Genomic DNA, 144,179 nt, shown 5'->3' with positions numbered 1-144,179 from the left:
GGGAACTGCATTGCAGGATGCGGGCTTTGGCTGTGTCCAGACACAATACAGAACTCCTTTCCCTTTGGTTTTAAAAAACATTGTTCAAACAATTCTCACACCAAACCACCACATGAAGTGTCCTTTTAAATCTCTACTGCAAAACATTTCCACTTGCCCCCTGCTATTATAAGGCATGTGTTTTGGTAACTCTTGACAACCGGGCCATGAATTTCCAAATGGAACTATTGGCTTCTGAAGAAAAACAAAAATCTATTTTTTTGTCCATGTTGAGCGTCCAGGAACAGATTGTATTGCTGCTTCACAAGTGCCACGCAGCACAGACTGGGTTTTGGCAGCCTTGACCTGTCTCCCACTGTTTACTGTGAGTCTCAGACACTCTCTTTGCCTGAAGCCAGCTAATTATTAACTGCTGGGGCAGAGGAGGCAAAGCTTAAAGCCACACACTTCCCTGCTGTACAGCGCTGCAAGTTCACCAAGGAGACAGTTTGCGTAATGCGGTATAGCGGAACTTACATGCTGTAAGAGAAGCACCATACACCCAAAACCTTCTTTTATAAGAAAAATTATACCGGATTTAAAAGCAAAAGCCCAAGCACTAGAGCACCATTAAGGAAAGGCCTGATTCACCTCACACACATCCCCAATGTAAAATCAGCATAACTTCACTGAAGTTGATCCAGATGTACAATGGTGTAAGTGAGAGTATAATAAAACCCCATTTCTTAATTTAATGGTGTCACCATGTTTGGGGCTTGTCACCACGGAGGAGCTTATTCAGGGCAAACTGCAAGGAATAGAACAGACAATCCTCAAAACTAGTGGTTTATTCTATAATTAGATTTCACCAAGCCAGTAACCAAACAGCTTCTGTAATATCTTACTGGTGACCAAGAAGCCAAAATATAGTCCCCTTTAAGCAATCCAGCCTTTGGCTCCCACCCAGACAGCCAAGTCTAATATAGTGAGGGTTACTAAAAAACCTTCTTCAGGAAATATAAAGTTCTACCAATCCCAGGAGACTGGACACATTACCCACCAGGTCAATGAATATTTCAGATCTCTCTGAAATACATGCTTAGAGACAATTCTTATTAACTAAATCTAGGATTTATTAATAAAAAGAGAGAGAGATGCTATGGTTTAAAGGTCAATATACATACAGATATGAATACAGTTCTTAGGTCAGTTTCATAACAGAGATGGTGAGGCTGCTGATCTGCAAAAGTCCTTCTAGAATCAGTTCAATATGTTATAGTCCAATAGACAGTCCATCTGCAGAGCTTGTTCAAATTCTTCCATGAGAATCCCAGGACTAATCCAGAGTAGACCTGGAGACCTCAGTCTTGTGGGCTTAGACTTTCCTGGTCAAATTTTAAGCAGCTCCGAGACAAAAAAGGATCAGGCCCAAATCTTTCTTTATAGCGGAAGCAAGTCATGGTCACAGCAGGGCCTTTCTTGGATGAAGAATAGGTAATGTATATTGTTGCTTTGAAGCTAATCTCTGTTTCCTAGGCATAGACCAGTAACTAGTTGTATTCATTAGCATAAGCCAATTAATCATCAAAAGTTCACAGGTAGTTCACTACCTACGGTTGCAAATTTCAAAGAGAAATGAGGCCAATAACTTTATTATACCACAAGTCCCATCTAAATGAGAATATCCCCTTTTGATCTCTGAATCAATAGAATACAGTAATGAATCATAGACAGGAACAGAAGTTTAGCATCTACAAGGTAATTAGATCACATTGTTAAACTTCTAAACAAGATACAGGTAAACACAGACAAATGCAATTAGTATCTACTTGTGATTCTCTAACAATACAGGCCTACATATCAAGGATTCTAGTCTACTTAACATGGGTTTGCTCACTATCTACAAGTAATGGACCTATTTACCATTTCAATACTCTTCTAATATGTCTGTAAGGGTTCCTTCCAGGTCACGCAGCCTGCTGGCTGCTTAACCCTCGCTGGCTCTGTGTCATGGGGCTATTGATGTTGAAAATGGTGGTATTTTATTTATTGTTTTTTAAAAATTGACCACAGGCTGTATCTTCACTAGGACACGAGGTGTGTTCTTAACTCAAGTTAGCTAACGTGGTAACTAACATGAGGTAAAATGCTACTGAAGACAAGGCAGTTTGTAGCTTTCACAGGAGTTAGCAAATTGAGATAAAGACTATGGGAGAGCCTAGGATTTATCTTCAATGCTAATTTACATGGCCAAAGAATCTGACCTCAAGGCCTCTGTTAATTGTGGTATATAGCATTCACTCTGCCTAATGTGGACTTTACCTGGAATGAATATTGGTGATTTTAATAATTAGTGTTCTGTTTCTAGGATTCCTAAAGATGTAATGGGCCTGATTCTCCTCTCACCCTACTTTTACACCAAGCTAACCCTCATTTATTTCAATGGAATTACTCTTGCCTTTGCCCATATTTTCTGTTTAAAGCTATGCTGTATGTGGAAGGCCTATTAGGTTTTTATCCTCAGTGCCTTCCTCACTGAGATCTTCCTTGCAGAACAGCTCTGCTTCTCCTTCCTGATAAAGTCCTTCTCCTACAACCTTTGCTGTCTCTTCTTCACCGTTATCTTTCTCCTTAATCCTCTCCTCAGCCTCTACCTTCCTCCCTCGCTGCTGAGAAGCTTCTTCAAAGAGAAGACTGAAATAATTTAGCATGAGCTTCCAATCCACCACCACGCATACTTACACACAGCCTGGATTTTCTCCTCCTTCACTCTGGACTACAATTCAGACATGTCTCTCCCACTTCAACCACTGACCTTCAGACCAATTTCTTTAGCCAACCCTCTTCCAGTTTGGGACCTCTCTTCCTCCCCTCATTCCTTTCCCTCCCCTTCAACATCTCTCTCTCTCTCTCTCTGTCACTTGGCTTATTTTCCTCAGCTTTCAAATATGCTATTGTCTCCCCAGTCCCCCAGATCCTTGCTTAATAGTAGCTGCCTCTCTATCTACAAGGGTCACTGAGAAAGTGTCTAGCCTGACCTATTTAATGATATTCTAGAGCCCAACAGATTTTACAGATCAAAGTACTGGTATTTTGATGTATTTCTTTGTTAGTAGCCATTTTTTCCATCTGTGCAGAACTTGTGCAAGGACCTTTTGAAGTGAGTCAGTCACCAAAGATTGGAAAAATAGAGAAGAATGAAATCAGAGCGGTGTTCAAGTACCTCCATAAAAAGGCTTGACATCAAAAGAAATCCATGAGGACATGGGAGCAACCTTTGGGGATGATGCCTCTTCATATGCACAGTAAAGAAAAACCTGGGCTACTGAATTCAAGCAAAGGAGAATCAGCATGGAAAATGAGCCAAGAGCAGGACACCCCAGAGAGTCCACTGCAAGATGGTGATGAATGAAGAAGAGCTCTGTGTGGCTCAAAGGCTTAACTCTCTCACTGAAAGAAGGTCCAATAAAAAAAAATCACCTCACCTAGAAGATCAACAGTCAGACACATAGCTGAGACAGTGGGCATCAGCACTGGGTCAGTGCAAGCCATCCTCAATAAAGACCTGGGCATAAGAAAGGTGTCAGCAAGATGGGTGCCCAGAATGATGAGAGCTGACCAGAAGAGAGTGCAACTTGACATTTTCAATGTACTTTTTGCTTTCTCCATGGCCAGGGCCATCCTTACCCATACACAAAGTACTCAGCTGCATAGGGCACCGGGAAATTTGAGGCACCACATTTCCTGGTGCCCTGCGCAACTGCATGCTGCTCCAGCCCCTGCCCCACCTCTTTCCCCCCCACTCCACCTCTTCCCCAAAGGCCCCACCCTGCTCCGCCCCTGCCCCACCTTTTCCCACCCCTGAGGACTGTAGCAAGGCCAGGCCTGCACTCACCTGTGGTGGGAAGTGCAGCAACCTGGTCCCAGCCGTGCTGCCAGTGAGTGCTGGGGGGCAGTTTCCCCCTTGCCCCCCAAGCCAGCCCCACTCCACCACAGAGGCCTGGGGCCCCCCATATCCTCCCTCCCATGGGGGGGGGCGGCTGTGTAGGGCCCCAGAATAGGTAGGGATGGCCCTGTCCATGGCAACGCATCACCCCACACATCCCAGGTTGCAATGACCACAGCGACCAAATGTGGCTTTTGGTTGCTTTCCCAGACAGCCTACAAACCAGATTTGGGTCCCTCAGACTTCTACCTGTTCCCCAAATTGAAGGAAGACTTTTGTGGAAAGAGCTTCAATGAGGTGATCATAGCACTCAAGTTGTTTCTGGACATTCAGGACAAGGACTTCTACAAGAGGGGCACAGCCAAACTGCGGCTGCACTGGATGAAGTGCATTAATGTCAAGGGGGATTATACTGATAATAAACAAACAGATGAACACAAATTATGTTTTTTTCTTTATCAGGCTAGAAATTTTCTAAACTTCCCTTGTACCTGCCCAGTCTCACTCCTTTCCCTGCCTCTATATTTCTTGAACATGCTGTCTATTCCCATTTCATCAATTCCTTCTCCACTAACTCTCCCCTTAGGGTATGTCTACGCTACGAAATTAGGTCGAATTTATAGAAGTCGATTTTTTAGAAAGCGATTCTATACAGTTGATTGTGTGCGTCCCCACACTAATGCACTAAGTGCATTAAGTCGGCGGAGTGCGTCCACAGTACCGAGACTAGCATCAACTTTTGGAGCGTTGCACTGTGGGTAGCTATCCCACAGTTCCTGCCGTCTCCGCCACCCATTGAAATTCTGAGTTAAGCTCCCAATGCCTGATGGGGCAAAAAACACTGCCGTGGGTGGTTTTGGGTACATGTTGTCAGTCGCCTCTCCCTCCGTGAAAGCAAAGGCAGACAATCATTTCACGCCTTTTTTCCGTGTGGGCGCCATACTGCTTTCAGCACATGGTGCAGTAGGACTGCTAACCGTTGTCGTCATCCACCGCTTCCGCTGCCACTCTGCGATCCTGCTCTCCTGATGCTATGAATCCACCTTGCAGGTCCTCTACATGACCTTTGTCATCCACTGCTTCCGCTGGCACTCTGCTCTCCCGGTGGTCTCGCAGGGCCACTTCCGCTGCAATTCTGCTCGGCTGCTCTTGTCTCGCCATACCACGGCAAGTGTGCAGCCTGCTCAGCTGTTGTGTCCTGGCAGCAGACAGTGCAGTAGGTCTGCAAAACTGGTCATCCAACCATCGCTTCCCCTGCAACTCTGCAGACGTCATACCACGGCAAGCATGGAGCCCACTCAGATCACCGCAGCAGTTATGAGCATTGTAAACACCTCACGTATTATCATGCAGTACAGGTGAGTCTTATCTTACACGCATTTAACATGCGTGAATTCAGCTTTGCGCGGTCGGCAAAAACAACAACAAAAAAAAAGAGAAAAACAATTATTTAAATACTGTACCTGTAGTGCGGGCAATTCCGCCCACCATTATACTCAATGTAATTTTGACTATACGCGATTTTTGCTTTATGCGTTGACTGCGGAACGTAACCCCAGCATAAGAGGAGACTCTCTTGTATATGCAGAACCTTGTAAACTGGAGTAATAGTAATAGGATGAAATTTAATGGTGAGAAGTGTAAGGTCACTAGGGATTAATAACAAGAATTTTAGTTATAAGCTGGGGACGCATCAATTAGAAGTAATGGAGGAGGAGAAGGACCTTGGAGTATTGGTTGATCATAGGATGACTATGAGCCGCCAATGTGATATGGCCGTGAAAAAAAGCTAATGCGGTCTTGGGATGCATCAGGAGAGGTATTTCCAGTAGGGATAAGGAGGTTTTAGTACTGTTATACAAGGCACTGGTGAGACCTCACCTGGAATACTGTGTGCAGTTCTGGTCTCCCGTGTTTAAGAAGGATGAATTCAAACTGGAACAGGTACAGAGAAGGGCTACTAGGATGATCCGAGGAATGGAAAACTTGTCTTATGAAAGGAGACTCAAGGAGCTTGGCTTGTTTAGCCTAACTAAAAGAAGGTTGAGGGGAGATATGATTGCTCTCTATAAATATATCAGAGGGATAAATACCGGAGAGGGAGAGGAATTAATTAAGCTCAGTACCAATGTGGACACAAGAACAAATGGTTATAAACTGGCCACCAGGAAATTTAGACTGGAAATTAGACGAAAGTTTCTAACCATCAGAGGAGTGAAGTTTTGGAACAGCCTTCCAAGGGAAGCAGTGGGGGCAAAAGATCTATCTGGCTTTAAGATTAAACTTGATAAGTTTATGGAGGAGATGGTATGATGGGATAACATGGTTTTGGTAATTAAAAATTCATGGTAAATAGGCCCAATGGCCTGTGATGGGATATTAGATGGGGTGGGATCTGAGTTACCCAGGAAAGAATTTTCTGTAGTATCTGGCTGATGAATCTTGCCCATATGCTCAGGGTTTAGCTGATCGCCATATTTGGGGTTGGGAAGGAATTTTTCTCCAGGGCAGATTGGAAGAGGTCCTGGAGGTTTTTTGCCTTCCTCTGTAGCATGGGGCACAGGTCACTTGCTGGAGGATTCTCTGCTCCTTGAAGTCTTTAAACCACGATTTGAGGACTTCAATAGCACAGATATAGGTGAGAGGTTTTTCGCAGGAGTGGGTGGGTGAAATTCTGTGGCCTGTGTTGTGCAGGAGGTCAGACTAGATGATCATAATGGTCCCTTCTGACCTAAATGTCTATGAATCTATGAAACCAGAACCTGCAAAAGCAGGCGAGGAGGCGATGGCAGCATGGTGACAAGTGATGAGGACATGGACACAGACTTCTCTCAAAACACAGCAAATTCCCCGGCAATTTGGCCATCCTGGTGGTAATGGGGCAGGCTCATGGCGTGGAACGCCGATTCTGGGCCCGTGAAACAAGCACAGACTGGTGGGACTGCATAGTGTTGCGGGTCTGGGATGATTCCCAGTGGCGGCGAAACTTTTGCATGTGTAACTGCACTTTTATAGAACTTTGTGACTTGCTTTCCCCTGCCCTAAAGGGCAAGAATACCAAGATGAGAACAGCCCTCATAGTTCACAAGTGAGTGCCGATAGCCCTCTGGAAACTTGCAATGCCAGACAGCTACCGGTCAGTCGGGCTTCAATTTGGAGTGGGCAAATCTACTGTGGGGGCTGCTGTGATCCAAGTAGCCAACGTAATCACTGAGCTGCTGCTACCAAGGGTAGTGACTCTGGGAAATGTGCAGGTCATACTGGATGGTTTTGCTGCAATGGGAGTCCCTAACTGTGGTGGGGAGATAGATGGAACGCATATCCCTATATTGGGACTGGACCACCAAGGCAGCCAGTACATAAACCGCAAGGGGTACTTTTCAATAGCGCTGCAAGCACTGGTGGATCACAAGGGACGTTTCATCAACATCAGCGTAGGATGGCCAGAAAAGGTACATGACGCTTGCATCTTCAGGAACTCTGGTCTGTATGAACAGCTGCAGGAAGGGACTTTATTCCCAGACCAGAAAATAACCGTTGGGGCTGTTGAAATGCCTATAGTTATCCTTGGGGACCCAGCCTACTCCTTAATGCCATGGCTCTTGAAGCCGTACACAGGCAGCCTGGACAGTAGCCAGGAGCTGTTCAACTATAGGCTGAGCAAGTGCAGAATGTGCACTTAGACGTTTAAAAGCGTGCTGGCGCAGTTTACCAACTTGGTTAGACCTCAGCTAAACCAATATTCCTACTGTTATTACTGCTTGCTGTATACGCCACAATATCTGTCAGAGTTAGGGGGAAGATATTTATGGCGGGGTGGGAAGTTGAGGCAAATCCCCTGGCCACTGTTTATGTGCAGCCAGACACCAGGGTGGTTAGAAGAGCACAGGAGGGCACGGTGCACATCTGAGAAGCTTTGAAAACCAGTTTCATGGCTGACCAGGCTACAGTGTGACAGTTCTGTTTGTTTCTCCTTGATGAAAACCCGCCCCCTTGGTTCACTCTACCTCCCTGTAAGCCCTCCCCTGTCCCCTTTGATCACTGCTTGCAGAGGCAATAAAGTCATTATTGTTTCAAATTCATGCATTCTTTAATTCGTCACACAAATAGGGGCATAACTGCCAAGGTAGCCTGGGAGGGGCGGGGGTGGAGGGAAGGACAAGGCCACACTGCACTTCAAAACTTATTGAATGCCAGCCTTCTGTTGCTTGGGCAGTCCTCTGGGGTGGAGTGTTTGGGTGCCCGGAGGGCCCCCTCCCCATGTTCTTGGGCATCTGGGTGAGGAGGGCAGTTGGTTACACAGGGGTTGCAGTGGCGGTCCTCTTGATCCCGTCACCTCTCCTGTTGCTCCTGCCACCTGTCCTCACGTTCATTTTGTGCTTTCCTGGACTCTGACATTGTCTGCCTCCACGCATTCTGCTGGGCTCTTTCAGTGCGGGAGGACTGCATGAGCTCAGAGAACATTTCATCGTGAGTGCATTTTTTCGCCTTCTTATCTGTGCTAGCCTCTGGGACGGAGATGCTAGTGGCAGCATTGAAACATTTGCAGCTGTGGGAGGAAAAAAAAAAAGAAATTAAAACTGAAAGAGACACATTGGCCATTTAAAAGGAGGGGCTGATGTTTTCGGGTTAACGTGCAGCACAAACCTAACTAAACCCCCTCACACACCCAATTCTCTGGGATGATCGCTTCACCCCTCCCCGCACCACATGGCTAACAGTGGGGATGATTTATTTTCAGCCGCAGGCAAACAACCCAGCAGGAATGGCCACCTCTGAATGTCCCCTTGATAAAATTCCCCTATTTCAACCAGGTGACCATGAATGATATCACTCTCCTGAGGATAACACAGAACGGATGTTGCTTGAATGCCAGCAAACACCAGGACCACACGCTGCCATGCTTTCTTATGCAATGATTCCAGACTACGTGCTACTGGCCTGCCATGGTAAAGTGTCCTACCATGGAGGACGCAATAAGGCTGCCCTCCCCAGAAACCTTTTGCAAGGGCTTTGAGAGTACCTCCAGGACAGCTTCATCGAGATGTCCTTGGAGGATTTCTGCTCCATCCCCAGACACGTTAACAGACTTTTCCAGTAGCTGTACTGGCCACGAATGCATCCCAAGTCTTCAGGGCAAATCATTAAACACGCTTGCTTTTAAACCATGTATTTTATTTACAAAGGTTCACTCACCAGTGGTCCCTTCTCCCCTTCAAGGTCCGGGAGCACGGGTTGGGAGGGTACTGTCTCCAGGGTGATAAACAGTTCTTGGCTGTCGGGGAGAACAGTTTCTCCACTTGCCTGGTGTGTGCTATCATCTTCCTTGTCCCCAAAATCCTCATCCCTGTTGCGTGAGACTTCCTTGCAGGAGTCCACGTACAGGTGTGGGGTAGTTGTAGGGGCACCCCCTAGAATTGCATGCAGCTCATCATAGAAGCGGCATGTCTGGGGCTCTCACCCAGAGTGGGCGTTCGCCTCTTGGGTTTTTTGGTAGGATTGCCTGAGCTCCTTAAGTTTCACATGGTACTGCTGCGGGTCCTTGTGATAGCCTCTGTCCTTCATGCTCTTGGAGATTTTTTCAAATAATTTTGGCATTTCGTCTTTTGGAACTGAGTTCTGATAGCACGGATTCATCTCCCCAAACAGCAATCAGATCCAGTATCTCCTGTTCAGTCCATGCTGGAGCTCTTGTGCTATTCTGGGACTCCATGGTCACCTCTGATGATGAGGTCTGCACGGTCACCAGTGCTGAATCAGCTTGCCACGCTGGCCAAACAGGAAATGAAATTCAAAAGTTCGTGGGGCTTTTCCTGTCTACCTGGCCAGTGCATCCAAGTTGAGAGTGCTGACCAGAGCGGTCACAATTGAGCACCGTGGGATAGATCCCGGAGGCCAATACCGTCAAATTACATCCACACTAACCCAAATTCGACCCGGCGATGTCGATTTCAGCACTAATCCCCTCATCGGGAAGGAGTAGAGAAATCAATTTTAAGAGCCCATTAAGTCGACAAAAATGGCTTCGTTGTGTGGACGGGTGCAGGGTAAAATCGATCAAATGCTGCTAAATTCAACCTAAACTCGTAGTGTAGACCAGGGCTTAGTCTCTTATAATCTGGTGCCTGCCAGCTCCACTCTGTTGAAATGCTCCTTATGAAGGTCAAAGACCTCTTCCTGTTTAAATTGCTACTCCTCTTTTCCAGTCTACTTAGCCATCACTTTCTGTACAGTTAATGATTCTTTCTTTCTGGATTTTCTCCTCCCTAGAACTCTGTGACCCTGTGCTTTCCTGGTTCTCACAAAAGCACTCTCATTGTTCCTTCAGTGTCTTCTTAGTGACTGACTCCTTCGCTCTCCCACTCTGCTTCGAAAAGGTAAAGTACAGTATATAGAATCTGGGGCCTTCATCAAAGGACATTAATATCTGAGCTAAGGAAGTTTCTTGATTAATGGTAGCAGCAGTAGATCTTATCTTTTCTGCAGACCTGCCACTGACTAGGGGTCCTGAATAAATATGCTGGAGATTTTTGTATGAAGATTTGGGGGGAAATTATGAAAAACAAAATTTGTAAATATCATTGCCCTTTTTTATTTAAGTGGTTGGCCAGTATCTGGGGTCTTGGGGGTTGTTTCTGTCACGAGGGGATATTGATGATAGAGTCAAGTATTTCTTTAATGCATTACTGTTTATTTACACAGAATGTACACAAAATCCTATTTCCCTGAACACAGTATGACTCAAACAGGAGTTTCTTTGCTCGCAGTCCCAACTTCTTTCCAGTCAGCACCCAAAAGCTGTCTCGATCATCTTTTCTTGGGGTTATGCTACAAATACATCTCTAGCTGTGCCTTCTCTCTCTGCTTCTGTCATTGTCTCTGCTGCTTCTCCTCCACACACAGACACATAGCTGCAATCAAACCAATCTTCACCCCTGCATTTGTTAGCAGATCCTGCCACAGATGTCCTATGTGACCTTGGCCAAGTTACTAAGAACCTAGTTTTCAAAAAGGAAGGTGCCAAGGGCCAGGATCAGTTGCAAGCTAAGTTCCCTGTAAGCCGCATATCCTTCTGCATGGCCGTGTGGCTATCAAGGGCCATGCAGGTGGGGAGAGGAGCCCCTCCCCGCCCCGGCCCAGCCCAGCCGGAGCTGCTGCGGCTGGGGAGAGGCACCTCTCACCCAGCCCTGAGCTGCTAAGCGAGAGAGGAATGGGGGGAGTCCTCTCTCCCCACCTCAGCCTGCACCCAAACTCCTCATCCCCAGCTCCACCCCAACCCTCTGCTCCAGCCCTGAGCCCCCGCCCGCACCCCTCATCCCAAAGCCTTCACTCCTAGCTGGAGCCCTCACCCCCCTGCACTGTACCCCTCTGCCCAAGCCCTGAGCCCCTTTCCACACTCCAAACCCATCGGCCCCACCCCCACCACACATTACCTCCAAATTGGTGCACATAACAAAATTCATTCTGCACATGAACGTAAAAAATTAGAGGGAACACTGGTTGCAAGCCTAATTTTTTTTTTTTTTTCACATGACCAAGAATGACACAGAGGTATTTTGCATACACAAATAGCCAGCAAGATGGTGTACTGGCCATTTGCAAACCTCTAATTTTTGTGTGTAATTGCACACACAGTTTTCACACATGGCCATAGACACCTAGCCTTTTATTTTCTAGTTAAATATTTCTAGAACCCAGAGGCCCTGATCAAGATTCAGGGATCCATTGTGCTAAAAGCAGGCATAGTCCCTGCCCCAAGGAATTTGCAGACCCATAACATCTCTGTAGAAGTTTTCCTATCAGTAAAATGGGGCTTAAAATACTTATACATATATACACACACACACGGTAAGTACTGGCTATTTATTTTTTATAAAGTGCTTTGAGAATCCCACATAGAAGTCACAGCATGGTCCCAATCCAGCAAATCACTTTAACCATGTGACTAAACTACTCATGTGACAGGTTCCCCCCCGGGGTGCCACCTGGAAATGGGGTTCCACTGAGCCCTCTGAAACACTACCCTGGGCTCCCTCTCAGCACTGTAATGCTGTGACAAGCTGCAGACTGCTCCCAGTCCTACACTTTCACCAGCCTTTGCATTGGCAGGGACACACCCAGCTGCAGCCGCATGCAGGCTGCAGCCAGCCATTGCATGAACCAACAATAGAGAGGCTACAGTCAAAATAATCCCCAACTCCCCAGCCTAAGACCCCAGTGCTGTACCGTCCTGCCCTGATCAAAACCCCAACCTGTATGAATATATTACCCAGTTCACCTTTCCCTCAATGTGGAGAGGAATATGCAACAAACTTGTGTTAACCAAGCTGAGATTTTTCCCAGACATTTCATTAAGAGGCACACTGGTTTAGATAAAGCAAAAATCAAGTTTATTAACTACAAAGGATACATTTTTAGTGATTATAAGTAATAGCAAACAGATCAAAGCAGATTTCCCAGTAAATAAACATAACCACAAACTAAGCCTAAAATACTACATAAATTGGATATGAATTAGCAATTTCTCACCCTGGCTGATGATACAAACAGTCCACCAGGTTTCCATAGCCTAGAAATCCCTTTAGCCTGGGACCAGCACTTCCTCCAGTTCAGTCTTTGTTTCCTCAGGAGTGTCCTTGTGTGAGGAGTAAGGCCCCTAGATGATATCACACCCCACCTTATATAGCTTTACTTTATGGCAGGAATCCTTTATTCCAAAAACAGTTCCTAGCTCAGTTTATGGAAAAATGCAGGTACCTAAAATGGAGATCAGCATCATGTGGCCTGGTCACATGCCCTGCTGAGGCATAGCAGCCTTTATTCATAGGCTCTCTGGAACATTCTCAGGAAGGCTCACCAGGTGGGGGATAAGTTTCTCCAAAAGCCTATTGTTTCTCCTTATGCCCATTACCTTGAATAGGTCCTTCACAACCAGCTGTCTAGACTGGAAACATTTTGCCTAGTGGGTGCCACCCAGGTGTAACCACATTTGAAATACAGATACATAGTTAATATTCATAACTACAGATCCAAATAGGATACATGCACAGAAATAGGATAATCAGCAAATCATAACTTTTCCCGTGTCACCTTACATGACCCATCTTGTACAAAAAGCAACATAATTATGCCATAATCATATCATAATAATATCACTATGATGAATATGTGGTGCAGTGTCACAATTTACATGCTTAAAGTTAATCTGGGACTAATCATGTGCTTAAAATTAAGCACACACTTAAGTGATTTGCTGGGTTAGTGCCTCCTATATGTGAAGTATTGTTCATAAGGGAAAGTCTGGGATGATGCATAAAATGCTGCTTCCTTGGGCATACAATGGGGTTCTTATTACTTGCTGTTTGTTACAAGTTCTGCAGGAAATGTGCTCTCATTGAAGCACAAGTCAGTTCCTTTGTTTTCTGTGGTTTTAAATGAGACTGAGTAGTTGGAGCACTTCAAGTTTAGATAGAGCACTTCAAGTTTAGCTGCACATACTTTTTAAATTTATTAGTGATGTGTACTCCTTTATATTGGAAGTATTTTCCTAGCTTATGATGCCATCTTGGGGGACATCAGCTTCTCTCCTAAGTGGTTAAAAAAAAAAAAAAAGACAGAGAGAAAAAGCATACATCTGCTATGAAGCTCTCCTGCCAGGAGTGCTGGAAACCTGAACTGTAGTAATTCCACTTAGTGAGACAGATGTGCAGTACTCCATTGTTTCATTGTAAGGAGCATATGGTTCTTTCAGGCTTGCTGTTTTGTAAGCCACAACAGAATCTGATTTTTCCACCCATGCATTTTGCCAGGGGTGTGTTTTGTTTTGTTTTTTAAACCCACACAACTTGTCATCCAGCTACAGAACAGCTGCAGCTGTTTTAAGAAGGTACTTATAAGCCTTCTCTTCTTTGGCTGGATGACAGTTTAATTCTTCTCTTTAGCAAACTATCAAATGTAGTAAAAGATTAATGCAACCTGCTGGCATTTAAATCACCTCAAGCATAAGGTTAAAGTGTTTCTACAAAGGGAAAAGAGCATTAGTACTCCTTGCATAATTAATGATTAGACATAAAAATAAATGGTTAACTTCAATCTATCGATCATCTTCACAGAGACAGGGATAAGCAGACTTTTGTACTTCTTCTGAAGAGCCAGTGGTGAATGTGCACATGGGTTCAAAAGTGAACAGTAAGATGCTTTCACAAACCAGACAGGAACATGTAAACAAAACAGCAGTGCAATTATTTACCCAACAAAATAGAACAGGATGTGTCATCTGGATAACATAGGCACGATCTGTAACGGGTACCAGATTTGTCATTGTTGCAGACAAAATCCTCACCACTTTCCAGGGCATTGTTTAAAGGGGAAAACTGGTCAGAGATATGCGAGGCTCATGTGTGTTAATCCCTTGAGACCCAGTGAGCCAGGGTAATTAACATAAATGAGCTCTCCTTTGCTTTCACTGTGCAGGACAATGAGTCAAATCAATCAGTACCGTCAAGAATATGAGAAGTTACGCTGCATAAAGAAGCAGCTGACGGCAACAAATTTCAATGGATTTTTATAAAGATAGAAATAAAAATGTGTTGTGATAGGCTGTCATCCTAATGAATGCATAGTTCACTTGGATAAAGGTTGAGTATTTGAAGATCTCTGAATGAAATGATACGATTTGACAAATGCTGGCTAATGAATGTAAGAGCTGTAAAAGAAGCAGTAGAGAAAACCATAAAAGCGCAACCTTAGAAATCATCCCTTGTTCAGCTGGAACTGTGCTAGCATTTCAATTGTGTTCAAAACCAGTTAATGCTGCCACTATTGTACCACAGTCCATTTTCATCGGGCAAATAATAATAATACAGGGGTAACACTTACATGGCACTTTTCATCAGTCGATCTCAAAGTACTTTACCTCATTATCATTAGCCCCATTTTACATAGGAGGAAACTGAGGCACAGAGAGCTGAAGTGACTTGTCAAGGTCACTCAACTGGCCAGTGGCAGAGCCAGGCATAGGACCCAGGTTTCTTGAGTCCCAGTCCAGTGCTATTAGCACAGGGAGCAGGATTTCTCTCTCTCTCTTTAAATGACAACCATTCAAGCCAAAACTGTGCTCTAGACCAGTAGTTCCCAAACTTTAACCACCTGTGAACCCCTTTCACTAAAATGTCAAGTCTCGCGAACCGCCTCTTAAAAATGAGTATTTCCAAGGATTTTCTCCTTTACCTGAGTATAAATTATAAAAGCAGTGATCTTGGATATATGGTTTTTCAGGCATCCTTGTTACACACTATTTATTATTAATTATTTGTAATTACAGTATTTTTATTATGAAAATGGCAACACTCTTCCAAGATCTCACTTTCGAAGCTTGTATCACTTTGAATAAGCCTGTTATAAGACAAGGCTCCTATGTTTCATCAAGGAGTATCAAATGGGAAACAGCATGAAGGTATTTAAGCAGCCAGCTCAAAGAGTTCTTCCTACACAGGCATTCAGGTCTTGAGCAGTCCAGGCAAACAATGCATGTTACAACAAACCTTAAACTTGTTCTTCATCATAATTTTAAAAACAATACTAGCTGCCTATTTAATTTTAAACACAACAAAAAATATCCACCTCCCTTTCCATTTCTTATAAGGAGTTTTGAAGTTTAAATCTCCTCAGTGGGATAGCTACGCTTGCTTTGATCTGGTTAGCTCTTGGAAGTCCAGGGGCTTCGGGCTGCTGGTCCTGTGCTGCCCGGAATCCCTAGGGACAGCTCTGTCTGCCATTAGGGATTTTTTTTCTGACAACCCCCTGTAACATTTTGCAAACCCTTAGGGGTTCACAAACCCCAGTTTGGGAACCACTGCTCTAGACTGACCCTTAAGGTAATTTATTAATTTGTTTCTGCAGCTGATGAAGTGAGCTGTAGCTCACAAAAGCTTATGCTCAAATAAATTTGTTAGTCTCTAAGGTGCCACAAGTACTCCTTTTCTTTTTATGAATACAGACTAACACGGCTGCTACTCTGAAACCTTTCTGAACACAGTTATTGTACTTCAAGAGAATGCAGAGAAGAGCCATCTGACTGCTGGAGAAGATCCCTTACAATGAAAGGAGACTTAAAAAGATTTATCAAACAAAAAAAAAGTCAAGAGATGACTGAATTATGGTGTATAGGTCCTTTCATGGGGAGAAGATACTAAGTACTAAACGGCTCTCTAAGCTAGGAGAGAAAGGCATAAAAAGAACAAATGTTTGTTTGGAAGTTAGAACTGGACAAATTAGAATTAAAAATACACAAATTGTTAACAGTGAGGTGCTAACCATCAGAACAAGCTACCAAGGGAAGTGCTAGGACTAGTCTACACTGGCAACGCTAAAGTGTTGCCAGGGCAGCACTTTAACGTGGCTTGTGTGGTCGCGGCAGAGTGCTGGGAGAGAGTTCTCCCAGCGCTCTAAAAAACCCACCTCCACAAGGGGTGTGGCTCTCAGAACTGATGCATTGTCTACACTGGCTCTTTACAGTGCTGAAAATTGCTGTACTCAGGGGGGTGTTTTTTCACACCCCTGAGTGAGAAAGTTGCAGCTCTGTAAATTGCCAGTGTAGCCAAGCCCTTAGATCAGGGGTTGGCAACCTGCGGCACACGTGGCTGATTTTTAGTGGCACTCTGCTGCCAGCCAGGGTCCCGGCCGCCGGCCCCGCTCAGCCCGCTGCCGGCCTGGGGTTCTGTCCATCCAGGCTGGCAGCGGGCTGAGCGGGGCTGGCGGCTGGGACCCCAGACCGGCAGCGGGCTGAGTGGCTCAGTGCGCTGCCAGTCTGGGGTTCCATCCGCTGGCCCCTGCCAGCCGGGGTTCCGGCCACCAGCCCCGCTCAGCCCGCTGCCGGTCCGGGGTTCTGTCCATCCAGCCCGGCAGCGGGCTGAGCGGGGCCAGCGGCTGGGACCCCAGACCGGCAGCACGGGCGGCAGATGGAACCAACGGCCCCGCCCAGCCCACTGCCAGTCTGGGGTTCCGTTGGGGCCCCTGTAAATGTAAAATTTATTACTGGCACGCAAAACCTTAAATTAATGAAGACTTGTCACACCACTTCTCAAAGTTTGCCAACCCCTGCCTTATAGACTCCTTTTTTTGATCACTTCAGACCAAGACAAAATACATTTCTGGAAGATACCGTTTACTCAGACACAAGTTATTGGGCTCTATAGAGGGGTAAACTGGTTGAAATACTATGGCTTGCCTTATACAGGAGGTCAGACTAGATGATCTAATGATCCCTTTGGCATTAAAGTCTATGAAAGGATATATTTACTGTTTCTTTAAATCCGTAGCAGGTGGTCAGGCAGCAAGGTTATAGGATAAGGTTGGAAGGTTGTAGGATAAGCTCTACGGTGTCTACGTAAAATGTGGTCAGGAACCGTGTCACTGCAATGTCAGGCTGTAGGCATGTTGAAAAATAGTTTCAATCCTAGTTACAAGCCCTAGTGTAGTCAGGGCTTGGGAAAGAACAAGCGATCATTCTGGTAAGACTCAGCATCAGCCAATTTGTCCCCTTTTAGCATGAATGCAGAGTGGAATCAGTGTCCTAATACAGACCTCGTAGGTGAAATCCTGGCCTCATTGAAGTTAGTGGCAAAATTCCCAGTGACTTCAGTGAGGCCAGGATTTCACTTCACCTATCAACAGAAAGGAAAAAAGCATGATACAGTGAAGGCTTGTACGGAGTCCACGCTTAATAGGCAAATTACTACCTTAAGAGACTGCCCATGTACAATGGGATCCTGGTCCATGAATGGGGCTCCTAAGTGTTACAGTAATACAAATAATAAATATAATAACTATACTGCTCCCCACAACTATACTGCTTCACCTTTATTAGATTAATTAAGCAAGCTATTTTTTCCATCCCTTGAGTGGTGATTAAGAAAGGTTTAATTGTATGTTAAAGGGTGCATTGCACGTCTTGTTTTCAGTTAAGGAAAGCAGAAATTAAACCTGCTATATTACAGCAGAACTACTGCACCTTTACTTAGTGGTTGGCATGTGAAAAAAAGACATTCCAGTCATCCTTTCATCTTCTCCAGAATTCAGACAACAATTAAACCTCATGAAACATTACACCAGTTAGTGCTGAGAAGCGTGTTTTTTCTTTGTATGTAAAAATGCACATATTAGGGTGTAGTTTTCTTTCTGTTCTCTGCTTGTTTATAAAAATAGAGATAATGTAAGTTATTATGCGGAGACCCAAACATTACATAGCATTTTTCTAACCCCAATCCTTTAGTATGCAAAACACTAACAACTAGCATTCCCACTCCTTAAACTAGAAGACAGCAGGAGATGCTACCTCATAGTAGCAAAAGTCTGAGAACAAACCACTGAGCAATTCCACTGAGGGCAACAGTGCCTGGTACATAGAACCATAACAGAGGGTAGGGAGCCTGCGCCAGCAGCCACAGTCTCTTGCCAATCCATACTGGCAAGAAGTAGCAAGATTCTGGTCAAACCCTTCATTACGACAGAGGGAAGCTATGCTGAAGAAGTAATGCAGAGGGCTAGGAATAATTTATAATGAGGGAGACTCATCTGCTATCCACCAGAGCTTAATTCAGCAAGGTGCTGAGCACCGCCTGCGAAGAGCAGAACTCCTTCATCTCACACTGACGTCATTGGAGTGGTACCTGTGTAACTGAGAGCAGAATAAGTTCCAATCTAAAGATTCAGTGCCAGATTGTGTGTCCCCCTTGGGTGTGCATAGCTGGGAAAGTGCATAAAAAGCCTCCTTCTCCCTTTGCTGCAATGGCTTGTCACAGTTGGTGCTCCCTCCACCATTCCCAAAGATGTCTAGAAAGACAAGGCCACAGCCTTGTCCTCCTCCTCCGCTGGCCTGCAGAGCAGGCTGAGCGCACCATAGAGTGCATGCTGCACTATCTCAAAGGGTGGTGACTTTTGCCTGAACTAGGATGTAGGTTCCTCCCCATGTGTAATCTCTCAGCAGCCGCTTTTCTCCACTGGAAAGCTCTGCAGGCATCTAGTTGCTATGAATAAACACAGGGCCGGCTCTAGGCACCAGCAAACCAAGCACATGCTTGGGGCGGCACTTTGCAAGGGGCAGCATTCCACCCCCCCCCTTTTTTTTCTTTTCTTTGGCAGCACTCCACTTGGGGCGGCAAAAAACCTAGAGACGGCCCTGAATGAACAATACATTACGAATGGAGGGGAAAAAAAAAACCATGACTATGTTTTTGATATTTTTTTCTGGGTTTGATTGGTGGATTTGTTGCCAAATTATTTTTGCTGGTGTTTTAAATTTCCTGTTATGTGTACAGAAGGAGTTTCTAAATGAAGGATGACAAGTTAAAAATGTGCAATTTATATTTCAAATAAATTGAGTTTAAAAATTTTTTTTAAAGGGGCAGCAATTTTAAATTGTACTGCACATTTCACAAAAGATTGCCTGGTTACAAACAAGAAAGAAATGCATGCTTAAAAAAAGAAGTGCTCAGCTGCGCTTGCAGAATTCAGAGATTTTATTTTTTAACCCCGGCCCTTTAGGTGAAACTCTGATTTGTGCCATTCCATCAGAGGCAGGTTTCACCTCTCTACCTACCCTTCTGATTGTATTTGTCATCCGGAATTTCAGTGCTTTTATAAAAAGAAAAGGAGTACTTGTGGCACCTCAAATAAATTGGTTAGTCTCTAAGGTGCCACGAGTCCTCCTTTTCTTTTTGCGAATACAGACTAACACGGCTGCTACTCTGAAACCAGTGCTTTTATAAGTGCTGATCCAGATCTTTGGGAGTTTTTGACTCTTTAAAAAACTACTCGCAAGTGCCCAGAGGATGAGTCCTGCATGGAGGCCAAAAGGAAGAGCTGCATAAATGTAAACTCTTTATATGATCTGTTATTTTGTATTGGGAGAAGACAAGGTCTAATTGAAAGGAATGTTGTCAACTTGTTGGAGGATGAGTCTAGGAGCCAGGAGTTTTGGGTTCTACTCCTAGATTCTACCACTATCTCACTTTATAACCTTGAACAAGTCATTTAAGGTAAAAATTTAAAAACTGCCTAAGTCCAAATTTAAGTGACAGGCATTTAGAGGCCTAATTCTTATTGATTTAAATGAACCTTGAATTACTCTTACATGCCTCCTACATTCTCTTTTGAAAATTGAACTTTGGCTCTCAAGTCAGTTAGGAACTTTTAAATATTTTACCGTTAAGTCCAAATTTTCAAACTGTTGTTTGTCTGCATGGAGACATACAAGTCCCCTGCTGTTTGTGTGCAACCCTGACCTATGCATCAAGTATATCAGAAGATTTTGTGCTTGAGTCAGGCAGCAATAAAAGTGCACTGGCATCGGTTTGATAAGGACCATAATCATTTGATTCCCAAATTTTTCCTAGCTACATGTGGAGATAAAGGCTTGTCTACATGTGAAAGTTGCACTAATTTAACTTAAATTGGTTTGAAAACCAATTTAGTTTAACTGATGCAAATTCCTGTGTGGGCACTCTGATAGTAGCTTCAAACTGGTTATTATGTTGATAAACTGGAGAAGGCTCAGAGCAGAGCCACAAAAATGATTAAAGGATTAGAAAATATGACTGATAGTGATGGAGTCAAGGTACTTCATCTCGTTTAACAAAGAAAAGATTAAGGGGTGACTTGATCCCAGCTTGTTGCATTGGCAACAACAAAATTGATAATGGGCCCTTCAGTCTAGCAGACAAAGTTGTAACAAGATCCAGCTGGAAATTGAAGCTAGATAAATTCCAACTGGAAACAAGGTGCAAATGTTTAACAGTGAGGGTAATTAACCATTAAAACAATTTACCAGGGGTTGTGGTGGATCCTCCATCACTGGCAATTTTTAAAATCAAGATGGGATGTTTTTCCCCATCATGCTCTAGTTCAGACAGGGATTAATTCAGAGAAATTCTAAGTCCTGTGTTATACAGGAGATCAGAGTGGATTATCATAATGGTCCCTTCTGGCTTTACAATCTATGTGTCATCAGTTTAGTTTACATCTGTAAATTTATTGACACAAGCTAAAGCAATGTCAACCAGGTTTAAACCAAAATTAGAGTCTTCATGCAGGTGGTAGCACCAGTTTAAAATCAAACTTTGAATTAAACTGGTGCTATTTTGCATGTAGATAAATCGTAAGGGTGGGGTTTAAAACCAATTTACACTGCATTAGATCACAACAGGACCACACAGGGAGGTAAATTAGTGCTTAATCTGGTATTGCAGTACACAGTCCCCATTTAAAAACTTTGTTTTTTATAGCTAAGACCTACACAGAAATGTAGGAAGACAAGGTCCTTACATAGAAGAACTTACAATTCACTCACTGTTACAGCCACTAGCCTCTGCTGAGGTTGTGCTTTGTTGAACTGGTCCTTTATAAATGGTCTTTCCTGACAGTGGAGGGAAGGAGAGGGAATGTGAGTACAAAAGAGGGCTTGTGTGTATAACTTAGTTTTGCTTGCGCTTAAACTGCTTAATGACATTCACACAGTGAAACTATTTTCCCTATTTTTATTGCTGGTAGGTTTAGCTACCTGAATAGTATAAGTTACCCACACAAGAGTTATATATACAACTTGTGCATGTATATATGTCAATTAGATACTACATTCCAGGCATTCTTCCAGATTTCCTAGGAATTTGAGCTTGAAGCAATTGTAGGCGAGTTGAGAAAAAGCTTCTCATTCACCCTAGCTGCTCATTCATCTAATTGTCTTTTTAAATTAGCAAATGGTAGGAGAGCTCTGTGTACCAGAAGTTGGTCCAATAAGGGATATTACCTCACCCACCTTTTCTGTCAAATATCCTAGGATCAACATAGCTACAACAAAACTGCAAAGGCCATTACAGTCAATATCTAGATCTATCCTAATTCCTTTTTGGGACCAGTGAAGTGGAGAAAAACTAGAGGAAGAGAATGAGAAGCAATTTCCATTACATTGTGCCATATTATTATAGACATACCACTTAAAAAGATACAAATAAGCACTCACTTCATTGAACAACATCTGTTCTACCTAAGGCTGGTAAACAGAAGAGATTAGAATCTGGCTTCTTAAAGTACCTTTTATCCTCAAGACAATTCATATACTGGTACTTTGTCCTTTTTAATTAACTAATGATGAATAGTTCTGCCCAGCTATAATCAGAATGAAGATAACAAATCTATGAAAACTTAAAACTTTTTTAAAAAGACTATTTTTCCACTCAGAACCCAATTCCTAAACTTTCATCAAACTTGATAAACAGTCTGTGCGGGCAACAATGAGAAATCAGCGTATTAAAACTGTCTAGCCATGCTTTGCCAGCATCCCTAATGCTTCAGGCTGTTCTCTTGTCTGCTTTCACAAGCTACATGTGGTTGGGCCTAGTTAGTACTTGCACAGGAAATTTCCAAGAGCCAGGATGCTGCAAAAAGTGGTGGCTGGTAACTGAGTCCTAAGGTAGTATGCCTCTCCCTTTGAGTCATTAGTGAATCAATACCACAAGAAGGTGCTAAGGGGCATTAGATAGCTTAAAGGTGAAATCATAAAAGTATCATGCAAAAATAAAATCATGTCCATTTATGGTTATTATAAGTCCCCTTGCACTTTTTGCAAGAATCGGGCTGTTAATCTATGTTCTGACCTAATTCCAATTTGTTTAATTACATCCTGCCTACCTAAACTCCCTCTGAAGTTTCTCTCAGATATGGTACTGTTCTTCAGTTCACATTTTAAACTGTTTAATGTTGCCTAATTCTCTCAAATAGCTACCGTGTCCCACCCCAGAGATGGCTGGCTTAGTGTCAATGATGGGTGAAATGATTCCTATATAAATAACTTGTAAAGTGCTTTTGGAATCCTTTGGGAAGAAAGGCATTATTAAATGTAAGCTACTATTACTGTGACAGCTGGAAATTTACCATTTGGGAAGATTCCAGTATAAAAAGACACCCAAAAGAATACTGTACTAATTATTTAGTAGTTTACTTGCTAGTATTGTAAGGAAATGAAATATTTTTTCCATTAGTAGTTAGTGGTGGGATCCACAAAGGGACTTATGCATTGCAATGCTGAGCATCACAGCTCCTAATTTTTGGATACCTAGGAAATCACATGAACAACACCAATCCACAAAGCCAAGTTAGGCACCAGGCTCCCTATACAATGAATGGGGAGAAATAGGTACCTAAGAATGCAATCCATGAAAGCCAGCATGCTCAGCAGCTTCCTGCTTAAACTAGCCAATGGGAGATGTCAATGCACTGAGCACTGCCCCTTTCTCAGAGATAGGCACCTAGCTCTGCTAGCAATCCATGAAGGAGAACCCCTCTCCTGGCTCAGGTGCCTACATCGTTTTAATGAGTTAAGTGCCTGTTGATAGGGCAGCCACGTAACTTTCAGCTCTGTGGTTAGAACACTCACCTGGGATGTATGAAACCCAAGTTCAATTCCCTCCTCTTGGCAGAGGGGGAGAAAGGATTTGAACAAGGGTCTCCCACCTCTCAGGGGAGTGCTCTAACCAGTGGGTTATGGGATATTCTGAGGTGGGGCACCCTAACCACTGCACTAAAGTTTTAAGATGGGCAGTGGCACCTCCACCTCCAGCAGGCTTCTGAATGGGGCCCAATCCAGTAGGGGTGCTCAGAAGGTGCCTGCCAGAATGGGCCCCTTGGGCAACTGAACACCTATCTTCACCTAATTCATGAATTGCTTTGGGGCCTAGGCAGGAGACAGAGGTCTGAGTGCCTAGAGTGAGGTGGCAGCAGGTCCAGAGGCAGAACTATCAGCACCTAGGGAACTTTTACTTTGAAAAATTGAGGAGTTGAGTGAGTTTAGGCACCTACAGGGGTCAGTGGGAGTTTTGTGGGTCATAGTGGGGATCCCTAAGTCCCCCATGCCATAAAAAAGAGAACTTAGGCACCTAAGTAGCTTTGTGGATACCACCCTAAAATCTCAAGCACAAGTGAAGAACTACTTTGGCTACCCTTTGTATAGAAGTGTATCTTCCCTCAGAAAGGCAGTGCTAGACTCAAAGGATGAACTAGTCAGTGTTTAAGAGTTTCCTTAACCTGTTCACTGTGAGCCACTAACCTTTCTGGAACTGATGAGGCTATTGCTAAATGTATAAATTGCTAGGAGATTAGTACTAAAGTGGACAACCATCTCCTCCTTCTGAACAAAAATATTCAGGAAAATGTCATTACTTCAACTAGAACACCTTACTATATAGATACAAGAGAAACAGAAGGAAAAACAGAGATGGGTATCAGTATGGGAGCAGAGCTAAAGCTGTTTATTATACATAGGTTCTTAGTGTAATAGCCAAGCACCTTCACTAATGCATTAGACAATGTGACTAACATCTGTAGCATATGGTTTGTTCTCTCTCTAACCCTTTTCTCAGAGGAGGAATTGTGCATGTAGGGTAGGTTTTTTGTTTTGTTTTTAAAAAAACACTGCTATATTTGTGTTAGAAAGGGCAAAGTGCACCTTGCATTTGGAAAAGAAGGTGGCAAGGTTTGTTTGAGTGACCTTATCTGTGCATTTCTATATTTTCAAATGGTGCTCTGCTGTGGTTTAACCTTACCTCCCAATTTTCTGGATTGTTTTTCTGATAATCTTAAAGGAAATTTCTAGTTATTTGTCCCATGAATTACCAATATGCTCTCAAAACCTTAAACTTCATTTTACCATTTTTGTCAGAATTTAGATCCTAAACCCTTTCTGCCTGAAAAGGATGGGAGTCTCTACATTGCTCATGTTAGTAGATTTTGAAGAGAATAAAATTCTTCATTCAAGCTGCTATATAAACACTTCACAAATGGAATAGCATTTAACAACTCCTCGCTATTATTTACTATTGTATTTGTTAAGGAGAAAATAATGTGTGCACACTTGTGTTATAATTTACTTGTTGGTCCAATAGAAAGTTATCACATTAAGTGTCTGTATGAATCTTTATGTAGCTGGAGTTATATTTCTGGTGTAACATTTATTACTACTAACAGATGCTACAAAATCATTACTGGCAAAGAAATAGGGAGTAACAGGAGCAAAACAGTTTCTGTTCATGGGCTACTGAAGGTCTGATTTTCATTCTCTCCAGAAAACTTAGTAATTTTTTGTTGCCACTCCAAAGTAAGTACAGACAATATAAAACCACTGAGTTTTTAAAATCAAGTTTATTGGATATGTTGTCTATATTTTTATTTTACCATTGATTAGTTTCTTATGAGACACACTTTTCATATAATAATCTATTATACAGTAGCTAGGTAGCAGTGATATATTTTCTAATATAACTAATTCTGAGAGCCAGTGCGCCAACAGATTTCACTTTCATTTACTTATTTAAAAATATGTACCTATATTTAAAATGAGCAAGATGACATCCAAGAACCGATCTTGCAGAATTCAATGCACCTAAATTGGCATTTCAATAAATTCCCCCTTTAACTGTCAAACTCCCTAACTTCGAATGAAGGACAAGTCAGCATGAGGTAGTCAGAAAACAGGATCAAAATACTCAGTCCTCACGTAAAACAAAACTTTACTCATAGCATGTCATGCTCCTCTCAGGAAAACCAGAGTTATAGCATATACTACAGTGTATATGAAGCCTCCTGCAAGGACCACTCTTTGAGCCTCGGGTTGAGCCACATTTGCCAGTCCTTTTAATGTCCTCACTGGATCAATTTCTCCTTCTCTTCTGGCTGACCTACTGCTTGATTAGCTGCTCTGGTACACATTTAAGCATGAAGAACCTAATGCTCCATTGGAAATGGTTTGAGGCTAGGGATGGGCTGGGTGCTGATTAATGAGATTTCTGAACTGAGATGGTATTTCTTTACATGCTTCCGGAGGAGTTGCTTGTCAGGGGAAGAATAGCAGCTAAAACTACAGCCAAATGCCTCACCAGTGTGATGTTGTCACACATGGAGGTCCAGGCTCTTCTTCTGGATTCTGTAATGTAATGGAAACTTATTAGAGCTTACTAGGAAAAAATTGTAACTACTACTAGTAGAAACAGTATTACAGTAGTGGCTAGAGGTCCCAACTAAGATTAGGGCCCCATCATTTAACAGCCTCATCATTTATGGATTATGACAAAAGAGCAGGCCTCCAAAATAAGAATTTAAGCCATGAGCCAAATACTGTCAGTATTCTACACTAAAACGTGAGCTCTGTTGCATATTTGTGTATACACAAATTCATACAAATTATTAAAAAAAATATTTAAAGAAAATCTTTAATGCTCCAATATGTTTTACTGTAGAATACAACCCCCACTACTTTAACTTATAACATCTTATACTGTCCTGTTAGGTACCTTTTTTTCTGATATATAAATTGCACCAGCATAGAATCCATTAGGCTGTTGATCTGAGTGGGCCATACTCTTCAGATTACATAAAACAGTCCAGTTCAGAAACATTTCAGGTCTTGAATTTCCAAATATAGAAGTTGGAGAAACAAAAATTTGTGATGGTAAAGAAAGAAGTGTGAGACACATTTTAAAATTCACTACTTAGTGGACTCTTCCTATTAGATGGACAGATGTCATTGCAGATTTCATCCCATCATTTCCTATTAACTTGACTAAGGTGATGCTCGGGTCTCTGCTGAATCCAAGGCACATAAACAGTCTTCACATGTGGCAGCTCAAATCATGAAACTTTCTCGTGACTAGCTCCAGGTAATCCAACCCAAAACTTTATTTTAGTCTCAAATTAAAATTAGAGTATTGGGTAGAACTCAGAGGTGTAGCTAAATTGGTATAATTTGCACATTCTTCTCGCTCCTTTGTTATTTCAATTATACCATCTCAGGGTATATGTCTACACTGCAGCTGTGATTTGAAGCTTGTGTAGATGTAATTGCATTAGCTTTAAGTTAGCAACCTCGCAAAAAACTGCAGTGATGGCACAGCAGCACAGGGATCACCGCAGATTGTACAAGCACAGCTGATCCCCTAGGTATGTACTTGCACACGCTGAAGCCTGCACTGCTGTGCCCTCGTTGGTATTTTCAGGGTGCTAGCTCGATTAAAGCTAGCCCGGGCATATTTACACAAACTGTACATTGCATCCCAGTGTCAACATAGCCTTAGACTTGCTTACACATGTTTACTTAGGGGTACCTTACATCACTTTACCCTTCCTCTTTGAATATGGCCCACTGAGATCAACAGCCTAATGAATTCTATACTGAAGCAATTTACACAGCAGGGAAAAAAAAGCAACAGGACACTATAAGATGGTATAAGCTAAAGTAGCGGGGGTTGTAGTCTAAAGTAAAACATAGTGGAGCATTAAAAAAAATATTTAAAGAAATTATTGCAACAGTTTGTATGAATTTGTATATTCACAAATTCATACATGTGGCTATTTGGAATATATATATATATAAACTATATAGAACATTATTCAGCTCTTACGCTGACGATAAGCAAGTAATTGGTATAATGAAGTTCTATAATAAATACACCCGTGAAACGTTCTAAGTAAATAGCACTTTCAGAGCATGATACAGCACACTTGCTGAATTTAGTTACTCATGCATAAGGCCCAACTTAATTCACAATACTGTGGAAATTGTGGATCCTGCAGTATTAGGCTTCCACCACAGTTTTGACAGCAAGATCCCCTGTTCTCAGCCCAGGGCTGCCAACAGCAGAAATCATGGAAAAATAATAAGACCTTATAAGCACAAATAATAAGGTCCACAGTTTCTTTTACGTGATTTTTCCATGGCTTGTGTGCAACTCAGCCACAATTTTGAACTATCATCCTTATTCGTGCATTATATTTAAGCTCTGATCCTGCACACATATACATGCATGCTCAACTTTGAAGATATGACCGTTCCATTGACTTCAATGGAACTACTCCCACGCCTAAAGTTAAGCATGTACGTAAGGCCAGGATTAGGGCCTTATAACAAACCAACCAACTAACCTTGCAATTTGTACTAGTGCAGGGAACTAGTGAATTCTGTAAATTAGTAAATCTGATTAGAATCAAGGCCAACATGGCGCAAAGCTGTACTTATTTTGTCAATGATTTAAAATAAAGCACAATGTACACTAGAAAAATACTGCAGCATGTTTTGTAAAAAGATTTTCATAATATGAGAATTCACTACAGTGCCCTACTGTTAAATCTTACTTGACAGGAGAAGAATCTGACAATTTTTTGTGCAGATTATTGAGTGTGTAGTTTAGTGAACTGCAGATTAGCAGTGTTCTGCTCTGCAGTTCTGTGGTGTCTGTTATGTAACAGGAATATTTATTTGCTGACTCCTTCCTGCTCTCTTCTCTAACTTATACAGTAGAACAAACATCATTCTTATAACTGCCAAGAAGGCAGTCATCTGCTAATGAATGTGTCCTGTTTTTGTCCAAATTTGGTAGTGAATTATCTGCTCCAATTCTTGAATTTAATTCATTTTTTGTCACTGAAGCTGGACAATGTTTAGAGTTCTTAATTTCAGTGTAGCTGTCATCAAGAGTAGGAAGAGACTTTGTTGTTGTTATTCCTGTGTTCAGTTACTGCAAGGTTCATAACGTAGGTCAGGGAGTTGGGAGTTTACTCTAAACTCGGTATTTTTGTTATTTTACCTCTTATTTGATGGATGTGTTTCCATGTTTGAACTTTGACACTGAAGGAAACTTGGAAGTAACACTTCAATTTTGCAAGCATAATCGCATCCAGTGCTATATTTACTATTGACGGTTATATAATAGTCCTTCCAACCAAACCAACCAACAAGTGGGTTCGGCAGACAAAACTTATCTCAGTTTAAACCTTTGCAGTTAAATACCATTCCCCTCTGGATGTTTGCACTTAACATACAGTACAATGTTCAAAGACATAAGAATGTAAAATATTTAAGTTATCCTTTTGCAACCTTACACATTACTAAATGCTCTGCAACATACTTCAAAATATATTTGAGCTTTACCAAAATTACCTATTGCTTCTATTCTTGATACGATGTACAGTACTGTGCCAGCACTGTCAAATGAACAAAAGACAGGTGTATGACCTCACAATGGGAAATGCCTTAAGTAATGTGACAGTTTTCCAAGTTGTGGGGGATGGGCACTACAAGCAAACTGGCAGAAGAAATCAATATGGAGGAAAAGACCTAGTGAAGCTCATGTAACAGTGGGAAGAGACTCCCATTCATTGAATGAATGTATAGAAACATGTTCTTCTGTCATAATCCCAGTGCCCCAGGCACGACACACAGATATCTCAATTTCCCCTCAGATATTTTTAGATTCATCATTTTCCAATTCCATATATCCTCCCTTGTAGCCTGTACAATGTCAACAGAAATTAAGTGGAAGCAGAGATAAAGGGGTTAGAAACATCCACTTAGAAAAACTAAACTATTCATTAGCTCTTTGTATCGAATGACTCTCAATAGGAGTGAATTTAAATATCTGGCTTCTTTTGTTGATGGATGGAAGTATGTAGGAAACAAAAAAAACAAAACAAAACAAAAAACAAAACAAACAATCTCTTATTTAAAAAAAATGCATAGTTATACTGTGAAAAATCTGTCCCAGCAAGGGGGACTATTTACACTTACCAACTGTACGAGAACATTTCGCATTTGTAGGGCCTCTCACTTGTGTGAGTCCTGAAATGTCTGCACAGAGAGCTTGCATCAATTGAGGCATAAGAGCAGATTTCACATTTGAAAGGCTTCTCACCTATCAAAATATGGAAAGCAGCAGACATGTTCACATAAATGAGGAATGGGGGCTGAGGGGAGGGAGAATTCAAAGGAAATCACCAGAACATTAAAAAAAAAAAATATCCTCAGACCCATTGGCTTGTCTTTTACATATTCCCATCTGAAATAAGATCACTTGAGAGTCTATGCTAGCCAGGACGTGGAAGGTTTGGCCTGCTAGTAGCAGCTTATGTTTCCACTGTCGAAGCAGGTTACTTATGGGGTATGTGACGGTAATGTAGCTGCATCAGCAAGAACAAGCTTCAAACATAGCCAGTGCTTATGTTGTGACAAATCTAATAGTTCAGCCCCCTGGTGTAAAACTCAATCGCTTCAGTTGTAGAGTGATGAGATGTACTGCAAAAGACTTAAAGTGGGCCCTTCGTGACTCTCCTCTTTGCCACTGTGGCCAATTACAAAATGGTCATATACTTGCAGGCTGCATCCATGGCGAGAACTGCCTTAGTTCCCACGTGGACTTGCACAATGCCCTTCCTTCAGGTATTGAATGGTTACAACTTTTAATCTAACACACTTGACTTGAACATCTATATGAAAGCTGTTGCACTAAATAAAATCTGAAATAAAAAGTATGTTCTTGCACAAAAGGACAATTCTAGTTCTAGATAGATCACTTATTGGTAAGACACCTTTAACCTTAAATCATCACAGCTGAACGTGGTTTCAGGTAAATTAACTCCATTTCCAAATTGAAGATCAGTTTACTTTTCTGCTAAAAAGACTTATCTTTGCCCCTTTTCCTGCATCAGCCCCATGAATACAGAACACTAACTCTCAGCCTGCTTTAAGTCACTAGGTTAACACTAGTTAAAAACGGTTTCTTGCAAATTGAAGAGGAGGTAGAACGGAAGTTCTCAAAAAGCAACAGGAAACAGTATTAGCAGTGAAGCCAGGGTATTAATTATTTTTTTTGTAAAAGCATGGACACCTTTTAGCAAGAGCACAAAAAAATAATGCTTAAAAAGCAGAGGACATTAAGGGCTTCCGCCTTTTGGTGCGCATGGAAATTGTGCATGCACACCCATCTGCACACATGCTTTGATGTAAACGTTTACCTGCATATTTTACAACATTTATCTAATAGAGGAGAACATGAAAGTGAAATACACGATAAAGAAAAACTAAACTGATAAGTCTATTTTCATGGGTTCAAACCCAAATGCAAAAAAACCCCCAGACAATTCAAGTTAATGGTGAAAACTTTAAAAATCTATTAGCTTGTTAAAAATGAAATAAGTTAACTTATTAACAACATCAACACAGGTAAGGTAGTATTTCCCCTCAAATATATAATTTTTAACCAGTGTCTCTCTAATTCTCTACTGGAACCATTACAAATGCAAACATGCAGGACACTTCCATCTCCAGTGCTTTACATGTACTTTTGGTAATGGTTCATTATAAAGTAGATTTTGTTCTGTATTGTCTTTTAACAATAATTTTAAAAAATGAACATAATTTTGGACTCAGTATATAGAATCTTTAATCCCCAGGGGAAAACTGAATCTCAGAGAGGTTAAGGCCAAAATTTTCAAAATCATACTCAGGCTTCGTCTACACTTGAAATGCTACAGCACTTCAACATAGGCACTACCTATGCTGACGGGAAGGGTTCCCCCATCGGCATAAGTAATCACCTCCACAAGAGGCAGTAACTAAGTTGATGGAAGACTATACCTGTCGACTTACCGCTGTCTACTCAGGGGGTCAGGTCAGTTTAATTGCTGTTGCTTGGGGTGTGGACTTTTCACATCCCTGAGCGACATAGTTAAGCCAACTTAATTTTCTAGTGTAGGCCAGGCCTTACAGTTAGACACCTAATACTCGGAGGGGCGGGGGGAATTCTACACCACTGCACAAGTACAGAATTAATGTCTGCCGCAGATTCCCCCCTCCCCAGAATAATTGATGCTCACGGGGAGGCGAAGAGAACCTGCAAGAGGGATCATGCTGCAATTATACCTTACACCAGAGGTGGGCAAACTACAGCCCGCAAGCCACATCCGGCCCGAAGGACAGTCCTGCCCGGCCCCTCTCCTTGCCCGGGAGGCTAGCACCCAGCCCCTCTCCCGCAGCCTCAGCTCACTGCGCTGCCAGCAAAATGTGCTGGGTGGCGGGGCTGTGAGCTCTAGCCAGGCAGCGTAGCTGCAGAACCCGGCCTGACCCGGTGCTTTGTGCTGCGCGGTGGTGTGGCTGGCTCCAGCCAGGTGGCGCAGCTGCCTCTCCTGGTGCTCTGGGCGGCACAGCTGTAGCGCCGTCAGCCACCGGTGCTCCAGGCAGCGTGGTAAGGGGGATTGGATAGAGGGCAGGGGAGTTCGGGGTAGGGGTGTGGATAGGTTGGGACGGTCAGAGGGTGGGGCAGTCAGGAAGGGGGGGTGGGGGGTTATTTAGAATGTTTTAAAGTGATGTGACTACTTGTGTATCTGGCATATCAGAGATCTATCTACTCCAAGTACCCACATGTATGCCAGGGATCCACCACCATAGAATATGGAGCCCCAAAACTGCATTAAACTCATGTCAGTCAAGTGTCAGAGTGTTGTATTCCTGACAAACCACTGAAAGCACATTTTTGTTTTTAAAAATCTCCTGAAATTTTACTTATTGCACAAGGTGGAGAGAAGTGGATATTACTTCTCCGGCTCATTGCCAGGTCTGACACAAAAATTTTCCATGCACTGACTTCTGTAAATATTGTCACAAGCTGCTAATTAGCTCTCCCACTCTGCCTGCCTGTCACCCACCCACCATACATATAATGTAGCAGACTTAGGAATGCCATTCCTTTAACACAGCACATGTCTTATTCTACTTGTACAATTCAAATCCCTATTTCCTAACCTCTTAACATGCTCAGTTTAAAAAAAAATAATCGCATTCACAGAGTTAAATGCCTGGCATATGGAAAAATATCCAAGAGTCCCAAACTCAGGATTTCTAATACAGTGTCTTTTGTCAAGGTTAGGAACTTAATATAACCATGAGAATGTAAATTCCATGTACATAAATCTCTTAAAACAAAGCAAAAAGAACCCAAGAGTATCTGTGAAAAAGGGATACTGAGCCTTCCAGTGAAGGCATTAACATACCACAAAACTGAAGACAAGAAAGCTTTCCAGAAACTGACTCAAAACATTACTCAGTCAGCATACTCACCAGCAACCACACATCACACAACAAAAACACTAACCCAGGAACCTATCCTTGCAACAAAGCCTGTTGCCAACTCTGTCCACATATCTATTCAAGGGACACCATCATAGGACAGAATCACATCAGCCACACCATCAGAGGCTCATTCACCTGCACATCTATCAATGTGATATATGCCATCATGTGCCAGCAATGCCCCCTCTGCCATGTACATTGGCCAAACTGGACAGTCTCTACGCAAAAGAATAAATGGACACAAATCAGACGTCAAGAATTATAACATTAATAAACCAGTCGGAGAACACTTCAACCTCCCTAGTCATTCAATTACAGACCTAAAAGTCGGTTTCAGAGTAACAGCCGTGTTAGTCTGTATTCGCAAAAAGAAAAGGAGTACTTGTGGCACCTTAGAGACTAACCAATTTATCTGAGCATGAGCTTTCGTGAGCTACAGCTCACTTCATCGGATGCATACTGTGTCTTCTGCAGTTTCCACAGTATGCATCCGATGAAGTGAGCTGTAGCTCACGAAAGCTCATGCTCAAATAAATTGGTTAGTCTCTAAGGTGCCACAAGTAGACCTAAAAGTCGCAATTTTTCAATAAAAAAAAAAAACTTCAAAAACGGACTCCAACGAGAAACTGCAGAACTAGAATTAATTTGCAAACTGGATACCATTAAATTAGGCTTGAATAAAGACTGGGAATGGATGGGTCATTACACAAAGGAAAAACTACTTGCCGGTGCTAATTTTTCCCCTACTGTTACTCACACCTTCTTGTCAACTGTTTGAAATGGGCCATCCTGATTATCACTACAGAAGTTTTTTTTCCCTCCTGCTGATAACAGCCCACCTTAACTGATTAATCTCGTTAGAGTTGCTAAGGCAACACCCATTTTTTCATGTTCTCTGTGTGTATACATCTTCCTACTGTATTTTCCACTGCATCCATCTGATGAAGTGGGCTTTAGCCCACGAAAGCTTATGCCCAAATAAATTTGTTAATCTCTAAGGTGCCACAAGTACTTCTCATTCTTTTAGTCAGAACATCATTACTTTCTGTGTGGTAAAAAACAAACAAACAAACAAACACACACACACACTTTAAAAGTTCCTCTAAGTACACAAGTACAAGTACAAAAATTAATAGAGATATTTCAGTACCTTTTTGGAAATGGCACCTTAGCTGCATCTGCTCTTGGCATAAGGTTGATATAGCTACAGCGCTAGGGAGTGTGAATTTTTCACACCCGAGTGGCATAGCTATGTCAATCTAACGTTTAAGTTTACACCAGGCCTAAGTCTCTAGAGGTGAGGGAAAGGAGCCAAAAGTACCTCCAGGAACTATTAAGTCTAAAACATGGCTGTGAACAGGAATATAGATCTCAAATCAGAAATGCATGCAAGAACATTCATAAGGACATCCCTATGCAGGAAAGCAGTCACCCACATCCAAACTTTAAAGATATGCTTAAGTCCCATAGAAGATAAACATGTGCTTAAAGTCAAAACACTTGGATACTTAGATATTTGGTTACCATTTATTCAGTACTCAGACAAAGTACAGTCACCCACCCACCCCAAAATAATTTAAAAAAACCCTCACCTTGTCCAATTTTTTTGAATATTAACATGTTATAGACATGCCTGGTCTGTTAAATATATGTAATCAGAAATTTCACTCAACAAAAATCACTGAACATGACATGTCATAAGCATAATGATGCACTCTTTGTAATATAGTAACACCCTGTTAAATAGACAGATCTGATAACTATATTTTTGTAGAATGTCTCTAAACAGAACTCACTGTTGTAATGATTATTGTATTGTATTTAATATTTACATGGCAACGATTTGTAAATGTATAATACTTTCTAAATAAATAGATCAAGTCTAAATACTTGAGTAACTGGGATGCTTTCCTGAATCAGGGACATAAACTCACTATCATAGCCAGAGTAACTACTGGGTAAAAACCTTCTTTCATTAGAACCACTGTAAATATTTGCTAAGGAACAAAGAGAGAGATCCAAACTCTCCTACTACAAAGCAATCACCACTTTAAAACAAAAATTACAGTTTATTGAAAGTGAGAACATAATGCACACACAGAGTTTACCAGTATGGATGCGCATATGCTGTGTCAATGAGGCCTTTAGCCTAGTTTTGTACTCACATGTATTCCCATGAGTCTCTGTAGAGCCAGTTTTGAAGAACACTTCCTGCCAGAGAGGAAACAAGCCTTGTCACAGCTGAAAATCATCTTCTCTTTTTCCTGGATAAACGTTCCAGAAGGATGACATTTCTCAGTTATAGCAACCAATTGTGCCATTGTAGCCCTTTAATGACTTTTATGGCTGATATTTATAGCTGTTAGTTTAGTGGGTATAGATTAATATAATCGGGGAGGGAGAATGAAAGAACAGATTTATTTCAGTCCTCACAGTAGTTAAATATATTTAATATTGTATTAACTTTAAAATATTAATGCACAGAATGGACAAAATATGCATAATCTAGGCACAGGTAATTTACTGGCATCAATTGACAGTGTAGGGCAGCAAAGTGTAGAGATCCAATCTGATCTTCTAAAAACCATTGGTGTGAGTATCAATGGTAGATTCTCCCTTCCCAGCTACCTGACCCACTTTTTCACTCTTGTACATTGCAATTATTTACATTGAAAAGTACACCACTGAATGATATATGGGTTTATACCTCTTAAAAAGAAGAAGACAGTTTTTTACTATTAAACATAGATGTAAACGTTTGAACAATAATATAGATCTCATAAGTTCTATTGCTGTTCATGTGAATTCAGGGTCTGGCACTTCTTCTAGAGCCATCTTCGTGCCCACAAACTGCCTAACTCCCCAACTCCCAGCAACATTAGTGAGAACTGTGGGTAAACAAGAAGTGCAGGATCAAGCCTATAATGCAGTCAGCTTATTTTTAATTAGTAATATATATCTCCATTATAGTTGTATTAGAAAAAATATAAGCAAAAAAAGATTTGGGTTATATCCTGCTCCCACAGAAGTCAATGGCAGTCTTCCCAATTGATTTCAGAGAGTTCAAAATTTGGCCCTCCACATTTTCCAGTTTCTTGATCAACACTATTATAGAAAAAAAAAACATTTTCATTCTGATACATTCCTGTACGTTAACTGTTAAGGTAAATGCTAACCCCAGAATATGTGCACTAAAGTCACACATTACTAGTACCCATTGAGTATTTTGCTTACACCCAATATATTGAAAATAAAGCTATAACATACATATTTCCTATTATATTTTAAAAGTCTGATATTGTAGTACTTTCAGTCTTTCACTTATTTCTGAAATTTACTACATACAGCAGCAAAGAGTCCTGTGGCACCTTATAGACTAACAGACATATTGGAGCATAAGCTTCTGTGGGTGAATACCCACTTTGTCGGATGAAGTGGGTATTCACCCACGAAAGCTTAAGCTCCAATATGTCTGTTAGTCTATAAGGTGCCACAGGACTCTTTGACACTTTTACAGATCCAGACTAACACGGCTACCCCTCTGATACATACAGAAGTTTACCTTATCTCCGAGATGCCAACCATGCAAAAAAAAACAAAAAGAAGATTAATAAAAATATTCCAGTTTAGTTAACTCTTAATTTGTAAAAAGAAAAGGAGTACTTGTGGCACCTTAGAGACTAACCAATTTATTTGAGCATAAGCTTTCGTGAGCTACAGCTCACTTCATCAGATGCATTATGCAAGGCACTGCATTTAGCCATATGGAGTGGAAATCCATCAACTGCATAACCTCTTAATTTATAATTAACTTTTCAAAGGATGTTTGGCTGTATCAAAGTTCAAAATAAAAAGATGGAAAAATGGACTGAACTTTCAGACGTGTATAATTTAACACTTCCTTGCACTGAAGAAATAAAGCTTGCATCATTTAGAGGATATAAGCCCATCATTTCCATAAGGGAAGTGAAAGCGGTTAAAAAAGCAAATTGTTAAAAACCTTGCTGTTCACAGAAGATATGCAATCTTGAATAAAAGAATGATTTCAGTAAAATCAAAATCTTGGGAAGAAACAATTGGATTTAAACAGTAGGTTTCAACATGTCAGCCATCTACGAAAGGCAAGCTGTACCATTCTAAATAATATTCGTTACATCAATTTTTTTCCTTCCCCTAAATATTTATAACCTTTCAACTGTAAAGCCTCACTGCAAATAGTAGATTTTCACAGATCTAGAATTCGATTTTTTTTTTTTTTTTTTTAAGAGCTACAAAATAAATACACAGCTCAAAAACACAGATGCTGTCTAATTTCCATAATGTCTTTTGGAATCCAATAGCCATGCACATACGGTAATTCAAAGTTATAAGTACTCTCATTCACTGATTAGGAAAAAATTCTTTGTCATTGCTTCTGCTCACTGCAATCACAATCAAAAAATTATCTTTATGTATTTAAGAGATCCCTATTTCACAATGATTTAGTGGAGCAACCCAGTACCATCACTCAATCGACTTGAAGAGAAGTAAAACTATCAGCCATGCAGATTCTTTTGGTTTGAACTGTAGTTAAAACAAATAGTTTGTATGCATGGTTTTAACAGTTGTAAATGGTTTAAGGGGACACATGAAGACTCCAATAACCTTGTGGTCTCATCTTAGTGTTTGTGGCGTAGAATGACCCAAAGATCCATAGATATTGATCTCTGGATTTTTTTTAAATATAATGCTAGCAGGAAATGATTTATGACTATAAGTATAAGGAGAGAAAAATACTGAGATTACATGTAATTACAGCTGGGACAACTCATTTTCACCCTTAAGAGGAAAATAAACAGTACACCATAGGGATATTTCAGACACCTTTAAAAAAAAAAAAAAAAAAAAAAGTCCTGTGCATTTAATATAAGATTCCCATGTTTCTTTTCATAGCAACATGGGTTGCCTTGCTCAAAAAAAATCTCAGGATCCATAACATTTCCGCATGATCACCGTAAGAGACACGTTTTTAAAGGGGCAGCGTAAGATGAAACATAATACACGTCATACCTAACAAAAGAACATTCCACCCTAGAGAGCTGGTGCTCCCATTCAATACCCTGTTGGCAGGTAACCCTGCCGCCCTCTTCTTTACATAAGAGCTAGCAGCTAAAGCTCAGCATGGGGAATTAAGTTATAGCACCTCTCTCAGCTCTGCAATGGCTACCTGCTAAGTGACCTCAGCTGCAACTTAAAGACTGCCACCTCCCAGCTGATCTCCAACCAACCAGCTCCTGAGGGCTCACTGGGGAGTCTAGGATCACAGAGAAAAATAAGCAGGCAACATGGAGGAAGGGAGATCATACTAGGAAGTAACATTTTTTTTTTTTTAAGACCGCGTTTTCCAAATAAGCAAGCATTGCATTCTAGTGAATTAAGTTATTTTCTTCTGCTTTTTCACTCTTAGCCCTCTAAGCACAAAACAGCTTAAAATTCACCAGAATGTCATGGACTGTGTGTACAATATTTACATAAGTTCACAAGTAGGAAAGGTCCTTATTTATGCTAAAAACAAACATTTGTTCAGTTTTAATAATCAAAGCAATTTAAAGTCTAATTTACTTTTTATTATTTATGATGTTTACTTATTGAATTTCTCTCAGATTGATCAATGGAATGGACTAGACAGATTAATTTGTGTTGCTGGTTAGTTTCTTGTCAGGTTCACTTTTATGAAATATATTTGCATGATACGGCACTAACTGGGTGGCTAACATTATAGGAGAATATTAGTTTAAAAAATGTTTCCACTAGAATTAAAAAAAAAAAAAAGAACCATTTCATTTAATCTTAGGCTTTATGAAGACTTTTTTTGGTGGGAAAAAAAAAAGCTATTATATTTTGGTCAAAGTTGACTTGACATTTGGCCTGATCTTGTTCCCATTAGTTTCAACAAGAGCAGGACTGGTTCCAGGTACCTTTAAATGCAACCCTGTGACTTTAAATCCAGCTTCTCTACCATATGGGTTGCAGAAGTTCCAAGTATGCATATTTCTCCTTTAAAAGAACTTTTTAAAAATAAAAATATAAATGAATATCAAAATCACTGGTTGTGATGTGCTAAAAATTCACAGGCTGTTCTGAAAAAGTAGGTTTCTTGAATGAAATATAAATATGCTCCTTTTAGCAGAATCAGATCACGTCTCTTCTTTTAACATAATCAGGAAAAACCAATTTAAAACAAAACCAATGAAATATTTAAATTCAACTACCATTATTTCAAGTCACAGAAAAAGAAATTATCTGTTAGTACTCAGTTAATGCCAGATGTTTCACTGAAATCTAGCACCTGGCTTTCTTTCAAATTCTACATGACATGCATAGGAAAGTAATCTCTCTAGGGCACTTAAGAAACTTATCATATTAGATATCAATTAGCAACTGCCAATGAGATCACTGAACAATATTTATACTCCAAATTAATGATTTGGTAAATTTCCATAAGCTGTTTAAGGATTTGTCCGCATGGAGACTTACTGCATGGCAAGCCAGGGTTTGAATGAACACCACACTAGCAGATCGCACACTAAGTCGCCCTGGTTTTGTATCAGACATACTGTACTCGGGGAAGGCGGGGGAGAATCACTGTTACGAGCGCACTGAAATACAAAGGCATAAATGAAAAAAACCACAGAGGTACATCCTTAACTCTGAATTTCCATATATGTAAACTGGAGCTTTGTGATTGTTGTGTTTTCTGTATTTAAATTTACATAATGAGTAAAGCATTAAATAAAAACAGTATTTGTAAGGAAGAACAAAACAATACTAGCCCTTTGCTGCCCCCTTCTGGAATATACAAAGGTTCTCACAGAAAACAGTACTCAGGAATTCAGTAACCAAAAAATCGTTTTAGTTTACAGCCCCAAGCCTCTTTAGCCAACACCAGACTGCAAAAACTCTCTCTAGCTTTTTCCAGGGTCATATCTCATACTCGCAGACAGTTGCTTGGCTGGCTTGCCTGCCTTTTGCCTCTCAGTTTCTATTCTCCTTTCTCACTCTCCCCACCCAAAAAAGTAGTCAGCAAAAGCCCCTCTTCCCACCCAGTCTAAAACCCATGGGCAGGTTCACAAAACCCTTTTGTTTTAGGTTTGGGGGGGGGAAGGGTGGGAGTATTTATGTTATGCTAATTGAAGGGTGCGTTCATATTCATTCATCGACCTCATGGAGTTTTTTTTTTTTAAACTCAGTTCTTAACAAGGTTTCACCCAGCATGTAACATTTAATCTAACATTATTAGATTATTATAACACATGTAACCATACATTTTTGCAGACATCAGGTCTCTCTTTCTGAAAATGAGGTCCATAGTGATAGACACACAAACACAGTAAGTCTCACCCACATTCAGTTAATATTTTTAAAAGGTGTCAACTATAAAATCTACAGTATATAACAAAGTATTGATAAAATGTAAAAGAAAAACTCCATAAGAAAAATCACACGTGTGGTAACAGTCCCTGCCAACCCTGCAGCTTGTTCATGTGAGTAGCCCAACTACAGACCTATTTGTATACAAAGCCATGCCAAGAGAGTGCCTATTTTAGATTAACTGTGGGCCCCCTCTCTGAAAATATTGCCCATGTCGAATAACAGTACTTGAATAATAATCCTAAAATGGAAGTCTATAGGACTACTTGCAAGCATAAAACAGAGTTTGAACCTAATCGTAGCATAGGCCTTACCTGTTGCAGATGCTGCACACAAATTCATTTGAGTTTTTTTTTGTTCTAGTTTGTTCTTTTTGTATCTGAGCACACAAGACTATTCTCAGTTCTCTTTCTTTTCTTCATCTCTTTCACTTTCTGTCTTTGATGGACATGTTTCTGATGCCTGCTCATTTGATGTGTATATTTAAATGCTTGGCCACATAATGAACATAGGAAGGGTTTGGGAGTTTTGTGTTTTGCCATATGCTCTTTCAGCTCAGCTCTGGGTGGACAGTAAAGAAATACAAATAAGCAAATTAGCAAACCCAAGCCAGAATTAGACTTAAGAATTCCCTCCACCTACCAAAAAAAGTGCAAGTCAATCAAAATAAACTTTATTATCTTCAGTGGTGGAAAACACCTTATTAGTTTGGGATAAAACATTCTCAAAAAGGTAGGTGAAGATGTAATTGTATTTTAGAAATAGTTAGTTTCATGGGTGAGCAAGTGACTTGTTAACATATCACAATTCCATGCTATATACATGAAATTAAAAAAAAAAATTATATAAACACACACAAAAAGACTTCCACAGACAACTAGATAAGATGTTCAAACATTTAGTACTTAGACACAGGACAAAGTTATATTTAACTTGTTTCCTTGAAATTATATTAATCTAGTAAGTGCTTATGTTTTTTTAAAATATTGCAAAAAATATGGATAAGCAAATGTCTTACAGTACGGTATTTATATATGATTTTTACTCACACTCTACAAGGTGAGGTTAGCATTCTTGTAAGTAGTTGTGACGTTATTGACAATCTGTAACTGTATAGATCACTATTGCGACCACTTTTATATATCTGCAGCAAATATTGTTTAAAGGTTGTCGTGTAAGGGGGAGGGTCTATGGAGAGGTTATGGTTTGCTGGTTATGATTATGCTCTCTATGTGTGTGTATCGTTTTTGTAGTTAAAGCTATGAATACTGATTCTATACTGTCTGTATTTCAAACTTATGCTATGCTTCTGGGCGACACCCCAGACAAGTTGGTGTCAGCTCTGCCTGGCCTGCTTGATGGCCCATTAAGGACCATCAGCTATACAAATGACCCATGGAGAGAAGGCAGATACACCTTGTGACTCAGCAAAGTATGCAGGGACTTGCTCAAGTGACTCCAAACTCCATTATGCTCTAATTTTCCACAGTAAGAACACCTTTGTTCTTATACCTGGAAAAGACTACAAAAGAAGAAAAGGAGAAAAGTACTCCTTTTCTTTTTGCGAATACAGACTAACACGGCTGCTACTCTGAAGCCTATAAAAGGTTGATGCCTCATCTCCATCTTGTCTTCAGTCCTGCTTCATACCTCTGGAGGAACTTGCTACAAACGGAAGCTCTAAACAAAGGACTGATGACCCATCCCAGCTGTGGATGTACTCCAGAGACTTGATTTGAACTTGCAGTTTATTCTATCACTGCTACAAGCCTGAACCAAGAACTTTGCCATTTCTGTATGTAATTGATTCCATGTAACCAATTCTAGCTCTCATCTATATCTTTTTCCTTTTATGAATAAACCTTTACATTTTAGATTCTACAGGACTGGCAACAGCGTGATTTGTGAGTAAGATCTAACTTGTATATTGACCTGGGTCTGGGGCTTGGTCCTTTGGGATCGAGAAAACCTTTTTTCTTTTACTGGAGTATTGGTTTTCATAACCATTTGTCCCCATAACGAGTGGCACTGGTGGTGATACTGGGAAACTGGAGTGTCTAAGGGAATTGCTTGTGTGACTTGTGGTTAGCCAGTGGGGTAAAACCAAAGTCTTCTCTGTTTGGCTGGTTTGGTTTGCCTTGGTGTGCACAGAGACCCCAGCCTTGGGCTGTAACTGCCCTGCTTTAAGCAATTTGTCCTGAATTGGCACTCTCAGTTGGGTCCCACCAGAACCAGCATCGTTACAGTAATACTTTCATAATATACCCGTATAGTACCATTCTTAAGGTGAAGACCGAAGGATAAACCAGGTCCAACAATTGTTACTATCTGGGAACAGTTAGTGCTGCAGAAGACAATTAGGAACCCACAATGAGTACTTGTGGAGTATTAGGGCTAGTCTACACAGGCAACGCTAAAGCACTGCCGCAGCAGCACTTTAACGTGGCTTGTGTGGTTGCGGTGTAGCGCTGGGAGAGAGCTCTCCCAGCGTTCTTAAAAAACCACCTCCAAAAGGAGCGTGGCTCCCAGCGCTGGTGCATGGTCTACACTGGCGCTTTACGACACTGAAACTTAATAACAGCTAATATCTCATTTTCTGTTTTTCTTCACTTCCTACACTTTCAAGATTTTTGTTGTTGCTAAAATAATCAGCTCATTCAAGCGTGATAAACCACAAACTCACTCTCAGTGAATACAAGGTGAACAACGAAAATATGGTTATGATACCAGGTGTCAAATAGAATAGTTCTCTATGAAGTTATACTTTACTTGCCACAAATGAAAGTATTCTTACTCAAATTTATTTGCTTCTGTTTTCACACTGACATGCAAACATCAGCTTCCCCTTCCCTCCCAAAAGGCCCTTGCCAGATCTTTTTAAACATATGATATGACTACACTGCAAACAAAATAAGCTTATCTATGTTGGACCTGGGATGTTAGAGACCAGGTGGGTGAGGTAATATCGTTTATTGGACCAACTTCTGTTGGTGAAAGAGACAAGCTTTTGAGCTTCACAGAACTGCTCTTCAGGACTGGGAAAGATAGTGTCACAGCTAAATACAAGGTGGAACAGATTGTTTAGCATCAGTTGTTAACACACTTTCTGAGGAGCCATTCAAGGTGAAGTGGCCCATTAACACCTCTTCAGTTATAGGACAAAAAACATGCTAAGCAATCTCTTCTGCCTTGTATTTAGCTATGACTATCTGAGGGTATGTCTGCACTGCAACATAAACTCGTGCTTGAGCCTGGGCTCAAGCATAACCCTCTTCCACCTACAGTGAAAGTGTGCTAACCCAGGGCTCAGACCCAGGGTCCCAACCCTGCAGGGCTGGAGGGGCCGAGCTTGAGTCAAGCCAGCACCAAGGGGCCAAACGATTTTGCTTTGCAGTGAATATAACCAACCCCAAGACAAAACAACAGTGTTAGGAGAAAAAAGAAAAAAGAAAAGGAGTACTTGTGGCACCTTAGAGACTAACCAGTTTATTTGAGCATGAGCTTTCGTGAGCTACAGCTCACTTCATCGGATGCATAGCATATCGTGGAAACTGCAGAAGACATTATATACACACAGAGACCATGAAACAAAACTTCCTCCCACCCCACTCTCCTGCTGGTAACAGCTTATCTAAAGTGATCTTCAAGTAGGGCCATTTCCAGCACAAATCCAGGTTTTCTCACCCTTCCCTCCCCCCCCCCCACATACAAACTCACTCTCCTGCTGGTAATAGGCCACCCCTCTTTATAATGCGCATGATAATCAAGGTGGGTCATTTCCAGCACTAATCCAGGTTCTCTCACCCCCCCCCCCACACACCCCCCTCCAAAAACCACACACACAAACTCACTCTCCTGCTGGCAATAGCTCATCTTACAATGTGCACAGCAATAATCCAAGTTTAACCAGAACGTCTTGGGGGGGGGGGGGGTTTGTAGGAAAAAAACAAGGGGAGATAGGCTACCTTGCATAATGACTTAGCCACTCCCAGTCTTAGGAGTGTTAGGAGGTGACCTGTGAAATTCCATCAACTTTAGCAATATGTGCTAAATGCCCTGCAACAGCTTGGTAAAGAAGAGAGGCATTCAGCACATTGTTACCTAGGGGGAAAAAAGTGTGTGTCTTTTTCTCCCCCACTTCAGCCAATGCCATCCAGCCTCACCTGGATTGCCAATTCTCTAGTGTGATGCCCCAGCAAGCATTGTACTGTCAGTATCACAAAGGCTGGATTACTCAGCCAACTACTATAGTAGACGGGGCAGAAAAATGCCCATTTTTAGTTATATTACACAGTTTTGCAAAGATTTTAAAATATTTTATCCCTTTTGGGATAAAGTATTAAAAAATTATTCAAGATAATGTTAAAAATAAAAAAAGGCACTTATACTTGACCCTCCACCCACAATATATGCCAGCTCCATGCTTCAGAGGGGTGTGGTGGTCAATATGACATCACCAACAAGGTGTCATGATGGAGCTGAAGCCGGCGACCCAGGAGGGTCTGAATGTCCCAGGACCTAAGGAGAAATATGTGAGCTTTTAAATTAACAACGTGCCGAATGCCTCTCATAGCTTGGTTGCTAATGGCATTCAGCACATATTGCTAAAGTTGATGGATTTTTGTCAGTTTTCTTTAAAAGTTACTAATCTTGCCATTTCCCCCAAATCTCCTTAATATATCACACGCAAATGTTACATTCAAAGATTATTAAGGTTGCAAAGTTAAGCGCTCAAAAAAGAGAAAGAAGTTAGAAAAATGCCAGAATCCCTGCCAAGCTAGTCTCATCCCTCCAGAATCCCTGTTCCAGTCTCCCTTCACCCAACCCACTCCCACCCTCAGGCACCTTGTCTAGCAAGCCACAGCGTCCCCCACAGCCCATATCTGATCTGTCTCTCCCCTCACCCTGGCCACCAGTTGCCTTCCTCTGCCCATGTGTCCCATCACCACTGGCTCCCAGTTCTTGTCCCCGACCACTTCTTGTCCCAGACTTTCTACTCAGCCAGTCCCAGTTCTCCCCACAAGTTTCCCCTTGTCAGATATGTTCCCCCAGTTCTCTCCCCTCCATCCCCTGGCCCCTCTGGTTCCCAGTGCCAGTCTGTTCACCCACCCAATACCAGTCTTTTTGCCCACCCCAAATCTCAATCCCAGTTTTCACTTCTCTTTCCCATAACAGCATAAGATCCTTTGTATTCAGAACCCAAGTTACCTTTTCCCCACCTCATGTCTCTGTGATAGGGAGCCACTATAGAGCTCTCTATCCCTCGGATAGCAGCAGCAGGATGTGGTGTTTCCCGAACACAGCAAATCCCACCACATTATTTTTAAAAACCTGTTTTTTTTTCTTTTAACACTCCCACTCCCTAACCCTTTTATATTAAATATTCACATGTAGGGCTGTACCATTCCCTGAACATCACTATTTACAGTAATAGGATATAGCATTAAAAACCCAACAAATTATTGATTTTAACAAATATTTATGAAATAGTTTGCTGTATTTTAATAACCAAGAAGCTAGAAAAAGAGACAAACACCTAGTAAAGCATACAAATTAAAGAGCTACCTACATTTGGAAGAACCATCTTTCACATTTGGCGCACGGATGTGGTCTGGAACTGTAGTTGTGGGTGCAGAGATACTTGTAGACCTTGGTCCACTCTCCGTCTGTGTCAAAAAGCCATAGATCATTGACATGTATCAGCGTCAGAGGAAACAGAAATAGAAGTAAATACAGAAAATATCACTAATTCTTCTAAAACTATACATTTAACCATGTTCAACAATCTTCCTTGTTTTCAGCTATACATTTGTTTCCCTATTCATAAAATATAGGTAACAGCTATATCACAGCCAAGTAAGTATTAGTTAACATTTATAGTGGGAATGTAGCGGTTTAAAGATAAAAATAGCAAAGTGTTGTTATTAAACTCGAGACAGAGTAAATCCATGTAAAGTTACTTTTCCCATTACATGTGACATGACTTTCAAGTCCTAATAGTCCAGGAGAAGTTAAAAAGTCCAACTCTTTTTTTTTTTTTTAAAATAAAAACAAATATTTAGAATCCATAGATTATAGTTTAAAATGAGATGTAATTCTGTAGAGCAGAGTAACATTTTCATAAAAAGGTACATTTGCAAAAGCTTATTCAACACACAGATTTGTATTGTTCCTGCCTGTAACAAATTTCCCAGTAACACTAAGATTATTTGTTATAGCTCATCACAAATGGTATCATACTACATCAGTGGTTATCAACTCTGGTGCACCGCTTGTTCAGGGAAAGCCCCGGCGCACCAGGCCAGTTTGTTTACCTGCCGCGTCTGCAAGTTCAGCTGATCGCGGCTCCTACTGGCCACGATTAGCTACTCCAGGCCAACGGGGGCTGCAGGAAGGGCGGCCAGCATATCCCTTGGCCCGCGCCGCTTCCAGCAGCCCCCAGTGGCCTGGAGCAGCAAACCGCAGCCAGTGGGAACTGCGATCAGCCGAACCTGCGGATGCGGCAGGTAAACAAACCGGCTCAGCCCGCCAGGGCCTTTCCCTGAATAAGCGGTGGACCAGAGTTGAGAACCACTGTACTACATGCCGAAACTCTTTAAGTACATCTTTGTAACTCTCAATATATATTATGCTTACAGATGGGTTTACAATGAGGGTGAAAGTATGAGAAAAATAAATGTTTGAGACTTACCAATAAAATCACAGTGCAGACATTTAAACAAGTTACCATAATGGAAAGATATATGCAGATTTCTCACTTGCTCAGTTTCATAAAGAGATGAACACTTTGTGCATAGAAAGAGATTACGTTTTCCATGATGGTTGTTCCTGTGCATTTTCCATGAACTTGGCGACATAAAAACTCTTGCAAATCAGACACTGGTAGCTCTCTTTTACCGGCTTGTGTGTTTTTAAATTATTTTTCATTAAGTTCCATTCAGTCATGCAGCAATTGCAATAAACACATTTGAAGCCCTCATCCCCATCATGACATTTAACATGGATTTTATAAGCACCTTTTGACTTCAGTTCTTGGTCACATATGTTGCAGTGTTGTATTCTTTCAGCACTTGGTTTTAAAGTGCAAATACCTTTCAAAGGCTGAGCTAAGCCACTGTTTTCAGGTCTGACCTTCTTCTGACTTGTACTATTTTCTTGTTTGACTTCAACTTTAGTTGTTTTCACTTCTACCTCTAAGGTCTGAGTTTTAATGCTGGAAATGCGACACAGGCCAAGTCACATGAGATGTTCAAATTGGGCTTCCTCCTCATCTTTGCTTTTTTTAGATTCATTGGGGTCTGTGGAATATGAGAGGTGATTAGGCACCACAAAGCAGGGCTCCTCAAGCTGAAACTGACCTGCTTCTTCTTCAAACAGTGTGTTTACCTTACAAGAATGAGAGCCATTAGGATCATCACGGTAACTCCCCAGGCTTACATCACAGCATTCAGGGCTTATGTTATGAAGCATCTGGTACATGGGCAACAGAAATGACATCTCTGCAAGGTTTTCTTGGCTGATTTCATCCCCTATGCTGTATGAGTCATCTTCATCTGGGCCCATTTCAAGGCACTAAGAAACGTGGCAAATTCTACCCTGTTTGTGAATGTTAGTCATAGGAGTTCTGATTCTATTCTTGATACTGCCTGTGAACTTACAAAGTTTGCACCTGTACATTTCCACCAAAAACATTTCCACCAGGCTGGCAATTTGGGTTTCAAAGCCTTCTGTCCCAGAGGCATAAAATCAGGATGTTGTGCTCTCCTCAGGTAAATGTAGGTTTGTGGAAGGAATGTACTGGAATTTATATTTAAATTCATTCATTTTCAGAAAGTGCAAGTACACAATTCTATAAGAGAAACATAAATAAAGCAGTTAGTAGCTGTTCTATGATCTGCAAAGCTGATATATCAGCACTCTTCTCCAGAGGAAGATAATTTATCCTAAATCTTCAGTAATACTAAGCAAGATATACATAAAGTGCCTATTTACATTTTCCCAACTAGAGATTGATGCATACTATGCTATGGTATATTTATATTTCAATTATTATTGTTGTCTTTTCTCAGAAGTTACAACAAGAGGACCTAGGGTCAGATTATAATCTAAATTGCATTAGGGTATATAAAAATTCAAGGGTGAAATCATAGCCTCTTGGAAGGCAACAGAAGTTTTGAAAGTAAAAAATTTGAACCTAAATGCCTTATACAAAGCAGCTTATTTTTTACTTCAGTAAATTATTAATATTACAGATGAAACATTTATTCTGTAACTTCAAACTTGAGATTTCAGAAAACTATTTATGTTTTAAAAAAACCAATCCCAAATCATTTGCTACTTTCTCCTCTACTGGATTTTTGTTGTGTATTCGTTTTGGGACTTGCATAAAACTTATGAATCCCATGGCAAAGCCTTTTCCATAGAAAAATGCATCATTAAGATACAAACATCTCAGCATACATTACTTCACAAATCTATAGAGTTGACATATACACAGAGCATCCACTACTGACAAGGGGCTGTGCCTTTTTATACAAATCTTTACAGTCTGTTAACCTTCCCGATTCTTTTAAAATAATCAAATAATCCAGAATGCATCACAGCAGCTGGAAGCCCTATACCTGATCATTTGTAGTACATCCCTCTGCACACCTTCCTCTGCTCCCACCAGTGCAGGATCGCTCCTTATATTTAGAGCCTTGCAAATCTGCAGATTTCCACTTTATATCCAGTGACGTTTGCTGATCACGGATCAGATGCAGATACAAATTTTGTATCCACTGCAGGGCTCTACTAATACAGTATTTTGTTCTCTGGTGCTATGAATTCCCCTTACACAGGAAATGGCGAAGAACCAGCTGACCGTACCTGCTATACAGCAAAACCAGGGAGGTAGTAGCAGCAGGGACTAGTGCCAGAAGAAGACAATCAGTGGCACGTCCCCCTTGCGCCTGTTTGGCAGCCAAGGGCACACGGTCACCTCAAAGCACCACTTACAGCTACAACGGCTGCGCATCATCCTCCCGCAGCCACCCCCTTGCAATAGCCGCTGCTGCTTGGACGGACTCTCTACTGAAAGCACGTGCCGCTCCCACACTGCCCGGGTCAGCTGCGCGTGAAGGAAAGGGAAGAAGGTTCTATTCCGCTCGGCAGGGGTCACTGGCTGCGTTGCTGAGTTAGTCTCACCCTGTTTCCGGGCCTGCGCGGCTCAGACACGCCCCTCTCCGCTAGCTTTCCTGCTTCCGGCCCCCAACCCAGGGAGCACTTGTTAGAGCGCGCGCTCAACCCTCCAGCCTCCACCCTCCATAACAGCAGGCGGCCCCACTCTAAGGGACTGTGCGCAAAGTGACGCACACAAGAGCGCCACGAAAGGGCTTGTTCAAAACCCAAATCTCAACGCTTTAAATACCAGCGACCGCTCAAGATCCGCGAGCGCCTCCCTGTTCCCATCGCTGCGTGAGCTTGGCTCAGTCATTTAAACGCTCTGTGCTTCAGGTTCTTCATCTTTCTAACCCAAAACGTGGTAATTTATGGTTGCATATGAGCTCTTTGAAGCAGGTATTGGAAAGTGATATTATCGTCTAGTACTCTGTACAGCGCTTAGCACAATTCTTGGTTAGTCTTTCCGAACACAATCATCGACGTGCAGGACTGGAAGGGACCTCAATAGGTCATTTAGTTCAGTCCCCTGCACTGAGGCAGGACTAAGTAATAACTAGGCCATAATCATACAATCCTACACTGGAAGGGACCACAAAAGGTCTTCTAGTCCATCCCCCTGCACTCAAGGCAGGACTAAGTATTATCTAGTACCTATAATGAATTATAGGTAACAATAGCGGAGTACTAAGTATTAGCATTATTAGCACCCGAGATTATCACAACTGAAACCATTTTTAAAATCTAGTTTAATTTTCTGTGCTTATGCTGTTTTCTTACTGCATTTCTTCCCATTTTGAAAATGGAAACAGACACCTGGGGTTCATTTTTGTTTTCAGGCTGACAAAATTCTCACTTTCCCATCCAGAATAATTTATTTTCAAAAATAATGTCTGCAAAATATAATCCCTCCGCCCCCAAATATTATCACTAGCTGCTTAGATTTTCATGACAATCTTGCAAGACTTCCTACTCAGTTTAGGGCCATATCTACACGAGAGAGCTTACAGTGGCACAGCTGTACCGATGCAGCTGTAAGACCGCTGGTGTAGCCACGCTAGGCCACTCTAGGCCAACGGGAAAGAGCTCTCCCATGGCCATCGACATAATTAAACCACCTCCAACAAGCAATGGTAGCTATGTCAGCAGGAGAGCATCTCACACTGACATAGCACTGTCCACGCTGGCACTTCTGTTTGTGTAACGTCTGTCACTCAGGGTGCGTTTTTTTCACACCCCTGAGCGACATAAATTATGCTGACAAAAGTGCTAGTGTTGACATAGCCTCACTGTCTTCTTCTAATACACTAGGGCAAGGCTGCAAATGCCTCGAGTATCTGGGTTGCAGATGCTCATCTACGCCTGCTCTGACATCCAAATAATAAATGGTGAAATCTTGTTTATGAGCTATTAAGTGTCATAAAACATAATTCAACAATAGCCACAACGTCTGTGCTTTGGACTTAGGCTCCCTGGCAATTTCTCTTTTACTTAAATTAACTCCATATGCTCACAGGTTCAGGCAGCCTCGGTAGTTTTTGGTTGTACCCCTGGTTTTCAGTATCCCATTTCTTATTTGGTGTGACATCTAGGGGCCACACCCCCCAAGAAGTCCTGAGCACCTGCCTGTTCACCCCCTCCCCTTTGTTCTATAATCACCCCAAATTTCCTGTCCCCTCCGCCACCATCATCCACCCACCCGCCTCTCAAACGCTGGGTGCGCCCGACCCATGCAGCTGCCTGAGTCACTGCGCCGCGTCCAGATCGCTTGAGCTATGGGGACTCCCTTCCCCAGCCACTTGTTCTATGCTTGCGCTGCTGGGCCTGGAGGTGGCTCTTTACAGACGCTCCCTAGAAAAAGATCCACCGGAAGTGACTTACTCCCTCGCCGGAGGGTGAGGTTCGCTTCCGGTGGTCGCCAAGCGGGTGCGTTTCCTCGCCTCGACCCTTGGCGTCTCACCGCGCATGCGCTGTGGCCCCGTCTCACCAGCAGCAGCGAAGGAGTTTGGAAGTTCAAAATGGCCGCCGTGGTGGAGTCCGTGTTGCGGGAGCCCGAGTAAGAGACAGGGTGGCCCCTTTGGGAAGGCGCCTCTCGGGGGGGGGAAGTGGGAGGGAGAAGCTGTGAGGCGTCTTGTGGCGGGAGGTGGCTGTAACGGTCGCCAAGGCTCATTTGCTGGGGGGGGGGAGTCGTGAGGGCCCTGGCTGGGCCTTTGGCGTGAGACCCAGCGCGGGCCTGGGCGGTGGGACTGCACGCGGCGTCCGTTTCCCCGGCCCCAGTGAGCACGAGCCAGGCCGCGACGGGGAGAGGCCGTGCACGCGCTTGGAGTTCGGGGCTCCTCGTGCTCCTCCCTTCCCGCCTCGAGCGGCCAGGGGTGGTTGCTAAGGTGCCGAGGGGGAGGGTCAGTCCCGATGTTCGTGTTTTTTTTCGTATAGGCGCGTTTTACCCTCCCCCCCCCCCGTCGCTATCCCGATTTTTCACACTGGCTGTCTGCTCACCCCGAGGAGGGGTGTTGCTCACCCCCTCCCGCCCTAGCGCTGCTGCTCGCCGGCCTGCTCTCCCCTAGTGAAAGTGGGGCCGGCTCCCGCCGGGTGGGGGTATCCAGAAGCTTGGAGGCTGGTCCATACCTACTGCACTGGCAGCTGCCTTTGGGGAACGCAGGCCGTGCAGCGTTCTGGGGTGAGGAGGTCAGGGCCAGGCTTGACTTGTGTTTAGTGCTGTGGGCGTTAGAATCAGGGTGCAAAGCATTTTGTGAGAGAGCAAGGATCTCTTGGACTTTGTTCTTCATCAAAGGCAATCAATTAACCAGATCCTATCCTCCTCCTCCCCCCCCCCCCACAACTCCTCCCATGTGGACATAGAGCTAATTTAAACTGGCAATTTAAAATCTGCACCCTTGAGAGACGTGATTATGCCAACCTAACCCCCAGTGTAGACAGCACTAGATTGATAGAAATCTTCTGTTGACCTAGCTCTTGGTTCGCAGGGAGGTGGCTTGCCTAGGCTGACTGGAGAATCCCTCCCGTTGGTGTAGGTAGTGTTTTCACTAAAATACTACAGTAGTGCAGCTCAGATATGCTGGTGTAGTGATTTAAGGTCTGGGCTACCCTAAAAAGTTAGGGGGACCCAGCTACGTTGATTAGGGGTGTGCAAAATCCACAACCCTGAGTAGTGTAGTTAAGCAGACCTAGCCCTCAGTGTAGACAGTATGAGGTAAATGGAAGAATTCCTCTGCTGACCTAGCTATCGTCTCTCAGGAAGATGAATAACCTACGCTGATTGGCAGAACCCCTCCCGTTGGTATAGGTGATGAAGTGCTAGAGCAGTATTTTATGCGTAGACAAGCCCTAAGTATAAATGTATAGCCATACATCAGCCATGCCCTCCCAACCTCTTAAATCCTGCAGTGGTCACTTACTCTGGTGATTTTACCCACCATGAGATGGGTTCATGAGGGCTTCATGGGCCGCAATTTGGGAACTACTAGCTTCATATAAAGGGGAAGGGATTCAGTCAAGGCTTTTTAGACATAGTGTTGGACCTGTCTTAAATTGTAATCTGATTTCTGGCTGTAATAGTTTGAAGGGCCTTTTTTTACCAGTTGCTTTTCAAAGAAATAAAAAACAATGCATACTGTTTCTGGGTCACATGAAAATTCATTTTAAAAACGTTATAATGGTGCAAAAATGTTTTATTGTAATACCTAGTTAATAGCAAAATATGTTGACTTTAGTAGGCCCAAGCTTTGTGTATAATATTAGCTATGCGTTCTCATGGTAAAGTAAATTTCCTAAGTATTCTTTATGGGTGTATATATAAAAGGTTAGCTTACTTAAACCTTTTTGCCCAATCTGTGATATTCTAATCTTATAAAATTGCGGCAACACCCCTCCCATCAGAACTACTTTGGGATTTTTTGCCAGAATCCATAGAATTTAGTTAGCAAGAGTTTACTGGACTGTTTGTTTATTTATTATCTTCTTTCTCTCTTTGGTCCTATTCCAACATTTTCCAGCTGGTATTGTAAGACAGAAGGAGTTTTGAATTAGGTTATTTTAGTGCCTGTTGATCTGTACAAAACTTCATAGAAATTCCATAACACTATGCAAAACCCAGCACAGGAGCCCAAAATCTGGTGACTGAGAACAATGCACACAACGCTTTCATTAACTGAAATACTTACCTCAATTCTTAAAGATTGTTTTATTTAAATTATGGGAGCTATCTGTCTGCTTGTTTTTGTCTCTGGTTAGTACATTGCCCTCCTATGCAAGAGAGCTGAATTCTGTTCTCTTGCTTCCTTATGTTTGTCAGGGCCTGGGTGCACTGGAGAAGCAATAGGATCAGGCTGTGCCGAGAAGGCATCATATTCCCCTGAAGCAGTCAGGATAGCAAAACAACGAGCAGGGTTGATGGGCCCTGGGGTCCCTTCAGCCTTTTAAGACAGAGGAAAAGATGATGAAAGCAAAGAAGGGCACGAGGATTTTTGGGAGCAGGTGCTCAGGTTGGGAGAACACAGGAGTGTTTGAGCGGTGGTGAGGGCACATCTTAATATGGAAGACCAAGTCGAGGGTTCTCTCTGCTTGGTGTTCTTCCTGACTTTCCAGTTTCCATCCTTTTACATTCTGTGACTCCTCCTACCACTATTCTATTTTCTTCTATCTCATTGGGGACCAAGAGTCCACATGCTTTGGAGACAGAACCTGCCCGACTTTCTGCTGATCTAAATTGTGTACTGAAGTCCTAGTTTTTCTCTGCATCAGACTGAGAAACATCAGTCAGCAGATAAGGGTTCAAAATACTAAATTAAAAGGTTGACAAATGGTACAAATGTCAGTCCGTATAAGGTTCCTGGGGTAGAGTGGAGATAGAGACTGACAGAAAAGTTCTGTGTTGGGAGTAGAACTTACTAGAACAGGGGTGGGCAAACTAAGGCCCATGTGCCGTATTCAGCCCCTCAGGGCTTTGGGTCCGGCCCGCAGGATTGCCACTCGTGTGACGCCGCAGGCCTTGTGGTGCTCCTGCAAGCGGCCGGCACCACGTCCCTGGGGGAGCAGAGGGCTCCGCATGCTGCCCTCACCTGTAGGTACCTCCCCCAAAGCTCCCATTGGCCACGGTTCCCTGTTCCCAGCCAATGGGAGCTTTAGGTGTGGAACCCACAGGTGAGGGCAGCGCTTGGAGCCCTCTGCCTCCTGCATCCCACCCCCATGGGCCACAGGGATGTGGTGCCGGCCATTTTTGGGAGTGGCTTGGGGCCGGGGCAGGCAGGGAGCCTGCCTTAGTGGCGCAGTGCCACTGCCACCCTGGAGCCGCTCCAGGTAAGTGGCGCCGGGCCGGAGCCCGCACCCCTGCCCTGATCCCCATCCTGCACCCGGAACCCTTGCCCTGAGTCCCCTGCCACACCCCACGCCCCTCCTGCACCCCAACCTCCTGCCCCAGCCCTACATTCATGGCCCTGCATGCAATTTCCCCACCCAGATGTGGTCCTCGTGCCAAAAAGTTTGCCCACCCCTGTACTAGAACATACATTTGTAGCTAAAATTTGTAAGGCTATGTCTACACTACAGCCTATGCCGGCAAAACTTATGTTACTCAGGGATGTGAATATTCCACTCCCCTGAGTGACATAAGTTACACCAATATAAGCACTCATGCGCACAGCCTTATGTTGGTGGGAGAGCTTCTCCCACCAACATAGCTTATGCCACTCGCAGAGGTGGGGGTTTTTTCATGACGATGGGAGAGCTCTCTCCATAGGCATAGAACATCTTCACTACACGTGCTGCAGATGTACCGGTACACCTGTACCACTGCAGCGCTATATGTATAGACATGGCCTTAAATTCATGTGGATTGTGCATTAGAATGAATGGAAAATATAACCCCCTGGATATACTTGAACCTGTTAGTTCGGTGGTTTCTGCTAAGTGGTTAATGCTGACCTTTAATTCTCATTCGTGGCTTCCTGGTGATCACTGTTGAGATGAATGTAGTGGTTGACACTTCTCCGAGTTTAATTCCCTGCCTATTGACGTTAATGGAAGGGCTACCACTGATTTGAATAATCTCTGAATTAGGCCCTAAGACCTGTTGTTTCAGGCTATGTCTATACAGTGCATCTTACAATGGTGTGGCTGTGCCGCTGCAGCCACACCATTGTAAGGTGCTCAGGGTAGCCGCCCTTTGTCACTGGGAGAGAGCTCTCCTGGAGACAAAATAAAACCACCTCAAATGAGGGGGTAGTAGCTTTGTCGCCGGGAGAGAGTCGCTGCCAGATAAGCGCTGTTCACACCAGTTCTTTTTGCCGTTAAAACTTCTGTTGTTCAGGGGTGTGGTTTTTTCACACCCCTGAGTGGCAAAAGTTTTAATGATGAGAGTGCAGTGTGAACATAGCCTTTGTCCGTCTGCAGATTTGGACAGAAGTATATTACATACTACATGGGGGGTTAAATATTGCTTTATTTCAGTGAAGCATATCTACATTAGGGTTTGCTCTGGTGTAACTACTTAATGAAATTACAGCGGTGCATTTGTGAAAACTTTTCTGATATAGACAGATCTCTGATAGTCAGAAGGGCTAGAAAATTATAAACAAAAACTTAATTTTGTAGGGAGCATTTTGTGCATACCAAAAATTATAGGTGAAGATCTGCTTGCATAGAAATTTGCATGCATGGAAAGAATAAAAGAATAAACTATGTATAGTTTGAGTAATCAATGATGGAGAAGGAGGGAGAAAAGGACAGGTAATGTAACAACTGTGACAAACATATAAAGTAAATACACAGCAAGGAGTGGGAGGAAATGTTTAAGGTAGTACAGAGAACTGCAACAAAGAGTAATAGGGTTAAAATAAAGGAACTCTTAACATGAATATCAGGAAAATCTTTCTCATGGTGAAATCTATTAGTCTGGAGTAATTTTCGAAAGAGATTAGTGGAAAATCCACTGTTCATTTAAAAAAGAACTGGAAAAGAAGTTTCTGAAATGCCCACTCTCTCCATGAGAGATACCAATACTTATATCATACTCATCCACAGATTTTTTAAAATGTTATTTTATAAAAGTTTCTAGCCTTTATGAATCCAAATGTGAACTATGTGAAATAAAAGATCGGTCTTTCAAATTGGAAATACTTGGCTGATTCAGTTTACATACTCTCATGTACAAAGAAACACTTCTGACAATTTAATACAAGCACCAGTCAATTTTATGGCAGACTTATAAATCAGGAGTGCATAAAGGAAAATAGCAGTCAGATCACTATCTACAGTAGAGTGAAGAAAACTGATATACTTTCCTTTTCAACCCAGTTTTTGCATTACTTTTGTATACAAAGTAATGAAAGCTTATAACTGGGATTGTCAAATGATTAAAAAAATGAATCGCGAATAATCACAGTTTTAATTGCACTGTTAAACAATAATAGACTACCATTTATTTAAATTTTTCTGGATGTTTTCTACATTTTCAAATATATTGAATTCTATTACAGCAGAGAATGCAAAATGTACCATGCTCACTTTATATTATTTTTAGGACAAATATTCGCACTGTAAAAAAGATAAACTAAATAAATAGTATTTCTCAGTTCTCATACAAGTACTGTAATGCAGTCTCTTTACTGTGAAAGTGCAATTTACAAATGTAGACTTTTTTTGCATAACTGCACTCAAATAAAACAATGTGAAACTTTAGAGCCTTTAAGTCCACACAGTCCTACTACTTGTTCAGCCAATCACTAAGATAAACAGTGTTTACATTTATAGGGGATAATGCTGCCCACTTCTTAGTTACAAAGTCACCTGAAGGTGAGAACAGGCATTCCCGTGGCACTGTTGTAGCCGACGTTGCAAGGTGTTTATGTGCCAGATATGCTAAACATTCATATGCCCCTTCATGCTTTGACCACCATGCCAGAGGACATGCGTCCAGGCAGATAACGGGTTCTGCTTGATAATGATCCAAAGCAGAGTGCACTGATGTACGTTCATTTTCATCATCTGAGTTTAGATACCACCACCAAAAGGTTGATTTTCTTTTTTGGTGGTTTGGGTTCTGTAGTTTCTGCATTGGAGTGTTGCTCTTTTAAGGCTTCTGACAGCATGTTCCACACCTTGTCCCTGTAAGATTTTGGAAGGTACTTCAGATTCTTAAACCTTGGCTCGAGTGCTATAGCTATCTTTAAAATCTCACATTGGTACCTTTGCATTTTGTCAAATCTGCAATGAAAGTGGTCTTAAATCAAACATCATGTTCTGGGTCATCATCCAAGACTGCCATAACACAAAATATATGGCAGAATGCAGTATAACCACAGAGCAGGAGACATACAATTCTCCCCCAAGGAGTTCAGTCACAAATGTAATTAATGCCTTATATTTTTAACAAGTGTCATCAGTATGGAAGCATGTCCTCTGGAATGGTGGCTGAAGCATGAAGGGGCATATGAGTGTTTAGCGTTGTCGGCTATCCCTCGAGGTTGAGGATGATCTCTTTCACAGGTTTTATTTTTCATGGGTCCTTTGGTGACTGCGAAGTCCGATTGTTGAGCCACAGGCTCATTGGCAGACATTGCTGGTGGTGTTGGAAGACAGGGTTGGGCTGCCATTGCTGCGTGACAGCTGTCTTTCCTTTCTTTTCTGGTGTTTTTCTGCAACCTGGGCAAGGCAATTTTCCTCAAAAGTGGATGTTCCCTCTCTGACAAGTCTTCGCCAGTTATCCCTATCCTGGGCTGCTGTCTCCCAGTGTGTGCCACACCTGTTGATGTTATCTTGAGGGTGTCTTTGAAGCATTTATTTTGGCCTCCCCATTTCCTTTCTCCTTTGGGGAGATGGGCATACAGCAGTTGTTTCGGTAAGCATACATCAGGCATGTGCACACACTGCCCGCTCCACCTCAGCTGGTGCTGGATAATAGGTCCTTAGCATTGAAGATACTGTCCTCTGTGAGGGCACTGACATTAGTGCGATGATCCTCCCACTTTATATTGAGGATCTTCTGAAGAAAGTGCTGGTGTTCCAGGTTTTTCAAGTGTTATCTGTAGGTCACCCAAGTCTCACAGCCATAGAGAAGAGTTGGGATTACCACCACTTTATAAACAGCCCTTGATTGCTTCTCTGAATTTTTAGCCTAACTGGCACGTAAATACCTTACAACACTGACTACAAAAGTGCCATGCAAATGCCTGTTCTCACTTTCAGGTGACATTATAAATAAGTGGGCTGCATTATTTCCTGTAAATGTAAACAAACTTGTTTGTCTTAGTGATTGGCTGAACAAGTAGGACTGAGTGGACTTGTAGGCTCTAAAGAAGCGTGTCTCAAATGCGGCCACCAGGGGTTTTTCCTGTGGTCACGACAGCCTCTTGCGCAGAGATGAATGAGGGAGGAGGCAAAGCAGCGGCCCCTCCCTGCAGCACCTAGGGGCTCCAGGGGCAGGCTTCAGCCCCCATCCCCTGGTTCAGCTGGAGCCTCTGGCGGTGGGCTTCACTCCCATCATCCCATCCCCCCCCCCCACACGCACACTCAAGCCATGGGACTCTGGTGGTGAGCTTCAGCGTCCCTGCCCAGCTTCAGCTGCAGGGCTCCAGGCTCTGGGTTTTAGCCTAACCGGGGTGGCAGGGCTCTGGCGTTGGGCTTCAGGCTTCAGCCCACACCCTCTTGTGTCCAGCCGTGGGGCTCTGGCTCTGGGCTTCAGCAGGACTGGCCTTACCGGGTGTTGTGGTCAAGAGGCAAGGAGTGGGGTGAGCCTGGGGTGAAGGCCTTCGGAAGGGAGTCTGGGGCAATGGGAGGTTGGGGCAGGAGGGTGAGGGAGGTAGTGGGGGCCAGGGGCGCCAAAATACAACTCCAAATTATTTTTATTGAGTCTGCAAAAAACAACAACCCTACATAAATCAATTCCAATGTTTTGGACATGTATATATGCATATTTATTTGTTAATTTAGTATTTTAGGATAATTTGTCAGAGCAGCAACCAGCAAGAGTTGACAACCAGCAAGAGTTGGTGGCTGCACTCTGAGGCCACCAAAAAATTTGTTGTGAGAACCCCTGCTCTAAAGTTTTACATTGGTTTGATTTTGCGTGCGGTTTTGTAACCAAAAAATATCTGCATTTGTAAATTGCGCTTTCATGATAAAGAGATTGCCCTACATTACTTGTATGAGGTGAACTGGAAAATACTATTTCTTTTGTTTATCTTTTTAAGTTTATATTATTTTATTACAAATATTTGAAGTGAGCACTATATGCTTTGTATTCTGTGTTGTAATTGAAATCAATATATTTGAAAATATAGAACATCCAAATATATTTGTAATACATTTCAATTAGTATTCTATTATTGTTAAACAGTACAATTAAAATTGAAAATAATTGTGATTTTTTTAATTGAGTTAATTTGTTTTGAGTTAATCGCGAGTAATTGACAGTCCTGCTTATTACGTATCACAACATGAAAAATAAGGTCAACCACAGAGTGACCCACATGTTGCTGTTAGACTGGTATCTAATTTCATTGTCCAGACCAACAAAAAAGATTTATCCAGTGCAGCACGAATTAATATAGCTGTTTTTGTTGTATTGTTGCTTTTTAATAAGATTATGTAGTACTATTAAAATATTAAGAAACTACTACACTCACTATCTTTCTAGTAGAAAATATGAGTATATCGTCCAATTAAGAATTCTGCAGAATTTTTGATATTTTTGATATTTCTACACTTATTAATCATACCTAAGTCTTATTTCTACACTTATTAATCATAACTAAGGCTATGTTTTAGTCTTGGGTATTTTTAGTAAAAGACGTGGACAGATCATGGGCAGTAAATAAAAATTCACAGCCTGTGACCTGTCTGACTTGTACTGTATACCCCGACTAAATCCTGTGGGGGAGAGAGAGTGTGTCGTGGTTGGTGGGGGGCAGCTGAGGGGATGCTGCAGGTGCTTGGGGGGGAGTGGGGGTGGCCCAGGGGATGCCGCAGGTGCTCAGGGGGAGGAGGCCGGGGGTCCGGGGGGTGCACAGCCTGGGTGGGCAGGGGCTGGATATTCCACGCCTCCCTGGAAACGGAGACATCCCCCTCCCTCAGCTCCTAGGCGGAGGTGTGGCCAGGCAGCCCTGCACACTGCCTCAGCCCCGAGCTTCGGCTCAGCAGCTATCATTGGCTGTGAACCATGGCCAGTGGTAGCTGTGGGGCCGGTGCCTGTAGGTGGAGGCAATGTGCAGAGCTGCCTGGCCATGCCCCCGAGCTAGGAGCTGAGGGAGGGGGATGTTGCTGTTTCTGGGGAGCCCCCAAGGTAAGCACCGCCTAGAGCCCTCACACCCTGCCTTGCCCCAGCCCTAAGCCCACTTCCACACCCGAACTCCTGCTGCTGCTGGGGGAGGTGGGTGCGGTGGCGCAGGGGCTGCCTGAGATGCTCAGGCGGCACCTGGGCCAGGTGTACCGGCCGCTGCAAAAGTCACTGAGGTCATGGAAGGTCATGGAATCTGACCTCCGTCACAAACTCGCAGCCTTAATCATACCATATAGTTCTTGCTTCCTCTCTGAACCTCTTGAATAGCAGTGTCTGATTTGGATTGTAGCTTTTTCTATTCAAATTCCAATTTGCCACTAGGAATTTTAAAAAGTTGTAAACTAGATTTTTTTTCCTTTTTGGCATCTATTGAGGCAGATGTAGTGTAAAATTTGTTTCTCTTGTTATGACCAGTTTCTCCACTTTCTCCGACAAAATTTGCTGCTGTCACAAATTCACAAGCATGTGGAAGAAGCTGATAAGAAATAGAGAGCTGCTCATTTACATACAAGTACCTTGATAATCAGTGGTAATGGGAAAGAATATATAGAGAAAATATGTGATTGAGGTGTGGCTGTAGTCAGATGTTCACATATATAAGTAGTATGTTTTTAACTCTGCTGATATGCTCGCTTGTAGCTATACTGGCTGTTTAGTTCTCAAAGTAATAACTGTTACTGACTAAAATCGTTACAGCTTTTTATCATTTTTCTCCTGTTAGAATTAAAGAACCAATACAGCTATTGGAAAGTAATCTGGTTTCCATCACTTGTATTAAAAAGAATTTGTTAACTAAGTTTTAGCTCTTGGTAAGGGGAACAGTAGTGGGATTTATACCAGGGCTATCTTTGGACCCTATTTGAAAGCTCCATCTTTCATATAAACCTCTGGCTAGTAGGTGTCTTCTGTATTTGGACCTCCGTTCCCCTCTAGCTGTAGAAATATAAAAGGTACTTTGTGTTTTTTCCAGCGTCCTCAAAAACCTCTTGTCTGCTAAAATGAGTGGTGGTGGAGAGAGACTTCTGTTATTCTGCACTTCTCCCAGCCTTTACTTTTTCGGTTTTCCTCCCCAGTCAATAACTCTAGGATTTGCCTCTGATGCTGTCCCCTGGATTCTCAATACCAGACATAAAATAGTTCTGTTAATTTCGCTCTACCTTCACTTGGCAAAACTAATAGCAACAGCAGAGGCACTGGAGCTGTCTGTCTTCAAACTCAGGAGGAGAACACTACATTGGTTTGGACTCAGTTCCTATTTGTGTTTGTCTAAACTTTTAAAGTGTTGGCTAACACATTTTAAAATCCTAGTTTACGCAGGGCAAGTTGTGTGATCCCTAAGTCAACCACCTACATGACGACATGTTTAAAATAGGATTTGTGTTGTTTACAATAAAGTTTAAGTGTGTTAGCTAACATAATTTTTTTAAAACACCTTTTATCCTCATCTAGACAAGGCCTTGGTGGAAGGTTATCTTTGCCAGTCATAAGGCCCAGAAACTTTTTTAAATAGAAGTTTAGATTCTGCAGAATGGGATAATGTAGGTTCCTTCCCTTGCTAGGACAAGTGGGTATGTTGATTTTTAAGGTCTGCGTTTATTTATTGCAGTCTAAAATATACTACTGTCTAAGTCTAATATGCAGTTTAAAAAACAACTACAGAATAGCAGTGCTAGCTTAAGTATGTTTAAATAGCCTGGCTAGAAAATAGTTAGGGTATATATATTGCTTCAGAATGACTTACTGGTGGCAAATATTAGTCTTATTTATTGTTAGGGCATGAATTTATGTAAATTGCAAAATTGATAAATGTAGTAATTAAAGTGTTACATTTGCACAGTTAAAGACAGGAAATGTAAATCTTAACTTACCCAACAAATATTTTAACTTTCACAATGTGCATAATACAGCTTCCTGGTTAAATGTGTATCTTACTGTATATATAATAAAACATATACAATATAATGATATATGCAGTATGGCAGAGTTACTGTTTCTTTTTTAATCTTTTCTGTTTTCTGACTTAAATTTTAACAATGTAAGCTTAGTGTTGCATTAGTGATTGTTGGGGGATAGGGTTGCAATTAATAAATAATACATAAAAACCATGAAAGAACCCATTTCAGCTTCTAAATAGAATAAAATGGGGGAAAAAAACTGTCATCCAGAGTTTTATCAGACTCAGGATGTGCAGAGTATAAAATTGAGTGAGGTTATATAAGAGGCTTGTGGGAAAGAAGTTATAAGAACTATAACTGTATCATAATACAGTGTGTAGTAATGTGCAAAATTTGCCATATTGACACAATTGTAAAAAATTGAAGCAATATTGACAGGATGGTGGAAGTTATTAGAAGGTTCAAGTTTAGAAGTTTCATGACATGGTCAAGCCAGACATGAGAACAAGTAGCATCACAAATGTAACAAAAGTCAGATTGAGTCTGGCATCACTTCTAATGACTGCTGCAACCGATATTACTATTCTGGGGAAAGATCTGTCTTGAAGAGGACTTCAGTAGAGGCTTAGGACTTGTCTACACGGGGAAATTTACCTGCATAACTGTCATGGTTTTGTTGAATTTTATGTTAAATGCAACCCTGTTCCCCCAAACCAATATAATTAATCTGGTATAGTTATGCTCGTAAATTTCCCAGTGTAGGCATGCCTGTAGTTATTTTTAATTCTGTGGGTTGAAGCTTGCCTGATGAGCTTCTCTCTTTAACACTATTAAGGGTATTATATACGTTCTTTTTTGTTGTTTGGAGTCCAGAATAATTGCGACTCATTTTGTTCATCCAAAATTCTGTGTTCCTCATTGTGTGAGTAAAGTAAGAAGAAAATTAAGTCTGTGTATAGCTGAGGGTATGAGCAGGACAGGGTCTCCCTTCGTCCACCCCCTGTAGGGAGCTATTAATTTTTGTTTTAATTGGTGTGATTGCCAGGAAAATTTTTTGCCTACTTTCAGTCAAGAGTGACTGTTTATTTTAAATAATCATACAGTATTTTGTGCAGTCCAGCTTTAAGTGTCCAAAGATTTCACCCTTTACTTGGGAGACAGATAAGCAGGTTCATGTGTCTTGCTGTCAGGAAGGTTTTTCTGATACTCATTCTAAATTGTCCTTTTCTTAATTTATCCTGGTCCTTATACTCGCTTCTGCCACTTGACAGAAAAGCCTTTGCTGCCATAGTATTTACATTCTTTATATGCCAAGCTATGTGCTCTCTTAGGAAGAAAGATTAACACTGCTAAATAAATTAATCCATATAGGATAGTGCAAGAGTGGCTTAATCAGGTGCCTTGTACAGTCCTTTGAAACAGAAACATACAGATTATGCATTTTGTCATTTGAAAATAATATACATACTTTTAAAAGGCTTAGCCTTGAATACACATGTGGGTGGAATAGTAAGTAAGATAGTCTTGGGGGAATTCTGCACCAAAAATTAAAAATTCTGAGCACAATATTTTAAAATTCTGCATATTTTATTTGTCAAAATAACACAATATAATCATGCCAATTTCAATTATTTTTGTAAATTATTTCAGAATACCTGTCAGCAAGTATGTCTGTAACAATACGGACAACAAAAAAAGATTCAGGAAATGTTTTTTGGCAAATAAATCTTTTACTAGGCATATTAATACTGAACTTTGGGTAGTCATTTAAATTACAATACAGAAATGTATTTCCTGCACCCCTCAGAAGTAGTGCAGAGGTTTGGGGAAGTCAGGTTTCATGGAGGGGCCAAGGGAGAGGGAGGTAATTGCTGGGAAGGAGCCTGGGGTGAACTTGGAGAGTTATTTGGGTATAGGTGGGAGAAGTATGGAACAGGTTTTTTTTTGGTGGGGGAGGGATTGTCGGGGAGCCTCATCCATGCAGATCGTGGCTGACCCCTAGACTCTCCCATTCAGTCAGGCACATATGTCCCTGACCCGTGTGTCCCTGCACCCCCAGTCTCCGTTCAGCCAGACATATCTGCACATGTCCCCATGTGTCTCTGCATCCTCCCTCAGCCAGGCATAGCTGCCCCTGTCTCTGTGTGTGTCCCTGCCCCCCCCACTCAGCCAGGCATAGTTCCGTCCTCCCTCCCTCCTGTCCTCACATGGCCCGTACTCCCACTCCCATTCAGCCCCTGGTTCAATGTTGTCACCCTACTAGCTCCTGTGCCCCTTCCCTGGTCTGGTCCCTCCCAGCGCTTCTGAACCCCAGTCTGTGTGATTTTTCCCCATCCAGCAGCCTTATGTGCCCTGCTCTGTCCATGCCCCCATATCCCATGCCTCCACACTTGGCTTCACAGACAGGGCTCTTTGAGGAAGGCAGCTTCTGCCCCCTCCCTCTTCATGGCTGGCTGCTCTGGCCCATGAGCCAGCTGCCCTCTCTTCGGCATCACATCAATCCCTGGTGAGCGAAAGGTGTAACTGCAGCTTCCCTTCACCTTCACATCAGAATCAATTATTCTGCAGGGGAGGGAAATAATCTCTGGGGGGACATCAATTCTGCGCTTGTGCAGTGGTGCAGAATTCCCTTAGTAGTAGTAAGAGCTTAATAAAGATAAGATTAAGGTGGTGCATAAAAATACTTTGCAGCACAGATGTGTAATGCTAACATATGGGTGCTACTATAAACATTAAGCTTGAAAACTGACACAATTTGGCATTATAAACATGTATGATATATATCTGCTAATATAGTTGCTGGATCTCCCATCATCAGTACCATTTGGACATCAAAATAACCTGTATGGGCGTGAGGTTTACTTGCCATTACAACTTGGTTTTATGATGCACTCAAGTATGATTCCATAGACAGAAAATAACTTCTCAGTATCCTGAAATTTGAGTGTAATCTAGATTTCTTTATTTTTGGAAAGTTTTTACAAGTATCATGTAAATGAAATTATGTCAAGATGATAAAAGTATAAGAACATAGTAAGTAGAAGTATTTGATAGTTGCTGATGTATGTTTTAATGTACTTTCAGAATTGAAGATGCTGATATTTCTGAGAGAAGTGTCAATGAAGAAAATGGTGAAATATCAGAAGTAGAACAACCTCAGAATAAGCACAGCCGACACAAAAAAAAGAAACACAAACACCGAAGTAAACACAAGAAACACAAACATTCTTCAGAAGAAGACAAGGACAAAAAACATAAACACAGGCACAAACATAAGAAACATAAACGGAAAGAGGTTATTGATGCCTCTGACAAAGAAGATGGACCAGCAAAAAGAACTAAAATTGATTTCTTAGCTCCTCTAGAAGATTTGGAGAAACAAAGAGCATTATTAAAAGCTGAACTTGAGAATGAGTTAATGGAAGGAAAAGTTCAATCTGGGATGGGGTTAATATTACAAGGTTATGAGTCAGGTTCAGAAGAAGAGGGAGAAATCAATGAAAAGGTGCGAAATGGCAATAGGTCTTCAACTAAATCATCAAACACTAAGGGGAAACTAGAGCTTGTGGACAATAAAACAAGTTCAAAAAAAGCAAGTAAGAATGAATCAAAAGAACGGACTAGGCACAGATCTGATAAAAAGAAAAGCAAGATAGGAATTGACGGAGTGAAAGAGAAAGCAACTAGAAGCAAATCAAAAGAGAGGAGAAAATCAAAAAGCCCATCTAAAAGAACTAAATCTCAAGATCAAACAAGGAAATCAAAGTCTCCAACCCTTAAAAGGAGGTCTCAAGAGAAAAATAGAAAGTCTAAGTCTCCTCCGGAGGATAAGAATAAAGCAGATGATAAGAGTAAAGCAAGAGATCGCAGAAGGTCTCCAGTTGTAAATGAAAGCAAAAGTCGAGATCGTGGCAAAAAATCCAAATCTCCAATAGAACTAAGAAGCAAATCCAAAGACAGAAGGTCACGATCAAAAGACAGGAAATCAAGGAGATCGGAGACTGACAAAGAGAAGAAGCAAATTAAATCTCCTTCAAAAGATGCTTCTTCGGGGAAAGAAAACAGGTCTCCTAGTAGAAGACCTGGCCGCAGCCCTAAAGGAAGAAGCTTATCTCCAAAACGTGATAAATTACGAAGAAGCAGATCTCCTCTTCTTAATGATCGCAGATCAAAACAGAGTAAATCACCCTCTCGAACTCAGTCTCCTGGTAGAAGAGCGAAGAGCAGATCAGCAGAAAGGAAACGAAGAGAATCAGAAAGGAGGCGTCTTTCTTCTCCCAGGTAACTTTAAAATATTAAGAAACAGCAAAGATGCTCAAGTAAGTGCAAAAATCAGAAGGCTTCAGAATTTTGTACTATCATCTTAAAGTACAGCTTTATCGAAAAATAGCTGAGAAAAATGGCATCGTGAGATTGCATATTTATTGTCTTAATTTACAGTTTATGTGTGTGTTCAGTTCACAAATAGATGTATTTTCTAATTTCTAGTCATTCAAGCCTAACCCGGGTTCTGAGACTCATGTGGGTTCTTTTTGTGGCTCATTCATCATCCCTAATAATAAATATTCTGTAGCTCAAATTCTGTTCTCAGTTCTGTCAGTTGGGCACAGAATTTTACCCTGTATTTAGAAAGTAGTTAACAATCCTGTGGAGTGTGTACAAGCTTAAATAAAATCTAGTTCATCCTTCTGTAGCAAAGTTGGGTCTGTAATGCTAACGAGAACATTTTAGTAGTAAAATCAGCGTATATGGCTGAATACACACACCAGACTAAGAAGATGCCATTTTTAGTAATTTATTTAAGAGATTTTCACTTTTAAAGATGATTTTTGCTTGTTTGAGCCATGCTAGCATTTATCTTGCTGCTTTTTTGCATATGTGTTCGATGGTATGGCTGCTTTGCCCTGTGCACGCTTCTTAACTATACCTAAAATCAGGGGAGATGGACTTAAATCTCTTACTAAGTGCATTCTGAATGTTACGCTTTATTTTTTATTATAATAGTAGGAGAAACAGTTAACTATAGTTTTAAATATAAATCCATAGAAAATCTGTTTCCTGGTGGTTTTCGTTTCTCTGAAACAGATAAAGCTGGGACAGTAGCCATCCTAATAGAAGAAATCTTCTTTTAAAACATATATTCATTTATTTGAAACGAAATCATTTTAAACAAGAACCAAAACTTGAGGAAAAAGATTTTAACGTTTGGTTTATAGATCTGTCTTTTTTTAAGAGTGCTTGCAGCTCACCTGGGAGCTGCAGCTGCTGCAGTATAAAGCAGCACATTTTAAAAACATCAGTAAGTAACTTTTAATTTATACCAACGGGTCCAGCTCAGCAGACAGCTGGCCCAGGATTGAGGATGTAAAAAAATTGGTTTAAAAGCTGTGTTTTGCAGGCACCCTGTGCTGAGGCTAGGACCTAGTCTAATAAATCTAGGTGTCTAAAATTTTAAAGCCCCTCTAGCTGCTTGAATGGAGAGAGATTTTTTTTTTTTCTCACTGAGCACCCTACTTGCAAGCCTACAGACTAGTGGGGAGATGTCTGTACTGCTCTGTGCCTCTCCCTGCTCTCCTGGCTGTAGCAATGGAATGGGGATCTCTGTTGCATTGTCTTCCCATTGCTTCTTGGCTGCAGCGATGGGATTGACTCCACTGCTCAGTGCCTCCAGAAGCTTCTGGATTTTTTCAGAATCCTCCTCCCTCATAAATGTTTTGCTGCTCATAGTGTTCCCAAGCAGTCGCAGAATGAAACCGAAGAGTCTTAAGTCTTATCTGAGCTGGAGATTTGCTTCAGTAGCTGGTGGCCAGCCTCCTGTGTAGCTGCACCTGCTGCAAGTGGCTAGTGTAGGCAGGCTAAGCTGTTTGCACCAGTCGCGCTCGCTCTAGTTTCAGGAAGAGGAAAGCTCTACCAGTGGAAATAGTGGTTTTGTTTGCCTGCACTCTGGATTTGCACCAGTGAGGGTGCGCTGATGACTGGTCACTGATGGTGGTAACCAGGTAAATCCCCATTGTGGACAAGACCTTATTAATCTCAGTCTGCCTTTGCTTGTGATAACTCTGGAGCTCCCAGCTTGATGACTCAGGAAGACAACAGTGCATCATTAACAGCTCCTCCACTCAGTGCTTTGCCATTTGCCTTTGCTTCTTCAGCCAGTTTTCAGTTCATTTGATTGCTCATACTGAAATTAGTTTTGTAAGTAAATATGTGAAATAAGCTTTAGTATTTTTACAATATATACCAACAATTCTACATGAATGGCAAGTGAATAGGTATGCAGTGTTTGCATGACAGATGCAATATAATGAAGGTATGAGATCTCTATCGAAACTGTGAATAGTTTTCTAATGAGATTGTGACAGACGATTCAAATGTAATTTTAAACAACTCTATATTTAAAGTAAAAAAACTAATACATTTCAATATTATTTTAAAATTATTTTTAACTATTATAACGTTAGGATTATAGCTTTCTTTGTTGTTATGGTACCTTATGCTATGATTCAGTTACACCAGGGTAAACCGATTTGGGCTGGATTAATAATTGAAAGGGAGACCTCCAAGAAACAACGGTTAAAAATAATTTTAAAATAATATTGAAATATATTAGTTTTTTACTTTAAATATAGAGTTGTTTAAAATTACATTTGAATCATCTGTCACAATCTCATTAGAAAACTACTCACAGTTTAAATAGCTCTCATGCCTTCATTATGTTGCATCTGTCATGCAAACACTGCATAACTATTCACTTGCCATTCATGTAGAATTGTTGGTATATATTGTAAGAATACTAAAACTTATTTGAAATATTTACTTACAAAACTGTGGCCCTTACCAACAGTACGGAATTGGTTCAGTAATGTCACAAGTGCAAAGATGCCTTCAACAGAATCACCAACACTCCTGCTACATTAGTGTCCACATAATGTTAATTAAAGCACGGCTGGCCACATCTGTTTTCTAAATTAAAATGGACTCTACAGTGATTACAGCTAAGTAGTTTAAGCCCAAATTTGAGATATTACTTGTAATGTGGTGGAGAAGATCCTCTGGATTCAATTTTTATTTTATGTATATATTCATTTCAGCACTGTTGCACATTAACTTAAAATAGACCAATATTTACACAATACTTAAACAAAAACTTTCTTTTACTTCTTCTAGCTCTGTGATGGTAATTAACAAAGTTTACTGCGAGAGTTGTGCTGAATTAGGTCTGTGTTTGGGCAGATATTTCCAGGGATGGGAGACATGCAAAGCAGACTGGCAGCGCTGAAGTATACTTACCCCTCTGGTGGAGTCTCACTTGCAGTAAGCTTTTAAAGTGAGCTTTAAGAGGGAATTGTGATTTTTGTTTTCAGTTTGTCCCTGATACTAGTGTCTTTCTCTTCTTAATTTCAAGAACCCGACCTAGAGATGATATTCTCTCTAGGCGTGAGAGATCAAAAGAAGCCAGCCCACTCAGATGGTCACCATCCAGAAGAAGATCTAGGTCTCCCATCCGAAGGAGATCTCGTTCACCACTCCGACGTAGCCGGTCTCCAAGAAGGAGAAGCAGGTCTCCTCGGAGGAGGTAAAAACGTTTTGCAGTGGAACTTTTCTTTTCATTATTGTCTAAATAGAGGCCCATTATTCAAATTGGATAGAATAAAAATTAAATATTTTATTAGCTCATTCGTAACAGCCCTAGCATGCATATATCCTCCCTTCCCCAAAAAGTTATACATTATCACATTCTTTCACTCATCTTAGCCGCCTTCAGAATATTAACGTTAGTTTAATTGTTAAAGCTTACTATTTTAAAGGGTTGTTTGGTGTGCCTATTTATATATTTCAGTATCAACTAAATATTATTTGGACATAAATCAACACTGTATTTTTCTTCTGTTCAACAGGGATAGAGGTCGGAGGAGTAGATCTCGGCTTAGGAGGAGGTCTAGGTCACGGGGTGGTCGTAGACGTAGGAGTAGAAGCAAAGTTAAGGAAGATAAATTTAAAGGAAGTCTTTCTGAAGGCATGAAAGCTGAGCAGGAATCCTCATCAGATGAGAAGTAAGAATGAATTTCTAATATTTCATTTCCTAACAAGTAAAGATTTGGTTCCATTAATGGGGAGAATTAATTATTGAAAGCTTTGTATTGTGTCCATTTAAGCAAAACCAGTGTAATGAGCTATTCTTTCATGTTAGCCAAGGGCCCTGACTCTTGCATTGTTTCAGTACTAATCTGTGTGGTAAACCGGTTTTGTGGTGATCAAAATCTTTTTGCATAATTATAGAGAATTTAAAAACTAGCTGGGAGTATTGGCTCGTGGGCAGGGGAGTGCTGTGTTCCCAATCCTGAGTTGCTGTGTTTCTTGGGCAAATCGCTTAGGCTATGTCTCAGTAGAGACCTAACAGCAGCACAGCTCCCATGTAGCCGCTGTATGACGGGGGAGAACTCTCCCGTTGGCATAATTAAACCACCCTCAACAAGTGGCATTAGCTATGTCAGAGGGAGAGCATCTCCCGTCAATATAGTGCTGTCCGTGCTGGCACTTTTGTTGGTGAAACTTATGTCAGTCAGAGTGTGTTTTTTCACACACCTTACCGACAAAGTTTTACCGACAAAAGTGGTAGTGTAGACATGGCCTTAGTCTTGCTGTACCTCAGTTTATTCATTTTGGGGGCGGGGAGGAGTTTAGAATAGTACACCACAGATGTAAGGCTCAATAAAACATCATAAATTGTTTTGAGACCCTCTTAAAAAGATATATTTATATTTAACATTCACATTTTTAAGGAGAAGTGGAGCTGAGAAGAAAATCAATAAGTATATGATTATTCAGCTACTAATTTTTTTCATGGATTTGCTGGACTTCTGTTTCAATTTAAAATATAAAACATTGGAAGTATTAACACCATTGTACAAGGTACTGGTTAGACCTCATCTGGAATACTGTGTATAGTTCTGGTCACCCGCGTTCAGGATAGGTAATTCCAAAGCAGACTGCTAAGAGAGCACACAGTACTGGGTGACTGGGCAACAAAATGGCAGTGATATTGAGTATTGATAAAGGCAAAGTACTGCACGTTGGAAAATGTAATGCCAACTATATCTGCAAAATGATGGGGTCTACATTCTCCGTTACCACTCAAGAAAGAGATCTTGGAGTCATTATGGATAGTTCTCTGAAAACATCTGCTCAGTGTGCAGCAGTCATGTTAGGAGCCATTAGGAAAGTGATAGATAATAAGACAGAAGATATCATAATACCACTCTGTATATCATGATATGCCCATTATATACATCCATGATATGCTGTGTGCAGTTCCGGTCGCCCCATTTCTAAAAAGATATATTAGAATGGGAAAAGGTACAGAGAAGGGCAACAAAAATGATTAAGGGTATGGAACAGCTTCCATATGAGGAAAGATTAATAAGACTGGGACTGTTCAGCTTGGAAACGAGATGAGTTTTGGGGGGATAGGATAGAGGTCTATACGATCATGAATGGACAAAGTGGATAAGGAAGTATTATTTATCCCTTCACATAACACAAGAACCAGGGGTCTCCCGATGAAATTAATAGGCAGCAGGTTTAAAACAAAAGGAAGTACTTCTTCATACAACACACAGTTGCCAGGATATGTTGTGAAGGCCAAAACAATAACAAGTTTCAAAATATAATTAGATCACTTCATGGAAGATAGATCCATCAATGGCTGTTAGCCGCAATGGTCAGGGATGCAAACCCTACCTTCTGACTGTGAAAAGTTCGGAGACAATGATGGGACGTATCACTCAATGACTCCCTGTTCTGTTCTTTCCCTCTGAAGTACGTGGCATTGGCCACTGTCAGGAGACAGGATGATGGGCTAGATGAATGGTTGGTCTGACTCATTATGGCTCATCTTATGTTGTTAAGAAAGATGAATTCAAACTGGAACAGGTGCAGAGAAGGGCTAGTAGGGTGGTCTGGGCAATGGAGAACTAATTTTACAAGAGGAGACTAAAAGAGCTTGGTTTGTTTAGCCTAGAAAATGAAGACTTAGCAGGGATATGATTGCTCTATGTAAATATATTGGGGGTAAATGTCACAGAGGAAGAAAAGCTATTTATGTTAAATGGCCCCACTGGACTCATGCTCTGGGAGTCTGCCAAAAGAATCTCATGGGCCAACTTTTTGTCTTCTGGACAGTCAAGTTTTCCCATACTTCACCATGAATAAAGGGCTAGAGCAGCCACATTTTGGGAGGGTGCTAGGAAGTCTGGAATATGTGTGGTTGGACTTTGGGCCCCAATAATGTAGTGTAGATGTTGGAGCTCCAGGTTGGGGTGCAGGGTTCAGCAATTCCTAACCTGGGGTTACATATGAGTGTTAGATGCTCAAGCCCTAGATTAACAAACCCAGGGTCTGCTAACTTGAGTTCTGCTAACCCTGGTCTTATATTGCAATGTACACATATTCCAAGAAGCCCCAAAGCCATATTGGCACATACAGGATACAGAAGCATCCTTGTGTCTGCTTCCTCATACAAGTCTTGAGCTTTTTTCAACACCTCTACTGGTGATGGACTTTGCTACTTCACCTTTGGAAAAACCCCCAACAGGGAGTATTTGTGTTGAGTGTGCTCCCACACTCTCATGAGCATTTTGAACGATAGTCATAGAGGAATTTTACAGGTGACTGGCTGTTGGATCCGGTATTTAGAAACTTTTTCCATGGAGGTACAGGATGCCCACCAATCACCTGGTATTTCTCGGCATCCAACCTTAGGTCCTGTCTGGCACTGTCTTTCTGTCGTTTTCACAGAGTTATTGTCATAGAATTAGCTTTGTCAAATCTTTTTAGGACCTGCCTCAAGTACTCAGCATCCAGTTAATCAAATGTGTGGAATTTGTCTCCAGCCATTATTTCTTTCACAGCCAGGGTATCTCTGATGTACACTGTGGTTTCTTTGTTGGATGCTGTTAGCTGATGGATTCTTTCAGGTTGAGCTTCCAGCTGTTACCCTAATTCAGCTTTGTCTGTTCTTATGTTTCCATCAGCATGGAAGAGGGACATAGGCACAGGTTCTTATTGGGTGAAGAACAGTTGGTGCTGAAATATCATCTGTGCATCTTGCTAAGGAGAGCGCTTTTCAGAAGACAGTTTCTGGACTGATCGCTGCTGTTATCGTCCCTCCATTTCCAGATTTAAACTTCACTTGCTTGTCCATGTTGGCAAATGTTTTGATGCCAGATTTCTTGACAAGGCTGAAAAAGCTGCATGTCCCATCAGAATCACAGATCTCTCCTTTTGTTCTTCACCACCCTTTGCTATTCTCAGTACAGTCTGTTGTACATCTCATGTTTCATGCAGTCCAGTAGATATGTTGATAAGTGCCTCTGGATGTGAGTCAGGGTCAAATAGGTTTGTCATATTGTTGATGACATGGTTGGTAAGAGCTGTAACGTGATCTTCTTGCCTCTGCAATGAATAGGGACGGACTTGTTTGTGGACTTTGTCTTCACTACTTCTTGTTAGGCCACTTATTTCTCTCATAGCTTTTCCATATTCATAGTATGAAACTATATATTGTCATCTATAACACTAATCTGACCTGTGCAGAAGTGTCACTGAATTAAAAAACTAGTTTCTGGAATATTTCAAAGGCTAGTACTGCATGCATAGGCACTACAAATTAAAACATTCTATCAGGCAGACTAGATGCTTCATCATATGTAAAAAAGCTTCCGAAGGAGAAGAATTACATTAGGAATGTGCATACATTTATATCTACTCACGATGCAGTACAAATTAGGGACATGCAATCTACTGCTACGGGTGCACAACCTTCATCGTTTCTGAAAAAAATAATGCTTCCACAGGCAAAACCAATAAAAATCTTTTAATACATTGTCGTTTGGTAACTATGATTAACAGGAATGCCATTAAGATATTATAATTAACGTAAACATTAAAAATTGTAGTCCTAGTCATGTTGTGGTGTTTCCGGAATTGAGCAAAAAATGACTTTCATTTTGGGTACCATTGTTTCACCTCACCTACAGGTTTACGGCACTACTTGACAGCTCCACATTGTACCTCATCTAAGCGTGCATACAATAAGCTTTCAAATGATATATGATGTGGGTATATGTAAGGAGAGTACATTAAACTCCAAAAATATGGCGGTTTTTGGAGAATTGCCGCACACCGAAGAGCATATGTTTTCTCATACAGGAGCTTCAGAAAACTAATTTTGGGATTTCCTTTGCTTTGCCTCAAACAGTTGAACCTGTAGTAAGACTAAAGAGGAGTGAAGTTTATAGTTATTCCTATGCTTCAAAAGAATCTGTGTTCTTGTTTCCAAGTATTTTGAGGCAAAGAGTTGTGTAATTACTCTTAATTTCAGATTGTAAACTCTCTGGGGCAGGGACTACATCTTTACTCAGTTCTGTAAAGACCCATATATTTTTATGGTGCTATACAAATACTAATAATTAATAATTCACAGCCTTGAAGACTTTGATGTAGAAGAAGAAGATGAAGAAGCACTGATAGAGCAGAGAAGATTACAGAGACAAGCAATTGTTCAGGTAGGCGACTGTATTAAAACTCTCAGATTACTGAAGTTGTCTAAACATGTACAGTAAAAACCTTTTTTGTCTTACTATTTCTTTTAAAATAAGATTGGAGACAGTGACATTTTTCAAGTGGACACTTACATTAATAAAGCTAAGGCTGTCACAATCTGTCACTTATTTTTCAATGTGGTTGTAAAAATATTGTCTGGGTTGAAACTTACATTTTTGGTGCACAACCTTTTTTTAAAAACTTAAACAACCTACTCCAAATGAGTCATTTTTGTGAGAGTTGGCTTTTTTTTAGATTTTGTGTAACTTAAATGACTATAAAATTATATAGTAATTGCATCAAAGGATAAATCATACATTTATTGTCTTCACTGGTATATTGCTGATACCACGATGACAGTAGAGTGGAGGTTAAGGCTCAGAAATATTGATTGTAATCTGATTAGTCAGTTTCATTTGAAATGAAAGGTTTGTCTTCTATGTAAGCATCCAGAAAGCTGAGCAGAATTGGTGTGATTTTTGCCTGTTGTGAAACTGTTAGGTACCATGTATGCGGTTATCTGATATTCTTAGCATACTGTTGTTTATATTTTAAACCCTTAAAATAAGCGTTGATAACAACAGGTGCTTAATAATAATTAATAATGTTACCATTCTGTGTGGTTACACATAAAGATGCACTGGTGCTACCTTGAGAAATGTTACTGGCAAAACCCCCCAAATCACACAAAACGGAGTAAAAATACCTTCCACCATACTCAAAGGATCACTCAACTCAGACTCTCATGGCCCACCAAGGGAAGCAAATTTCAAAGGTCGGTGCCCTTAACTGAAGGAGCCCTGCTGCTAATCCAGGACAGTATAACCTCAGGATCTGACACTAAGATCCTCCTAAATTGTTTTTAACTTCTGGGACAGGGCATAGAATAAAAGGACATCCGTCAAATAATTGGGCTCCATATCATTCAGGGCAGCAAAAATAATTTACAAAATTTTATCTTTGTGATATATTTTTATACAAGCATTGAATAACTTAAGATGAATACAGGGAACTAACTGAGATCCTCCAGTTCAGATACTTTAAAATTGAAAATAACACTTGAGATTTCTGTACTTTTCAAACTAATATAGAATAGTAAATGTTTTAGGTTGCAAGACTCAAAGCTCTTGTTTTCTCCTTGAAGCATGAGTTCACTTCTTATACACCAGAATATTAGTAATGGACTTCTCAATGCTGATGTTTCGCCACACATGGTCAAGTGCTACCCTTCTTGCCTTGCTTTCTTCATCAGTAAATCAGTTTTTACAAAGGTTTTATCAATAAATCTAAATGTCTAAAAAGGTATTTTTGAAGTATTATAAATCAAACTTGAAGATTTGGACAATAATGTCTTAACTCAGGGTATATTTTGACAACACATGTTTCTTTCTGTATCCCACAACTAGCATGCTTCACAATTTGATTAGTGTTTCAGATAATGTATAAAGAAAAGATACAGATTAAGTTCTAGAATGAGCTAGTTAGATTCAGGAAAAAGTATGCCCCAAAATACACAATAGAATTAGATTGGGACAAGTCATGATGCTGAGAATAACTTGATAAAGTTTCTTTGCAGAAATACAAGTACCTGACTGAAGACAGTAACATGTCTGTGCCATCTGAACCAAGCAGTCCTCAGAGCAGCACACGTAGTCGTTCAAATTCACCAGATGACATTCTGGAACGTGTAGCTGCTGATGTTAAAGAGTATGAACGGGAAAATGTTGATACATTTGAGGCCTCTGTAAAAGCCAAACACAATCTCATGACAGTTGAACAGAATAATGGTAAGAATCTGAAATTTCATTATGCAATTTGAAATGAAATACCTAATCTGTTTTGCAGGCATATTTTATTCAGATTTCTTAATATCATAATTTCAGACTTGTGAAGGAAGTTAATTCTTAGACAGTGTTGAAAATGTCCCCCCAGAAAGTTATAGAACTGAACTGTTAAAATAAAACACTTTCTGAGGAATGGTGGTGTGAATGTGAGAGTTTGTTTTCAGTGTTCCTAATTATCCTAGTTTAAGCCGTTAGTGCTGCAAATTAGGACGAACAGACATTAGTGTCTTCCTTTATATTTAAGAAGGCACCGTCAATTTATTTTAGTTTAATATATTTTTAAATCTCCAAGATATGTAACATTTTCTTGGAAGATCGCAAATTGTTTCTCTGCTGATTTTATTTTTTCCTTTTCTGTTTGGCAAACCTTGACTTATTTTCATCTTAGTCGTTGTCATTGAGGAATGTGCGCAGATCTGTGAATGTTTTAATTGCCACAAAGCCAGAAGAAACTTGTACCAGGATTGTGCTTTGCTACACAAAAAATGGCTTTTATGGGTGGAAGTATTTGTTTTGTTCCCCCCAAAAATGTGTAGCAAAGTAATGTTGGCTTTAAAATAACATCATAAAGGCCCTACTGGGTAAGACCAAAGGTCCATCTACCCCAGTAGACTATCTTCCAACAGCAGCCAGTGCCAGGTGCCCCAGGGGGAATTAACAAAACAGGTAATCATCAAGCGATCCATCCCCTGTTGCTCATTTCCAGCTTCTGGCAAACAGAGGCTAGGGACACCATTCCTGCCCATCCTGGCTAATAGCCATTGATGGACCTAGCCTCATGAATTTATCTAGTTCTTTTTTAAACCCTGTTATGGTCTTGGTCTTCACAACATCATCTGGCAAGGAGTTCCACAGGTTGACTGTGCATTGTGTGAAGAAATATATTTTATAAATATAGGACCAAAGCTTGCCATGGCTGCTTCAGCAAGAGAAACAAAGAACACCTGTCTTGTGCATCCTGTGCTATTGAAAGTGTGTTACTCCTGGGGGAATTCTGCATCACTGCGCACACGCAGAATTCATGTCCTCTGCAGATTTCTTTGCTTCACCACAGAAAAATTACTTCTGATGGGGAAGCAAAGGGAAGCTGCAAGAGCAGTCACATGCCCCCACCAGCAGCACGGGCGTGTCATTTTGGGCGCCCAGAGCAGCTGGTGGAGAGGTAAATCACTGCGGGGGGGGAAAGGGTGCAGGGCCTGGCTGGTGACTCCTACCCTGCACACCAGGCTCAGCTGCTAGTCCCGGCTGGGCACATGGGAGGATGGGACTTCCTCTTCCCCTGCATGGAGTGGCTGGGCGAGAGCCAGGTCAGACCCATCCCCAGGAAGCTCCACACCATGCCGATGCCCCACCCCCCTGCCCCTTGCTTCCTGCCCCCATCACTCATCGGCCCTGGGGGAGGGGTCACTGTATGGGGAGCTGCTCCCGCGTCTGCCCAACCCCATGCATCCAGAACTCCCCTGCATCCAGACCCCACCACTGAGCTTCATCCCCTGCATCCGGAGCCCCCCTGCGCTCAGACCCCCCACCACCGAGCCTCAACCTCCCTGCTTCCAGACCCCCACCTCTGGACACAGACCATCCCCTGCTGAGCCTCCTACACTCAAACCCCCACCCCAGTGAACCCTGCTGTCCAGTACCTGGACCCTCCCTGCTGAGCCCCAACCATCTTCACCTGGACCCGCTGCTGAGTCCCATTCCCCCTGCACCTGGAACCCCCCAATGACGGGGGTGCATTCAGATCCACCCTGCACCCAGACCCTCCATCGAACTACCTGCACCCAGATTGCCCCACACAGAACCCTCTCATCCCACACCTGGATCCTCCCACACTAAGCCCCTCCACACTTGTATCCTGTCAGGCTTAGTCTGCCTGCTCCACAGCGGGATTGGAGGCCAGGGTTAGGCGTGCATGCATGCAGGACTCTGTCCCTCTTGCTTGCTACCTTGGTGTGCCTGGCACAGAGGGGCATGGCCTCGGGGTGTTTGTGGGGCAGGCCCAGCCCTCGCGCAGTGTTAGGATCAGGTCCAGCCTCACCATTGAGTTCATGTCCTGGGGCGGGGGAGGGATGCATGGTGATCTCCCATCTCCCTGCAGCCAGTGGCCTGTGCACCCCACAGCCATGCTGGAGCCTCCACATTTATTTATTGGCAAATAAAATATGTGGAATTTTGCAGAATTTTAATTTTTTTGGTGCAGAATTCCCTCAGGAGTAGTGTGTTAACTAGGGCTGCGGAGCACACTTTGTTCTTTTGAGCAAGATCGGAGTGCAATTCAACCTGCTGTTGCATGCAGCAATTGTACTAGCTGGTTTAGAGGCTAGGTGCACCCTCTGGCTCACAGACTGCACACCTCTTAGGGATGCATCTCATTGAGGTTGGTAGTCTAGCCTAGCGCTCCACTGAATATTCTGAAAAGTTCTTGTCCTATTGTTAGTGTGTTTAGGGAGTCCCCGTCCCCCCCCCAACAAACTGGCTTCCTCTTCTTTTATATCAGTGTAACAGAGGGACTAGATGGCAGAATTTAGCTCAGTCATTTCTAGCACATAGCATTTTAAATAGTGCTTCCTTGCTGGTTTTATAACCCTTGATTAAAAAAATATTTTTTTCTAGAGCTGTGTGCAATTCTGTCAAATATTGCTGATTGTGGTAGGATTATCTAGAAAGAATAATCTTGTTTCAACTCTGAAAAATACACCAAATCATCAGTTTGCTAAATTGAAAAACTAGTATAAAAATAATAGTATTTAGAAAGCACCCTGCCAAGACACACTTTTGTGTGCTACACAAACAACTAAAATACTAAATAATTAAAATACAAAATACGCAATATAAAAACTAAAGAAAATACAGTTAGAGAAAGTCAAAGTAGTAGTACTTAAAATTAAAAAGCGTTAAATAATTTTGTTCTAGGATTTTAAGGGTGGCTATTACAATAAATAGAAACATAAAATGAAAGCCAATCTTAAAAGATTGTCCTGCTGCTTGTCAGACCCAAGTTTTATCTGTGTTGTGACCTCCTGAGGAGACAGTATGGTCTGCCATCAGGGGACTAGCAACTGGTCAGAGTTCAAATGTGGGATGCAATATGTGCGTGGGGCAGGCAGGGAGGGGGGAAGGGAGACTAAATGAGAAGGGGCACAAAAAATTATATATGAAGAAAACTTAATATTTTGGATTCATCATTTTGCATAAACAGCTTTTGTATAATCTCAGTTTAATTCTCCTTTATTTCTGATGTAAATGTTGTTCACGAGTAGAAGTGTAAGGGAACACCAAATTCTGTGGAATGTAGGTAACTTTGGGACTAAAATGAAAGACATTTTGAGAAGTATGGTGAAGTGCCCTCTATCTCTTAACGGCACTCTCTGCTTGATTAAGGGACCTACATTGGTTTCAATTGATTCCAGTCCAGTCATCTATCATAAGGAGGCTGGTGACTGTCATATGGGGCCTTGAAAGTGCAGGATTTTGGGGTGTAATGCTGGGGGAAGTGGGTTCCTCAATACTCTGACAGGGATGCATGTAACTTACTCCAAAATATTAAAATTATTATACTTTAATATGTTATGAAATAATTCCAGTTTTGTCTTCATTAACATGTACCCTTAATGTACTTTTCTTTTACGTTATCAACCCTATAAAATGTCTTTGGGACATTAAAGATGATTAAATGGTGAGAAAGGGATAATCTTGCCTGCATTTTAAAATGTTTCTTTTAAATAGAACAATTAAAAATACCATCAGCTATTTTATCTATCCAGTCAAGAAGATTTTTTTCTGGCTGTGAGAGAGAAACTTCCAGGGAAAGAGTTTTGGGGGTTTAAAATTTTTAATAAAGTACCTCATATTATTGGCAAAAAATATAATTCTAAGTTATGTACTCAGTCTACAGGTTATGCATAGGAATGTGTAGAATACAGAATTTTTCCCTGTTATGTGAATTGTTGGAAAGCCATTTCAGTTAAGTCTTCAATTGAGATATTTGCTTTTTTTTTTTTTTTTTTTTTAAAGCAAATGAAAGATTTTAAGCTCTGTGTTGCATTTTTAAACAGGTTAATTATGTAAAAGAATATACCATAAACCAACATAATCTAGGAGAAATGGTAAAAGAAGTGCCTGGTTGTAGTCTTATATAACTAGTAAATAAGTTTAATGTTGTATAATGTAGATTCTTAATATAGAGAAGATAACTGCTAACACACCAGAATACCTCTGTTTGTTGGTAATCTGTGCTTTTAGTTTATTTCTTCCTTTTCAAGTTGAGTAATGTAAATTTCCTTTTCAGGCTCAGCTCAGAAGAAGCTATTAGCTCCTGACATGTTCACAGAATCGGATGATATGTTTGCTGCATACTTTGATGTAGGTAATTTTAGAAAGATAATTTATGCACGTTATTTGCTCGCTGCTGTGTTATTAAAGGGACACTGTCAAGTCGTTTATGCCTGAATTTTGGCTCACTAAAATTTGTAAAATCAGGTGGATAATATCTTCTGAAAACTTTAATAAAAGTCCATTGAGCCAGATCTGGAAATTCTTATAAGTACCATCCAGGAAACTCTCACTGAAATCAATGGGAGTTTTCCCTGGATAAATACTGGGGGATTTTGCCTATTGTTTATGCAGGACCTGCAATGGCTTTTGTGCATTGTCTTTGCAGAGGAAGCACAAAGTAATATAAGAAAAAACAAAAAAGCTACTCCCAGAATTTGTACAAAAATGTCATAAATAGGACTGTAAATTTGTCATCATAATTGGGAAATGTAGTGAGGTGGGCATTATGGTAAGTGTCACCTCAGAAAAAGGGTGACAGGATTGTTAGTCACAGACGGGTTTTGTAGTTACAACATTGCCTTTGGAAAAATGCTGTAGGATTTAGTTAATCTACAATTACTTGGTTCTCCTTATAGGTTCAGGGTATTTTTATTTTCTCTCAATCTTCATGACATAGTTTAGGTGGCACTTAGCATCCTACCTCCTTTCATGTATGCTGTTGTCTTGAACTACCCTGGTGGTTTAGTGTTTGAAAGGGTTGATGTGTGCCTCTGTAACAGAGCAGGCTCCTCTCCTAACCTGAGATCCCACACAGTGTTCGATGCTTTCTGTTTGTTAGCACCACTGTGAGTTTTATTTATATTATCTCCACAAAACCACCAGCATGATCCTGTGTATCAACTCTGTCTACAGTTTTCTTTAGTCCTTAGCCCTTTCTCCAGGGGAAGGGAGAGAAAGATATCTGACCACACTGATCTTATGTCCTCTGGACTCTGCTAGCTTCCTCCTCTTTCACTTCTTTTTTCCAGTGCTTTTTAACTGTCCTCTCAGCTAATGGGATAATTAGTGTCTTAGCTCAGGAGCCTTCCCCACTCCTCAAGTCTGATCAAATAATTAAATGTTCCACTCCTCCTTTTGGGAGGTGTGGCAGCTAATTACTGCTTAACTTATCCTCCCAGCACTCTGTCACAGCCTCCCATATAACAAACATCAGTCTAGTCCTTAGTGTTGTCATTTCTGCAGTATTTTCACTAAATAATTTACAATACATACATGCAATCTAATGGGCTATTTGGGGCTTTGAAAGCATCATGTTTGCATGTCCATTCAGTGACCTGCTTATTTACATGCAAACATCCCAAAATGTGTCAAGGATGGATTTTTCTTTTAAGGAAACAAAATATAAAAATCATGGAATTAATGATTCATACCAAATGTCATTCTTTAATTATAAGTGATGTCACCACAAACAAAGGGATAACAAAAAGCCATTGTAGTGCCATTCCATTAACAACAAAGGAAAACCCTTTAAAATGGAAAAAAGGTAAAATTGTTGGGAAAATATTTTTATTTTCAAGCTTTTACAACCATGATGTAAACAATAGAGATAAAGAATAAAAATAAAGTGTAAGAAAGTACTTGATATTGTTCCATTTAAAACAGTTTATAGATGGTTGACTGTTTCTGGAAGGGAAATGCTTATCACTTAATTGAAAGTGCTTTTTTGGTTTTGTATATACACTGGACCCTCGCTAGAACGCGGGGTTCGGGATCCATGCGCGGTACCGCGTTAACGCGGGGACCGTGTTATAGCAGAGGCCGCATTACCATGGATCCCAATTTAAATATTTAAATTTGGGATCCATCGGCGTGACTGTGCTATATGCGAATCTGCACTATAGCAACATGCGCTCTAGCGAGGGTCCGCTGTACTTTTTAAATTTGTGATACTGATATTGATGGTTATATATTGCTTGTAGTTGTCTCTTGCTGATTCACAGTATTGATAGTAATATCCATTATGAATGAAGTAAGAAGCAATTTCACAAAAAATTCAAGCATACCACACCTCAGAATAGCCTTTTCTAATTTTGACAATTATATTTTAGTTTTATTTATAATTGATAATTTACTAATAAATATATTGTAGTATTTTTTGGTAAAAATATTGAACTCTAAATAATATGACACTGTAGTATTTTGCAATTAAAACTTTCCGAGAAGCTGGGGGAGGGACCACAAATCTTGTGTGTTACTAAGAGTGTACATTAATGATTTACTAAATTTTACTTATGGTAGCAATGAAAGCTTTATGTATCTCTATATTTAGTAGTAGTTCTATTGATTTTTCTCTCATAATTCTCATACATTGGTGCTTAAGGGATATTTTGTGTTTGATACTTCCTTTCCTGAAAGGTCAATTTATTATTTGAACTGTAGAAATAGAAGAATATTTGTTAGGAATGAGATGATAGATAACTGAATGGATTTCTAGTTTTCATAAGTAAGTGTTATGAAAAATCGCAGTTATATACAAAAATGTATTTTGAATATAATAAAAAAGCTAATTCTCTGCTTTATTTCAGAGTGCTCGTCTTAGGGCTGCTGGCTTTGGAAAAGACTTCAAAGAAAACCCCAATCTCAGGGATAACTGGACTGATGCAGAAGGCTATTATCGTAAGTATTTTTTGCCACCTTAATTTATATTGTTGCCTAAAATAGGGTTGCTAAATGTAAAAGCACCTTATTGAAAAGATCTGCAAAATTATTTTGAAATTGCATACCACAGTGCCATCACTTAAAGTGTGGCTCACCCAAAGCAGCTGCATGTTCCTGCACTATTGTGCTCTGCCAAACTGCTCACAGGTGTGTCACAGAATCTCCTGCACTATACTGCTCTGCCAAACTGCTCACAGGTGTGTCACAGAATCTAACAGTCAAAGTAAAATTAAAACCTATCCAAAGTTATTTACAGCCATGAGACCTCCCTCCAGAAGGAAGGGTTACGTCAGCACGCTTGCCATGATCTGAAACCAAGAAAAACAGCATGAAAAGAACCTTGATGCCCATCGTGCTGTAGTTGTCACCCAGGACTCAGAATGGAAGCGCTTCAGTGAGCACATTTCTTCACTACTCAATGTTAAACTCAGCAGCAGTTAATAAAGACCAACAGAACCTTTCTTGTAATGGGGTGAAATGGGCATGCAACTTCTAACATTGTTTATGAAAAGACTCCTGACCAAAGGAAGCACAGTTTCAGTTCCCCACAATTTCCACAAACCTAGCTACAAAGCTCTGTAGACTTGACACAATAATTAAGTGACTGCACTGTGTATCTTTGTTTTTTTCAGAACTATACAGAAAAGTTTTTTGTCAATTATTCTACATGTGTGTACATAGCTCAGAATTTATCTTATTTCCCTGTTCATTTTCTTTCCTAGGTGTTAACATAGGTGAAGTTCTAGATAAACGTTACAATGTTTATGGTTACACTGGCCAGGGAGTTTTCAGTAACGTAGTGCGAGCCAGAGATATGGCAAGAGCAAACCAAGAAGTGGCAGTCAAAATAATCAGGAACAATGAACTTATGTAAGTCATATTTTGTAAAATAATGGGATTTTCAGCACTAATAATCTAATCATAAAGGTGGGGCTAATAATAATCTTATTAATTATATGTATTGAAAAAAATTTCTAGAAAATCTTTCAGTACTTGGTTTTATTCCCACTTGATGTTTCAAGTGAAATAATCTCAGGTCTATCATAGTCAATAGAAATCAAAATCCGATTGATTACATAATTATACATTTTAATAAATATTTGGTAGCAGAGGAGTAAGACTCTGCCTACGTGGAAAGTAAATTATTTGCAGCTCTTTTGAGAGCTAGAGTCCCTTGTTGGGTAGTGTAAATGTTACAGTAAACAATATTATCCAGCATAGTTGCAATACTGTGAATTTAAAGTTCACTGCTTTTGTAATTTTCTTTCCTTTCTCCATGAAGAGGATTTTCAGTGTAAACCTCCCCTATCTATTTTAACTAGCGGTTTTAAAATCTCTTATTTTGTTACTTTGTTATTCCATTAATTAGCTCATAGATTATATTTAAATGTGAATCTGGATGTGAATTTAAATATTAAGTGAACTCTCTGTATCATGTGCAACCCATTCAGCAGAAGATTTGCAAACAAGTATAGTACAGTTTGTTAAATAGATATTGGATTGATTTTTATTTATTTTTTAAACAGCAACTCTCTCAAAACCCAGTATTGAGTCAAATCTCACAACCCTGGGTGGTAGGCGAAGTCTTACCTCCATTTTACATATGGGAAAAGGCAAAGACAGGTTTTATATGGACATATGAAGCACAAAAAGGTCCAGTCATTTGTCAAAGACAATAGATGTTGAGACTAAAACTCAGATCTTTTGACTTTTAGGGATCTGTTAACCATAAGACTGTTACTGCCTTCCTAACTTTTTGAGAGCCAGCCAACGTATTGTTCATGTTGGATGTGATGTATAGAATTTCAATAAGTTCTGGGCCCAAAATGTATTTCTTTGTTTTTAGGCAAAAAACTGGTCTCAAAGAACTAGAATTTTTGAAGAAGCTCAATGATGCAGATCCTGATGACAAATTTCATTGTCTGCGATTGTTCAGGCATTTTTATCACAAACAGCACCTCTGTCTGGTATTTGAACCACTCAGGTAAAATGAATATGTACTGAATTGTGTATAAAAGTGAAAGTAGATTTAAGTGCATTTTAATCTTTTGCACTCTTAACTTGTACATTTTCTTTACATTTGGACTTTTTACATTCTGCTCTTAATATGTCGGTAAGCTTACTTAAGGAAATCAGTTCAAAAACCGCTTCACAAATATACAGAGTACCACCACACTATTTTAATCTACTTAAAATGACAATGTCAGGGTGACTGACATCTGGTCCTGACAATTGGCAATTCTTTTTACCACTATATTTTTCTTTCCTAACATTCATAGTTCCTTCTTCATCTGGGATGGTCTCAGAGGTTCAGAATGCATTCATATCATTTGCTAAGTATGTCTGGGGACATGTTACCTGTGTGTATACAACTATGTAGGATACATTCAGAGAAAAACAATCAATAGAGTGATTCAGCCTTTAATTTTTCCTCTAAAATGGTATAAATGTTCAGGTTTCTTGTGACAGACTAGATTCTGTACTTTGTGTTTTATGACAGTGGACTCAAAAATGTGTACTATGCAACTCTTTTGGGGTTACATTTCTACACCAAGACTATCAGAGTACTATGAATCCTAAGCTTTATATGTGTACAATCAAGTAATTTTCCATGTATCCTGGGGAAAGTAATATTGAGGTTTATGAAGTAATAATTGTATGCTGTGACGGGATCCCTGGGGTATACCCTGGAACTGGGGTACTGCTGTGCCCTCTTAACTCTTTAGCTGTCTCTCAACTCTGGGCTGTCTCTCACACTCCTTTGCTAGTGACAAGCAACAAACCCCTCCAGGCACTGTTATCACTCAGTACAACAGCATGTGGAGCCCCACACCTAGCTAAGTTGCGTGAATGCTCCCTGAGCCCCTCTCAAATCACACAGAGAAAGCCACCAGAAAATCTCCCAGTCCCCCAGCCTTGCACCCCAGAACTGTACCATCTTGCCCTGGTCAGAAGCCTAACCAGTATAAGTGCATTACCCAGTCTGCCACTCCCTCAATGTGGAGAGGACACAAACTAGCCTTTGTAAACTCAGCTGAGATTTCCCAAGCACTTTAACCAAAACACACTGTTTTAGGTAAAATATAAAACAGATCTATCTACAGAAAAGTAGAATTGAAGTGATTATAAGTGGTGGGCACAAAAGGTCAAAGATAGTTACCAAAGAAAATAAAAGGTAAGTGTGTAGTCTAAATCTTAAACCTTGTTAGACTAGGTACTATTTGGATCAAGCAGTTTTTCTCACCCATTGGATATTGCAGGTAGGCCACAGATCTTAATGCACAGGCTTCCCCTTTAAGCCTGGAACCAATCTCCTCAGTTCAAGTCTTTGTCTTCCCAGCATTCTTGTTGCTTCCAGTGTAGGTTGGGGAGGAGAAGGGTAAAAGCATGATGCCACTCTCCCCTATTTTATATCCTCAGTCATGTGCCTGGAAAACACTGGCCCAGACATGTCCTTGTGGGCTTTGCTGAGTCACCAAGTTGAGCAATCTCCCATTGTGTGATGCTTGCTCAGCCCTCTTACAGCATTGTAAATCCCTTGATTACAACTCCCCTGCTCATTAATGGTCGTGACGATCTTTCAATGCCCGTCTAGGTGTTGGTCACCTCCTTTGTTGTCACTGGAGAACTAGCAGTGGACAACTTGCAAACTTACAACATATTTCAATAACAACCGTGCAGCAAAATCTCATAACTTCATACACTCTAATGATATACATATTCTGACAGACGGTGGGTTTCAGTGGATTGTAACCTTTCATATGATATCTTACATGGCATGCTTTGTTTTAAATATCACACCGATATATGAATGATGAATATGGAAGTTGCAGGATGCTACTTGGAGGTACAGCGTGCCACAACTAGACTAATAACCTGAGACCAAAGGATGTTGTTTTATGGAGCACCCAAAAGTTATCAGCATGCAGAAATGTTTTTGTCCTCAAATTCTCTGCTGTATTTGGCTGTTAAGTCCCTTTGATCTAGTTTGATAAATATTAGCCCATCTATTTGCCTATGCCAACAACCAACATGGCCACCTCAACTTCTGTATTTCTCCTCCCCAAGTCCCAGTCAACATGTTTTCCTGCCCTATTTTGCCCCTTGAGAAAATTTACAAAAGATCATACAGCTGTTGAGAAACTATCATAGTTTTTACACAAATGAGACCCTCAGTGAATCCTAATGAAGTTGCATAACTGTTAGATAAGCACAGTCATGTCAGTAACTGTATGGCATCTCTTGCTCTGATTGGCTGCGATTTCTATTTCAGTATATGGCCTGATGACAAGGAATCTATTTCAAGTTGGTCTGGTTTAAGTGATTTTTTTCCTATTGCCTAAAAGAGAATTAGTTTATGTACATTAAAATTGATGATTAAAATATAAATATGCTATTCCTTGTTTAATATTTTTCCTATAATTTTTATATACATAAATAGTATGAATTTACGAGAGGTACTGAAAAAGTATGGAAAGGATGTCGGTCTCCACATTAAAGCTGTACGGTCCTACAGCCAGCAATTGTTCCTGGCATTAAAACTACTTAAGAGATGTAACATCCTACATGCTGATATTAAACCAGACAATATTTTGGTAAGTAATATTTAACACTATAAGGCAGCCTGTGCAAAATACATTTTTGTTTGAAAAGGGCGTTATCTGAATTTTAAAGTCCAAATTTTGTCATCCTTTTACTCAGAAAAAAAGCTTTTGATTTTGTATTAGGACAAATTTAATCATCATGGTATAAATAGTAAATAAGAAAAAAATTGTAATTCAATCAAATATTCTCTGCTTCCAGTTAAAAAACTTTAACACTAAACATAACCTGGTAACTTGGAATTTTATCCTTTAAACCAGCACAGCGACTGCCCAGATCCCCCTTCATGTTCCACTCATACTTCTTTAAAAAGAGGGCTTCAGTATTGCAAAGTAAGGAAGCATTCTTTCTGAGAAGAAAGATTTTGACTTCTTTAAAGATAATGCTCCCTTTTTGTGAGTGTGCTAGCAAAGACATGTCTGCTGCAAGAGCCAAACGTGCTAGCTGGCTCTAAATTGAGATGATTCCTTTTGTTCGTATGAGGGGAGTGGGAAAGACTCCTTAAACTCTCTTCCCTGTACCCTTGCAGCAGAGGATAGGCACAGCGTCATGGGAGTTAAACACCAGAACACAGGTTGCTTTTGGTTCACTTGATGTATTTGTGGGCCACATGACAGATTCAAATCCTACAGAATCTGAGCTTTCACTTACTTAAAAATGTAAGTTTCTAGTCTTCCTGGTTGTGAAAATAACCTAAATATGAACCTAGTGTAAGCAATTAACTGTCTTTTGAGTGTGCATCAATTTGAAACAATAGCTAGGATCCATTAACTCCTTGTTAACACCCCAATAGGATTAATGAAGGATAACTCTAAAGCAGAGGTTCTCAAACTTCATTGCACCACGACCCCCTTCTGACAACAAAAATTACCACACGACCTCAGGAGGGAGGACCGAAGCCTGAGCTCACCTGAGCCCCACTGCACTGGGCCCGGGGGCCAAAGCAGAAGCCCCAGGACTTCAGCCCCAGGGAGCAGGGTCTGTAACCTGAGCCCCACCACCCAGGGCTGAAGCCCTTGGGCTCAGACTTTGGGCTCGGGCTTCAGTCCTGGGCCCCAGCAAGTCTAACGCCAGCCCTGGCAGCCCCATTAAAACGGGGTCGCGACCCACTTTGGGGTCCTGACTCTCAGTTTGAGAACTGCTGCTCTAAAGCATAATCATGGTATTTTAAATAATAACATTAACTATGTAACTGCTGATTACTTTAGTGGATGGGAGGGGGTGGACGTGAAACTCTCAAAGTAGGAATTTGGAATTGCTGTAGGGAAAGAAATGCAGGGGATAGACAGAAGGAGAATAAAAGAATGGGAAGGTAGAGAAACAAAATTAAGAAAGCAACAAAGGGCAGAAATAAGTAGTTTTAAATGTGAGCTTATTTTTTCATGGAGGGATGCTGAGTAGAACAATAAGATACTAATAGAGAATACGTGAAAGTTTAATAAGTAAAAACCATATTCTACCCTTGAGTTTTATGCAGATAACTGACTTGAGGGCCATACAGGGTCTTAAATTTATACCCTGGCCATTTAAAAAAAAAAAAAAAAGAGAGAGAGGGCCAAATTTATATGTAGTATAACTACTTTGAAGCCTCCAATAACAAATTTGGCTCTGCTTCTGTAAAAACACATGTTAAAAAGCTGTTTTTAATGATCAAGTTAACTTAGGCTTGGTCTGCACAAGTGGTTTTCAACCTCTTTTCATTTGCGGACCCCTAAAAAATTTCTAATGGAGGTGCCAGACCCCTTTGTAAACTTAGACATATTCTCAAAAACAACAGGGAGTCTGGTGGCAACTTAAAGACTAGCAGATTTATTTAGGCATAAGCTTTCTTGGGTAAAAAACCAACTTCTTCAGGGTTCATCTGAAGAAGTGGGTTTTTTACCTATGAAAGCTTATGCCCAAATAAATCTGTTAGTCTTTAAGGTGCCACCAGACTCCCTGTTGTTTTTGTGGATACAAACTAACACGGCTACCCCCTGATACTTAGATGTATTCTGTGGACCCCCAAAGGTCCATTGACCACAGGTTGAAAACCACTGGTCTACACTACAAACTTTTGTTGATATTACCATGTCATTCAGAGGTGTGGAAAATCCACACCCCTGAGTGATGTAGTTATACCAACCTAGCCCCCAGTGTAGACAGCACAAGCTCTCTCCCGTCAGCATAAGTAGCATCTTCACTAAGTGCTAGAGCAGCGCTATAACTGTAGACAAGCCCTAAGGCACAGCTAGGGTTAACTTGATTCTTCCCTCCCAATTCTGAGCTTGCATGAATGGAAAATCCAGTTTGCCTAATTATCTTGTTTAATTTGACTGTTCAAAGAGATTAATCTTTTCTAACCTGACTATATTATAGATATGATACATCTCTCTCTGGCTGAACTGTGTTAAAATAACTTAGCTTTTCTTAAATACATTTTTAAAAATCAAATATATTGAGTTAGAATCCCCTGAAGGAAATCTGAATTGTTCCCTTAATGTTATCTAAGGTGAGAAGTCTGACTAATTTGAACTGATGGATGGCTTCCCTCTGTTCTCTTGAAAGCATCAACTAAGAAATAATTTCAGTGCTTAGAAGCATGATTTATAATAGTATTATAAAGGATTATAAAGACTTGAAATAATGAAGAGGATTAAGTTAAATGGAATAAGTCCAAAAACTCCTACTCTAGCTCTCTACACAAGTATCCAGAAACCAATTTATGTTCTCAGATTGACAGGTTATATTATACATTTTAAGGTTCAATCAGGACTTTCTTCTATGTTCCCTACAAAGTTTGAGCTTGGCTTAACTAATCTGTGGTCTGTCCAGCCACAGAATGAGAGTAGACTTTTTTCCCCCCAAGATGATTATACCTCTTCTTATTAGCATGGTTGAAATAATCTGTAATAAATTTAACAATGTAGTATAATCATTTTAACCAAATAGATGTCTGAAAAAAGTGAGCAGGCAAGAATTTAAGACTTTCTCTATTTCTAAAATTTCCTATTTACTCAATGACTGAAAGAGGTTTCCACCTATAACATAGTTAAAATATTGAGTTTTAAAAATTGCCCACATGAGTAAGAATACAACTGTCCAAATATTTTAAAGCTAATCTTTAGACCTCTTTGTGAAAAACAAAGGCTTTACGTAAGGAATCCTAAAATAAGCATTCTGTCTTTCAGTTTGTCTGCCCAAGAAGCCTTAAGTGCACCCTTTCAAAAAAGGAAATCAAACTGTGAAAGAACTTAAGGCCTCAATTCCCATCCAAGTATCATTTAAAAAAAAAAAAGTAATGTCCTTTTATGAGTTGTCAGCAGCCCCTAGAAATTACAGCGATCCAAGCCATCAGTGTGATCCTCATTTTGATAAAGGAATTCTCTATGGCATCCAGCCATTTACACACATACAGGACAATGTGTTCTAATAGAAAAATAAAGTTCTCACCTTTATGATGATATCTTCAGTTTATTCAGGGTCATCTCCAGCATTCGCAAATATTTCTGAATAGAACTTGAAAAATTCTTGTATGCTTTTTCCCTTTCGTGTTTTTTGTATTAGTCATCCTAGAAGTTCTGGCTCAATTTAGAATTTTGCTTTTTTCAGTGTATAAAAGTTAGTTTTCACTTTTCCATTCATTCTACAAACAGAAACAAAAAACTACATGCACATGCAACTTTACCCCTTTTTTCTGAGAGAAAATCCTGCTATCAGAAAATTCCAGAGGCAAGTGACTGTAAAGTTAAGCTCTGGAGTGCAGTGAGGTCTCACACTTAAACTGGTGTGAAAAGTAGTGAAGTGCATTGCTTTAATCTTAGCAAATGCCTGTTCAACTTGTGAAAGCTGAATAATATAACAAATAATAAAATAACATGTTTTTTGAGTACTTGAATATATGTGTCCTACTGGAATATTTTTTCATATTAAAGATTCTAAATTTTATTACAGTACATACAAAATGAATACTTATGTTCGTAAATGACTTCAGCAAATGTTCTAACTTTGTATTGGAGGCATGAATTCTATTCCAAACAGTCTAAAACTTTGTAGAATATTTTTTTTGGCTAGTCCTTATAGTTGATTCATTTCATTTGCATATGAGGTATTTAAGTCTTATTGGTGGTGTGGTAATCTAATAGAGGCTGTATGTTTCCAGCTATAAGAATATTTACCCAAAAAATGACATGAACTATGTAATATTAATTAGCTAATAACTACTAATTCCGATGTGCATTGTTATTACTGACACAGTAAGTTGATGTATGAATACCAGATTTAGAGAGTGAGAATTTTAGCCAGCTCTCTGGATTGGCAACAGAGCTGAGTGCTGCACTTCATGCTATCCAGGTATGGAAGTGACTTTTGTTTGCTGTGTTCTTGGGATCATTGGAACTTGGTTGCATTGCAGAAGTGACTCTCTTGTGCTCTGAGTGGAAAATTATGTGCCTTCATTACATGAGCACATTCTGGACTGATCTTCAGACAGGGAACGTTGTCTAGTTCTGCGCAGGCTGCTACCCTGTCTAATTCTCTGGAGCAGGGATTCTCAAACTTCTTTTTTGCTGGGCCCTGCTTTGAAAATATTTCAGGCTGTGATGACCTTCCCCACCCCACCCTTGGTACTGGACATAACTTTCACTGCATCAGTGCAGATCCCTACAGAGCTAAGTAACCATACCGTTCCCGCACTTACTTCTGCACTGCTGCTGGCAGCAGCACTGGCTTCAGAGCTGGGCAGCCAGCCGGCAGCCACTGCTCTTTGGCTGCCTAGCTGTGAGGCAAGGGAAAAAATGATCCCAATAGCCTTGCAACCTCCTTTTGGGTCGAGACCCCCAGTTTGAGAAACTCTGCTCTAGAGAAGTAGATTGGTGAAGATTTAGGGGATCCTCAGGACCTTTTATATGACCAACTTTTGATCAAGCCAAATATGGCAAGGAAGAGCCATTTCTCTGATGACTGGGGGAAGAGTGACTAGGACTCTACTACTATTTGAAATGTGTATTGGTTCTGTATTTGGGGGAGGCGCACTCTGAGTTTTTGTCAGCTCAGAATTTGTCTGTGTTTCTTTTGAAAGGGAAAGACACATTTGAATGTAAATAATCTTCACTTATTAATCCTGCACATTGTTCGGGCTCATGAATGGCAGCCTGGGGAGCAGATTCCAGCCTTTCTCACCAGGTGTCATTCTTACTGTGTACCTAGAAGAAATCTTTTTTTAAAAAAAAATTGAACACACAGTTCTTTGACATATTTGTCCATGGTTTTAATTTTTTTTGTCAATCATGTTAACTGATTATTTTTGCTGGGCTAATAGCACATGCATTTGATATAAGTAGAGAGAAAATATAAATTTGGAAATGTTATTTAATAGTCTCTCAGTTTATAGATAAACAACTGTAAAATTAGTCAAATTGATCAGTAAAAATGAATTTTAAATTCAGTAGTTTTTATGACGTAGTGCCATTCTTTGTCATTTCCAGTTTAAGAAGGTATTACGGTTTCATTAGAATACGAGGAACCAAGATAGAGTAGGGGGAACAAATATTAAAGTTAGTTAAGAGGATTATTGGATGATTTGAGATTGTCTTGTTACTGGTGTGTGACAGTTTATGTACTATCACAGCATCAGTGACAATCTATGTACTGTCACTGTGCCAGTAAAGTTTTTATTTAATTTGCAGGTGAATGAATCTAAAACCATATTAAAGCTTTGTGATTTTGGATCAGCTTCACATGTTGCAGATAATGACATCACACCATATCTTGTCAGTAGATTTTATCGAGCTCCTGAAATTAGTAAGTTTATCTGACGTATTTCTCTCTGTATTTAAATTACGTAAATACTTGACTGGTAATTATCATACATGGCCATATGTATTCGGAACATTGATGCTTCATAGATAATCTAAAAACTAAAACCAAAGTTAAAACAATAATCTTAATGTAGCCAGTCCCGCGATCTATCAGTAGCAGAACACACTAGCATCTGGTGAAAGAGAGCTTGAGATGCTCGATGTTTGGTCCTAGTCGGGCAGGGATTTGAGATGTTGCAGAGGCAGAACAGACGGACTTTGGTGAGCAGAAGCTCACATGACCTTTCCAGGGGGGAGGGGTAATTTTGGTTGACAGTTTTCACTGTTTTTTATTTTGTGGTGGCCAGGGCAGGATACAGTTAAAGCCCACTGTCATGGGAAAATGGAAAGACTTTCTTTCTCTTCCTTTGGTACTTTATTCTTCTTAGGAATATGAGTTTTAAGGTAGCTCCTAAATCAGGGTTTACAGGATCTTTTTGCTCTTGCGGGATTTTATGTTTATGCCTGCTTTTGTGGTATTAACTGATATAATCAGAAAACTCTTCTGTTTCAGTTATAGGAAAAATCTATGATTATGGTATAGATATGTGGTCAGTAGGCTGCACGTTATATGAACTTTATACAGGAAAAATACTGTTTCCTGGCAAAACCAATAACCATATGTTGAAACTTGCCATGGACCTCAAAGGAAAGATGCCAAACAAGGTAAGAAATGTGTAAACTGTTTAAAATCTCATATGAAATTGCAGTAATGGGCATCATAGTAAACACTGAATTTGGTTTGATGTCTTAAAAGCCAGCATATAACAACCTTTTGACTGTAGAATTTTTATTGATTATAAATCTTATGACGTGAAAGTACATGACTTCTTTTTCTTAGACTATATGTGTTAAGTGAAAGCAGAAACCTCTTTTATACACCGACCTGAAAAAATAAAACACGTAAGTAAATGGAGAATAACTGTGTGTGTTATCCAACTGGTTTGAGTGACATTTTATTCAGTTTAGTCTTGCCAGAAGCCTGGGAATGGGCGACAGGGGATGGATCACTTGATGATTACCTGTTCTGTTCATACCCTCTGAAACACCTGACATTGGCCACTGTCAGAAGACAGGATACTGGGCTGGATAGACCATTGGTCAGATTCAGTATGGCTGTTCTTATGTTCTAGTCATTTCTCACTGTTCTCTGAACGAGTGTTAAAAGTGTTAAGTAATTCATATTACTGTAAGTCATTAGATGTAATCTTCAGTTATGATGAGTCTAAAGTTTTCAAGACAAAGAACTGTACAAAACTCCTGCCTCTGTTTTATTTTCAGATGATCCGAAAAGGTGTATTCAAAGATCAACACTTCGATCAAAATCTCAACTTCATGTATATAGAAGTAGACAAAGTAACAGAAAGGGTAAGTTTTAAATGAACTAACTGAACTATAATTTTTTAAAAGTTTTTTAACTATAATAATGTTTATGAAATTCAATAGTTAATGCCCTATTAATTAATGTCCTAATTAGTACCAAGATACATTGTGAAGGCTGTTTAAAATATTTTTTTCCCCTGCAGAATGCAGAGAGTTTATTGTGATAGGTTAAATTATGTTCTAGCAACAGGGAATTTCCCTATGGCTTTGTATTTTAATTTTTCTAAAAAATCTGGTTATTCTCAATCATAAACTGAGTGCACTCCTTCATATAATTTAACTTTCAATAAACTTAACTTGAAATTATGAATAAATCTTAATGCTGCTGCCTTCCTTTGTTTTATTAAAATTAGAAAATGTGCAACTTTTATGTGAAATGTTTGTTATAGAGTACTCCCTTAAGCCTGGTCTACACTACAGAGTTAGGTCGACGCAAGGCAGCTTACATCAATTTAACTATGTAAGTGTCTATGCTAAAATTTCGCTCCCTCAACATAACTGCCCCACTATCCCAACTTAAAAACCACCTCCTCAAGAGGCATAGAGTCAGTATCGATGTAGTTAGGTCGATGCAGCGTCAGTATAAACATTGCGTTGCTTACATCGACTGTTACTGGCTTTCAGAAGCCGTCCCATACTGACAGTACAGTCAGTACAAGCGCTTCTGGTGAGGACATGCACCACCAACACAAGGAGCATAGTGTGGACCACAAAAGCAATTCAATGACTGTGGTGGCTGTATACCGACGTAATTTAGGCCAACATAATTTTGTAGGGTAAATATGCCCTTAGGGATTATAGTGTGTACCACTGAACGTTAGAGTGCACCCTAAGAATGCATCAAATTGGCAAGTATAGAACATGCTTTCTCACTTAGAATTCTCAGTATACTAATCCACTGAGTCTCAAATGAAGAGAAGCCGATCTTAAATGAGATGTGCAAGAAAATGAATGCATTTGGCATAAAGCACATTTACTAGTCTTACGTTCAATTTTCAGTATTTCTTTAAATAACATTTACAATAATGAGAGTTACAACACTAAATTTGTGTTGGACAGCAGTAAATTTAGGAGGAATAACATCAGAGAGAGAGAGAGAGTTCTTTAACTGGAATATGTGCTTGTTACTGTGCTCATAGTGGTTTTATTAACTGTGCTAATTTATATAGAAGTAAATGTTGGTTGCACTTTTTATATTAGGAAAAAGTTACTGTCATGAGCACCATTAATCCAACCAAGGACCTGTTAGCAGACTTAATTGGGTGCCAACGACTCCCTGAAGACCAGCGGAAAAAAGTACATCAGCTAAAGGACTTGTTGGACCAGATCCTAATGTTAGACCCAGCCAAACGGATTAGCATCAACCAGGCTCTGCAACACGCCTTCATCCAGGAAAAAATTTAATTCAGCTGAAGAAGTCCAAAGGGTTTGAGTAGTTAAGATACAAAGACTGAAGAAATTTCACAGCAGTTTATTAATGTATATAAACATAAATATTTCCCCTGCAAAGTTAAGGAAGAATGATATATTTGAATTAACACCAAGGCTGATATTTCTTTTAGAAATGTTAGAGTAATTCTGTTTGTGTCTTATGTGAAAATTTTCACTGTAGAACTGTTTTAATTGCCAAGACTGCACACAAGTACAATGCTAATGTATATGGTTGCAGTTCATATATTATATAAAAAAAAAAAAAAAAAAAAGCTTGTTAAAAAAGAACAGTAATACTGGGTGGTTGATTTGTTTTTAGCAGACTTGGCTTCATTTTTGTCTTTAAAAAATGGCCAGCATAAATGCTGTTTATATTCACGTTTTCCTAGGTGTGTGTGTGCAGGCCACAGCAGCATGCCCTTGGTGTAGTCAGTGCCGAAGGGGGTCTGTTCCTTCTTGAGCCTGCCTGCAGGGATGGTCTCCTCTTTTAAAGCAGGTTGTGTACAACTTTCAGTACACTGAAGGTAAGCTAAACCATCAACATCACCGGTGTTTAAGATGTTATTTTACTGGAACAACTGACAAATGAGAGACAATAGCTTTATGGCAGAATTCCCTGCATGTTTGATAAATGATGTTTTATTTTCTGGCATTGCAACTGTGGCATAGTTACGACTTCTGTTCTGTTCATCACATTTAAAATTTGGAGAATGCGCACTTGATGGATAGAGCGCCTTCAGTGTACTGTTCTTATTACTTTAATTTTTTTAATCAACTTGCTATAGACTTTGTATACATTTTGTTAAATATAGTTCACTATGACATAGAACCAATACTTACAGAAGAGTTTTCATTTACTAATTACATATGTTGGGATCTGATTCTGAAAGACCTTATATCTAAAGGATAGATAGACAACATAATGAAATTTTTAACTATTTGTATGTCATTTTGAAAGTGTACTGCTTTATGCTAAAAGTGTTTCATTTGTTCATTGTTTTCATTATTTGTGATCATGTTGTCTTTCAATACAGGCATAAACCTTCCACTCTTGAACAAAGCAGCTGCTTTTTAAAAGCGGTAATTGCTTCTTTACCTTTTATTTCTTTTGTAAATGAAGCTTTTCTTTAAGAAATGTGACAGTGTTGTCTCTTGCATAAAACAGTTGACACTCACTTATTGTAAAGTGAAGATTGTTCTGCTGCATGTAAAGTGGACCATGCAGATTTCTGTATGTTTTCAGTATGCATCATTAGATAATAAAGTCTTTTGTGAACAAGGCATTTGTAGCCATTTTTAAAAGATTTTGTCTTCAGTGCTGGTAAATCAGGTAATACGTAAGAAGAAACCCTTCATTTTTCTGTAAATCCTTTAATTAAAGGGATTATTAAAAGTTATGATCTTTGGAAGGCGATATTAGACTACATTAATTAGATCTCTAATTATCATTGTAAAAGAAAGAAAACAAACCAAAAACCTACAGATACTGTCTATCTGCTTTCATTGTTATGAAATTATTCCTGTAGGATATATGATTGAATTCAGGCTTTAACTAATGTTTGTGCTATTTTTCTCACTTTTCCTTTTGATGGTGCTGAAAGAGAGAAAGGAAAGCGAGGCACAGGCCACTCTACGCCTACTCCATGGGTCTGATTTGATGAGACACCAACTTCACCTTCCTAACAAGGTTATTTCTGACAGCATGTGTAGATAAACATTTAGCAACCAATTAAAAATAGTTTGAAACATTTGAGTTAGTTATGCAACATGAAGAATCCAGAATCAAACCTTTCCAATCCATACTGATGATTTAAATATAATTTGAGACAATAAAAAATGCATCTTTTTATTTCCATTTATTATTTGCATAAAAGGTATAGAAAAAACAGGGATTTAGGGGTTTTTTTGTAATACCCATTTCAAATTGTAAATAGGACTTCTTTATCCATCTAGGCACAAACATGCACACTTAGTGCAATCAAGGATGGAAAATGAGACTAAGCAGTCATTCTGCTGGTGGGGTGTTCCCCACCAAGGAGATGTAATGAACTACAAAGCAGGCAGGTGATGGGTGATGTTACATGCCTATTTTGAACCTTCAACCTGTCTTTTCTCAGTTTTTATTTTCATTTTTAATGAAAAGTAAATCTGTTCCTACTTCAACGTATTAAGTTTCTTGTTCATACAGGAAATAGAATGCAGATTTCACTCTTACTGAAATGAAGAACTAGATACTTAGTTAATTCCACACAAAGAAATTTGCACTGTTCTGGTGACGCCTATAACATATCCAGCACTTCTGGTGGCAATTTTACACAGATGTAGTGAAATCCTATTGTTTCTGTTGATTTTGACCATTATTTTGTATCCCTATTTAAGAATAATGAAATGAGTTGTCAACTCCAATAGAAACAATGCACCTTATACCTACAGAACTTTTAAAAACTATTCTAAAGAAGAATAAAGTTGCTCGTTTACTTGTTCTTTGTGTTGTAGGTGCCGCTCAAAAGAAGATGATGACCACCAGAAGACATGAACAAAGGTTTCTGTCCTATAAAAGATATGAAAATATTTTTTATGTCTGTCTAATCTTTCTGTTTACAGCATTCATTAGCACTATTGGTAATTTTAAGAATAGTTCTGTTGTGATGGTATTTATATGTAAGATGTGCTTGTTTCATTTCTAGTCGATGTGATTTTGTTGTGATCAAATGTAGGAAGATACACAATACTGTATCTGTTTGCTTTCTTCTTGTAAGAGAAATATTGGGTATGATACTTTTCCTTTAGGAAGGAGTCAACCAAATTTGATATATATATATATATATATATATATTTTAGCATCACTGACGTTTTTAAGATTTTACTAGAAGAGGATACAAAATTTTGTTCCCATATTTTATTGTAGCACATGCATTATATATGCTAATACTGTCTCTTACTTACCTTTAGCCAACAGAGCAAACATTGTAACTAGGGAGGTGGGTTATGAGAAATTGTTGAAAAACAAGTGGATCCTGGTCCTTGGCCCTCCTCCAGCTCCCTTTGTGCTTTTCTGGCAGAACAAAGGAGTTGTAATTCTGGCTTGAGCATCCAGCTAAATGGTTTCCCCAGCATGGAAGATTCCTGAGTGGTATAGAGACATAGTTACCTATTTGCCACGCCTCTCCCTCTCAACCTTTAGTGTAGGGGAGAGTTGGATGTGTGACTGGAGTGGTGCTGAACTCTGCTGATTCCCAGCTGTGGCAAACTGGTACAAAATAGAAGAATCCCTGAAGCTTCCATTTGTAGTTGGCTTTTGGATGAGGGTGGTATACAGCTATATTTGCTGCCTCCACACCTCATGCCCTGTGCGACGTGAAACTCGGCTGAACCCAAGCATTTAACCCATGATCTGTATCTCATGGTGACTGAAAATCAACAAAAAACAAACTAAAAGTGCTTTTGAATCTGGGCCCCCGATGAGAATTAAATGCAGTGGAAATGTATATTAAAAAATCCCTTTACTACTTATATTTGTTATGTATGTTGCTTAGGTGAATACATATAGGTTGACATAATTGAAAACCATTTTAAAATAAATTTGTTAATGAATTTTGATTTTGAATCGTCACATCTTTTAATAATGTTTTTCCATCCATATATAGGGTAAGTGGCCGTAAACCTCTGAAGAACCTTTGACTATATTGATCCATACACAGAAGGCTGATCATTCTGTGAGAATGCAGGAGATATAACTTAATCTTCTACAGTGTATTAAGTCATCAACTGTAACTCATAGTTTATAGCAGCAAATGTTCAAAGTGGCAATTGCTTCAAGTTAATAAAATAAGATTTTGGAACTTATTTGCATCTTGTGTTTTTTACTTTTGCTCTGTTTATAATGTTGATAATATAAAGCTTTTAAATACTTTTTTCAAATACTTGCATACACTAAATCATAACATGCCAGTGTCATTCTTCAGATTCCGTTTTCTCTGCTCGAGTTTAGGCCAGCATCAATAACTGAGGTACCAGAGGTGTTCAGTTACCTGCTCCATCACACACTTTCTGTGTGACCTTGAGCAAGAGTCATTTAGTCTCTTTGTGCCTCAGTTCCCCATCTGTAAAGTGGGGTAATAGTGCACAGGATTTTGTGAAGATAAACACGTTAAAAATTGTATTACACTAATGGGGGCCGTTAGTGACTAAAATAGATGGCTGTAGCTTAATTGGGATAAGAGTGTAAAGATGGTAGGATGGGAAAAGCAGCCTGATGAAATGGCGAGGATTATGTTGCCTCTTTAATTCAGAGGTTGTGCTTGCCATTTGTTTTTAAGTGTATTGTTGATTCACTAGCTTCTTGGACAGGATGGCTGGCTGTCTTCATCTAGCCAAGACGTTCTAACTCTTTTGGGTGCAGACCTTATTCACCATGTCACTGTGTCACTTTGAGGTTACACTATAGCAATGTAATCTAGATGGTACAGTACCTTAAATCGACTTAAAAGTACAGCTGGTGCCGAATGTGGTGGCTTACTTGTTAATTGGAGTTTCTCACTTGAACACATGAAATTGATGCTCTGTATTGGCTGCCTGTTAATTGCCAGGTGGAACTTAAGGTCTTAGTATTGACCGGTCAGTTTTTAAATGGGTTGGAGCTGCCTACTTGAGACCACCTTTCTCCCTAGGTGATACCAATGGTGCAGTTTTGATTAGAAGTGGTTGAGCTGAAGCCCCCTCTGTTTAAAAGAGGAGGGAGCTGCTGGAAGGGCATTGTCTGTGAAGGGCCTTGAACTTCAGAATTTATTTCAGCCTTGACCTTGGGTCAAAAATCATCCAAATCTGATGATCTTCACGGCATGCTGCAAAAAAACTTTTTGAGGTTTTCAAGGAGGAAGCGTGCAGTCTGGACTGGGATCTACGTGCAAAGGGATGGTGTTTGCAGCTAGGGTGGACTTTTTCCCCACGTCCTAATTTTGATGAGTCTGTGTTTATTTTTGCCTGTACTAGAATGTTTATATCTCTAATATATGGTCTGAATTGACAAAAGACAACATGACCTTCCCCCTCCCCTCAGCTTGTCTTCCCTCCTCTTAGCATCTCCACTTGCCCCAGTAAACCCCAACTTTCTCGCACTTACTCTCATATCCTCCCTAACCCCTTAATCTCACACTCTCCTCTGGCTCTTTTCCGTCAGAACACAAGCATGCTGTAGTCTCTTCCATCTTAAACATATCCCACACTAAACCCCACTTGCCTCTCCAACTACCACCCATTCTCTCTTTCATTTCTAAGCTCATTGAATGTGCTCTTTACAATCTTTTTCTGCCGTTTTTCCTCCAGTTTCATCCTTGATTCTCTCCAATCCAGTGTCTGTTGCTTGCACTCCGCTGAAACCACTCACCAAAGACACTAATGACCATTTCCTAGCCAGCACTTCATCCTCCTCCTCCTTGACCTGTCAGCTGCCTTAGATACTGTTGACCATTCTTTTCTTAAGATCTTGTCCTCCCTTGGCTTCCATAACTCTGCCCTGTGCTGGTTCCTCTGTGTCTCTAATTCAGAGGTCCCCAAACTGTGGGGTGTATCACCTAGGGGGTGCAGAGGAACGTTCAAGGGGGCATGGTGGGGCCCAGGCCAGCCCCATGGGGGATGGGGAGAGAGCGCCACCCTGCCCCTGGCCCCACCCCCAGCCTCGACCACACCCTGGCTGCAGCTCTACACCTGCCCCTATCCCCAGTCTCAGCCCCAGGCTGCGGCTTCGTTTCTGGACCCAGACCCAGCCTCGGCCCCCTTACCCCTGTCTGCATCCTCCTCCCCCCACCCGCGAGCCATGGCCTTGCTCCCAGCCCCGGGGTGTGTGTGTCTGCACACGCGCACAAAGGTAAGTGGAGGGGCATGACTTTGAAAAGTTCGGGGACCACTGCTCTAAATGCTCTTTCAGCCTGTCCGTTGAAGGATCCTCCTCATCTGCTGGCCCTGGCCCCACATCTTTCTGTGGGGGTTCCATGTGGCTCTGTCCTTAGTCCTCTTTTCTCCCTCTAACCTTCTCTCTCTGTAATATCATCTGCAAACACAAATTCAGTACTATTTCTATGCCAACAACTTCAGATTTACCTCTGTTCTGGACTGGTCTCTTACCCAAAATAAAATCTTGGCCTGTCCCTCTAACAGTGCCTTGCTAATGTTCCAGGCATCCCCTCAAGCTCAATATGACTAAACCAGAGCTGTTAAATCTTAGAACCCTCACCCCCAAGACCTTCCCACTACCTCTTGCTTGATCACTGGACAACACCATCCCACCTGTCTCTCAGGCTAATAACCTGATCGTTGTCATCTATTTGAACCTGTCTCTAGATTATCACATCCATGCTATGTCCAACTCCTGCAATTTCTTTCTGCATATTATCCCCAAGATATGGCCATTCTTATCCAGTCACACAGCTAAAACTCTCATTCAGGCTTTCTCAAATCTGTTATTGCAACATCCCTCTCTTTGGTCTTGACAAATGCAGTGTTCTGTTCATAACCATTCCAAATGCTGCTGCAAAGATCGCTTTCCTAGCCCATCACTTTGACTGTATAACCCATTTGTTTGCATCCCTCCACTGGCTCTCCTTCCTCTATAATATCAAACATAAAATTTACCTTCACTGCCTATTCCCATCTTACTATCCCATCTCATTCACCATGGAAGTGCTGACTTCCCCCTCTGATCAGCCTGTGATGCCAGCCTCTATTTCCAAATAAGCAGTTTGCTTTGTCCCATGCTGCCCGTCATGCTTGGGAGAAGCTCCTCATAAACACCTGAAAACTAACTCACCCTCCTTAAAACTCATTGGCTGTGATTCCTACAAAAATCTTCAACGGTTAGGCTGCTGGTATGCTGAGACCACTGCCTGTAATACTGACCAATATTCTCATTGTTTCCTTGCATTACCTCTTCTATCTGTAACCATCTGTTGTCTCTTATCTTCTACTTAGATTTTAAGCTCATTAGAGCAGGGTCCATCTTTTTATTCTGTGTTGTACAGCAGTTAACACAGTGGGGTCCTGGGTACTTGACTGGGGCTCTGAGACACTACCGTAATGCAAATAATAGGTGCTTTATGATATACTATAGACCTCTAAATAGCAATCTGTTTTTCACTTTGTCTCACATTTTCATGAGAGTTAATACATGTTGTGATGTGAATATCTGTCCACTAGAAACTGAAACAACACCATTAACGAACTGGTTACTACTGACCCAGGGTAGATTTTAATTGATAAACTAAAGATGAAAGGTTCCATATCCTACCACTTCAGTAGTTCTCAAACTATTACATTTACCCCTGATGGTAGGTGAGCCACAATCAGATGTTATGCAGGTTGGTTGAACGTGTATTCGAATAAAGAACCCATTAGAACTACACTGATTAAAATTACACAGATGATATGCCAAGTATTTTAAGTTTTAGATGTGGTTTGCTAGACCTTAAAATTTGAGAAACTGCTTCATTACTAATACCCTGATTCATCCAGTCACATATGTTTAAGAAATAAATATTGCATGCATGTTGAGAGGTATCTGCACATTTGGTGTACAGTAAAGCATGAAACTGAAGACAGTGATTCTTGGATCTGAAAAGAGAAACCAAAAAAGGTCATAGACATGAATTAGATTTTTAAAGGAAATGCTTGATAGCATTTATAGAGCACCTTTCACCAAATAACCCAAAGTACTCGAAAAATGGAGTGTTATCTATCTTTACATACAAATCACTTCACCCACACTGAAATGTGCTGCAACAGCTTAACATTAAACAGCAATGCTATGCAAGTTTGGGCAGGAAGTGAAAAATAATTAATCCTTTTGAAACTATAAGGCAGGGTGGATTTGATTATTTAATCATGGATTTCTACATAAAAATGCATTCTTGTTGGTTGTAATAACCTTAATACATATTCTTCACAACTCAGAGATAGATGTAGGTTTCATTTTTAGAAGGTATACACTATACATTTTTAAAGTGATTTATTTTGAAAACTTTTCAGATTAGTTTTACAGCTATATCAGAAAATTAATGATTGGTTATTTCATTTACCAAAGGTAATTGAAGCAGATATTTATGAAATATTGGGAGGTGAACTATCTCCAATTCAACAGGTTAATCATTAATATTTGGAGGATTTTCTTGCCATGCTCTATTAGGAGGAGATCACCACCAGACAGACATTTAAATTGTTTTATTTAACAAAAACCACAACGTTATGTATTCTGGATTTTTTTCTTCAACAGCAAACATATAATAATTTAACAAAACAAGCAACAAAACTAAATTTTTGAATTTAGTTAAACATTCACGTTTTTAAAAATCAGGTTTGTTTGTGTTAAAATTGTTTTTAACTAAAATAGTTAAATGAAATACTTTTAAAAAACAAAAAAAAACAAACCCCAAATTAGATCGACCTTGTCAGTCAACATGAGAAACTTAAAATATTGGCTTCTGTAGCTAACTCAGTCGTCTTCACCTTTATTTTCCTGTTTGTTCATAATCTGGAAAAGAAAAACAAGCTTTCCTGTTTTTTCAGGTCCCAAATGATTTCTCAATTTGGTATGAATTAGTCCAAAGGAAGAAAATATTCTTTCTACACTGACAGAAGAAGCTACTGCTGTTAAAAGTGAGATGATCACTTCAACACTCTCTGAATCCAAGTGCTTAAGTGACTTCCACCAGTTCACTGGTGTGACTTTCTTTAAAACATCATCAGCAAACGTATATTTCTTGAATGGTTCACCGTTAGCTCTGAAGTTTATTATAGTTGGCATTATGGAGGGATGATTCCTGGATGTCCATGTCATAGCCAACTCCTCTTCTTCAGCAGTTAAGGTTTGACCCTGGTACCAAGTATTGAGAAAATTTGCAAGAAAATGAGCTGGAGATAGTGCTTGTCCCATTCATTTTTTTTAATGCCTGTAATTTAACTCTGTCATTGCATATTTCTCTTTTTAAGATCTCACTCAGTGTCTTCCAAATTTCAACAGTGTCAGCAATAAAACAGCTATTTCCCTGCGTTTTGTTCAAGGCTACAGAAATAGGCTTCAGGGAACTCAGCATGTGTTCAGCATTTCTCTTAAGCCCAAATGTTGAGAACTTTGGCTGTGACAGTACCATCTATTTTTTTACGATTTTGTTCACAAACTGTCATCAGATTAGGCCAGTTCTTGATACAGTGCTCAAAACAGTCCACTCCTGAGTTCCATCGCAGGTCTTGTGGGAGAGTCAGCTTGGTTACTCCCACTTTCTTCAGAGCAGCTGCTGCAACGTGGTTGTTACGGAAGTATTTTGTAACTTCAACATTAGCCTTTATTTCTGAAACACTGAAGTCTTTGGCTAGGAGGTGAATCAAATGAGCACTGCAACTGTATGTTATTAGCTTGGGACTCTCCTCACCCTCTTCTAAATTGCTTCTCATCTTGGGTACATTTGTAGCATTGTCTGTGACCAAGCTGTGTACTAGACATTTGAATTTTTTTTCACAGTTTGTTATAGCTTTTACTCAGAGCTGGCCTTACCATGAGGCAAACTGAGGTGGCCGCCACTAGGACCCAGAGTGTGGAAAATTGTGTCTGCTGCTGCTGCATATGTATTCTCTCTGCTCTAGATGAACAGAGATGGTGGAGTGCTATGCTGGAGGAAGGAGGGCACATGAGACATAACAGGCAGGCAGGAGAAAAAGTGAAAGGAAATAACAGAAAGCAGCAGGAGCTGCAGCAAGAGAGAGGAGGAGGAGCCATTTATGTACCTTTCTAGCACCCCCAGGAGCCTGGACTGATAAACACCAGCTTCTCAGGGAGCTTCCTGTTTCCTGCTGCTTCCCTGAACCCACTTGAGGAGAGCAGGCAGTCAAATGAAGTAGTAGGAGCCAGTTAGGCCCTTAAGACGCTGATATCTTCTGTCACTCAGGCCCTGCTACCAGCCTGCTTATTTGTCCCTTTCAATTGAGTGTTGAGAGCCACTATAGCTGGCACAGAACAGCAGTCATGAGTGAAAGAAAAAAACGCCCCTCTGAGACAGCATTCAGAAAAAGAAAGAAAAGGAAGATTTTCTATCTAAGCAGGAAGGAGCTCTCCTGAGATACATAGACACAACTGTTCATGGTTAGCCTTCTGGCCCCAGTGAGGATGTGAGTGGTGAGGAGATGCCTGCTCTTCCAGTTAGTCAGAGTGCAGGTGACCTGGCAGCTACTGCAGCATCCATATCTCCATCTCAAATGGATGTAACCATGCACATTCCTGAAGAGAAGTGTAGATCAGAGAAGAGTGTGGTGGAGGCGCAAGAAACTGCTGCTGCTGGGTTTAGTCCTTAAGTCTAGATGATCCAGGACTGTGGACCCATTTGAGCAGTAGCCTGAGGGACTTCCTTGTACTGCATGGGCCACAGCAAGTGAAAAACTTCATGTTCCCCAAAGACAATGAAAATAGAAGTTTCCATCCACCACATTACTGGTGTGAAATCCCCAATGGTGACAAAGCGGAGAGGTCATGGCTTATGTACTCAAAAACCCAGAATGCTGCATACTGTTTTTGTTGCAAACTCTTCCAGTCTAATGTTCCAGCCACATGGGGTTCTACAGGAACAAAGGACTGGAAAAATCTGGCTAAATCTGGCATGCCATGAGAAGGCAGCAAATCACCAGAGAGCATTCCATAGGTGGAAAGCACTTGAGACGAGACTAAGGTTAAAGGCCACCATAGAGGATCAGCATCAAGAGACGATTGCATCAGAGTCTCTTTACTGGCAAAATGTTCTGAAAAGGCTCATTGCCATTGTGAGAATGCTTGCTACCCAAAACCTAGCACTGCTTGGCACTTCAGATCAGCTGTATGTGCCAAACAATGGAAACTTCCTTAAAACTGTGGAGCTGATGGCTGAGTTTGATGCTGTACTTCAGGAGCATCTAAGAAGAGACACCACACAAGAAATGTGTACACACCACTACCATGGAAAAAAATTCAAAATGAAATCATACAGTTCCTGGCAACAAAAGTCAAACAGAAGATTGTGGCAGATCTGAAGTCAGCAAGATATTACTTGGTTATTCTGGACTGCACACCTGACATCAGCCATACAGAACAAATTACTTTAATGGTGCGTTTTGTAACAACAACAGAACCTAGTGACAATGTCCCTGCAATGGTGACTGTCAGAGAGCATTTTCTAGAATTTATTGACATTGATGATACTACAGGAGCTCATATGACAAATGTGCTTCTTAAAAGCTGGAAGATACGGGAATTGGGATAGCTGACATGAGAGGTCAGGGCTACGATAATGGTGCCAACATGAGAGGAAACAACAGAGGAGTGCAGACACAGATCCGAGAGTTAAGCCTTCGAGCTTTTTTTGTCTCATGCAGTTCTCATTCATTGAACTTGGTGGTCAGTGATGCAGCATCAGCTTCTAGTGAGGCTGCTGAATTTTTTAATGTAATTCAAAGCATCTATGTATTTTTCTCCTTATCAACTCATTGATGGCAAATTTTAAAGCAACATTCCCTCTGACACTGAAACCACTGAGTGCCACACGATGGGAAAGTCAAGTGGAGGCAATAAAGCCTATCAAACACCAAATTGGGAAGATAGATGATGCCATAGTTGCCATTATGGAGGATAATGTTATGACAGGAACTGTTCATGGGAGAACAGTGGCAGAGGGAAATGGAATCACCGGAAACATACATAACTTCACATTTCTGTGTGAAGTTATGTATGTGGCTTAGTGTTGTGGCATGACACACTGTCTGAAATAAATGTTGTAAGCAAGAGACTCCAAGGTGTTGACCTTGATATATCTGGAGCAATGGAACAACTGGACAAAGCAAAGTCATACCTAGAGGGATTTCAAAACGTTCTGAAGAGTGCACAGAAGTTGGCAGAGGAGCTTCACACTGAAGTATTTTCCCACCCATTCAAGAATACAAGAGTCACCAAAGAAGACGACATTTTGATTACAAGGCACGGGATAATCTCGTAAGAGACCCCAAACAACAATTCAAAATTGAATTCTTTAACCAGGTGCTAGACTGTGCAATAGTCAGTTGAAGAACATTTCATGCAGCTCAAGGAACACAGCAGTATATTTGGGATGATGTATGATATTCCCAAACTCCTCACTATACCTGAAGAAGACCTACACCAGCAATGCAGGGCACTAGACAGTGTTGACACATGATGACATGCGCGATATTGATGCGAGTGATTTAGGTGATGAACTGAAAGCCCTTTCAAGATACATTTCAGCAGGATCAACTCTAAAGGCTGTTCTGGAATATATGTGCACAAAAAAGATGACCATCCTCTTTCCAAATGCTTTTGTTGCTCTGCGCATACTTCTAACACTTCCTGTAACAGTTGCCAGTGGAGAACACAGCTTCTCCAAGCTGAAGTTAATAAAAACACATCTACGCTCCACAATGATACAGGAGAGGCTGGTTGGCCTTGCAACTGTCTCAATAGAGCATGAGTTGGCCCAGAGTGTGGACCTTCAGCAGGAAGCAGTTCAAATCTTTGAAACCAAGAAGGCAGGGAAAGTACCACTTTGATTATTCAAACAGATAAAAATGTCAGTGTTTATTATGAAGACAAGAAAAGTTACATTTGCTGTTCAGGTGTTTGAAAGTTAAGTGTTACTTAAAATTTTTGAACAAGGCATTTTAAGTTGTTAGTTCTTCTTTATTGGGGTAGGTAGCAGAGCAGTACCATGAGAGGAGTAGAACAGGAAGAAGGCAGAATTGAGACCTTTCAAAGTTTTGACCCAAGCGAGGGGGTATGGGGGCGTCATTTAAGCTCCCCGCCTCAGGTGCCAAAATGCTGTGGGCTGGCCCTGCTTTTACACTACTTCTTGCAAGTATTCTGCTGTGTGTGCATTTCCTGATGTAGCAATTGTTTCTGTAAGGAAGACATTCCCTTCTTCTGTTGTCACACAAGCACATACAACAGGATCATTGTTGTATGTGCTCCCCCCATCAAGACTCAGGTTAACAATTTCACCCTCCAGACCTTTTGCACACTGTCTGGTTTCTCTTTCATACACTTTATCCAGCAATTTGCCTGCGACATCTGCTCTGTTCCGTGGACTCTATCCTGGTCTTAATGACTGAATCATGTAAATGAAGCATGGGTTCTCAATCATACAGAAAGGAGAGTTTGTTGCATACACAAACCGGGCAATTTTTTCATCAATTACCTCTTTTTGGAATCTGCTGGTTCTCATCACAAATGTATCTATTGTTGTTTCTGGATGATGGAGATTTTTTTTTTCTTTTTTGCTACAGGTGATATACTGTGGCTATGTGACATACACAATGAAACTGAAACACTATCATTGGCAGATAACTCAAACTATAGAAAATGATGGTGATCTTGAAGGTGGATAGTCTTCAGAATCCTGTATGTTGAGGATGGATTCTCCTAAACTGAATAAGTCAATGCAGTTATTTAATTATTATTACCATACTGCTCATTTAGTATTACTCATTGCATTTGCTGACACTCAGTACTACTTTAAAGGTGAAATTGTAAAAGGAAGATCTGCCTATTTCAGCTGTTTATTTTTTATCACAACTGCATCTAAAGTGATAGTACCATAGAGTAACAACTATATTTTTTGCTCAAACATGAGAATTCAAGAATAGTCCAGAAGGAAGTCAGGCAGTCCTTAAGAAAGAAGTATGAAATAAAAAAAAGTTTACCAATCTGAAGATCCTACATGTTCAGACATGTTCCTTTCATCATCTTCAATGCAGCTTCCTCCTGAGAAGGAAAACTTCTCATGATGTTGTTTCTTTTGGGCAACCAGGCCTTGCATTTCTTTGTTGCACTGTTTGCATTTTACACGCATGCCTGTCTTACCCCCAGGTAGAGAAACTTCATTAAAATATTCCCAAACTGGGACTCTCTTACGGCTTGATGCCATTATAGGTTTTCCCTTCTAGTGAGAGAATGGTATGGTAGATCTCAAATCAATGAAGGCTACACCCAGAAAGACCTCAAGACTTCTGGAGTATGCTGCTCAAACAGTTTCACTTTTGTTTCTACTGCCTGTCTCTCTCTCCTCACATTTATCTCCAGACTTCTTCTCCTTGTCCACATCTATTCCGCCCACAACAATCTTCCATTCATTGAACTTTTTGAAACTTTGCACTTTTAGAGAGAGGTAAGGGATTGACTCTGTGTACACAAATTTGCAGAGGGACAATAGGGTTGAGGTCTGTTATTTCTCACCTCTATATATTTATTTATTTAAAAACATTTTTGCTGTTAACAAGCATGTTATCTCTGTGGAGACAAATCCACAGTTTGAGATCTGCAAAACCAAGCCTCTCTGATGGTATTTTCTAGACTGAGCACCGAGTCCCACTGGGTAGATAGAAAGATTAACCTAAATAATCTATACAGAAACCCCTGGAACCCCATAAGATTGGGTCCCTAATCCATGAACTATTGGAATTCATTTACAAAACTTTTCTTAAACATTACACGAATATATTGTCTCATACTATAGAATTAGAATTTATAATCCCTATTCCACGATAAGATATCTTTGAGCTATAATGTATTTTAATTTAAACTATCTTTAGACAGGCTTTCTCCTCAAAAAGCATTTTATCAAAAAAATCCAATTTTTTAATAATTTTTTTTAAATCATTGATTTTTATCCACCCTGCTATAAGGTGAGTTTAGAAAAGCAGAAAAAATTAGCAGAATTAGACTGTTTTCAGGACACCACTGGTTTAACAATACTACTACTTGTGAAAAGTGCTATGTGCTTACTCATGATTGCAAGTAGTCAGGATCTGCTCTGTCTCATCCAAACATTTCCAGTATCACAGCTGTGCTGGGCAGTAGTTCCGTACATACTTACAAGAAAGAATGCTACCGCCTGAATCACCAACACCATTTCATGAAATGTTTGGGAGTTTTCTTGGGCCTTCCTCACTGACAGGTGACAAGGGAGATGCAAGTGCCCTGGCCACATCTACATTGGGCAATAGCTCTACGGCCCCCAGCAGGAGCAGGTGTAACGGACAGCTAATTTATAGGTGTGTCTGGTTTGCCCACTTCACTTGTACCCAGGAAGACTTTCTGCTGTGCAAGCTGTATGTCCTGGGTCCCACCAATGGGCCCATTCCCCTTTAAAGAGTAATTATCTGAGATTTTTAGATGCATTCTGCGGAACATTAGATGTTTTGAAATTTTAGCAGTGTGATACTTCCTTGCAATTTTTGTGCTTTTCTAAATAGGCACTTTATAAAATTTGCAAGTTCTGGTTTGATGGGGACAAGAATATACATTGAACTACCCACTGCTACCAGAAACTGTTCCCTGGAAGCTACTCTTCCACTTACTTAGCTTTCTTTTGATATGTTAAATTTAGAGTTAGTGTGCCTGCAAGACAGATCTTACCAGCCACAGGTAACCACTTTTCCTAAAAGCAGCAATGAAGACATTGTAGTTATAAATAGAATAAAGGGTTTATTTATAACAATATTTACAGATTACAAAAAGGAAAAACAAGACTATAGCACTACAGAAGAAACAAAGTAAATAACAAAACTGTGTATATCTGCTAGGACCCTATCACACAGGCAAGAATTAAGACCAACCTCCTCAGAAAACATAATTAACAAAAAAGGTGGTCAAAACCCAGAGGCACTTAGCAACCATTGTGTCATGCAAATCTGCTTCTTAGCTGAATCTTCAACTCCCAAATGTACACTTTTCCCTCTCCACTGCTAAATTCTACAATCTTTCCCTGCCATCAGACAAGCTTTTCAATAAAAAATGTTCCATGTGAGGTTCACAGCAATGCTAGATGCTCCTCCTAGAACTTTGGGGTTTCCTGCTTCTCTGTAGTTCTGGCACCCAAATAATAAGAAATTGACCAGCCTTAAGTTTGTCTTAAACTAAAAACTTTAAAAGATGGAAGGGAAAAAAAAAAGTGGCTGAGAAGTCCAACATACTGCACCCAAAACACACATGCTTTGACATTTATCTCAAGCATTGTCTTGAATTTTCTTTAAATGGAAACTATTGCACATCACACACAAAGAGATGACTAAAAATGAACACAGTGTCACTTGTTTCTACTCACAATGGTACAGAATCTTCTTCACTAAATTCTTGAGTGTTTCATGTAGTTTAGACATGGATACTGATACACTAATGAAAGCTCAGATGTTCCTAGGGAGTAGGGGTGAACTAGAACTTATTTCTATTGCAGGAATAGTGCCCAAAATGCATTTAAGTATGTGTACACACACAGAAACACAGTTTCTGCTCAGAAGAGCTTACAATATAAGATTCCAGTTCTGGAAACTTACATACTTTGCACATGTTGTCCTATTTTAATTCAATGGGACTACATGTGTGTAAAGCTGCATGCATATTTGCTGGATCAGGTCCTTAATAGCAAGACAACATACAAATAATATTGAAGGCAATGTAAGATACACATCTTACTTCCTTCTCTCCTTATGATACTGTGACGTGACCATCCTTGACCTGCTTTTCTCTCCAATAAGTTAATATAGAAGTCTTAACCACACAATCTTTGTTTCCTAAGTTTAAAAAAAAAAATGGCTAGATCCTAATTAACGTAGCCAGGGTCATGGCCAAAGCAGTTCTATGTAGCAGCATAGCCTGAATCAATTTCTTAAACTGCTGGGATGACCCAGTAAGGGTAAATCTTGTTCAAATTCTGGAGGAGGAAAGATGGTATTTACAGTTGTCTCATAAAGGCATGTCCACAACCAGCTACCAATTATTTTGCCAGTGTTAGAAATGAATCTGAGGAGGATTTACACTAAACTAAGCATCAAGATTTCATGGGACATTCTAGTTCAAAAGCAAGCTGCTAGATGAGGAATGTTTTCAAATGATGTGCAGTTGTGAGTGATATGCCATTTCATATATAAGTACAGGTATTAATGAAAATGTTACCAATATAAACCAGATTGGCTCTAGCCAATTGTTTTAAATGGAACATAAGCAGATGAGTACATCTTGTGCTGACTCAGTGCATGGGGTGAATATCAGCTGACCTGAATCAAAATATTGTTATATTAAATGTAACTGTGTAGAGTGGTGTGCTGGTTGGTAGCTTCTCACCTTTCAAAGATGCTGATTCTAATCACTCCGTCTTAGTCACTGATAACCCAATCATGGTACAATGGGTAAGTGAGTTCTGAGATGACTGTTATTCACCACCAGCCAGCTGTCACAGCTGGCAGCATTTGTTCAGAGAAACATGTCAAGTTTATTTAAAATTTATGGCTGCATTTTCAAAGAGCTTATAAATAAAATGCAATTATGCAGATACTTCAACTCGCAAAACATTTATCCTGAAAAATTGTTAAACAGATTTAATTTGAAACCCTCTGGGATAAATCTTTGTTACAAAATTGTTCGATTTAGCAGGAGAAAATGTAAATGAGTTCTGCCTCTCAGTTTGCATTGATCAGTAAGATACGTTACTTATCACTTGCTTACAAGAGCTGAACTAATACATTTTTAAAATGTAACAAATGCAGGTTGTGCCTAAATATGAGCTATATTTTCTCCAGGGGTAATAATACACCAGTTCCAGCAGCAGTGAGCTGCTCACCATGAGCACTCTGAGTGCAATTTCTTCTTTAGAGAGTGGAAGGGTTCTGGTGTTAGTTTTGAGTTCAGGAGGTGTTTTGTGTTCCCTTTATCCCCAGGCAATCCAAAACTCTGATTCAGGATATGATTAGTCATATGTGTAGGTCCAGAGCTGCTTTGAGAAATCCAGCGTGGAAAGTATGGAAAAGAAGGTTTAGGACCATTTGGAGGGTCTAGATTCTAGGATTCTAGGATCCCAATTCATTGGAGCTCTTAAGCATGTGATTATTACCACTGTTGTTCAGGATAACATTTAAGCACATAGTGACTTCACTGCATCTTAAACACACCTTAAATGGTGTCCTTTACTAAGGATGTTTCCTTGAATTGGGACCTAAGGAAACTCCAAGTGATACAGAAAGCAGCTGAGCTGACAAGTGCACAGCGCTCCGGTCACTACTCTGGCTCTCCATCGATCATTGGTCCTGTTTTTGAACTTCAAAGCTCACCAGTGGGTTAGTTAAGTAGCATGGTGATAGAGATCTGAAAGCCCTCTCTACAATATAGTTTCCACTGGTGGAGCTGCACTGCTGGCATATTATGCATCCTATTTTTTGCCAGTGCAGTCACTGTCTGGGAGTTACAGGTGCTCGGTAGTTGTCAAGATCAGGCCCCTAAATACTTTTAGAAAACTTCCTATTTAAAGTGTGTATTAAACAAGAAATCTGTTTTGTGACAAGTTGTACAGCAATGAGCCAGGAGAACATGCAGAGTGTTCTTACAACTGGATTCATCTGTACTTGGGATTTTTAATTGTGTATCTAGTATGAAAAACGAGTACTCTGTAGGTCCTAGAGAACAGACCCATTTGATTCCATGGTGAAGTCTGAGAAAAATCTTCTCATTAAAGTGTATAATTGTAACTTCAGTGAATGCTAATCACTTCAAAATGGTCTTCTGCACAGGCCTGGCTGAGTAGGTCTCAATCAGTTTGTGGTGCAAGAATGAATGTTAAAGTTGTTGGTGACTGAAAAGTCCTCAAGTTCTTGAATACGGGGGTCTTAATTATCCTACCCAACCCACCAGTGAGAGTGGGTGATTTACACTGGCCCTCTCACAACCATGAGATCTAGCAATCAGTGTGTGTCGGGGGAGGGGGGGGGAGGAGAACAGCCAATTGCTCCCAAGAACTCTCATCAGAATAAGAATTGGTTAAGATCATAAGCCAGATTCACTCAAGCTATTCTCCCTTGACAATGCACTCCCTTCATATTTCTACAGGGTGGGGAGAAGCTTTAGTTTCTCCCCAGGGTTTCACAAGAGCCCTGCCTGCAGAGACTGCTGATACATGACTCCAACTCTGTACTATGTCCCTGCCTCTTTCAGCCCCAAAGATGAAAGAGTTGAAAAGTGATAAGCAACTAAAATCAGGGTGTTCAAATGGCAATCATTGCCTTCCTTCCCCTCCTGTACTACTGTTTACCTTAAACTCCAGGATGTTGAGATGTAATTCTGTGTAAGTTGCTCTGACGAGAAGCACTTGTAGGAACGTATTGCATTACGGGCCATGTTACATTGTATTCTATGAATATAATATCCAGCCCTTGTACAAATGAGCTCCAGTAGCTAAAATTTCAGGGTTTTTAAAAAAATTGTTTCTGGCTTGCATCAAGAAAATTATTCTTGAATATGTGAAGAAGACTGTAAACTGATGTCCTGCCATCTTCCTCAGTTAATGCTGAGAGGTGCTGAGGACTGGTAACCCTGAAACCTAAAGGTATTTGAAATGTCAACAATGATAACCATTTCACTGCTGATCATTTTAGCAAAAATATTTAGCTAATATGGTAACAACCCTCCACCTTTTCATGTGCCAAAAACCTCCAGTTTACCCCTCTGACAACTTTTATAGTTCAATTACTTGTCCATACCAAAATCTGTGACACATACTGAACATATAAGGGTAGTATAAAATCAAATTTAATATTTGAATAAGTAACATTGGGAATAGTGTATGGACTTCAATTAAAATAGAATTTTAAATGGAACTGCTACAGAATTTCTAGTCTGCTCCACCAGAGTATCAGATAACATAGGTTTTGTGGGGGACGGGAGGGTCTCATACACAAGGACAACTATGGTTGCAATAGGAATCATAAATCTGAATTTCTTGATTTCTAGGCATGTACAGAAAACTTCATCAATTTAGCTGTTCTATTTAATTTCCTTGTTTGAGGGAAAAAGTGTGTGATTTCATATTGATAGAAATGTACTACATGCATTTTGCTTTAGTATTTTCCCATGTGTATAATCAGACCATTGGTCCTTAATCTATGTATCAGAAAAAAAATGACAAATGTATAGAAATTGTATTTTTCTCTCTCTCCTCCCACCCTTCATATTGCACTTAAATTGTGAATTCTCTGGGGCTGACACCGTACCTTCCCATGTATTAGTACAGCACGTAGCACATAGGGGAGCACTGATGCTGAGTGGGATTTTCTGGGTGCTAGTGTAATATAACTATACTTTATAGATATTACTTTTATAAACATTTTAAAAAAATAGTTGCACTCTGGAACGGGATGATTTGCTGGTATGCTTATATTGATCCAATTCTTTTAAAAGTTACACAAATGGTCTAAAAGATGTCAGCAGGCAGAGGGATAAAACTTGATTTTTCTACAATACAAGTGGATTCAATTGTCACAAGTGCTATTTCATATCACTTCTGTCTCATACCATTAAAAATACTTTAACCTGACAACAATCAACCTAAAATAAGATTTAGGATTTAAGCAGGATTCACTCATAATGAGAAGTATGAATTCAAGAAATTACTGTTTGTCAGTGTGAGTGTACTTCTGTTTTGGCATTGCAGATACAGATTTTAACTTCTGGCAATGAAAAGTCTTACTCGTTACTACGTTTTTTCTATAGAGTTTCTTTTTGGTCCTTGGCTGTTTATATTTTAAACTGTCCTTATCAGGGAAAGGACTGGTTAGAGCTGTACTTGGTGGCAGTAGCTTTGGGGAAGTCAATTTTACAGTTGACTGAGTTCTTGGTGCCGCCACACAACATGAGGAAGACCTCTGCAACAGCATGTTAGAGTTTAAAATGATGGGGATTTTAGAGCTTTTAAAGGCATCACAAGATGCTCTAAGCTGCTTTGTGGATGAACTTCTAACAGAGGATGTTCCAGCACTCCATTTGCAATTATGACAGTACTCCCAAGTGCATTTTGAGCTGTTCCAGTCATGCATGCAGCAGTCAGAATGGTTGGATTTATTTTTCTCTTGATAGTCTCGATTAAAAGGTGTCTGAAGACATAGAGGATCAGACAGTCTTGACTGCTTCAACTGATGCATGGATTTTGTGGAACTGGGTCGATTGCCAAGCATCATACTGGAAGATACTGTCAGGTCTCTTGTCTTCTCTTTTAATATAGTCAAGTGCTGCATCCTTTCAATTTCCAACAGACGAGATATTAATTTCACAACAGAGCTTTCTGGTGGTGGATTAAAGACTACCTTCCAGTCATCCCATTTTGATAAGGCCAACTTTTGTAAGTCCAGGTTATTGAAAGGTGGTGGGAGAAAATCAGGGTATGGAAACACTTCATTTTGGTGCTTGGAGGAAGCTTTTTCAATGTTTTCTATGGTTTCTGGTCTTAAGTTCAGATCCATATATTTGAAATAACTAAGCAAAACATCATTCACTTTTTCACTCTCAGATACATCACTTTCCTCTGTTAAAAGACTGTTCTCAACACTACTGTTTTGCAACTTCAAATTCCATTTGGACACAGAGAGAGCGTCATCACTACTACTTTCTGTAGCAGGATAGGAGTCAGCTGTGGTTTCATTTTTGACCTTGAAAAAATCCCCATCTCCATTTGTCCAGTAGATTCCTAATGGCATATGCTGAGGTCCCCGGTAAGACACTGTGTGACAGCTGTTCATATGGGCCCCCACCAATGTGGGATTAACAGTAAAGAAGTTTAAAGAATTACCATGTGAGCTGGAAAGAGTTTCCACTAGAGGCTTATTGGAGACTCTGGAGGGGAAAAAAAAAGAAAATATAGTGTAGTTTTACTCAGGGAATTGGTAGGATAAAATGCATTTATGCGAGCCATGCTGACCCTACTGAAGTCAATGGGCATACTGACTGACTGCAATGGAGCCCTATAGGATTTACCCTATATTTTTAAGGGGGCTAGCTGTTAATGTTGCATATTACAAGGAGAATAATGATTCTGTTCAATTTATATTGAAAAGGTAAATTATAGCTTTGGCTCAATCATACAGCAACCACTTTTTAGGGAAATACTCATTCAGATAGGACTTAATGCTTCTGCATACCAAGGGCCAACTCCTGCTTGCCTTGCTCATGTAAATAGTCCTACTGTTCTTGGCATAAAACTATTCTCCATTCATTAAAATATCAAAAGTGCATCTCCATGATGTTCTCCCAGCCTGAGTTGCAGCCCTTCTACTCTTCTTCTTCCAGATGGACTTTAAGGCCAAATATTCAACCAGTCACCTGTTGCTCTGCTGTATTGTTATGGAAATTTAATATTAATTTTACAAGACTCTTACTTTGGTTTCTTTAGTGTGTACCTTTAAGGGGAATGTTTGACCCAAAAGCCCTACAGACATCATACATTCAGATCCAAGTATTGAAACTGACCTCAGAAGAACAGCTCTCTTCTAAATTTTTCAGGGCCCAAGCAAACATACATAAAAGGGAAGGATTACCAGCTTGTGTTCCTCGGATTGTGAGGGGGGAGAAACTTTGCACTACTATTGTTAGTGTAGAATTACAATTTAGTGTAGAGTTTGTTTTTCAGATCAACTGTAAGACTGAAAAAACTATACACTTAACAAAAATACAGTAAGGTTCTCATCAGAACACATGCAACAAATTATGTTTATCAGTCACCATTAGTGGTCTTTAGTTCTGTTTCAACAAATGTCAGGTTGTGACAAAGCTCCGACCTTGTCTCAGTGGGTCCCACGCTTCCTAGCAGATTACGCTAGCCTCAGAGGCTCCCTGTGACCCTCCACGTAGCCCTTCTCTCTCTAGAGGCAAGGGTCACAGCCTACTGAGTCATTTTCATCAAAAGCCAGCAAGGGAGGTGAGGAGAAGCTATCTTCCCTCGCACAGTCTCTGTTGTCTCCCAGGCTCAGTGATTAGTCAGAGAGGGGAGGGGGGACCCCGGGCCCGCCTTCTACTCCGGGCTCCAGCCCAGGGACCCTGATAATAGCAGCTCTTGGTAGCTTGGTATTTTTGGAAACAGGACAAGTATGATTCCCTGGGCCACTTCCCCACAGCAGCCCCCCACTTCCTCAATATCTATGTCACCCTTACCTCAGGGCCTCCTTCCTTGTGCCTGATAGGGTTTGTACTGCTCTATTTCTCCAGTAGCGTGGCTTCCTCCTATAGCTCCTGACACACGTGCCCCCACCTGACTAACTGGGAGGTTTTTAACTAGTTTCAGCCAACCCTTGATTGGCTTCAGATGTTCCAATCAACCTAGCTGTCTTCCCTGCTTTCTGGAAGGATCTTAATTGGCGTCTTAATTGTCTTAATTGACAATTGACAGGTGTCTTAATTGACCTGGAGCAACTGCCATTTGCTTACCCTGGTAACAGGGATTTGTTTAGCCTGTGGCTAATATATCTGTCTCCCACTACTTTCCTACAGCCATCTGGCCTTGCCCCGTCACCGCTATACAGAAAATCTAATGTCATAGAGCACCTTTTTTTATTTAATGTATCTATCTCAAAACAGTTTACAAGGTAATGAGTTAAATATGATCTAAGATATTTAGATCGTAACTAGGGAGTGAAAATTATAGTGTAATAACTATGTAGGAAAATGGAATAGCCATTAGACATATATAATAGTGTAAAACACTCATATCTATCCCTTGCCTTGAGGTGGCACATTTTTTCTACATTAGTGTAACTGCAACATTTGTTGTGTGGTTATTGCAAGATAACAGAATATATACTTAACACAGCTTTCTTACGGGTATCTCAAAAATTAAACAGTGCTCTTTTGAGCTGTGAAAAATTCCAATTGTTGAACACAAGGTACCTAAACGTGAACCTGACCTGAAACACCTTCATATGAAACTTTAGAAAAAACATGATGCTGATCTGCAGCTTAGACGTATCGCTAATGCGACTGAATCCCTTTGGGAATGTTCTAACATTCTGGCAAGTTCAGATTCAGATGCGGATGTTTTCTCATTTAAACAAAAATGTGATCTTGTAACTATAAGCAAGGAGAAAGGCACTACCACTGAAGAAATCAAATGTCAATTAAGTGCACTGGTTCTAAATGTTTGTATATATACACACTGAGTACACTGATAATACAGCACAATCTTCCACTTGTGTAAATTGCAATGGTGTGAGTGACTTTGTAGCAGCTGGTGTCTCCTCTCCTAGATCTTTTTTTTTTTTTTTAAATTTAAGTACATGAGACCTAGTGCAAGTCAGGTCTATTCTAAAGGCAAACAAATGTTTCTGAGTTTCAGCCCAAGTCTTCTCTGGGAGAGAAATGTTTACCATTATTCAAAGAGGGAATGAAAGCCAACACTAGCACAGAAACCATCCCTAATCTTCCTCATAATTTTGCAACAAAATTTAAAGAAGGGTTCCTACAAGTCTTTTCTAGCATATCACTGCTAGACAGTGATCCAATTTTTTATAATATATGTTTAGCAAATGATATTTCAATATTCTGAAGGGTGAGATATTTAAGTGCTTTATAATGCAAAGAACTGGAAGCAATGTGTTATGTTTTGTTAATTGGATCAGTCAAGACTCAGTGGAGAACTCATGAGAGAGAAATTATCTGTCACTGTTTTCAAAGTGTTACACAGTCCCTATTTCCACATCTCACAAGTCAGAAGCCTGTCTAATCATATCACATGCAGTCATGTGAGTGTAAGACTCACAATAAAGTTGTTAAGAGTAGGCTAAACCAGAGGACCCTGTTTATAGACAGAAGGATTATCTGAGCATTAAAACTGCTCAGTTTTCATTAAAATGTACAGGGAAAAGTACAATGTCACTTTAAGTGGAAGGGGCACATAGTTTGATACCAGCATGGAAAGCCACTCAGATTTCTCTAGTCAAACACACTGCAGTGGGAAGGGGGAAGTATAAAGGAGAAGATGACAAACAAGGCAAAATAATGTACATCTAGACTGTACTACCATTGTATAGGACCCATCGGAGGTAAAAAGACTAAAAGTTAACAATGCAGACCATAATTCTTGGGAGCATTAAAGGGTGTATTGAAGCCTTTTGCCCAAAACAGCTAATATATATTCTGGAAGAAACACTTTGGTACATAATTACTATGCATCTTGCAAACTCAGATGAATGAGTAGGAACTATGTCTGAGAAATTGAATCTGCTACACAGCAGAGCTATAAGTAAATCGGGGAAAATATGAAAAATAAGTTTATCCTTATTAGAGAGACAAACTCCTCAAAACAAAGTGTTCCAAGAAAAGAAGCTTGAGACACTTGAAAAGTCAGTAACAGTGAGCAATTTACTGTACAAGGTGTCTCAGGCACGAAGGAAATAGAAGTCTGGACAGGATTTATGACTAGTTTTAGCCACAAGCTTCTTAATTCAAATGCTCAGGAAGAGCCTATATATTTGGAGAGGAGCTATAAAATACCTATGAGGAAAGCTTGGCAAGTTAAGATGAAGGTACATACCAGCTAGGGTAAATATACTGGTATTCAACTGGAAAGAATTCTAAAAGCAGCAAGAGATTTTAAGGCAAATTTTAAACTGACTTACACCCAATGCAATTCAAGGGAGTTGGACAAGAGTGTAAGTTGTCTCAGAATTTGGCTCACTAGCTGCAATGGAAATAGAATATGACTTCCTTTTTGAAATGCACTGTGTAAGCCAGTGTTCCGTGAACTGCAGTTTGTCTGTGAAGCAGCTGGTGATGACTCTCCTTGTTTGCAGCTACTACATTTCATTAGACAGTTACATTCAAATTAAATACCTCCCTCATATTACTTTTTATGGAAGCAATTGCAGAGGCTGTTCCTGGAATGTTCTGCAAAGGGAAGAGAAGTGTTAGTGAAATTCTCTCTCTATTAAGATGTGATCTTTGAGAAGGCTTGACAATACTCATTACTAGGTACCATCTATTCGTTGGCAGAGTACAGAGCAGCACTGCCTAGGGGACAACATCTCTCAGTGTTCTTGATCTAATGCTGTCCATGGAGCCCAGAAGTGGGGAGGGATTCTCAGGATTTATTAAATGGGAACGAAGTGGAGGAACAAGGAGAGGGAAATAAGTGGCAAAGGCATTTTCTGCAGCTAAAAGATGCAAATGAAAAAGTGAGAAGGCACGTACAGTAGCAACAGAGCTTTCAGGTTCTTCCTATACACAGCAGCATTCCTTTTTTCCTGCTTGTGAGTGTATTAGTGTGAATTAAATTTCACACTAACTTGCTAAAGGCCATGCATGCTCTATTAGGTTTTACCAAATGAAGATAATTGCTATTAAAATATTTCCTAGGTAATTGTGCAAATACAGCAAATATTTTAATAGCAATTACAGTACTTGTTGGGGGACCTGAGTTCAGCAAAAGCATTACTGGAAAATAATTAAAAGAAAATATTCTTTTAGCCCTCATTAGTACTGCAGAAGAGGAGAATAAAGATCTGCCAGTAATTCAGCAGACAGTTTATTTCCTACACACTAGACTGTGATGACAGAGCAATGCTGGTTAATTATTGAACCTACTGAGAAACATATCAGGAGCTTTGCCTTATTCTCTTTACTATTCCAGCTGTTCACAATGTTAGATTACTGCAGCCTCATTCCCTGCCCCAGAAATTAGGGAATAGATTAGACGAATAACAGTACACTGAGAAGAGCTGATAAGTTTTCACCATATACTCTAGTAGGAATTTACCATGAGCATAGAGCTTAAGATAAGAAGGGGCCATTAGATCAGACCGTTAAATTTCACCCAGATACCCATATATTGGTCCCAGTAATTTGTTAGACTAAAACATTTCAATCCTTCAGACTAAACAGTGTGTTACATAGGCAGAGTCCAGGCGGAACCGAGGTGCCACCGATGCTCAATGCTCCTGCAATGGCAGAGTATTGATTATATGATATGCCCAGATGACCCCAGCAGGTGAACCATGCCTCATTCTGCAGAGGAAGGTGAAAATCCCCCAAGGACCTTGCCAATGAGGCCTTGAGGAAAATTTCTTCTTGACCTCTGATCTAGTGATCTGTTTGATCCTGTGCATCTGAGCTAGACACATCAGCAAAGCATCTGAGAGAGGATTATCTGTACCACTTTAGAGCACTTGTCCACCCTGTCCACTGTTGTGGCTCCAGATGTGGCAATCATCGATACTTCAGAAGAAGGGGGAGGGAGGGAAAGTCCCAGAATACATCTGGTCAACTGTGCACCAGGGGGAAAAAATCCTTCTGAAAAAGGTGGATTCAGAGCTGTTATGTCCTGTCTGCACTATTACTGAACCTATGTTACCAAAAAAAACCCACCTCTGGTTATTACTGCCATGGTTTTGACCATACTGTGGATAGGATCTTAGTTATTTCTAGTATTTTAATATAATTTTAGACATATTTTAATGTAAAAAGATTCTATAAGAAACTGTTTTCTCTGAGTCACTTGGTGCCGTAGCACAATTGCTTCTTCTGCTTTTCCTTGAACAATATTAGGCCCTGATCCTGCAAAGACTTAAGAATGTGTCACTTTTATTTACCTGAGTAGTCTCAGAGAGTAAGATTACACATACGCTTAAGTCTTGGAGGATCACAGCCTATAGTACAGTATGAACAGTTTAAATAGTGTGTTTCCTTTTAGTGCTCAAATATTAAATACAAACAAAAAAAATCAATGTCACTCAAACTTGATTTTGTAGGCCTATCTGGGCATAAGTTATTTGACATAAGACGGACGTCATTTCATAATGATGGGATCTAAATTAGCTGTTGCTGTTCAAGAAAGAGATCTTGAAGTCATTGTGGATAGTTCTCTGAAAACATCTGCTCAATGTGCAGCAGCAGTCAAAAAAGCTAACAGAATGGTGGGAATCATGAAGAAAGGGATAGATAATAAAAACAGTAAATATCATAATGCCACTAAATAAATCCATGGTATACAGGTTGAATACTGTGTGCAGATCTGGTCACCCCACCTCAAAAAAAAAAAATTAGGATTGGAAAAGGTACAGAGAAGGGCAACAAAAATGATTAAGGGTATGGAACAGCTTCCATATTCGGAGAGAGTGGGAGGTTTCAGCTTGGAAAACAGATGACTAATAGGGGATATGATAGAGGTGTATAAAATCATGAATGGTGTGGAGAAAGTGAATAAGGAAGTATTATTGACTCCTTCACATAATACAATAACCCAGGATCACCCAATGAAATTAGTAGGCAGCAGGTTTAAAACAAACGTAAGAAAGTACTTCACACAATACGGTCAATCTGTAGAACTTGTTGTCAGGGGATATTGTGAAGGTCAAAACTATAATGGGGTTCAAAAAAGAATTAGGTAAATTCATGGAGGATAGGTCCATCAATGGCTATTAGTAAACATGATCAGGGATGCAACTCCATGCTCTGGATGTCCATAGCCTCTGACTGCCAGAAGCTGAGAGTCGACAACAGGAGACGGATCACTCGATGATTGCTTGTTCTGTTCATTCCCTCTGAAGCACCTGGCATTGGCCACTGTCAGAAGACAGGATACTGGGCTAGATGGACCATTGGTCTGACCCAGTATGGTCATTCTTATGTTCTTAGTGGGCAGGTGAATGGAAGGTTAAACCATAAATAGGGGCTGAGCAAGCAGTATACTGGAGTCAGGATATCTGTGCTAGCTAACACAAGCAGGAACACCCTGGTACTAGGGACAACAGACAAGATGTAAAGATGTAAAACTTGGAATGTAAAGATCAGGTTATATATGACCAGCACATGTACAGAGCATGCTGGATAGGGATTGGTTCCTGAAAAGTAACCAAGCCAATCATGAAGTGTATGATGCAATGTATAGTTAAGAATTCATGTGTTATCAGTGTTAGTAAAAATGCATATAAGGTAACATTTTTCTGTGTAACTTTGGATGTGTGGTACACCCTATACCTGCCCCCTGTCCTGAGTCTGATCAACTCAGCGTAGTTTTGCTGTATGCAAGATAAAGGAACCTGAGTAACAAGACTAGAGACTGAGTTCTTGGGGAACGAGGTGGAAGAGGTCTCAGGAGAACCACAACAAACTTATGCTAAGAAACAGGGAAAATAGGAAAGCAGAGTTCTTAAAGGCCAAAAGGAAAATGAGCCATATTAATTCTGGGTGTAAGAAGCCAAGATTACCTTTGAAGTCAATGCAAGTTGTACAAATTTAAGGCATTGCTGAATTTGGCCCAAGTAAATTAAAAGGTATAAAGAAAGGTTATTCACCCTGTGCAGTAACTGTAGTTCTTTGAGATGGGTCACCCTATAAATGCTCCACCTCAGGTGCACGTTTGCGTGCAATCGGATATTTTAGGTAGCAGTACCTGTTCAGCCTGTGCAAGTGCTCTACTCCACCTCATGCTGTGCACTGTGGCTACATAGAGCTGTGCAGGCAAACCACCCTCAGTTCCTTCTCTATGGCAAAGCTCTGTGGCAGAGAACTCTGAAGAAGAGGGGAAGGAGGGTGTGTAATGAAGCACCCATAGGGGAACACAATGCAAAGAATTACAGTTACTGCACAGGGTGAGTAACCTCGCCTTCTTCAAGTAGTGTCCCTAGTGGTGCTCCACTTAAGATGAGTACTGAGCAGTATCCTCTCAGGAAGGGGAGGGACTTTCGGAATCTAGTCCAAAACTGAAGACGGTACAGTACTGCCAGACACAGCACCAGAAGCTGAGTCATGATATTCAGAAAAGGTGTGTATGGCTCTACATATTTCAGCAATGGGAACATTCTTTAGAAAGGCCACTAAAGTAGAAAGAACTCTTGCTGAATGGACTAGTACAGAAGAATGTTGGAGATTGAGATTGATAACAAAAGGTAATACAGCTAGATATTCATGGAGAGAGTCTTTGCCTGGGAACCGGAGATCCATTAGAGCTGTCCGCAATAGAGACAAACTATCTGGGAGATTTTCTAAATGGTTTATTCCTGTCCAAGTAAAGGTTAATGCCATTCTAATATCAAGTGTATGTAATACCACATCCGCCTAATTCAGGTGGGGTTTACAAAAGAAGCACCAACTGGATGAGGTAAGGAAACCACATCTTTCTTGGCACATCAGAACCACCAGAATAACCCTGGCCTTGTCTTTCCTTCTCTTGATCAGCACCTTGGATCCCAGAAGAGTTGGAGGAAACTCATATAACAGACCTGACATCCAATGAAGGAGAAAGGCATTTCCCAAGGAGTGGTCGCCCACTCCGCATCTCGAGAAGAACTGGAGGCACTCTTGTATCTGGCCGTGACAGAGGTCTACCTGCAGGACTCCCCAACACTGAAATATGCAGTGGAATATAATGGAATCTATGTCCCACTTGTGATCCTCAGAGAAACATCTGTTGAGGGTATCTGCGATGATGTTCTGAACGCCCAGAAGGTAAGCTTGCTGAGATGCTGATATGATTTCGTATCACCAACTCCAGAGTTTCATTGCTTTGGTGCAGAGGGAGGGTGATCTCACTCTCCCTTGACAATTGATATAAAACATTCATGACTATCATCTGTCATGATCTTTGCCCCAATCAATGGCATAAAATGGAGATGTGCATTCCTGACCACCATGAGTTCCAGCAAGGTTATGTGTAGAGTGCTCTTGTGAGACAATCACCTGCTTTAAGCTACATGAGAGTTGAGATGTGCTCCTCATCCCAACAGGGAGGTAACTGTTGTTAGATATGGTTGAGTGAAGGGGACTCCTGTGCAAATGTTCTTTCCACCAGTTGAGGCAGAGACTATCTGTACCTGATGGTGCTGGGGGGGGCACAATTTAAAGGTTGGGGGCGGGTCATGTGACTGCCCTGACATGTCGCCTCTGGGAGGAACCTTCCGGTCCAGGGCAGCCAATCTCATCAGCTCCTGCGGCTGCCTGTGAGAGCCGGCCTGAGGAAGTGGTGGCGGCCTGCCTCCTCTGCTCCCTGCCCAGGCCTGGCAGCTGGAGAATGGGGCTGAGTGAGCCAGAAACGTGCCGGGGCAGGGGTGGGGGCACAGCCAGAGCCCCCCTTTTACCAGGCAGCCTGGCAGGGAGCAGAGAGGGCAGGCCTCTGCCACTTCCCCAGCTGGGCTCTCATAGGCAGTCACCACACTGCACAGGGGCATTGATTCAGAGCTATTACCCTCACCCAGAAGGAGAAGTGGCTCCGTCCTGCCCCCTCCGCTCCCTGCCCAGGCTCAGCTGTTGTGGAGAGGGGCCAAGTAAGCCAGAAACGTGCTGTGCAGGAGGTGCTGCATGAGAAGGACTGAGTCCCCCCTCTCCCCAACAGGCAAACCAGAGCAAGCCCTGCAAGGGCAGTTCAGCACTCGCAGAAATCTGGGGAGGGTGTGACCCCACGTGCCCCACCACATGCGTTGCCTCTGAGTTGAGGGATTTCTTCACAACAGTAGGCACCCAGAGTAGTTTGTTCAAGCTGTGTTTGCTTGGCAAATAACCATTTCTGAGCCACCTGTGGAGGCAGAGCACAAGCAACCTGACCTGGTTTACCACAAAAGTCCCAGCTGCCAAATGCCCCAACAACTGGAGACAGTTTTTGACTTTTATGTCTGGGGGCTGATTTGAACAGTGGTGACTAAATTTGATAGGGTTGTAAACCTGTGCATTGGGAGGTACGTTTGGCAGCTACTGTATCGAAGCAAGTTCCTATGAACTTCCATCATTGCATTGAGGCCAACGTAGACGTCTGAATTTTTAATTGCAGCCCCAGACTGAAGCTGTGTCTTCACTAGAGAGTTACAGTGGCACAGCTGTACCGATGCAGCTGCGTCATTGTAAGATCGCCCGTGTAGCTGCTTTATGCTGACAGGAGAGAGCTCTCCTGTCAACATAATTAAACCAACCCCAATGAGCCATGCTAGCTATGTTGGTGGGAGAAGCTCTCCCGCCAATATAGTGCTGTGTACACTACCACTTATGCCAGCATAATTTATGTCACTATGGGGGGTGGTTTTTTCACACCCCTGAGTGACGTAAATTTTGCCAACAAAAGTGGTAGTGTAGACATGGCCTGAGAAATAGATCTATGGTCATCTGAGTGGAGACCGAGGTCTCGCTGTAGGAGCGTCCCTTTGCAGCCAATCGTCAAGCTATCAGAATATTAGGATTCCTTCTCTGTGAAGGTAAGCCACTACCACTGACAGAACCTTCAAAAACACTCTGGGAGCAGGAGAGAGAGACCAAATGGAAGCACTCTGTATTGAAAGTGGTTTTTGCCTCGAGTGCAACATAAGAAACTTCTGTGGAAAGGGTGAATCACTATATGGAAATATGCATCTTGTAGGTTGAGGGCCAAGAACCAGTCCTTTAAGGCCAATGACGGTGGTATTGCTGCAAGTGTTACCAATATGAACTTCTGTATCTTCACAAACCTGACTTAGAGTGGGTCCCCACCTGCTGTTCTTTTTCAGAACCAGGAAGTACCTGGAGTAAAACCCCTTTTCTCTGTGTTTTACAGTAACTGCTTCTGTAGCACCTAAGTTCAGGCGGGAGTCTATTTCCTGCCTTAGAAGGTACTTATGAGATGGGTCCCTGAAGAAGGACAGGGAAAAGGGGTGGGAGGGAGTGAGGGAAGTAAAGTGGATGAAACATCCTGCTCATATGATCTCCACAAATCACTTATCTGTAGTGATATGCTCCCAAGCTTGTCAGAAGTGAGAAAGGGAGGAAGGCATGAGAACAGTTGCAGATGGTAAGAAGAAGGGGGAAGGCAACTCAGAACCTAGACCACCCACCAAAACTGGTGTTTCGAAGATGAGGCTCGTGAGGTCAATGCTCGTGTAGCACACAGTCTCTTTTTCTGGAACCTCTGCATCTTTTGTATGGATTCATAAGATCTCTGGGGGCTGGGGAATTGAGCAGGACGAGATCTCTGTGCTGTCTGGGACTTATTAAATTTATGCTCAGCTGTGTAAATTCCCAGAGACCATAAAGTGGCCCGGGAATCTTTTAATGTATGCAGAGACTTGTCTGAATTCTCCACAAACAATTTTAAGCAATTGAAGGGAAGGTCTTCAACTGTATTCTGGACCTTCCTCAGAAATCCTAAGAGCTGAAGCCAGAAGGCCCTTCTGATGACACTACCATAGAAACAGAGCGAGTAGCTGTGTCAGCGGCATCCAGAGAGGCCTGCACAGATGGTCTGGCAAGAAGCTGATCCTCTGTAATGATTGTCTGGAACTAGCCCCTCTGCTGTGGTGGTAGATGCTCAATAAACGAAGTGAACTTTGAGTAGTTGGTGTGATTATATTTCACCATCCACACCTGATAGTTAGCAATTCTAAACTGCAGAGATGTAAACAAATATGATTTGCAACCAAATAAATTTGAGATCCTTCTGAATTTTGTCATGTGGTATTGATTTACCATGGTGCTGCCTTACACATTCATGTACAGCCTTGACAACTAGGGCGTTGGGAGAGGGATGAGAAAACAGAACCTCTGAATCTTTAGATGGAACATAATATTTCGAATCAGCCCATTTACAGGTGGGCAATATTGTTGCTAGGGTATGCCAGATTACTTTTGCAGGATACAGAAGAGCCTCATTAATAGGTCGTGCAAGTCAGGCAGATGACGCTGCGTGCAATATATCAAGCAGTTTATGTTGTGACTCCTTAGTCTCCTCAAGTGGAATTCTGTAAGGAGTTCGCTGTCCTTTCAGTGAAGTCCTGGAACTGTTTAAAGTCATCAGCCTGGGATGGTGAGGCAGGCATAACTGCTTCATTGGGGATGAAGAAGAGAGGTTGGTTGGCAGGATGATTCTCATCTCCTATTTCTCAAAGATATCCTCTTCTGGATCAGACCTTTCTGAGAGAGAGGAGGAGAGGGACTGTCTACCCTTATCATGGCAACAAGTGATGCTAAGGGCCCTAGAGAATTGTTGGCGGTACGCTGCCCATGGATCCCAGTATGGCCAATGAAGGGGGTCCACATGATGTAGGTGAAAAAACTCAAGCTCCCTTTCCTAGAGTCCTATTGAGAGGATTCTTGAATCTTCCACTTAGAAGCTCTAGGGGAGTATTGCACCGAAGTAATAGAGGCAGTCAACTTACTCAGGAGACCGATGTATGGGGAGAGAAGGCAGTCCCTGGCCTGAGTGAGAAGCTGGATGGAGGGAGCTCTCCATTATAAGGAAACACATTTTAATTTCCTGGTTCTTTCTGGGTCTCGATTTTAAGACCAGGCAAAAATTTCCTTGGGGAATCACACGCACGCTGCTATCCCCCACCCCCCCAAAGTGTAACGGACCATACCAGGACTGCCTGTTGCTCACTAGGATAGCCTCCTGGCAGAGAAGACAATGTTTAAAACTTGGAGAGCCAGGCATATCCACCCAGCAATCTAAAGTTCCCCTCAGGGAAAAATTGAAAGGATAATGGTCCTTACAACCATTTTTTTAACTAATAGTAACAATAACTTAGATAAGTAAAACTATGAGAAAAACTGCAATTGAACTAAGCTCAACTTGGACTCCATCTCAGGCCAAGGTGCTTGAGAAGGAACTGAGGATGGTTCGCCAGCACAGCTCTATATAGCCACAGCGCAAAGCACAAGGCAGAATAGAGAGCATGCATGGGCCGAACTGGCACTGCTACCTAAAATCTCTGATCAAAGATGCGTGGGGCGCATGCGCACCTGAAGTGGAGCACCCATAGGGACACTACTTGAAGAAGAGCTGTCTGTTTTATTGGTGTTACGGTGTCTGGTTTATTGAGTGTTGCAGAACTAACTTATTTTTTATAATTAATTAAAAAGGCCACAAGAGTTTGCATGGTTTAACAATTAAAAGTTCAGTGGAACCCCACACATACAGGTAAATATATAGGGAGTCCTCGGACTTACGACGCCCGACTTACGTCGGATGCCACTTACAACACTTTTCAATTGACTGCCTGTTTCGCCCTTATGACGCTCAATTTGCATAAAGTTCGCTTGAAATCACTTCCTGGTTGCTTTATACCGGTACGGAGCTGGAAGGAGTCACTTCTGATTGGCTTCAAGGCAGCAGGGTAGCTTGTTGCCAAGTAGGGTTGCTGCTTATTTTTGATTGGCTCCCGGCCCTGGGCTCAGCCAATCAGAAAACTTGAACAGTGATTGGCTGAGGCTCAGCATGTGTGCCATCCTCCCTGGCTTTCTGAGCAGCATATGTGAGTTTATATGTTTATTTGAATGCTGTTTACAAAATACAGTGTACAGTAAACACATTGATGTTGCAACATGAGTCATCTATAATTCATTTAGTACAAAAATCTGGGTTATTGTGGTGAAAATAGTGTATCAAGCCTTGGTTCAGGAACCAATGCCCCCTTCATACCATTGAGTCCTATGGGAAAAGCGGTTTCGACTTGCAACGCAATTCTGAGGAACGAATTGTGTCATAAATCCGAGGACTCCCTGTATTTCATAATATCTGAATTATTGATTACATTAGTTTTATATCTAATATTTTAGATAAAGGCATTTGAACAAAAATCTAATGGATGAAAAAAATTATTAGATCTTATATGCAGTAATGGATTAAACATGGTTGTTATAGAGTGAGTTCAGAACAGTGTTTGTAATCCTGTGGATGCATTGCAATCTGTAACTGAACTTCTGAGCACCATCAATTTATTAATGGTATCTCTAGGAATAACATCAAAGACTAAATTTTTGAACATCACACTTGAACCATTCAATGCTCAAATGGAAGTTTTCAAAAAGCATAACTTCCTGAGCCCTCCCATTCCTTAGAACATTTGTGTACCACATGTAAGGTCCTGGGAGGTTTTCCAGGCTCAGAGTCACAAACGCCTTCAAGGTGCCACAAACACCCTGCTCTTCCCGGATTGCTAAAAGAGGAGAATGAGGGGGCCTCAGCTGGGGCGGGGAGGGTTCCAATGTGAAAAAGGCTGAACTACTGCTATATATATGTTTGGTGCTATTCCATTAACAGTGAAAACTGAAGACTTGACAGAGTATATGAAGGATTTATTGGAAAAAAGAGTTAATGAATTGCATACCAAGATGGCAAGCCAATATCCTTTAGGTTTAACCATAGTACAAAATAGTTGTGGTCCAGAAGAGATTAAAGGCATTTACCAGAATATTAGAATTCATAACTCTGTTATCTCACTTTGAATTAAAATACCAATGCATAAATTCATAAAACTCCTTTGAACTCTACTCTGTTAGAAAATATATAAGCTGACAATAAACCATAAGTATATAACTTCACAGAGTGTTAAATGCATGTTTTAGATGCAATTCTCTTGCTTGTTCACAATGATTTGACACCTTTTAACAAAACTGTTCAGTTTAACTGGATTTAGGTGTTAAGAATAAAACTTTTTTTTTTACCTGTTCACAGTAGTATTGCTTTGGTCATGTGCATATCTCCAGGAATGAAACATCCCTTCCTTGCTATTATTTTGACTGAGCTGCAATAAGCAGAAAGAATATCTATAAAAATACTATTGATATATTTTAGAATAAGCACCAAGAATGCAAAATGAAATAAATGGCATAATTAAAGTTATTTGACAAACAAATCCCACCTGTGTTCTTCTAGTCGTATTTTTTGACAAACTAAGATCTGCCAGTTGTTCCACTGCTGCCGTGTAAGCATCCTGTAAAAAAGAAGAGCAACTACAATATTTAGTAGGTGTGAAGACACTTTTCAGGCATGATCATTTATTTATCTTGGATCTTTTGGTCCAAAAATTGTCCTCAGTTAAAACCATGCAACCCCATTCGCTTCAGTGAGGTTCCAAGTGTGTAACTGAGGGCTGAATTTAGCTTTCAATAAAACATTTAAATTGCTGTGTGAATTTAGTGCTCATGAACAGTGATAGCTTGAGAGGCCTGGAATCACACAGAAAAAGTACAGCACATGGGCAGGGCTTCTTTATACAGCAACGTTGTCCAAGAGAAATCACTTCTCTATAGGTGGCAGGGCTAATATTACTCCATAGTAGTTTTTGACCCACACTCATTCAGTTTTTGACCTCTCTGTTGAGACTGCCAGTTCAGACAAGTTGTGAAACCTGCAGACAGAGAAAGCCATGGACTGGCTCTTTCCCCAGGCTAATCTGATTTGTCACAGATGCTCAATTCTTATTATAATGTACTGTTAGAGCACACGGAGAGCAGCAACATGTGCACCTGGAGCAGCAGAAAGATTCCTGCTGTGGTAAACATGGCCTACTGAGCTTTAACTCCTCAAGCCTGTTTTAGATGCATCAGGCTACCCGCCTCAGGCAATAAATCAGCAGCGCTGCTGAATTCAATCCATGTGAATGAATGAGTTAGTCAACTTTCTATTGAGAACCTCATTCTGCTACCAGGTTGGTCTGACGGTACAGAGATGATGTCCTAACCCAGTGTCCCATCATCTGTGAACCTGGCCCCAAGAGTGGTTTCTGTTGCTTTCTGTCAGACTGGGACAGAGAAGAAGATAGGGAAGCCTTTATTCAGACTGAAGAATTCACTCCCTGAGGCCTTACTGATCAATTCTACAGAACTCTGAGGTGAATACTGACTTATTGCTCTAATTCAGAACAAAGTAACAGAATGTGACAATAGCTTTTGCTCTATTAGGGACACAACTGGAATGCTTCCCAGGGCCTTCCAGGTTTGCTTCAACTATCCTTGCTGCCATTATAGTTGCTAATTATGTAATGAGTTTTTTTGTGCTTTTGTGTGTGTCTGTGTGCATGTGTGTTTAATTGAGAGCATGCACACGACATGGGAACTTGCCAAATTAATTTCACATAGGCTGCTGAGCAGCCACCAAATGGATATTTCATCATTTTATCTAAGGGAAAGGAAAATCATGTTCAACAATATGAAGGGTCTATTCTCACATGCATACATGTAACTCCCCTGGAAAGGAATAGAAGATACAAATATGTAACTAAGATAGCACAGATTGCTATATTTGCTCAAAAAATCTATATTTTGCAGGTTTAGATTCTGCAATCAAAACGGTCTTCCTATTGGTGAGGTGTAAAGTGCACTAAAACGAGTTTTCACTTTTTAAAACTAAGTACATCTTACAGTTTGACCTCATGCAAATCAAAGAGGGCAACTATAACTTTTAAAGAAAACTTGGAATATGAATAAGTGATTGGCCAATTACAATGAGAACGCTGTTCAAAAATGCAGTTGCCTATCTTTATTTGAAAAATATTTTAAAAAAGAAACATTTTTTTTCCTAGTGGAGCCATAATTTCATTTATAACCCTACTTCTTCAGATGCATGGAGTGAAAATTACAGATGCAGGCATAAATATACTGACACATGAAGAGAAGGGAGTAACTTTACAAGTGGAGAACCAGTGCTGACAAGGCCAATTCAATCAGGGTGGATGTAGTCCATTCCCAACAATTGATGAGGAGGTGTCAATACCAAGAAAGGGAAAATTGCTTTTGTAGTGAGCCAGCCACGCTGTCCCTATTCAAGCCCAAATTAATGGTGTTATATTTGCAAATGAATTGTAGCTCTGCAGTTTCTCTTTGAAGTCTGTTTTTGAATTTTTTTTGTTGAAGAATGGCTACTTTTAAATCTTTTATTGAATGTCCAGGGAGACAGAAGTGTTCTCCTACTGGCTTTTGTATGTTACCATTCCTGATGTCTGATTTGTGTCCATTTATTCTTTTACGTAGAGACTGTCCGGTTTGGCCAATGTACATGGCAGAGGGGCATTGCTGGCACGTGATGGCATATATCACGTTAGTAGATGTGCAGATGAATGAGTCTCTGATGGTGTGGCTCATCTGGTTGGGTCCTCTGATGGTGTTGCTAGAGTAGATATGGGGACAGAGTAGGCAATGGGGTTTGTTACCTGGGTTAGTGTTTCTGTCGTGTGGTGTGTAGTTGCTGGTATTTGCTTCAGGTTGGGGGGCTGTCTGTAAGCGAGGTCTGGCCTGCCTCCCGAGGTCAGTGAGAGTGAGGGATCATTTTCCAGGATAGGTTACAGATCGTTGATGATGTGCTGGAGAGGTTTTAGCTGGGGGCTGTACATGATGGCCAGTGGAGTTCTGTTATTTTCCTTGTTGGGCCTGTCCTGTAGTAGGTGACTTCTGGGTATCTGTCTCGCTCTGTCAAACTGTTTCCTCACTTCCCAATCTGTTTCCTCACTTTTTGTGGATACAGACTAACACGGCTACCCCTCTGATAATTTCATTTATGGCTTTTTAAGTAGTACAGTAGTGGTTTAGTCCTTTTCAACTTAAGTGTCTAATTTGTTTGATAGATTTTCAAAACCAACATTTAGGTCTGAAACCTATGAAGTTAATTCCAGATAAGTTTGACTTCAATTACTATCAAAAGACTGATATTTATTCTGCTCTTACCTTGTGCAACTTGCTTGAAAGAACACCTGTAAAAGACCAACAGTTGGTTTATGCTTACAGAAGTCCTCTAGAAAAATTTTCTCCATACAGAATTTTGAATGGCTGGGATTCCTTACCGCCTGTTCCAGTCTTGTCTCCCGACAGATAGTATTTATTTTCAGGAAAGTGGATATCATGTTCCAAATCACTGGTATGTATATTCTATAACAGTATTTGAGTTTTAGTAAGTGCAAAAACAGAGAAACTAAAGATATATGGTAACTATGACAATGTAGGTTTAATAACTTTATGAGCCGGACCGAGGAAGTGGAGAATGGAGAGAGATGTTAACAGGAATAGCTCTGGGACAGAGAAATGATATGAAGTAAATACTTCCACTTGGCCTGCTGGGTGACCTTGGGCAAGTCACTTCCCCTATCCAGGCCTCAGTTTTCCCATCTATAAAATGGGATAATATTGACCTCTGTAATAAAGTGCTGTGAGATCTACTGATGAAAAGCGATATATAAAAGCTAGGTATTATTATTACTTGTACTAGACTAAGAAATACATTGAAAAGATAATATTGTGCATTCATATAGTGCAGGGGTGGCCAACCTGAGCCTGAGAAGGAGACAGAATTTACCAATGTATGTTGCCAAAGAGCCATAGTAATAAGTCAGCAGCCCCCCATCAGCTCCTACCCTGCTCCCAGCGCCTCCCACCCACCGGCAGACCGATCAGCACCTCCCCCTCCCTCCCTGCACCTCCTGATCAGCTGTTTTGTGGCATGCAGCAGGCTCAGGGGAGGGGGTGGGAAGAGGTGGAGTGGGGGCAGGGTCCGTGGCAGAGCCAGGGGTTGAGCAGTGAGCACCCCCAGCACACTGGAAAGTTGGCGCCTGTAGCTCTAGCCCCAGAGTCAGTGCCTATACAAGGAACCGCATATTAACTTCTGAAGAGCCGCATGTGGCTCCGGAGCCACAGGTTGGCCACCCCTGATATAGTGCCTTTAATCTCAAAGTATCCCAAAGAAATTTACCGATCACAGTCCTGATCCTGCAGGGGGCTTCATGGGGGTAGACCTTTTTTCCTTTGCAAAGTCCTATGAATTTGACTGGTGCTCCAGACCGAAGTCTGGGTCTGTCTGTATAGGGTTCACTACGGGATTGGGGCTTTAGGGTTGTGCATCAGTAACTGCGTGCATGAGAATTACCACTGGCTTTTTCAGTAACACTAGTTGTGTGCATGAAGTGATGTCCTTGTGTTTGTGGAGCCCACTGTTTGGTAATGTACGTGTCCTCCTCCGCACCTGATCCACGGACGGGCTGAGTGTGTTACAACCCCCAGTGTGTGACAACCTGTAGCCACTCCTGCTTTCCGGTTAGTAGGGGCCTGTTTTCACCTTGACTGGGGGGGAGGGGGGTCAAAGCTGGTGGCTGTGTCCCCTTTGCAGACTCAGGAGCCCGAGCAGAAGCAGCAAGGCTGCGAGGTGAAGAAGGGGATCACGGGCAGTAACTACCGACCACTGAAAGGGAGCGTGCAAGTCGGAAACCGGCACCACAGCCCCGGACTCCCAGCGGTACGGCAGGTGGCGGCGTCCCTGCGCCCGTGACCCATTTTGGTGCCCCCGAGGGCAGCGGTTTAAGGTGTATTCACAAAGAAACCACCGACCGGCTGCGTCCCCGCCGGACGCGGCCAGGCCAAGCCCACCCGGGGGCGCTGGCTCCGCTCTGCTCTGCTCCTGCAGAGCAGCGAGGAGGCGGGGAGCCCGTACCTGGCGGGAGTCGGAGGAGAGGCTGGTGCCATAGATGCCGCCTGTGAAGTCCCCCCTGTCCACAGCGCTGCAGCGCCGGCTCCTCCTGCCAAACCTGGGGGGGGGGGAGAGAAGCGCAGGGGCGTGAGGGGCAGCCCCCGGGCGACGGGCCGGGCCTGGGGCGGGAGCGGGCCGCGCTCGGCCGGGGGAGGGGGGGTGACCGGGCCGCCCCCCCACCTACCCTCGGAAGCTCCCGGGTGACTGTGTCGCGGCGACTCCGGCCCCGCTGCCGGGCCGGTCCATCGGACCCTCCTGCCGCCACCGCCGCCTCCGCTTCGGCCGGCCCCGCGCTGCGGCGTCCCCGGCCCCGCCCTGCGTCACAAGGAATCGCTATGGGAACGGGCCCGGGGCCCAGCCGCTGCCCCGGCCCCACGGAGGCCTGTCACCCAATGCGGGGGCGGAGAGCCACCGCCTCGAGCCTCTCCCTCCGGCCCCTGAGCGTCTCTACTCCCTGCACCCCCCGTCCCGCACTCAGGCCCACGTTGGGGGGGAGTCTGGCGCCCCCGCCCCCAACGCTCTGACCCCCTGCTGCAATTTCCCCCCCTTTGGGGAGGTTTTAGAGCAGTTCAGGCCCAAGCTGTGCCACTTACTTCGTTTCATAGATTTAGGGTTGGGGCAGGGTGTGTGGGCCCCCAGCAAGCTGGAGCCTGCTTGTGTTGAGGGCTGCCAAACATGCCCAGGTCACCAAGCCCAAAGATGGGGACAACTGTTTTCTTGAACAACTAAATATGAAATCTTAGGAACCTGGGGCAAGAGAGCAGCAATTTTTCTCCTGTCTGCTTCCTTCTCTTCCTCCTCTGTTTTCACTCAGTCAAATCCTCTTCAATCTCACTCTTTTTCGACTCCATTCCTGCCTTCTCTTACTATCTCCTTTCATGTCTCCTGCCCACCTGGATTTCCTTTCTTCACTCTCCACTTTCACATCATCTTCATTCTTCATCCTCAATGTGCCTTGTCTCACATCTGCATGTTTGCTTGGCCCCACCTCTACAGCGCTACCTCAGTTCCACCACCTGTGATGAAATCCTCAGTCTAGGCCTTCATCTCGTCCCCCCTTAGATATTGCATTTCCCTTGTCTGTGGCCTCTCCACGTTCCAGTTCTCCTTACTGCAGCATATATAGAATGCAAAGCCTGATTTTTTTTACTCATACAAAGGAGAGCAACTACACAACAACTCCTTCTCAGGTAACTCAATTGGTTCCTTATTTGTTTAGGATCCAGTTCGTATATGCCCTCCCAGAACTTGCTCTAGGTTTTCTTCTGTTCCCTGTCCTGCTCATTAAGCACCAAGCTCTCCAGTCCATTTCTTCACAGAATCTCACCTCTTCCAGATGGAGAGTCATCTCTACTGCTTTGACCAGCTGGAACAGCCTTTCGGTATATCTCTGTTCTTCACGTATTTCTCCATTGCATCCCACTCCAGTACCAACTTAGTTGGTACTCCTTCCATCAGTAATGCCAGTGTGGTGCAGTTAGCTTCTGTCCAGCTACCTTTACTACATCTGGGGACTTAATAGCCTCCCTGAAGATTTCTCTACACTCATCATCTTCGGCACAGAAGATCTCTCTCAGCCACTCTCTTCAACTTCCTCAGATTCTGCAGAGATCAGTACATCCTACAGAGAAGATGTATTATGTTCTGTTATTCTGAGTCTTCCTCTTTAGCTATAGCAGAAGTCCTTCTCCAAGGATTGCCTCCTCTTTTCTTGGGTCAGTTCATGAGGAAGAACCAGCGAAAGGGATGTCAGGGCATTCTTCCTCTCATTGCAGGAGACGCTGTTCTGGCAGATTACAAGTTCCACTTTGGCTTCATGTGGCCTATCCTTATGGTAACCAGTCCTGGCCTTACTGGAACCCGCAACTTGATTAATCTGCTGCATATTCTTTGAGAGTCCCTTTGTCCAGGAATAGGTCATGTCCTACTGTGAAGCCTTCAAAATTAGTGCAACCATCTTGGCAGAGTGACCTTCGTGATTTGGGAGAGGAAATCCAAAGTGAGGATGATGACCATATGTATCCTTCTATTCCTTTGACAATTTCTTCATCTTTGCTGGATGAAGTGGTCAGTCTATCTACAATGGACCATTTTAAGGCTTTTCAAGATCTCCTAAAGAGGATGCTGTCACCTTAGAAATCCTTTGGAAGTTGTACAAGAATAGTAACATAACTAGTTTGATGCATTACACCATACAATTCAAGGTCAATTGGCAATGCCCATACACAGAGGTATCCTTGAACCAGTCAGGGATCGATGACAGACCCAGCCTCCCTCTTAGCTATCTCCCAAACAAAAAGAGCATCAATACTGAGTCCTTCCAAAAGGTTTTGAGTATTGTTATACTCCTCGTGTTCCAGTTCTTTAACAGTGGCTGCTGTTCATGAGAAAACTAAGCAACACAATTAGCCAAAGTCAACACCAAGGGGTAAATATTTGAAAAAAAAATAGACCTACTCAGGAGAAGGTCTAATTCTTCTGCTAGCTTTCAGATTGCCAGTTGCCATGCTTTGCTAGCCAAATATGACTACCTCCAATGAGAAAACTTTTAGAGGACTCAACGGTAGAGCTAAATTCCATGTCCTTAGATCAGCTGATTGACAAGGTGGCTCTTCTAGTAGTGCTGCAACAGCAAGAGCAAGACTCTCCTCTACATCTGAGTGCAATAGAGGGTGTTGGGGTAGAGGATTTTTTTACTCATACGAAGGAGAACAACTGAGTTTTAGGGCAGAGGATTTTATTCCCTTTACTTCCTTATTCTGAAGAAGAAAGGAGAGTAGCATCCCATACTGGACCTCAGGTGACTCAAAAAGTTCATCCATAGTCTTCAGGTCAGGATGGTCAATCTAGCCTCTACAATCTCCTCCCTGGATCTACTGAATTGGTTCACGACTCTCAACTTGCAGGACGCATACTTCCCAATCTCCTGTCCACTCCACAGGAAGTACATGTAATGGTGAAGGACATTCATTACCAGTTCCGAGTACTACCATTTGGTTTTTCTGTGGCATGAAGGATTTTCATCAACTACTGGTGGTAGTAGTGCATCTGTGAAGACATCTATCCTTATGTCAGTGACTTATTGATTCAGGGGAAATGGTCACAGCAGGTCACCAAGACTGTCTAGGTGGTTCTCCATCTGTTCTCCTTGGTAGGTCTCTGGATTAGTCAAGTCTGCTCTCACTCCTATTCTATCAATAGAGTTCATAGGAGCACTTCTCAACTCAATATCAGCAAGCTTACCTCCCTCACAACAGATTTTGCATCACAGGGCATCTCATAATAGCTCTTCACACTCAAAAAAACCATCAGTCTCAGTTTATTGGGTCATATATTCTTTTGTATTTATGCAATGCCACATGCCAGACTTCATCTTTGGCCTCTTCAGGGTTAGTTAACATGGATCCATCAGCTAGGCAGACACACAAGGCATATACAAGTCCTTCCCCCTGGGGTTCTATCATTTCTGCTGTGGTGGAAGGATCTGCAAAATGTCTGCCAAGGTGTGATGTTCACATCACCATCCCCTATAAAGACTCCTGTAATAGATGCCTCTAGACAAGACTGGGGAGCACACCTGGAACCTCTTCAGACAGACACAGGGATGGTGGTTCCCAACATAATCTCAGCTACATATAAATGTGCTAGAACGCAGGGTCATTAATTTGGCTCGCAAAGCATTTTTACTTCTCATCAAGGAACCACCATCCAAATTCTGATAAACAATATTGCAGTGATGCACTATGTAAACAGATAAGGAGGAAGAAGATCATCCCCTCTGTGGCAGGAGATTATTCATCGATGGGTGTGGGGAGTTCAACATTGTCAGTTTGATAGCCCTGCACTTGACTGGGGTTCAGAACAGTTTAGCAGGCCAAGTCAGCCAGAAGTGCTTTCCCATTCGCAAATGAACCCTGAAAGGTTCAGTCCCCACAGTTCTGAAAAATTTATGGGACGTTTCCACCACAGACTTTTTTGCAGCCAACTCAAACAAGAAATGTTACATTATTTTGCTCCCAAGGAGGAATGCGCCCAGGCTCCCTTTGGATGCTCCCATTTGGTGGAACACAAATCTAATATAAATTTTCCCTCTGATTCCATTCGTTCCCAGAGTCCTCAGAAAATAAGCCAGAGCAATGCCAAATTAATTCTGACAGCACAATCGTGGGTGTACCAGTTTTGGTACTTGGAGCCAATGCATCTAGAAGTTTGTCCATCTTCATACTCCCAGTTCTTCCAGAAAACATTTTGCAGAGCCTATTCTACATCTGGACCCATCTACATCATTTCTACATCTGCTAGTATGAGATAGTTGGCTAAGTTTGGTAGGCATATGTTGTTCTGCTACAGTGCAGGACATTCCAATTCATAGCAGGAAAGTTTTGTTGAGATTAACATATAAAGCCAACAGGAAACATTTTTCATTATGGGCTGTTTAACATCATCTTCAACCCTTGGAGACTTCCACTCCTATCACTGTGGATCATTTATTATCCCTGAAACTCTCAGGTCTTTCAGTCAGCTCCATTAAGGTTCATTTTGCAGCAATGTCACCCTCCCATTCAGGTCTAACAGTATTTTCACACCTGACTGGGACTAAATTTCTGAAGGGGCTGGTTCATGTATTTCCACCCGTTAAGGAAATTCTCCCTCCCTGGACTTAAATGTAGTATTCTACCTTTGATGGAACACCTATTTGAGCTCGTCATCATGTATTTTATACCACCTTTTCTATTAAAATGGCATTCTTGGTGGCTTTTACATCTGCTTGGTGGGTGAACAAGATTCAGGCATTAATGGCAGGACTTCTTTTCACAAGACAGAGCTACTCTTTGACCTCACCAAAAACTTTTACTCAAAGTAGTTTCAGACTTTCACTTGAACTGGTACATACATACACTTACCAGTATTTTTACCTAGGTCCTCACTCATCTCCTGCAGAAGCAAAACTCCATACAAGGTACATTGAGAGCCCTTTCCTATTAGCTTCATAGGACAAAATCTTTCTGCAAGTCACACAGTCTGCAACTTTTGGAGACCTGTCTAGCGGGCAAGCTATTTTGCCTCTGGTCTACACTGGGGGGGGATTGACCTAAGATGCGCAACTTCAGCTACGAGAATAGCGTAGCTGAAGTCGACGTATCTTAGGTTGACTTACCTCGTGTCCTCACGGTGCGGGGTCGACTGCCACCGCTCCCCCATCAACTCCGCTTCCGCCTCTCATAGAATATCAGGGTTGGAAGGGACCTCAGGAGGTCATCTAGTCCAACCCCCTGCTCAAAGCAGGACCAATCCCCAATTTTTGCCCCAGATCCCTAAATGGCCCCCTCAAGGATTGAACTCACAACTCTGAGATTAGCAGGCCAATGCTCAAACCACTGAGCTATCCCTCCCCCGTCCCATGGCGGAGTACAGGAGTAAATGGCAGAGCGATCAGGGTTCAATTTATCGCGCCTACACTAGACGTGATAAATTGATTCCCGATAGATCGATCACTACCCGCTGATCCGGCGGGTAGTGTAGGCGTACCGTACTCTCAAAGTGACTGTCAGACTTTATCAGGATCTCATATGAATTGAATAAATTAGCTTCTCCTTCTCAGATCAAAGCACAGTCCTAGAGCTCAGGCAGCCTCCTTAGCTTGTTTGAGGAGCATCTCTAGATCTGAAATCTATAAGGCAGCTATTTGGAGCTTGATGCATACCTTTACCAATCATTATTCTCTAGTGGTAGACTCTACACTTGACACTCAACTTGGCAGGGTAGTCTTACAGTCCTTATTTAAATAGGACTCCTGGCACTCACCTCGTTAAGGAGACAACTGCTAGACAATCACCTAGAGTTGGCTCCATATGAACA

General features: G+C 41.1%; 2 protein-coding genes and 1 pseudogene across 5 annotated transcripts; 1 reads left to right on the top strand and 2 right to left on the bottom strand.

Annotated features, from left to right (window-relative positions):
* Positions 1–25,251: 25,251 nt before the first annotated feature.
* Positions 25,252–49,502, bottom strand: LOC141982651 (zinc finger autosomal protein-like; annotated as a pseudogene).
* Positions 49,503–51,346: 1,844 nt separating this feature from the next.
* On the top strand, positions 51,347–101,146 carry PRP4K (pre-mRNA processing factor kinase PRP4K). Of its 4 annotated transcripts, none has more exons than XR_012638166.1 (19): positions 51,347–51,492; positions 65,709–66,905; positions 70,030–70,200; positions 70,523–70,678; positions 75,109–75,190; positions 76,804–77,014; positions 81,360–81,433; positions 83,932–84,022; positions 84,787–84,934; positions 85,911–86,048; positions 88,506–88,659; positions 94,333–94,447; positions 95,018–95,169; positions 95,785–95,871; positions 97,087–97,841; positions 98,352–98,397; positions 98,923–99,004; positions 99,814–99,859; positions 100,965–101,146. XR_012638166.1 is itself a non-coding variant. In XM_074944927.1 (15 exons), exons 1-15 carry the CDS (start codon positions 51,455–51,457, stop codon positions 97,288–97,290), a joined length of 3,018 nt encoding a protein of 1,005 aa, XP_074801028.1. In that variant the 5' UTR covers positions 51,347–51,454; the 3' UTR covers positions 97,291–98,254. The 4 variants fall into 4 exon arrangements, 1 of the variants encoding a protein (XP_074801028.1); XR_012638165.1 differs by having other exon boundaries at positions 98,919–99,004; XR_012638167.1 differs by lacking the exons at positions 99,814–99,859; positions 100,965–101,146 and adding an exon at positions 99,271–99,288 and having other exon boundaries at positions 98,919–99,004.
* An 11,673-nt stretch (positions 101,147–112,819) lies between these two features.
* FAM217A (family with sequence similarity 217 member A) lies at positions 112,820–138,618 on the bottom strand. Its single transcript, XM_074944928.1, has 7 exons — positions 138,505–138,618; positions 138,285–138,378; positions 136,648–136,732; positions 136,532–136,557; positions 133,732–133,803; positions 133,535–133,614; positions 112,820–118,984 (listed from the first exon to the last, which is right to left on the bottom strand). Exons 1-7 carry the CDS (start codon positions 138,564–138,566, stop codon positions 117,766–117,768), a joined length of 1,638 nt encoding a protein of 545 aa, XP_074801029.1. The 5' UTR covers positions 138,567–138,618; the 3' UTR covers positions 112,820–117,765.
* Positions 138,619–144,179: the final 5,561 nt, after the last annotated feature.

This window comes from Natator depressus, chromosome 2 (genome assembly GCF_965152275.1).
Source record: "Natator depressus isolate rNatDep1 chromosome 2, rNatDep2.hap1, whole genome shotgun sequence".
NCBI classification, from domain to species: domain Eukaryota; kingdom Metazoa; phylum Chordata; order Testudines; family Cheloniidae; genus Natator; species Natator depressus.
This window is presented reverse-complemented; position numbering and strand designations above follow the sequence as displayed.

Bases quoted from the DNA above. Each gene is read 5' to 3' on its own strand.
- PRP4K (XM_074944927.1), top strand. From the start codon at position 51,455: ATGGCCGCCGTGGTGGAGTCCGTGTTGCGGGAGCCCGA. The intron at 66,906-70,029 runs GTAACTTTAAAA...CTTAATTTCAAG, and splicing joins AGGCGTCTTTCTTCTCCCAG to AACCCGACCTAGAGATGATA. The intron at 75,191-76,803 runs GTAGGCGACTGT...GTTTCTTTGCAG, and splicing joins AGAGACAAGCAATTGTTCAG to AAATACAAGTACCTGACTGA.
- FAM217A (XM_074944928.1), bottom strand. From the start codon at position 138,566: ATGGACCGGCCCGGCAGCGGGGCCGGAGTCGCCGCGACACAGTCACCC. The intron at 136,733-138,284 runs GTACGGGCTCCC...ATACTGTTATAG, and splicing joins TCTCCTCCGACTCCCGCCAG to AATATACATACCAGTGATTT. The intron at 133,804-136,531 runs GTAAGAGCAGAA...TCTTTTTTACAG, and splicing joins TTTCAAGCAAGTTGCACAAG to GATGCTTACACGGCAGCAGT.